Genomic DNA, 144,179 nt, shown 5'->3' on the forward strand with positions numbered 1-144,179 from the left:
TCTTTTGCATAAAGGGCCGTACACATTCACAATGGTGAAGGGAGTGCCCTTCCCATTTGATTCTAATCCCCTGGATTCTGTCGAATGGGTGGTTAAGAACCAACTTCGGCTCCAATTCTCTATCCTCAATGTTGAGGACGCCACTGAATCGTTACTTCCTTCTCCATAGGATACCAGTTTCTTTCCTAGCACCTGTTTTCTTTTGCTATGGGCATCTAAGTGGTGTTCTTGGATGGCCTAGCAGTTTATTGTCTTCTCCTTTTTTATTTCCTCCCAGAAAAGGGTACTCTTCTTACGGGTTTTCAACCCCTTTACGTTCCAAGATTGGATAGTGAGAGACTCCATCATTAATGAGGGGTTCATTGGGATAGAGGAAAAATTCTTCAGCATCCGAATCATCCCCCCCATCTCCTTGGTCACAGAAGAATCTGGGGGTTCCAAATCAGGGGATTTCTTTTCTTGCAGTGCTGCAAATGGATTATGCAGTAGGACAGTGAACCCCCCTCCTTTTGAAGGGGTGGAGGATGAATTAGATCCTTTCACCTCAAGTGTTCTCCCAACTCGAAGCACTTTGGGTCTCTTGCCACTAGTGGCCTTCACTCTTCTGGCTCTTTTCAGACCAGGGAATTGGCTAGCCATCACCGTTGTCACTGTCATAAATTTGGGGGTAGGAGCGGGAGTAATGATCCTATTATTATTGCCTGCACCTTCAGAAGTTCGTTGTATGGAAATTGATTCCTCCACAATCTTATCCTGCATCTTTATATCCATTTTTTCACATACCATACCTCCTTTATCCTTCTCTACATTTACCCCTTCGTTACTACCTCCTTGCTTCTCCAACCCTTCCATCGGGGATTCCATTTTATTGGGGGCCTATGTTGCCGGAGCTACAATATCATTAGACTTCAAGGGGCAGTCCTTGGCGAAGTGTCCAAAGTTGTTGCATTCAAAACATGCCCCAAAGCATGTTGCAAATTTTAGCGGAATTGTAACTAGCTCTACTCCGACATTGATAACCATGCTCTTAGGTGGTGTTTTAGACACATCCCAGGCTATACAAACCCTATTTGAGGTTCTACCAAACCCTCTCTTGCTAGGTATAAATAAGGGAGTGCCTAGTCGGCTAGAAAGCATCCTGAGATTTTCCCACAGTCAGCTAGGCAGTCCCACAAACTCAACGCAGACCGGATGAAACCCTTGTAGAGATTCAGCTGAGTCAAACACTGGCTCCCAAGGCACCACACAAACCGTAGGCCTATTAAATACTAGGTGCCCTTTGTCAAGGATCTTTTTCACATCGGAGGCCTCTTTGAATCTCACTGAACAGAATCCTTTAGCTAGGTAAAAAGTACTTTCAACTGCTCCTCCATGACCAAGAATTTGAGGGCCTTGAAGCCATCGAATCATCTCAAACCTGTTCGGAATTCTTCCACTGAACCCAAATACAAGCGTTAGCTTAGCTTGTTGGCCAACTGTTTTTTGATAAGTGCTGGTGGAATCGCTACAGTAATAGCCTCGGCAGCCTGCACCTGCTTGGGCAAAGACTTTTTTAAAGCCGAAAAGACCCGATCTGCCAACCCATCTTCCACCAGCCCATTGTAATCTGTTTGGGAGGTAGTTCTTTTTTTTTTGGTAGGGCCGGACTCAATCATTTTGTTGACTTCCTTGAGCTCTTGCTGAAGTCTAGCTCTTATATTCTGCAGTTTTTCGATATCTCCTTCACTTGACAACCCTTCTGCTGAGCCTTTTCCACAATCCTTAGAGTTAGGCCCCTTGAGTATGCTAGCAAACGAAATGCTTGGCCTATGAACTGCAGATGCACTTGACACCTTATTTACGTTCGTACAGATGGGACCCTGAGGAACCCCGTCTTTGAGGGTTTTAACCTCGACTTTGAACCCTTGAGCTGAGCCCATTTTCTCTCTTGTTTTCTCAGATGCACTTTTTCAATCGATACAGTTTTGTCCTCTTTCATAGTTGAAGCCTTTGGTGAATTGGGGCTCGACATTTCCGCATCATATAACGGTTTCAAGACCGAACCGTCGCTTTCATCCATTGGCAATGCTAACACCATTTCGGATAATTTACCCGTCGCTAACACTTGTGAAAATTTTACAATATCTTCGCTTATAACTAAAGCGTCGGGTTCCATTACCAAGTGACACACAAAAGAAAACAAAACAAAAAACAAAAAACCCTTCCAAATTCAATATGCAGTGGTATGTTAAGGCATAAGTTCCGAAAAAAAAAAAGATTATTTTCTCAAGACTAAGGATCAACCAAAGTAAAGGCTAGTGATTATTTGCTAGGGCAGCGAGCAAAGCTAAAACAAACGATTATTAGGAAACAAATAATCGCGATTATTGGTGATTCGGTCAGGCTTGCAACGAGCAAGAGGCAACCTCGCACGATCTGACTACTTGATTCGAGGGGCCACGACTCCTACTGTCAGAAAGAGCGCAAGGAAGTACTCGCGGCAGCAGGTCCCGACTCAGGTGGGAGCGGAGCAGGTCACTATCGCGAGTCACGAGCGACAATAGCAGTGTGCACACTGGACAGCAGGTCGAAGTTCGAAGCTAGAGAATGAGCGTCTGCAGTTGAAACTTGGTGGCCTTCAAAGTTTGCATGTCGCTGCTTGCAAAACAGTACTCAGTTAACCTTTCCTCTTTCTTAACTATGTCAATCTTTGTGCATGTTAATTATGTTTAAAATTCAATTTAAATAGTTATACAAGTGGGTAGTTTGATCTTTGCAATAAGAGGGAAGAGCATTGTGGTAAATGTGAGGAGCTCTAAGGGCACCCACTACAGTTCGACCCTGGAGACATGCGGGTGTGGGTGAGTGGATGCAATCCCATAAAACTCGTCGAGGCTTTGCTTCGAATGGCTTTTTTATTATTATTATTAAAGGAAAGCATAATATATGCAGCCTCAACTGATACATATATAAGTGTTCCCATAACACATGCCTTTTTCCCCACATTGGTAGAACATGTGTGCACGCATGTGTTTCTTTTTTTTTTTTTGGTTTTGGGGGGGGGGTGTGTTTCCACGTTAAGAACATAAGTTCTCTTATTTAGAATAAGCTCCCATGTGAGAACACAAAGGCTAGACCATGGAACGTGCTGAGCAAGATTTCTCTCTTGAAAAAAAAGGATATTTGGTGCAAGATTCCAATGATGGTGAAATGCAATGAAGGTTCCTCCGGCCACAAAAATTTTTTATTCAAAGAATTAAACCCAAGCAATTGTGTGGAAATATGTTTTAATCATTTGTTTCAGTTGAGGTATGTGTATGCACATGGCACGAGGGATACACTCTAGCATACATGACTCATGATGGGTACTCCTAGATATCTATTCCAAGTGGTAGTTACACATAGGTGAGGTATTGGCCATCAACCATCCTTCACAACCCTCATCTTGGACTTTGGACTATAATCATTGATTGATGAAGATATTTTATGTAAGCTTGCTTAGAGTACAATCCATATAGGACATAATCCACAAAGGTATAGTCCTTCCCTCAAACAAGGCAATCACAAGCAATGACCAAATCAAGGGTTATCCTAAATTTTGGGGATGCTATATTTTTTCTATGACACCAACATCTAGGTGAGAACCCTACCTAGGAGGTGTGTATATCATCCCTTGTTCAGTTAACAGCCTATGTGGTAGCTTGTGTTGGTCATGTGTAGCCTATGTGACTTTTCCCACTTAGCAAGGTGACAAATGCACCTCTTTATTTGTAGGGTTTGACCCATCATTGTAAGGGCCAACCCTAGAAGCCCCTGAGCTCTTATACAAAGAGCATTTCTTTTGTACACATTATCCATTTCTAATGCATTGTGTACTCCTTGAATCATGAATAATCTATAAATAGTATCAAAGCCTATGCTGTGATTAGTATGTAGATCCATATTATGGAGTCATATTTCTAATTAGCACTCTTCCTAATCACTAGCGATACTAGCCAAGCTTGCATGCTCTTGCCAATACCAATGAGCCACTACCCTTCTTGCTTGTGATTACTAGAGAATAGGTTTGCATTAGTGCATCTAGAATCGCATTAATCTATCTCCTAAGCCTCCTATTTTTCTCATCAATAAGCTCTAGATTGAGGCCTCTATCTACATTCTCAATTGGTTCAAGCAATGGTCACAATTGGTTCTTTGTTGGTCAATTTTTGAGTCCTACTCACCATTTGGCACCATCCTAGAAGCCTTTGCTTTGATTTGTATGCATTTGCATGTCAAGTTTTTTGTCATATGTTAGCATCTTCAATCAATTCCTCAAGTGCTCATTGCATTGTGTTAATCACGTGAAGAAAGTTCTCACCAAGAGTTTGAAGAAGAACTCCTAAGCAATTAATTTGAGTGATATTTGGTTGCTCAATTAGAGGTCTCAATCCTATGTAAAATAGAGATTAACACTCTGTGTTTTGGGCTCCCAAAACAAGCAAGTCAAGTAGTTCAGGGATCATCTTGTTTTGAGGAGGAGAGGGAGTTTACACACACACACACTCACACAAAGACATTTATTAGTGTGAAAAAGTGAACGTGGATTCTTAGTCAAAAGGGAACGTGGACAGCCAAACCTAGCAAAGGTGGTAAGGTATATTTGAATCCAAGTCAAATCTATAAGGGGCCTTTGCTCGTAGGCAAGTCTGAGATGCCAAAAAAAAATCAAATCCAACTTTTATGTTCGGTCCGTATAAGGTGATTTTTCTACAAAACCATCCAAGAGCCTTAAGGCTTCCTAGTGGCATTTAAAACACGTGTGTGACCCATCCTTCCGATGGATATTAACGTCTTCAAAAGGCCATAGTGACCTATGAGACCAGAAAGTTACAAGGTGGTGGATCTGATACAAAGTCAGAGTAACAAAATAACCTAACAACATTACAAAACAAAGATATATATTATGGGATTCTAGATTGGTCGATGTGAGCTAAGCCGAAAACTAAGCAAAAAAGGGCGGCTAGTTTGGATAGTTGAATCACAAAAGATCTAGCATCGGTCGTTGGCGAATCTCTTCAATTTCCTCCATGGTTAGTAGTCTGACCGGGCATCCTGCATGCCTGGCCAGCGTGCTCTGAATCTTTTGACGTAGCCTTCGTCGATGCTGTGTAGTCCTGCGCAGTCGTGGGCGCCTCGATTTCCCCAGTTCAATCGCTCGGTCAATCAGTGTGCCTCTGGTGTGAGACGGGGGGAGCTCTGCTGAGGGAGTGGCTCTTGCGGATGTCCCGTGTCTGCTCTGAAGAAGTCTGTAATCCGTCTTTGAGACTGGTTAGCCTCGCCATTCATTAGGCTCTCTCTGTGTCTGCGCAGCTCGAGCAAGAACAAACCCAGGCATCTTCGATCTTTGTATCCCATTACTCTTGAGAGTGGTCCAAAACCCTCTGTGAACAAGCAATGGAAGCGGCCTCGAATCTCGTAGTAGACGGGGCAGCAGCATGTATAATGCAGCTCTGTCTCAAGTTCCATGTCACATAAGGTACATGTCCAGGCCTCTGTTGGTACTCCGCTGTATCTCCCAGTTTCAATCCGCAGCTGGTGAGACGATGTGCGTAATTGGCCAATAGCACACCGTATCCCATGAGACAAGTGGGTATCCATGTATCTGGATCTCATCACAAAACCATCAGGTCTTGGCGGATGAGCTTGGTGATCTCCGACTGTGTAAGAATGAGAGATGGTGCATCCAATGAGTACTGGAATGGTGGCAGCCTGTCTATGCTGAACCCATGCGCCTGAAACCATGATGTCATCTCCCCATATCAGCATGTTGTATCTCCTTGTATGGCTAACTGTCGAGAGGACTCAAGTGCTATGCGAGCATATCTGTCTCTGGGAAGTTCCCATGTGCGGTTTATGAAGGAGACTGATCTGGTGAGCGCCTCTACCACTAGTGGGGGGGCTGCTAGCTCTGCTCGGATGATGGCCCGTGGTATTGATGCCTTGGCTCTAATGAGCCGCGAGATCATAGAGACGAGAGGTTTCTCCATGTTCCCCCATCCGTCTGAGCGACCCGGCCTCCCGTGGTGATCCAGTGACGGTCCCCATATCTCAGCCCCATAGAGCAATGCTGAAGCCACCAAGGTGTCAAAGAGCCAGAGCTTCGTCCGGGGCTCTTGAAACTAAACCTGCGAACACATCCTCTCCAATCTACCCAATGCTGCATGGGCTCTAGTAAGTCTAGTCTCTGCTGCTCTTCAGAGTGAGAATGCAGGTCCGCTAAAAACCACTCCAAGGTAAGTGTAAGCGTCTATGTACTCCACAGTCTCCTGGCCATATGTGAATGTAGGTGCTGACCTCCTGATCCACTCTGGGGTGGTATTAAACACCATAACCTTGGTTTTACCCAAGTTGACAGACAAACCACTTTTGTGGGCAAACGTATGCAAAGCATCCAATTGACGTTGCATTCCTTCTGGGGATTCGGAGATCAACACTATGTCATCATCATATAAAAAAAGTGGAATCCATGTCCTTGCCAACTGAGCACCTTTATCCCCATCGCTGTCAATGTAGTCAGAAACCTCATCCACATACATACCGAAAAGAGTAGGAGAGAGCGGGCAGCCCTGCTTCACCCGAATAGTGGAGTGAACCAGTGTAGAAAGTCCCTCTGGGGTGCGTACATGCCCTACTATTGATTTGTACAATGCCATGATCCCCCAAATGAGTTATGTGGGTACTCCCATTTCCTGTAGTCTACGCATCAGTCTAGCTCTGGGTACCCTGTCGAAAGCTTTGCGGAAGTCCACAAAGCTACAATAGATCCGTCTCCCATGAGATCTGCCTTCTTCGATGATGGCCCTGAGTGTTAGGATATGGTCAAGAGTAGAGAAGCCTCTCCTGAATCCTGCCTGCCCAGTTGCACGTATCCCTTCCCTCTCTGCCCATCTACTCAGTTGTTGCTCCAGAATGGATGCATACAACTGTGCTAGTGTGTGCCCAATCATAATAGTGCGATAATTCCCAGGCTCCATGGGGTCTCCTGGTTTGAAGATAGGTACGATCGTAGAAAGGCTCCAAGAGTCTGGTAGGCCCTCACACATGGCCCGGTTAAACATAACTGCTAGAAGTTCTACTAGTAGGTCTTTGGCATGCATGAACTGCTCAACGACTAGGCCATCATGATCATATGCTCTCCCAGTCTTCATCCTGTCAATAGCTTTCTTCACCATCTCAGCGGCGGTGAAAAAGACACATGCGTGTGGGCATGGATCGGGGGGTTGGGAAGGGCCGTCTGTCCAGGCACTGTGTACAAAGATGATGCATATTGCCCTCAGGTCGCTGTGGAGGAAATAGCAGGGGGGGGGGGGGGGGGGGGGGGGGGGGGGGACTGCTCATGAAAGAGCCGCCACGCCTCACGCAAGTCCTGACTCAAGAATAACTGATATAGATCCTGCTCGAGTCGAGCCAAAAAAGCCCTCTTCTTCCGCCGCACCATGCGTCGGAAGTCAATCTGTGTGACTGTCTGTGAGTGACGTCCCCCAATAGCACCTCCCTCTGAAGTCTGGCTCTAGTCTGGCGGCACTCCTCATCGTACCAGCTGTTCTGAGGCATGCTCGCTGATTGGTGGCTATGCTCAGGCTGGGTGTGTGGGTATGCTTTTGTTGCTGCTGCCTCATGTAATGTCTGTGTCAATATAGTAGTTAGTTCTTCCAGAGGTCGCCCCGGGTCCTCAATGCATAGGCGTCTGTAGATTCCGTCCATGTATACAGAATCCGTCTCCCGTGTGAATGTGTAGTGAGTAGGGGTTGCTACTCGTGGCCTGTGTGCTACACTGAACTGGAAGGAGATGGTCATCGACACCAGAGCATGATCCACTGCCACCCCGATCGGTCTGGGCTCAACTCTGAGATCCTGGATACTAGAGATGAGATTCGGCTGTGCCATGACATAGTCTATTGTGCTGGCTCCATGTCTGTGTGGGAAGCATGTAAAACCTCCCGAAGCAGGAAATCTCTGTAGGCCGTTCAAGATGGCCAATCCATGTGCAGTGCCCATGTCTATCAGGTGTCGCCCATACTCACTACATTCCACATCGTGTGATAGTCTGGAAAGGCCCGTCTCTACAACATCTAGCTCTCTTAGCATCTCCTCTGAAGTATCATAAAACACTGCCTGGTGATGGGCAGTCCTGGCATTGAAGTCCCCTAGGATGATAATGTCACCATCCCTAGAGAACTCCCATATGTCATCATCCAAAATAGAGAAAGGGGACTGTCCTCTGGGTGATGCATAAACTGATGTACTCGGGGGAAAGTAGCAAATAGCTAGATAGAGGTATCTGCCTGTCTCTGCTTTCAGTCTCACCCACATGTACCTAGCATGCTCGTCCCTACGGGCTATATGTATCAGTGGCTACAGATCCTATCTAAATAACACTGCCACTCCCCCCGAGCCCCGCCCTCTGTGCTCTGAGCGTGTCTCCTGTCTGTAGGCTGTCTCCCACCTGTATCCACTGATGTGAGGCATGGATTGCCCTAGGGCCTGGTGTGTCTCAGAGTAAAAGATGATGTCTCTTCCAGTAAAGCTATCCTCAAAGGCACCCACATCAAGACGCATAGATCCATAGTAGTTCCAGGCAGCTACTTTGAGTGTGGTACCATAAGTCTTGCACCGTCATGTGGAGCGTCGTTCTAGTATTACCACTTTTCCGTCTCGGTAAAAAGCGATCTTGCCTTTTTCCCTTGCCGCTCTAATCTCCGGCATTACTTCCTGCATATGAGCGATCTGCGAGAGGGTGAGATCATCCCCGAGGAAGATGCCAGTCTCTTTAAGAGTTGGTCTTTTCTTCAAGAATGACTTCTTTGCTTCCATGGAGGGAAAACGGAGGATGAGTGCTCTTTCTTTTGAGGTTTCTCCACTGCTTCCATTTTTCTTTATGTTGCCCACTCTCCATGCCCTTGCGTGCGTCGGCTCATGAATCCCCATCAAGGTTGTGAGTTCTTTTACTTCTTCGTCCACATTGCCTTTGTCTTTAAGACCGCAAATTCTCACATGTAAAGCGCGCACCCTTCTCCTCTGCTCCTCCTCTAGTGTCTGATTAATGATGTTGTTGGGTGTGGGTGTGGGCGTTATCTCCTTGTCTTTTCCTTTCTTGGCCACCTTGATCCATTTCTCGGCTTCGTCTGCCTTCTGTTGGGTTTTGGTAAGAACATCCACCCAAGAGGTCGTCATTTCTTTATGCTGCTCTTCTCCTTCTTTGATGGCCCGTACTTGCTCCTTGATCGTGTTGATTTCTTCGATTACTGAGGGTTGCAGTTCGCCCTCTTCCAGTGTGTTTCTTGATCGTGCTTCGGCGAGCTCTTTCTTGAGTGACGCGATCTCTTCCTCTTGGGTCGTCACTCGGTCTTCCAGCGTGCTTATCTTGCTCTCTTGGATCAGCACGCGTCCTTCGAGCATGTTTATTGTGCCCCAGAGGTTGTGGTTCATCTTGGTCATGATCTCCGTCATCTCCTCTTTGCATTTTTGAATGGCATCCTCTAGGGGGTTGGCTTTATCCTTCATCTTCCTCATGCTTGATCGTCGTCCGCAAGGGAGTTAGGTGTACGTGTGCACCCACCCTAGCAGCGGGGGCGGCGGCTGGGGGTCACTGGATGTACGTGTGCACCCACACTGGCGGTGATCGCGACAAGTGGTGGAGCGCGGGGCGGTGTGGCCAGGTGCCCTCAATATGCTTAGCTATGTGTGTGTGTGTGTGTGTGTGTGTGTGTGTGTGTGTGTGTGTGTGTGTGTGTGTGTATCTCAAAAACAAAAGTGAAGGGGGGGGGGGGGGGGGGGGGGGGGGGGGGGTAGAAATGAAATGAAATGTTATATTAAAGTCTTCAAAAGGCCATAATGACCTATGAGGCCCAAAAGTTACAAAGTGGTGGGGGCGGGGTTTTAAAATTTATTATTAAAATAATAATAATAATAAATAAATAAATAATTATTTTTTTAAAATAAAGACCTCCTACGCGTAGAAGAAGAGAGGGGGACATCCTACGTGTAAAAAAAGGGGGTGACGGGGGGGGGGGGGGAAGCCCTACGCGTAGAAGAAACTGGGGGGACGTTCTATGCGTAGAAGAAAGGGGTGGGGGGCAGGGGACGCCATACGCGGGGAGCGGGGGAGTGCGGGTGAGCAGAGGACGGGAGCAAGGGACAGCGCGGGTGAGCAGGGGGCGGTGGTGCAGGGGGCAACGCGGGTGAGTAGAGGACGGGAGCAGGGGGCGGGGGTGCAGGGACAGCTCGCGAGCAGGGGGGGCGGGTGCTGGGAGCAGAGGGCGGTGGTGCAGGGTCAGCGCGCGGGCGGGGGGCAGGTGCAGCGGCAGCGAGAGAGCAGGGCAGGTGCAGGAGCAGAGAGAGAGAGAGAGAGAGAGAGAGAGAGAGAGGTGGTGATCAATGAACCCTCACCCAAAAAATGATGGCTCACCTTTATTTAGTATATATAAAGAAAAAGGTGCCATCACAAACAATGAGCAGGGCATGTTTCATCTAGGAGGAAATTCACACAAGAGGGCTTGCAGCAAAGAGTGCAATTTCCATAGCATAGAAGAGAACAACCTCTAAATACTAAGAGGAGGTTCATGATTATTTTGGGCCACTAACTTTTAATCATGAAATAAATACTCTCTCTCTCTCTCTCATTTGAAATTTATAGAACTCATCCAAGCACAATACCTTTGCAATGTATGTCGTAGTCATCATTGTGTATGGGGATGATTTTTGTGTGTGAGGGCACCCTAGTGCTCACAACGGAATTAAAGAGAAAGCCGAAAGCTATGGTCGCCCTTTATTGTATCATGGGAATCAAATCAGTTCTGTAAATGATTATTGTTCCTAATTTCTTTTTTATAAGAACTAAGCAAAAATTATTAGGTTGGAACATTTGAGATCCTCGAGATTGTGCCTTTATTATAAATTTTGGCCAAGTATGGTGTGAAACCCTAGACTTAACTATAAAAATTAATTTTTTTGTAACTTAATCTTTTTGGGAGAAATTAAAAATCTCTTAAAAGAGACGTTAATGAGTAACATGATGATTAAAACGCTTCAAAGTCGAGAGCTTTAGTTTGAGTTATTTGTTATGTAGACAAGATTGAATGCACGAGAACTACAAGACATATTGTTTTATTGATTGAGGTAATCAGTTTGTGAGTCATCGAGTGAGCATTAGAGTAAGAAATAGATTAAGATCTCATATTTAATTGATAACATAGGATCTTCATTGCTAGCTCTTACTGTGGGTATGTTAAGCCTACTTGATGCCTAAAATCCACGGTTTTCCGGGCTTGGTCAATCACCCTTTTGAAGGTATTCTTATGTGCTTGGGGCTATGGTGAATGTAACTTATCATTTGGGTGTCATCTTGATATTTCCATTGCTAAATTGCTTGAATCATCCACTAACTTGCTAAAATGCTTTGAAAGCCCTTCCACGTTCAAACTTTTCTTTCTTCAAATTTTGCAACTTGTGACATCTCTCTTCAAGGTCCTTTGCATGTTGAAATTGACAAACAAACCACCCAAAAATGTATAGTGCAAACAAACCACCCAACAATGTATAGTGCCTATTTGTTGACTGAATTCTGAACCATTTTGGGGTATGAAGAGGCCTCTCAAGCACACCACCAACATTCCAAAGATGCAAACTATGCAAAATTAAGTGCCGCTTGGATGCATATCACCAATTTGCTATTTTCTTAAACTATTTGTGATTAGTAGTGTTGTAACTTACTATTGACTCCATTTTTGGCGTTCTAAAACAAGCCTCGGACAAAAACAGAGTTTGGTGCACATTTGAGTATTTGATCATTCTTTTGACTTATGGACCTACTTTTGCATGTGAAGCCTTGAAATCTTATTTGTTTCTTAGTTCATGAATGGGTCCCTTCATTTTACTTCATTTCAGAGCCTCACATGCCTTCCTTCTCAATTTTATGTTTTATAATGCCACGTGATTCTTTACCTTGTTCTTCAAATGTTGGAGAACTTGGCAACCATTCATTCAAAATGGGGCTTTGGTGGTAGTGGTGGTGGTGGTGGGAGGGGGAGTCCATGTATAAATGACTGAGAAAACCCATGCTTATGATCCCTGATGTTACATTTGACACCACACCATTGTATTAGCATAAATGGATGGAATAGGAAAACCATGTACACTCTGAATTGCGACCTCAATCAAAACCGTTTTCAATGTGCAAGTACCCGAAAGCAAAATGTTTGCACGTCCACTTTACCAATCGATGAGATACAAAGAGGCAATATGCATTGGATTGTCAAAGTAAGGTATGGCTGATTACAAGCCTTCTGCTAAGCCCTTAGATTAAATTTTGAAAATGCAAGATGATGTGGGTGATGTGCTTGAGAATGCCACCACGTACAAGAAGATTGTAGGTAGTTTGATATACTTCACAATCACATGACCAGACTTGAGTTACACAGTTGACCTTGCGAAGAAATGGATTCTATTCATTTGACGACAATATTGCTGATCAGAAATACTCGATCCATTTGCTCAGAGAACTATATGGACCTTGGACCACATTAAATTCCGCCCAGGATAACAATCTACAAATTATATGAAACATCAAAAAATGGCCAGAGATACACCACACTGAGAATCGATTTGAGAGGATCGCAATGATTTAGGATTGTAGTCCAATTAACATAATCAATGATGTAATGTTGTACAAGAGAGTCATTTTTTCTCTCCAGGCCAGCATACCTCCCTAGTGGGCATCTCCTCTCATTTCCAAAAAATAATGTGATTTCACCTCTGGCGGCCACTAAACTTGCCTATCAAGACATCACCTGTACAAGGAGCTTCAAGTGCTTTTGCGCCGACCTGCTGATTGTTTAACTGCGTGCTTCCTGCAGCCAAACTTAACTCCTTACCTCCCCCTCATTGTTTTAAGACCCTAATCTAGCCTTGGCTATGGTTCTGTTACAGAAAATACAACAAGTGTGGCAGTGTCACCAAGGGCACAAGGAAGGCATCCGTGGATAGGAGAGATGCTGTTACATGCTTGATCCTCCTTGATACACCAAAAGATATTGGCTTACTTGGAACAGATATTTACATCTCGTTTCCTCGATTGAGTAAACCGGCAACAAAGGATTGGTTTACAAGTTCCACAAAAGCACTTCAGGATAGAGAGCCTGCAGATTGTTGTACCCTTTGAGAGGGATTAGCCCCATGAAATAAGTAGCTCAGAGTCGCAAGAGCATCAGTCAGCTTTTTCATGTTGTGTTGCCAGTTCCAGCCGTCCCTTGGATCATTCAATGCTCTGACAGAGTTCAGGCAGACCAAGAGCGTTCCGCCTTCATGCAAAAGCACCTAAGAGCAATTGAACAACTTAAGAAAGCAGCACAAAATATGCAATTGCCGTCATAAATCAGCACAATCATTCATACCGTAAGCCATAGAGGTAAAAAACCCATGACTGATGGAAGAGAAGCTATGAGAATACATGACAATGCAAGACCAACACTTTGCTTCACCTTCATAATACAAGAGTGAGCATCGAAAATCAGCATAGCTGCTCCACAAAGACCAGAACAAATACCAACAAATTTTTGTGTGATAGTTACCAGAGAGGTTGTCTGGCGAGCCTTTGCAATCACAAATGGCACACCATCAATGTTGTCTTGTAATAAGAGCACATCAGCAACAGCAATGGCTGTTGCACTTGCATAATGTGCAAGAACTATACCAACAGTTGCCGCTGCCAAAGCTGGTGCATCATTTACGCCATCACCAACCATAATTAAACCTCTTGACAAGCCTTTACCTGTTGATGAAAATTTCGAACATTAGGGGTTGATTGCATTTCCCTGTTCTTCTGAGGACTAGGGGAACCGACCATTCAGCCTCAGGTCCAAAAGGACCATACAAACAAGTAAATCCACTTATTAGCTTACCACTCTGCCGAGCCAATCTCTTTATGCAGTGTAGCTTGTCTTCTGGTTTCATTCCATGATGAACTTCTTCAATCCCCACAGCCTTCGCTACACGATTGGCACTGGATCCGTGATCACCAGTCAGCATTAATATCTGCATTCCAGCTTTCTTAAGAGAGGCTACCACCTCAGAAGCCCCGGCACGAAGTTTGTCTTCGAAGTGAAAAAGTGTCACCTGCCCATGTAAAGCTTTCTATAAGTTCACAGTTTTTCACAAGAATTGGCTATAACCTACTCAGATAAGCTCTAAACCTCATTGAGGCACTTCAAGAAATGTGCAAAATAAGACAATGTAGCCACTTGAATGTAAAGTGGAGACTAACGAAATTGCAAATTCCTTCATTTCACATAAGAGGAAACTGCCACGCCTAGAGCTCATCTCTAAAACTCCTTTATGATAAATTTGTTGCCACAATGGGTTCCAAAAATCATTAACTATCATTAGAGCATCAAATCTGTTGCAAGAAAGATTAGATCGAGGGAAGACCACAAATATTTAAGGACGTCCTATTAATTTTGTGTATTCAGCTATGTAGTCTAAGTGACATTCTAGTTTTCACGTATCTGCGTATCATGGGGCATCATAAGACCAAAACCAAAAAAAATCAGCTTCATAGTTGGATGCTTCTAAAATGACCTTCTCATTGACAGATAATGCTGCTCTCACAAGCTCACTACCATAAGCAGAGCTTTTTGCAGCATTAATAATCTTCCCAGAGCTCGACACGAGTTTCACCGAAGATGCAACATAATCCAACGATCCCAAGAGTGCTTTGTGTTTACCACCATTTTGAGACTGTCAAGAGACATAAAACCAGACTTTATGAGTTCTTATGCTCTCTTAGCAGGCTGTAATGTATGCTATTGATAGGGACAACTTAAATCAAAATCAGTATTGAATACCTCTAGTCCAGAGATTGTGGCTTCCAGCCCCTTCCCCGGGAAAGCCTCAAAATTTTCAATAGCGAGTGATGGCAGCATTTTACCTTCACTGTGATCAGCCACAGCCCTGTCATTCATACACCTCAAAGCTTAATACAAAGTCAAGTGTCGACTGTCTGACAGTAGCAACATGTAAAACACAAACAATATACGCAAAAGCGGAAATAAATAACCACAAGGCATGTCAAGAGAAACTAGGATTCAGCTTTTTGAAGGTGTTTTAAAATTTATGGTTTTCACTGCAGAACTTTGAATTCTATCTACAGTTCCAAGTCACTCTATTCTTATCCTTGCAAAATTATTCATGCATGAAGAGATAGATGATACCTCACAAGTTATTTGAAGGCCTAGGCCCTACACGCATGTTTCCAGAATTTCCCAATCATGAAAAATGGATGATGCCTATGTGCTTATTTGAAGTAGAGGCCTACGTGCATGCACACATGTATGCGCACGTGTGCACATGCACAAATTTTTTGGTCATGGGGACGAATTGCTGATGGGAAACCTCAAAGCGACGGAAAGCCCACAATGAAGATGATATACAATAAGTGAGCCATAACTCAACACCCAAAGGAGAGGAGATGGCATGCAACTAGAAACAATGAAATATTAACTCTAATGTCTGCAGAGATATCTCAAAATTTGGAAGCACAAAAAGCGATGTCTGTAAGAGAGATGCTCCACAGTAGCGGCAGGGATCCCAAAGTTGAAGAAACATCTCGTTTCTAAAACTTCAAATAGGCCTTACAGTACCAAACTCATGTGAAGAATATGTGAAGAAAGTAAAATGATGCCCAACATCAGAAAATACTTGCAATGCCAGCAGCACAAATCTTACACAAAGGATCTGGTGACTTCTGCAATGAAATCCTAGGAATGTGGGCAAGATCAAAGAAAATGAGCGAGGGACTATGCAACACCCATCATGAATCTTGCGTCTAATGAGCACGCTGCCAACATTACTCCAACAAGAGATTTCTGTAGAAACCCTGTTCCATTAAGAGGAAGGTGACTTTTCATACCCTAGGCAGACACTTCCACCACCTGGAGAATTTTGTATATGGCTATGTGCATTATATACTCCTTGTACCCAAGATAGTTTGCATAAATCTGTTGAAACACAATTTAAGGAAAATAAAGGCCGCAAAGATGCCACTCAACCACTCTTTATTGAGAGTATAGAGGAGAAAGCAGTCCAAATGGCTGAATGATATCACAGATTTGAGCAAACTGGTCGTCAGTGACTGCTTTGGCAGCAGGGAAGCATATACAATTTTCATCCACGTCCACAACAGCATCCACTGTGTTTCCAATGCAAACTCTCTAACCAATCACAGTTACCAGCGAGAGCATTTCTAGAATGAAAACAAATGTGTTTAGTCACTTTTTTTCGATCAGCAATAAGATAGGAGGTATCACATGAAGCAACCTTGTACAAGAGACGGACATGTCATCCATATGCAAATCAAAATACAATTCTCAACAAGGGATTATGATCAAAGATTTGCACAAAATAATGTACCACCCTTTGCATGTGAACTCGTCATAATACTCCCGTATTCAAAGCATACCAACAATCTAGCCTTGCACGATGGAAATATTGCATTGTACGACAAAGAAGTGTACCTTAATACCCCTGGTTTGACATGCTGCGATAAACACAAAGCTACAACACTACTAATCAATGTTGACAGATATGCCACAAAGAGGATACAATATATATGATATATACATATACTATATAAGTATATGTGTTTACAATATATTGCCTTTCACGGCCTTCAGAAAAAAATGAGACTTTTATGCTACACTTTCTCTGAGAGCAGGGCACCAAGAAGGTAGTTCACAGAACCTGATTTTCAGGTACAAGGTAGTATCTTCACTGAGATATGGAATGGTTCATTTTGACGGCCGTATGCACACATAGACGCACATGCATGCGTGCACCAGACACAAACACACATTCTCACACTTACACGCACACATTCATTCTGATATTTCTGTGCTCAGAAAAGCAACAAAGAAATTAACCTTGCAATGGGATGTGATGCCCCTTGCTCCATTGCAGCAGCAACAGCAAGAGCCTCTGTCTCACAATTCGGGTTGCAACATCTCTCAAGTTTTGGTTCCTCCCATACTCGGGAGACGTGACCATAGATTGGCTCGATTGCCTTGCAAATGAGATCCCCGGTAGTTAAAGTACCGGTCTTATCAAATGCAACTGTGTCACAACTTGCCAAAGCATCCAAGGCTTGACCACCCTTCAGCAGTATACCCTGGCAAAAAAAATAGTTTTAGAAGGCCAACCATCTCAGAAGAAGGGCAACTTCTCTACTAGCAATTATGTTTTACAGCAAAGGCCAAGAGAGATCTCTCGATCCATTTACTCCTGTTAGTGTCTACAGCTCAGTAACCATGCATATAGCACACATTTGGCATAAGAGACAGCAAGATTTCACCTTTAAAGACCACTTTGCAAGAGTTCTGAAGCACAAACACCAGGCAAGGGCATCCCCTCTAAATAACATGGACTGCTTCTAAAGAGCTTCCGTTAAAAAGATTACTGACATTACCAGAAATTGAAATTAACTAGTGATACCTTGCTTGCACAAGAGCTCACTGCAGTTGCATAAGCTAAAGGAGCAGCAGCCAAAGCACATGGAGAAGCAGCTACCATAAGCCCCAGTGCTCGATACACTGATCCACGACATACTGCAAACATGCATCCACAATAAGGAATACAACATATCTCATTTTGAATAGTACATAGTGTACCTAGCATGCACATACAATGACAGGTTAGCTAAACAGTAGCCACTGTAACAGAGAATTCCAGTGGTGGACAGTCAGAGTTGCAGCGTACCAATTCGTGGATTTCAAGGATTACTACAGGCATCTTCAAGAAAACACATCTAAATGAATGCAATATAAGTAGGAGACCCGGAACGAAACAAGAACATACAGAGCAGAGAAGAAATCTTCTGCAGTGTCTACCATTATGTAGATACTCAATCATTTGATACAGACATCTACTTGAGGAGGCCGGACGTTGCCCAACCACACATTTTTTCTCTGTGGCTCATGAATAAATAAAGAGTTAACGCAACTCCACAATAAGACTGAGCTTCGTAACTATTCCTCTGATCACATTCAAGCCTGCACTATTTCCTCCTATTACTTCACACCCCCATGCCATTAAAGCTTGCACTGTCCAGACTTATAGGCATCTTTTCCATCAGCTTTTACCACTAAAAAAGCTGTGTTTCATCATGTCCAGGCACAGGTCCTGATTCGCAACAGGTTTCCTGCGCCAAAAAACCTGAATTTCCTCATGTCCAGACACACGTCCTAAACAACCGTTTATTAGAAGTTTTCTGCACTATGCGTTTTTGAGTTCCAACCCTAGGAATTTGCAGCCAATGCTTAAGACTACCAGTTAGTGCTTTTGAGAATGCTCCCACCGGACCTAAGCATATGTTACAATCATAGGACATAGCCAATGATTGTGGCTCTGCTGGATCAGGACAATCAGCCCAAATTCCTTAATCCAGCTTTTGAAAGACCCGCTTGACTCCTTTATCCAATCTATTTCTCAACAGTCTTCTAATTCGACCTTCCATTCAGAAAACTACTCAGACCATGGGTTTTTTAGAGACATTTGTTTGCTTGACCAGACAAAGGGTTTATACAGAATACTAGAAATTCAGAGACAGGACAATGCTCAATCAAAGGAATTCAAGCCAAATCTAGACGGCAAGATGTTGTTAAGGTCTCTCAACAGCTGACTAACATCAGCTTAACCAATCTTTATAATACAATGGTATACCCATGTATATTGAGCTATAGCTTCGTTCAGAGTAACATACGGTATATAGCATGGGCCCAATCTCCAAATCAAATATTAGCGATAAGCATATATTACTACTTTCACGTCACTGCAAGGTAATATGAAAACTGTATTTGCATCAGACTTACTGCTATTCAACCTACAGGTGGTATATAAAGTCGGCAATTGCAGAAATGTCGTGGACATTACAAACATTAACAACCAAGAACCAACCTGAATTGCCGATTAGCGGCCACTTAAATATCAAGGGCCCCAATAATGCAACAGACACAGACACAACAATGACAGCTTGGCTGTAGCGTTCTCCAAATTCATCCAACCATCTCTGAAGCTTAGGCCGATTTTGTTGTGCCTCCTCTGTCAGCTTCATAATTCTTGCTAGTGTTGAGTCTTCCCATGTTTTAGTTCCCTGCATAGTACACCCCTCTATTCAATAACAGCCTCAGAACTGCATTGTCGACAGTTTGTGGCAAATAGTTTTTTTGTCCGTTAACAACAAAGTCATTAGAGCACTTATCTACATAGAGATGCAGATTCTCCCTCTTTGACTTCACTTTTCTATTTCTCAATGTGGAAGCTACTCTATGCTTAATAACCACGATCTAGAACTCAAGATGCTTGATGCCTGATTATAGCCTTCTTCAGCAAGGTACGCTGCAGTTGTGAGAGCCAACCTAGAAACTTGCATATCAAAAAGGCATCATGTATTCTGGGAGACTCTGTAGAGTGCACCCACAATCCATGATCCTTGTTTCTTAAAATGTTTTTCACCTGAAGAAGCCAGTTGCCTACTTCCAACCTAGTGGCAGCAGAATTGCAATGACACACGAACTTAACACAAGTATGAAGGAATAAACCTTACAGATACCCAGCCCATGTCAGAATCAAACATATACCGGTCATACTATAGAAATGGCAATCTCATGTCCATAGTTATGGGAAGCGGGGAAATGGGAACAAGAACGGAAACAGAAAAAATTTGGAGTTTCAGGGAGTTTCCAACAACTATAGGGAGTGAAGGAGAGTGAGATGGAAATGGCGACGGGAACAGAAACAAGATCCAGGAAACTAGAAAACAACGGAGTTCCTGGTAACTGTGATGCCAATGAGAAGAGGTGTGGTTACATTTTTGTCTGCCAAGGTGAAGGTATGCTGACAGCTAGTTTTGACCCATTTCCAACAACTATTGGGAGTGAGGAGAGTGAGATGGAAATGGAGACGGGAACAGAAACAAGATCTGGGAAACTAGAAAACAATGGAGTTCACGGTAACTGTGATGCCAATGAGAAGAGGTGTGGTTACATTTTAATTTGCCAAGGTGAAGGTATGCTGACAGCTAGTTTTGACCAGTATTGGGAGAGAACAATAAATCTCAAGTAATACTTTTATTATCATATCATTGCACATGTTAACAACTGCAACTTTTCTGCCCATTATTTGCTGAGCATCATGTGTAGAAAACGCCCAACTAACATTGAGAGCATGTTGTTATACATCATCCCAGCTCTTCTGGTTTTCGCTCCTCACGTAGATAATATTGTCAACAGATAACTTTTAGAGTCTTTTAAACATGTAAAACTTGTTTGATGCAAAGCTAGTAATTTTTCTTAGACGTTCAGACAAACAATCCAGCAACTTCACAGCAAAACATCTTCCATTTCTCCTGATTTCTTTATTTAAACATCTTGCCTAGCCATATTCTGTAGCACTTTGAAGTCCATCCAATGCACAATGCAGAATAGCTTGATTGATATAGAGAACAACTTTCAGAATCGAAGTTAGTTTAAAGGACACCTCGGCTTACAGAAACTGTTTCAATTTTACACACGACAAGACGGCAAGATTCCTACTGAGAATACAAAATGAGCCGATTGACCTTTATAATGAGCATTCCATCCAGATTTCTTGCACCACCTGGCACCAGATCTCCAACCTTTTTCTCAATTGGTTCTGATTCTCCAGTTAGATGTTCTACAGTCACCATTGACCTGCCTTGCCACACCTCTCCATCAACAGGTATTGCCTGAGCTGCCCAAGACAGAGTTGACAGAATTAATATGGGCTATATGTTCATTTAAAAGTATACAAGGCATATTTATGATTCCCGACGTGTCTTTTGTGCATGCGTGTGTGTGTGTGTGTGTTGATTTACCACACACAAAAAAGTGTGTGTGTGTGTTGTTGTTTTAAACTTTTACTTATACACTAAGAACATAACAGTTCAAAAGACAGCTGGCTTTAGACAAAGGACAAGGAGTAGCACAAAAATGACTCAGTCTTCGATTCATTTTTGCACATTAAAGTGAGAATGAGGTATCATTCTAGTGTTTTTGTACAAAGGATAATCCAGAATAACTGATTCTAGAGTGAAAAGGGTCAGGTATATCAATGACGCACAGCAACTAAGCCAAAAGATCCTAAGTAAAGATAGAGTCCTCATCTGCATCCATGTAAACAAGACAACAAATTCATTAGCCTTGAATACGTATTACAGGTGTCGACGAATCCTATCAGTAGTTATCCATGTCCCGTCCTACTTAAAACCTTTTTAACTCAAACCTACTATCCAAATAGTAAAAGGATAACCGCGAGTAGCCATTCTCAAACCCATTGCTATGAAATTGTCTGTTGAAGCCATTGGTTAAGTGTAAAGTGTGTTTCCTTTTTATTCTTTTTAAATTTATTTTGAATTGTGATCCGAAGGCCATCACTCCTTCAAATCCAAGAGAGATTATAGGTTATAAAATAAGGTTAATAGTTTTCCCTAGATTATTAGGGACCTTATATTTATTTAAATAAATTAAATTCTGATCAAAAGGCCATTACCCCTTCTGATCCAAATGTCTCACCAAAACTTTTTCCCATGGAGTTTATGTATATGATGCTTTTAAGCCACTTTTAGCTTTCAAAGGTGTATGTTTTCAAGATGTATGGCAGTCATGATCTCTCAAACCAACTAGTGCTAGCTAGATGACTAGTGTACAAAGTCTATCAAAGTAACTGATTTTTGAAAAACATCATTTATGAAGGACACTTCAACATTCCTATTGTGGGGGTAATCCAATTCAAAAACAGGAATTAGTTGCCTGAGTTCCATCTAAAAAACTAAACAAATCAGGGTGCCAGGATATTTCCAAAAGCAACAAAAAAAACTCAGTAAAACATCAATTAGAAGAAACTATGCCGCAGTTAGGAACCAAAACCAAATATTTCTCAAGCCTGACTGTGACCACAATGGAAAGTGATAGTGAACATCAAGCAAGGTTTGTAAGAGATTGTCACAAGATGGGCACCACGTGCCAATAGAAAAGAATAGATTGAACAAACTTTTAACACTTCAATAACAACTGTACTGAAAGGGAGAGACGACACGCGACACGAAGTGGCGGAATTCCACCCCAGAGAGTATTGGCCCCAAACCTTGGCACCCCTTTTAGTATTTCTTTATATTGTATCAACTCAGTACAAGCCGGTACTCCAGACTTTGCACCTTCTCCGGGAAGCATGCCAGAGAATGAGCCCATGGCCTCATATTTAAAGGCCCTAGGCCCCAAAAGCAATTTTACATGAAAAGCCTTCAAACTCAAAAGCATATGGTCCAAAAGCAATGCCCAAAAGCTGCCAGCAAAATTTACAGAAATCCGTACAGCCTGCCACGTCAGCATGTCAACGCAAAACGCGAAAATCCGTACAGCCTGCCACATCAGCACAATGAACGTAATTTCCGAAGCGTCTGTACTGCTGCCACATAATCAGTTGTGCGTGTGTGTGGGTGGGTTCTGCTTTATTTAAATTCCTTTGTCACTGGGGCCCCATCGAACGGGGTTCCCATAAGTTGGTAGGACTTCTTCTTCTGTTATTTGTTCTTCTTAGGGTTTAAGCCCCTCGACCACGATTCGCAAGTTGGCTCCATTCTTTAGGGCATTGACACGTCAACAGTTCTTGAAAGAAAGTAATCGTCCATGATTACAGCATATCTGCAAAACAACTCAAGTTAGTTTTTCAAGGGACAATTCCGAGGGACAATCAGTTTGCTCTTTATTTGTTAAGGAGTTGTCTTGTCCTTTCGGCTCTTTTGATCAAGGAGTTGGCTTCTCCTTTCGTCCAGATCAAAACTTTTTGATATTCCGGCATAGTAAAATTAGCCATCACACCCAGACCGCACTGATCTTCCACGGGTGTCTTGATGCACTAAAATTACATACCCAAGAAATCTCATCCAATTAGGAATATTCAGTGGTTGGCACGTCACAATGCAACACAAATGCTCACATATGCATGTTACAAGACATAGAAACATAAAGTCGCCGATGAACACTCCTCCCGCATAACCTAACAAGGTCCGGGCGAGAGATATTCAACGACTCCCTCATCACTCCTCCCACATAACCTAACAAGGTCCGGGCCGGGAGATATTCAATGACTCCCTCATCACTCCTCCCGCATAACCTAAAAAAGTCCGAGCTGGGAGATATAGAGGCCTTACAACCAAACGCCTCCCAAACCACAGCCTGCGTCGTTTGGAGGTGCTGAGAGTAACCACTCCTCAGACTTCTTAATACTCCCCAGACATCCCGTCTGCGTCGTTCGGAGGTTTTCTAGCATACAACGAGACACTCCCCAGACATCCCATCTGCGTCGTTCGGAGGTTTTCTATCATACAACGAAACGCTCCCTAGACATCACGTTCTCCATCGTTCCGAGGTTCAAACAATACCAAAACAACATTTCTCACTACTCCACCCGAGAGTAAAATCACCCATCATTGAAACCAGTATTAAAACCAGAGTCAAACATTTCAAATCGGCACCAAGACAAGTTCAAAATAGATACCATCCATTTCAAACAAATTCCAAACAGGATCACCAAACAAGTTCAAACAGAACTCAAATTTAAAAGGCAATCTCGACATCAGACGAGCTCAAAAAGTCGATTGACTTTCCATCCTCAAATCTGCACCAAAAATTCCTTCCTTAAGGTTGTAGCCGACCGCAGCATGGTCCATCAACTCTTGGACCAATACGCTTCCTCTGGCGGCAATGGTAGTCACAAGACATAGCAATCACATCGGACCTCCAAGGTCATCAGCTCGTGAAGAGACATCTACTGAGAGATGTCGAGAAATTTCAAGTTATAATCTGCTAGGGTTTCCATGGCAAGCATTTCAGAATACCCCACTCTGCCAGAAGTTGCACTCCGATGGAAGATGTCAGAAACCGTATAACTTCGGGCAAAAATTTTCTTGAAAGCTTGCCAAGTCCTTGGAGTGTGCGGCTTGGTAGCTTTAGACATCAACATCTGCATGGCACTACTTTTGAGAAAAACGGTGACTTGAAACAAATCTTGGATCCTTCTCTTGCAAGTGATCTTTTTGGCTTATGCCCTGTAAGACATGAGCAGTGAAGACGGGAGCACGCCCGATGCACGATGAAGTAAGGGTGGGAGTGGCTAATAAGTCCGGGGTCGGAGCCCGAAGATACCTCAAATAAAATTCCAGTTTTCTATGGTTTGCTCTGTCTACTCTTTTGTGGGACCGGTATGCTTTCAGCAAAACACACGCCTAATGCTCTCATACCATTGTCACAAGATAGGCACCACGTGCCAATAGAAAAGAACAGACTGAACAGACTTTTAACACTTCAATAACAACTGTACTGAAAGGGAGAGACGACACGCGACACAGAGTAGCGGAATTCTACCCCAAAGAGTATTGGCCCCAAACCTTGGCGCCCCTTTCGGTATTTCTTTATATTGCATCAACTCAGTACAAGCAGGTACTCCAGACTGTGCACCTTCTCCAGGAAGCATGCCAGAGAATGAGCCCATGGCCTCATATTTAAAGGCCCTAGGCCCCAAAAGCAGTTTTACATGAAAAGCCTTCAAACTCAAAAGCATCTGGTCCAAAAGCAATGCCCAAAAGCTGCTAGCGTAATCTACAAAAATCCGTAGAGCTTGCCACGTCAGCATGTTAGCGCAAAATGCAAAAATCCGTACGGCTTGCCATGTCAACACTGTCAGCGAAATTTCCGGAGCGTCCATACTACTGCCACGTCATCGGATGTGCGTGTGTGTGTGGGTGGGTTCTGCTTTATTATTAGATCCTTTATGTCACTGGGGCCACATCGGACAGGGTCCCCATAGGTTGGTAGGATTTCTTCTTCTATTACTTGCTCTTCTTAGTGTTTAGGCCCCTCGGCCAAGATCTACAAGTTGGCTCCATTTTTCAGGGCTTTGACACGTCAGTAGTTTGTGACAGAGATCTACTACTCCATCTCTTTATAAAAATGCTAATGTCAAAAGAAATCCCCAGGCCCAAGGTAATGAGCAACATTCTAGACTTACATATAATTCCCAATCTGTCACAAATTGATGACGTGGCAACACTGTACGAATCGCTAATGTGGACAAGCTGTACGGAAACCCACAGAATTCACGCTGACTACTGTTGACGTGGCTACCGTACTGTTTTTTCCGCAAAAAGCACTAACAGCTGATGACGTGGCAAGCTGTACAGAAATTCGTAATTTGCATTGGATGCTTTTTGGGCAGTTTTTGGGATCAAATGCTTTTGGGGAAAATTGCTTTTGCGTTCGCTGCTTTTGCAGTTATGCTTTTGGGACATCCGTTGTAACAAGAAAAAGACCCTTGGGGCCTCACTCTACAGAGCATCTGGACGCAGATTTTGAGAGCAAAAGTCCCCTCGGGAGTTGACTTTGCTCAAGAATCAATAAATAAATAAATACCGAAATGGGCGTCAGATTTTGGGGCCAATACCTCAGGGCACAGAACTACATCGGGCCGTGTCAACTCAATTTTAAAGTGTGATAACTTTGTGAAGTATTTTTAGTGATTCTCTCGTGTGTTGTGCCAGATTTCCGACGTGAGGTGCCCAAGTTAGTAACAGTGGTATCAAAGCACGGCCGATTTGTCACGTGACACATCCAACCCTATGTGTCCGTGGACAAGCTACAGCATGACCAGGGTTCAATCAGTCAAGTCAATCTAGAATAGGAAGTGATCTGGCACTTTTGTGAGTCTGTTCGCAGACCGTGCATGTCCAAACACCTAAAACAGATGCATGTCCTCTGGTTGCACACAGCATGACCATCAGATTTCCACCAGATCCCATAAGTAGTATTTTTACAGATGCATAGACCTATTTTCCCTATTTTTGACATTTTTCACTTATTATTTTTAAGTGACTTCTGTTGAAAACTAGGTAGGGCAATTTTACTAAGTTTGTATATATAGAAACCTAGCGCTAGCACTTTCTGGCAAAAGAGGCAACAGGAGCACCGCTCAACAGGCACCTTCTCAGCAAGACCCCCAACTGCATGACCTAGCGTTTTTGCAACTCAGCATCAAGCTAGCATTCTTGCAAAACAGATCAGCCTTGGCGATTTTGCATAGCAGAGGAGCTTCGGCATTAGTAGACATAGCAAAACCCCTTCACGATAGCAGATCAGCCCTAGCGTTAGTGGATTTTCCCCGGCAACAGAACTCAGTCCCTACCTTTTTGCATCGGCATCACACTTCAGCGTTTTGCAAATTCACCGCGACGGAACATCAACAAACATTAGCATTTTCAGTTTTCGACCCGTCTCGTCGTCGTCGACATCGTTGGCAAGTCCAAGCATTGTAGAGATTTGTGCAATCATAAGTAGACCGCTCTCGCCATAGAGAGTGGGGCCTTCAGAGGAGGGTTTGACAACATTCTGGTGTCGTATTCTTCTCTCTCTATCTCTCAGTCTTAGCACCTTCATTCACAGTGTTCCCCACTTTGTTTGTGTCCATTGCACTCTCTCAATAAAGGAACGGAAGCCTCTCCCTTCCGTAAGTAAAAGGAACCTTGAGCACAGTTCGGAGCACTCATCTTGAGCTAAGTTCAACATTCACTTCCGCTGCACCTTACATTGGTATCAGAGCTTTGGCAGTGTTCTGTATCACTCAAGGAAAGAACCACAAGAATTTTTCTTGCTTGTTGCGGTCACACGTAACCAAGCCCACTTGGGCGTGTCAATTACTAATCGTGTTTTTGAAGAGTGACATGAAACCCAAGAAAGAAAAGCTTGTCCAGCCTCCCCTTGTGCCTCTTTTCACTCATTGAGAGCGGATCATGCACTTAGCGGCCGGCCAATCGACGTGAGGTGGGAAAAAGCAACCTTGGTGTGAGCGCAAGTGTTGCTAAATTGGCTTTATCTGAAAGAAAAATAATTCTAAATGAATTATTGGATTTATAAGTGAGAGGGTTTTCTCGCTTGGAACAACATGAAAAATAATTCTAAATGAATTATTGAAATTTTAAGTGAGAGGGTTTTTCTCACTGGAGACATCCGAGTACAGAGTATTCCTAGTGCATCATTCAAAGTAATGACGGAAGCACTTAGAACGGGAATAGCTGTAAGGCCACCAGGAACGGGTACTTCAGATGCGTCACATCGGATGGGTGATAGGGAGCATCGGAAAGAAGTATCCGACCATCCAGGGACGGACATCTCTAATGCGTCATAGGATGGGTGACATAGAGCATCGTGAAGGAGACTGTACCGTAAGTTCAGTAGGAAAGGACTAGGTGATGGGTATTCCTGATGCGTCACAAGGTGGGTGACGGGTGCATCGGAAAGGGGATATCCATAGTCAAGAGGAAAATTGTGCACAAGGAAAAGCAAGCACTTGAATGAAGATGGGCTCAGAGGAAACTTTGAGGAAAAACAGATGCTTTCTGAGAAAGCGGGATTGCTTTTCGGGAAAGCAGATGCTTTTCCGCGAGGAAGTCTATGTCTGCATTGCAGCTATGCGTGTGATTGCATCCAGGGTCGCCTGGGAAGTGCTGTGAAAGCATTGTTTTTAACTTATAAGGTTTTATTGAGTTTTTGGTCAGATTCAGATTATTTTTAAAATACGCCGGCCGCCCATTTAATAAGTGGACAGCCATTTGATAAATAAGGCAACACATCAGTCAACCTTTTCTCTCTCTCTTTTTCTGGAGAACAGCGGAAGAAAAAAAAAAACGGTCACAATCTCTACGCAAGCAACTATTCGTGCCTGTGGCTAGGAGCTATAAAAGCATCACATGCCCTCACTCAGAGGGGAGGATCAATTTTTGCAAGAAGGAGATGTTGCTGCAGAGTTCACCCGCAAAGAAGACGTTTGCCGATGATGCCCATGACTGTCCCAAGTGTACCCGATGTCGCCAAGACCCAATGCGCAAGTTCCCTCGCAAAGAAGTGCCTACGGAGCGTGTTTCCATCGCGACAAGCTGCTGTTTTTCTCTGTTTTCAGCCCATAAACGTCGTAGACGGGGCTGATTTATGAGAAGGAACCCGAGAACACACCTCTTTTGTGTGTAGGATTGGAAGAGAGGATTTTCTATATAGAGATCTCTTCCGGGGAATTTCTTTTCGAGAACTGAGTTGCGTTTCGAGTGTCGAGACTTTGAAGGTAACAATTTTCATGTTATGATCTTCTGAGTATTTGATTGCAGGTGTACGGGAAGAAGACATGACAAGCCAAGAGAGAAGCAAGCAGGCGGAACCCTAAGCCCTGCAGGAAAAGCTCGCAGAGTTGGGAAAAATTTTCTCTGCAAGAAGTCGACACAAGACTTGCGATTCTCTGAGAAGGCGACCAGAGCATGATGCTCAAGAACCTAGAGAATCCAAGGAGCGGAATGCTCAAGATACTTCAGAACTCATAAAATATCCATGAACATCAATCCAAAACCATAGCCAGGAAATATTTTGGGAAGGATATGAAGAAGGTCTTTAAACCTCAGAACACTCCGGTCAAGTTTGATACTTTTGACAGAAGAGAATATGTCCCGAAAGCTACCACTCTCATTCGACAGTATGAAGTTCCCTTTGCAAATGGCAATTTCTGAGAAGCGTCGAAGGTGGGGCATGTGACGAAACACCTCAAGGGGATTGCAAGTACTTGGTGGTATACCAAGGCTCTACAAGGAACTTACAACAAGACTTGGATTCAATTCAAGGCTGAATTTTACGACAAACTTTTTTCCTCTACGCTTTGAGGAAGGCATCCAAGAAGATTGGGATCAGTTTGCCCAATAGGAACATGAGTGAGTCAAAGCAAGTAGTGGTTCATTCTTGCCAAGGTAGCTCCACTCTCGACCCTCTCTGAGGGAGGAAAGATGAAGAAATTCAACAAAGGATTTTTGCCCGAATTTTGTAGACGCATCTGCAAAATATTTTGCAGCAGATGGTAGAGTCAGCAATAAAAGTTGAAAGTGTACACCTTAGTGTACATAGAATCCAATCCCCGTAGTGGGACGGGAACCATTGAACATAGAAAGTTTGGAGTAAGGGAATTCAATCTAACTCCTGAGTTCTTGAATAAAAGACTCTCGAACTTTAAGTGAGAGGGGAGGTTCTCGATCAAAGTTACATCTTTGTGGAAATCATAAAGTGCATTGTGCTTGTTTGCTCTTTTGCACGAGGTATGGTTATGTCTAACCAGGACTACTCACTCTCGAGTGTTTATGAGAGCAGGATCAAATTGAAACATTGTTTTCTGAGATGAATTGGTTTGCTTAACTAGTCGGAAGATCAAGTATTGATCTGGTATCCGGTAATTCTCAAACAGATTACTTGCTACTGCGGGTAGGAAATTATGAAGGAACCATTCTGAGCTTTCCAGCAAAGAAAAGCTTTCATTAAGCTTGAACACTCTTTAAGCCCACATCCGCTACCCGGTAAGGGAAGATATGGTAGTGCTTTACGCACAAGTGAATGAACACTCTTTACGAGGGAAGGAACAAGCGACGACGCCTGTGCTCGAGGAATCCAAGGATTGAAATCCTAGATTATTTGATGAGCGGGTTTTGCTCTAAGATCGTCAAGGGATCGTCAAGTTGAGCGTCAGCCAAGGGATCGTCAAGTTGAGCGTCTTTGCTCTAAGGATCTTACGAAGAGAAGGTAATTTCCCAAGTTAATTGAAACTCTAACACAGCTTAAGAATTATGTACACTTTTGAGTACATGGATAACAAACGAAGATGTAGACCTATGCCAAGGAATTGGAGGAGAGTTTGTTATACTCTTTTGAGCGCCTTTTTGCACGCAAGGATATTCCGACACGAGAATCTCTATTTGAGATGTGTTCGGTAGAAGGATTTGAGTTTCTCTACGGAGAAGAGGTTTTCTGATGGTCGTTGATCATTGAGTACGCTATGTGCTTTTACCATTACAGTAGCAACTTTTGGTTGCGGTATGTTTCTCCATGAGCAGGTCAAGTAGCATTTACACGCTGCTGGAATAAATTCGAACTATTCTGTTGTAAGAATATAATTCGCCAACCGTTTCAAAATGGTAAGAATTACATAAGGGAGAACATCCCTAAGAATCAAAGAGGGTTCGCTCTATTGTGAACTGGGTTTGAAGGTACGTTCAGAAAATGCTATGGTTAGAATCCTATCTGCCTGAGATTTTGCAAGGAAGGAAGTAATAAAGATTGGAAGGAAGTGCCGCCGTGCACAAGCAATCTTCGGATTGGAACCGTCCGCCTAGGTTGAGCGACGGCCCGGAACAAGAACCTTCTTTAAGGTGATCGCAAATTGTGAAAGAAAGATATCGAGCTTAATGCTCTATGACTTGGGCATTTCCTGTGTGGGAGGACACAAGAGGTTTAATACCCTCTGGACTAACAGTGCAGGATTATGCAAAAGGACAAATACCTAGATGATTGATTTCTAGGAAGATTATTCTTCTCGAATTTGAGAAGACGGAATCAAGTTAACAGAATCTCGGATAAGGAAACTTTGGATCAGAACAATTGGCCTACCCAAAGCAAAGGCCCGAAATAAGAACTTACTTTGGTAAGATGACACACTTTGTCTGCCACAAGAAGATTCACATGAGCTTAATGCTCTCCACATGCCCTATGCGGGAGGACAAAAGAGGTTTAATATCCTCAGGAATGCGCAAGGTTATGCGCAAGGACATAGACCTAAATTGATTTTAAGGAGGATTATTCTTCTCGGGATTGAGAAGGTGGAATTAAGTTAACAGATTCTCGGAAAGACGCAAATGACGAGTTCTTACATGGCTCGTAAGTTTGATGAATGGTGAAGGATATCCTCGAGGTACAGAACATGAACTGGTAAGGTGAGTATTGAATTATGAATTTTTTTTCTTTAATTTACTTTTAAGTTCTCTACTGAGAAAGGACCAGCTCAACTCACCATTGAGCAAGATTTGGAATTTTTCCGGTTTCTCCCCGGTAGTTCAGTTGAACCTCTATAGTTGAGGACAACTGTTTATAAGTGAGAGGGATGTTGCTAAATTGGCTTTATCTGACAGAAAAATAATTCTAAATGAATTATTGGATTTATAAGTGAGGGTTTTCTTGCTTGGAACAACATGAAAAATAATTCTAAATGAATTATTGAAATTTTAAGTGAGAGGGTTTTTCTCACTGGAGACATCTAAGTACAGAGTATTCCTAGTGCGTCGTTCAAAGTAATGACGGAAGCACTGAGAACGGGAATATCTGTAAGGCCACCAGGAACGGGTACTTCTAATGCGTCACATCGGATGGGTGATAGGGAGCATCGGAAAGAAGTATCCGACCATCCGGGAACGGACATCTCTAATGCGTCATAGGATGGGTGACATAGAGCATCGTGAAGCAGACTGTACCGTGAGTTCGGTAGGAAAGGACTAGGTGATGGGTATTCCTGATGCGTCACAAGGTGGGTGACGGGTGCATCGGAAAGGGGATATCCATAGTCAAGAGGAAATTCTGAATTGTGTTGGAAATGTACACAAGGAAAAGCAAGCACTTGAATGAAGATGGGTTCAGAGGAAACTTTGAGAGAAAACAAAAGCTTTCTAAGAAAGCGGGATTGCTTTTCGGGAAAGCATGTGCTTTCCCGCGAGGAAGTCTATGTCTGCATTGCAACTGTGCATGTGATTGCATCCAGGGTCGCTTGGGAAGTGCTGTGAAAGCATTGTTTTTAACTTATAAGGTTTTATTGAGTTTTTGGGCAGATTCAGAATATTTTTAAAATACGCCGGCCGCCCATTTAATAAGTGGGCAGCCATCTGATAAATAAGGCCACACATCAACCCGCATTTTCTCTCTCTCTTTTTCTGGCAGAGCAACGGAAGGAAAAAAATAGAAAACGGGTGCGATCTCTACGCGAGCAGCTTTTCGTGCCCGTGGCTAGGAGCTATAAAAGCATCACATGCCCTCACTCAGAGGGGAGGATCAGCTTTTGCAAGAAGGAGATGCTGCTGCAGAGTTGACCCGCAAAGAAGACGTTTGCCGGTGATGCCCATGACTGTCCCAAGTGTACCCGATGTCGCCAAGACCTAGTGCGCGAGTTCCCTCACAAAGAAGTGCCTACGGAGCGTGTTTCCATCACGACAAGCTGCTGTTTTTCTCTGTTTTCAGCCCATAAACGTCATAGACTGGGCTGATTTACGAGAAGGAACCCGAGAACACACCTCTTTTGTGTGTAGGATTGGAAGAGAGGATTTTCTATGTAGAGATCTCTTCCAGGGAATTGCTTTTCGAGAACCGAGTTGCGTTTCGAGCATCGAGACTTTGAAGGTAACGATTTTCATGTTATGATCTCTGAGTATTTGATTGCAGGTGTACTTCCTCTTCGTGAGGGAGTAGGAGCAGAGGAAGGCACGAGCCTCTGCAGGAGAAAAGCGCTCTGAGGAACTAGAGCCAGATCAGCCCAAGGGTTTCGTACCCGAGTCTGGGAAGTAGATCCACGGATCGGAGAGAGGTAGTCTCTCCAGTTGTGATCCGGAAGTTGGGATTCCCAAGTAAGGACCGGGAAAGCAGAGTTGTTCTGCGGGAAGAGGACTCTGGAAACAGAGTTGGAAAAGAGAGTTGCAGGGATGTCATGCCCTGAGTCTGGAAGGTGAGATCCAGAGGCGAGAACCTTGGTTCTCAAGGATTTCGAATAAGGAACGGAAGTTCCTTGGAATAGGGTTTTGCCCTAGGAATTGGAAGCCGAGGCTTCCGGAACCATCAACTCTTATTCTAGAACGAACGTGGTAATACGTTCGGTTCAAGTGCTTGTATAGACTTCTCCTCAATAATAAAGATACTATTACGGGGGGGGGGGGAACCAACCCATCTTCTGGTCCCCAGTACTATGTCGATCTTCTCACTCTCTATCTCTCTCTTATCTACTTCTCTCTATATCCTTTGGCTTCAGTAATAAGTGATAAAGTCTATTTATCCGAATGTATTTTATATTGTTATGCGCTCCCGTTTGTGACAGCAAGGCCGCCAAGGGGTGCGCCCGCGGAAAAGAGCAGATCTCGGGTGAAGAGAAGATCCTTCTCGAACACAGATTGCAAGCAAAAGAAGAACCTCAAGAACCTCAAGAACTCAAGACCCTCAAGAACCCAAGAACCCAAGACCCACTAGAACCCAAGTTCCTCGTGAACTTAAGAACCCAAGATCACAGTGTATGGTCATCACTAGAAGCGGAATGGATACTTCGCTTGGAGGTTATGAGCATGAGAAAGGCGAAGAAGAATTTTCCCCACCATGAGGTTTTTCCGACCCTTCCCCATCTACGTCAAGGATTGCACTAACTCCTATGGAGGCTTTAGACCAAATGTTTATGGAAAGGAAGTTAGAACGCGAAGCACGAACAGCAGAAAGAATGGCAGAAATTGATCGTCAGTACCAAGAGAAAATGGCAGCCATAGTGCGTGAGCGCGAGCAAGCACGCTTGGAAGCCAAAGTAAGACAAGTAGAATTAGATCGCGAGAACAAAGCAAGACAAGAGAAGGGCGACCAACACATGAAAGAGTTGTGGCGACTCTTTTCTATTGTGCAAGCGCAGTTTGCACAGAATCATGAAAAGGAGACTCTCTTAGTCTCTTCTTCTCCCAAGCATGATACACAGGATTTGCATGATGATAAGCATGATGATTTGGATGACACTGACAAGCATGATGATTTGCATGATCAAGATGTGATTTCTCACAAGCATGATGATTTGCATGAAGATGACGTAATTGTTCACAAGGATGATGGTTTAGTTGATGCTTTTTCTGGCGAAGCTAACCGCGTTGCAGATTTGATCAATCAAGAAGAACCGATCTTGGCTCTCGAGTCGAGGTCCACAGAACCCCCACAGGAAGATTCAATCAAACACGAAGAACCGATCTTGGCTATCGAGCCTAGGTCCAAAGAACCCCCACAGGAAGTACTATGTGTTCGCATGATTAGTCAGCCCGCATTGTTCGAATGTTTCATTCATGGTCGTTTCTTGTATTTTAGTCAGCATCTTTATGTGATCCCTTTTCTTAGGCATGACATATTGTACGTTGAGCACGTTTCACTCATAAATGAGCACGGATGTATGCGGATGATTCATGAAAAGATGAAATGTTTGCACCCAAGGAATTCACATTCTGTCTCTTCCTTGGCACAACACAGTTGTAGAAAGAGTACAAGAAAGTATGACCACCAAGCGTGGGCATTTCCATTGTGTTTTGCCACAGTTGATTGATTTAGATCAGCACGACAAGATTCGATCTCATTGTTTGCGAGTGTGTGGTGAACAGTTTGGCACTCCGTCTCTTTGTTCATCTACATTGCGTGCACAGTCTTTGAGGAAGACAAGATTTTTTCAAGTCACTTTACATGGAATAGGTATGTTCATGTTTTTGTATTGGAAAAGGTTTCAGGAATTTTCAGCCATGGAGATTCTTGAAGAAGAAAGAAGCATGACTTTGGACGAAGTTGAAGCATCGAAGGAGACTCAGAAGACTTTGTGTCGCTTTCGGCGCGGCCCAATGAAGCAAGCATTGCAGACCTTTATGAAGTTCAAGTATCGCACGACCCACACATCAGAGTAAGCCGGCGAAGAGTCCCTTCCAGGATTCCATACATAGTTACAGGGGACGGGAGGGACGGACCCTAGGGCCGGGAGACGGCCGTAACTGGGCCGGGGATGGAAGGGGACGCCTTGGGACGGCCGGATTTTTGGCCGGACGGGCGGGGTCGTAGGGGGACGGACCGGGGACGGCCAGAACGAACGGGGTCGGCTGGGAACGGCAGCAGTCAAGCGGGCTGAAAGTTACCGTTTATTACGCCTTGGGACGGCCAGATTTCTGGCCGGACGGGCGGGTCGTAGGGGGACGGACCGGGGACAGCCGGAACGGACGGGGTCGGACGGGGTCGGCCGGGAACGGCAGCAGTCAGGCGGGCTGAAAGTTACCGTTTATGACCGTTTTAAACGGCTCTTTGCAGCCCAACTCCCACATTTTGGGGGGCCTTGGCCCTTGGGAGGCTATAAAAGGCTCCCTTGGGCCTCTTAATACTCATAGTCTCATTCCAATTGGCAATTTCCCTCAAGCTCAAGCTTTCCTCTCTACTCAATGCTCATTGCTCAAGCCTCATAGCCTCATTGAGTCATTGCTTAAGGCTCAAGCATGACCATTGAGTCTTGACTACTCTACACTCTAGTATCTACCCTTGAAAGTTGAATCTCCACTCTCAAGTCTCTCCCTCTTCTACCCACTTTGAAGTTTGAAGCTCTCCTCTCCCTCCTCTACCCACTTTGAAGCTCTCCTCTACTCTCTCCACACAAGCTCTCCTCTAACTCCTCTAACTTCTAAGCTCTACTCTCGCGAGTCTCTCCACCATCATGTCATCTCAAGCCGACTCCACTTCTCAAGCCGGTTCTTCTCGAAGGAGGCCCGCCGTGCAAACGTGGTCGTGGTGGGATGAAGTCGACTTTAGCACGCATGGCAAAGGTGGCCGTGCAAGAACATGGACATGCAAGTTTTGCCCATACAAGAGAACGGGTGAGCCCATCTTCTTCATGAACCCGGTCACGAGGTGAAGTTTTGCCCTCATGTAGCTCCCGAGAAGAGGTTGGATCTTCTTGAGAAGCTCACGGTGTATGAGGTTGCGGAAGCGGCCAAGAGGGGCCGTTTTGTTGCCGTTGATCCCTCCGCCACGGCGACACCACGAGAGCAAAGGTAAGCCAACCTTGACGACATCTCTCGAAGCTTCAAGAGCCATGCATCTACACTGTCCTCTTCCGTTCCGCATCGCCAAAGCACTCTCAACGAAAATTCTCTCGACTCTCCATACTAACACAACATGCTCTATTTTGTGTGGATAGGTCTCCATACTTTCGAACCATGGTTACGAAAATAGGGGAATATGGCTCCTCTTATGTGCCACCTTCATCGGAGAGACTTCGCACCACCCTCCTTGACAAAAAGAAGCTTGCCGTGGAGCAAGCGGCCCAAGCAACAAAGGATTTGTGGGAGACCAATGGCGTCTCTCTCCTTGTAAATGGATGGAGCGACACCCGCAAGCGGTCCATCCACGGGGTGGTGGCCTACTCTCGGGGGAAGATGTACTTTGTGGAGTCACATGATGCATCCGATAGTGGCAAGGCCGCCGAGATGCTTACTGCGGAGTGGACAAGCACCATAGAGATCACCGGCCCGGAGAATGTCCTTTGTATGGTTGCAGATGGAGAGGCGTCAAATAGGGCAGCCGGAGCTATCATTGAGGGCATGCATCCCAGCATCCATGTCACATTTTGCATGGCGCATTGCCTCAATAACCTCCTCAAGGACATAGGGAACTTGTCATGGATTTCACCCACCATTGGTGACGCCTCTCGAATTGTCTCCTTTGTGCTCAACCATCAAAAAGTGCACCATGAATTCTCAAAGAGGAGCCACTTGTCCTTGCTCAAATATTCAGAGACAAGATTTGCATTCAATTGCCTTATGCTAGGCCGCTTATCTACATGTGGCGGAGCCTTAAGGAGCCTTTTTCTTAGTGATGAGTTCCAGGCCATGCGGGAGTCTACGTCAACAATAGGATTGAAATACCGAGAATGGGCCGACGACGCCGCTTGGTGGGAGGAGGTGAAGACTCTTGACGCCATGGTCAAGCCTATTCTACACCTACTTCAAGTAGTGGATGGCTTGTAGCCATGCATTGGCAAAGTCTACGAAGCCATGGATCGGATGATAGAGGCACTTGAGAAGCTTGTGCCTGACCCTGTTCAGTATGCGGAGATTCATGGCTTGTGTGAGTCGAGGTGGAATGGATACTACTCTCCCATGCGGCAGCTTATGTATTTGACCCTGAGTTTCAGGGAAGGCGTCAAGAGATCGACAAGGAGGTAAGCAAAGGATGGCGGCTTGCATTGGAGCGCCTTGAGCCTAGCAGTGACATTAGGCGCAAGATTAGAGACGAGCTACTCAACTACAGGCAAAAGAAGGGCTCCTATGGATGTGTAGATGCACAGCTTGATCGCAACAAGATTGGCTCGCTTTTGTGGTGGGAGGACTATGGAGGAGATGGCCCACATTTGCAGCGCTTGGCTGTTCGTGTCCTTAGCCAAGCATGTACCACTAGTTGCTTCGAGCAACTATGGAGTGGTACAGCCACATTGCCTCTAAAAAGAGAAATCGCCTTGGGGTTCAGAGGGCCAATGATTTGGTGTTTGTGAGCGCTAACTTGCGCATGCTTGCCAAGAGCGTCACACACAAGGCAGATCCTTTCACTGAGTGGGAGATGGCACAAGAGAATCCATCTATGGCCGATACTCTTTTGGAGGAGCTAGAGGAGGACTTCGAGCCTCAATGCGAGCCTCCCGAGCCCTCATACATCGCTGACGACCTCGACTACGACGACGATATGGAGATTCAGTAGGCGAGCACTTCTTGAGTTTGATGATCATTGATCACTCAACTCTCGAGTCTACGACTCTACCTACTACATAGCCCTTTGTACTTTTTGTTATCCTTGAGGCCTCAGGCTTGTCCTAAGTCCTTTAGGCTTTTTGACTCTTGAGCCCTTGTGGCATGCACTTCTCATTTTGTATCCATCGATCATCGATGTTTTATTAGCACATTTCAGCCTATATAGCTCGTGTTCTTTGATCTATTTAGTGTAAATTTATGGTCAAAGTGATGCTCTATGTGTGTGTCATGTGTGTAGGTCAAAAAATGCCAAAACTCTCTTTTTTTTTGCCGTTCCGAACCCCGTCCCCGTTTCCTGACTTTTGCCGTCCCGTCCCCGCCGTTCCCAACCCCGTTCCCGACCCCGACCCGCCGTCCCATGTAACTATGATTCCAGATGCTATTGGCGATCTTCCTCGGCGCCATACAGTTCGGTACCAGTACCTCACTTTGAAAAGGAGGGGATGTCACGTGACACATCCAACCCTATGCGCCCGTGGACAAGCTACAACATGACCAAGGTTTAGTCAGTCAAGTCAGTCTAGAATAGGAAGTGATCTGGCACTTTTGTGAGTTTGTTCGCAGACCGTGCATGTCCAGACACCTAGAATAGATGCATATCCTCTAGTTGCACACAACATGACCATCAGATTTCCATCAAATCCCATTAGTAGTATTTTTACAGTGCATAGACCTATTTTCCCTATTTTTGACATTTCACACTTATTATTTTTAAGTGACTTTTGTTGGAAACTAGGTAGGGCAATTTTACTAAGTTTGTATATATAGAAACCTAGCGCTAGCACTTTCTGGCAGAAGAGGCAGCAGGAGCAACGCTCAACAGGCACCTTCTCAGCAGGACCCCCAACTACATGACCTAGCGTTTTTGCAACTTAGCATCAAGCTAGCATTCTTGCAAGACAGATCAGCCTCGGAGATTTTGCATAGCAGAGGAGCTTCGGCATTAGCAGACATAGCAAAACCTCTTCACGACAACAGATCAGCCCTAGCATTAGTGGATTTTCCCCAGTAGCAGAACTCAGCCCCAAGCATTTTTGCATCAGCATCACACTTCAGCGTTTTGCAAATTCACCGCGACGGAACATCAACAAACATTAGCATTTTCCGTTTTCAGCCCGTCTCGTCGTCGTCCTCATCGTCGGACAGCGTCGGCAAGTCCAAGCATTGTAGAGATTTGTGCAATCATAAGTAGACCGCTCTCGCCATAGAGAGTGGGGCCTTCGGATGAGGGTTTGACAACATTTTGGTGTCGTATTCTTCTCTCTCTATCTCTCAATCTTAGAACCTTCATTCACAATGTTCACCACTTTGTTTGTGTCTATTGCACTCTCTCACTAAAGGAACGGAAGGCTCTCCCTTCCGTAAGTAGAAGGAACCTTGAGCATAGTTCGGAGCACTCATCTTGAGCAAAGTTCAACATTCACTTTTGCTGCACCTTACACGATTTCTCTTCTACCAAGAAATCTGATCCTCTTACCGCGACCGCATGGATTCAAACGACGAATCCTGCAAGAATCAGACAAACCCTCCTGACACTCTGGAACAAGAGGCAACACAAGAAATTCGAAGGGAACAATAGATCGAGTACGGGCCACCTCGGCCTACGGAGTATCAATTGATGGAGATGCGACATCAACAACACGTCAATGATTGTGCAAAGCAGATGCTTCAGTTTGCAAAGGATCCCCAGTATGCCAAATTTTTGACCGGCATCCCATTGATGAGGTGCATTTCCATTCGCAGAAAGCCATCGACTCCCTGATAAAGTAAGCCCTCACGAAACCTCATGTCCCACGGATGTTTACTGAAGATGAACTTGTCGACATTGTCGAAAGACAAGTCAACCAACTTTTGGGGGCAAAGAAGAAGCAACTGAAGAAACGCAACAAGGGAACGGACTACCCTGGTTATTTAGGCCGAAAACCCTCTTTTGCGAATGCAAGAAAACAGAAGAAGCATGTAGGCTTCGAAGGATTGTCCAGTTCGTCTTCATCTTCTTCTCACAGCTCGGACAGCTCGTCCTCTTCTAACTCGATTGATGAGGACAAAAAGGGCAAGAAACGACGAAAGAACCAGAAACTGGAAAAGATCAAGAAGATGGCCAAGAAAAGTGGATCCAGACACTTTTCTAACAGTTTCGATGAGGATTCATCCTCTTCTAAGAGTTCGGACTCCGATGACCATACGTTTACTCAAAAAGGAAGCACTTTTTATAACAAACTGCTGACGTGTCAAAGCCTAAAGGATGGAGCCAACTTACAGATGCCAGCCGAGGGGCCTAAACCCTAAGAAGAACAAGTAACAGAAGAAGTTCCCCAACTTATGGGGACCCCGTCCGATGGGGCCCCAAGTGACATAAAGGATTAAAATAAAGCAAGACCCGCACACACGCAAAAACTGATGACGTGGCAGATTTCCGATGACGTGGCAAGATATACGGAATTCCGCGTTTTGCGCTGACTGATGACGTGGTAGGCTGTACGGATTTCCGTAAATTACGCTGGCAGCTATTTGGCTTTGCTTTTGGACCAGATGCTTTTGAGTTTGAAGGCTTTTCACTGTAATTGCTTTTTAGGCCAAGGGCCTTTAAATATGAGGTTAGGGCTCATTCTCTGGCATGCTTCTTGGAGAGGGTGCAGAGTCTGGAGTACCGGCTTGTACTGGGTTGATGTAATATAAAGAAATACCGAAAGGGGCGCCAAGGTTTGGGGCCAATATTCTCTGGGGTGGAATTCCGCCACTCCGTGTCGCGTGTCGTCTCTCTCTCTCAGTTCAATTGTTAATGAAGTGCTAAAAGTCTGTTCAGTCTGTTCTTTTCTATTGGCACGTGGTGCCCATCTTGTGACACTTTTACAGAGCCAACCAGTATGACTTTCTCGAGGACAAGGATAAAAAGACCAAGGAATTTAAAGAGGGTGGACAGGCAGTAAAGTTTAAAACCTTTTCAAGGTTTCGAGATGCTCCTAAGGATTTAGCCTTTACCAAACAGTTTGACATAGCAATTTTTGGAGGCCAGAGCATTCCAAGATTAGACAGGTAGCATCCTTTTTAAAAGGCAATGCACGGACATGGTGGTCCACTCTTCTTTTAAAAAGAAGCACCGACAAAGTGGCTAAAGTTAAAGAGACTCTTCATTTCTTCGTGGCTCACTCAAGAATATGAACAAGACGTGATTACTGACTTGAATCATCTTCGGATGGTCAAGGCAAAACCCTTGGATACTTATTGTGAGAGATTTTTGTTACCATATACATGTGGTAGTGATGTGTGTGAACACACTAGGACCGCCGGGGCATTTTTTTCCCTCTTTAGGAGGTTTTTTCCCCCGTGCATTGTATATATGCCCATCACTCTAGGGCTATCTATCTTTCCATTGCACACTAAGTAACATACTCTCTATTGTGTGCCTTGAGCTTCCTTCGTCTTCTCCAAGCTGTGTGTGTTTCTCTGCAACCCTAATTCCAACAATTGGTATCAGAGCAGGTCACGTCCTCCCGGGCTTAGTCGCCAGCTACTCCAGCACACGTCTGCTCACTTTCTCCGATTTCAGTGAGCTTTGGCGAGCGTTCGCAGGTCAACAAATATTTTGGGCGAGCTCAAAGAGCTCGGTCTGCTCAGAATTTTGATTTGGGCTCATTTCGGCCTCCGTTTCCACTACGGGCAGTACTGCACAGGCTATTTCATCATTTTGTGCAGATTTTCTGTCAGTACCGTTTTCTGCATAACAGGTGCCTTATAGTCTTCTACGGTTTGTGCTATATAGCACAAGTTGTTCCCGCTCCATTTCTCCTATTTTCGGGCAGTTTTCACATCAGGTGCAGCATTTACCATGCCTGACAACAACAACACAGATGTGTTCAAGATGTTTGCTGCTGAGGACAGGTTGGATGGGGACAACTACCCTATGTGGGCTTATATGATGCAACATGTTCTTGTGTCAAAAGGTGTCTGGAACATTGTGCAGGGCATTGATGTACGTCCTGGTTCTGAAGATGTACGCGATGTTGAGGATGTTGCAGGTCTTGCTGCAAGGATTGCAGCTGTTAGAGTTGTTTTGCCTACGGCAGAACAAGCTCGTTGGGATGTTAAGGATGCGCAGGCTCATGCATTGATTGCCTTGTCTGTGAAGCGCACCATTATTCCTCACATCCGTTCAGCAAAATCTGCAAAACAGGCTTGGGATATTCTAGCAGGTCTTTATGCAAGCCGCAATGAGGCTAAAATTGCTTTGCTGCGTAAAGAGCTAGAGTCGAAGATTATGCATGAGGAAGATGATATGGACACTTTCCTTGCTAGTGTCAAGGATATCAATGAGCAACTCATTTCTGCAGGTGAAGTCATTTCGGACAGTTCCCTTGTGCAGACTGTTCTTGATGCCTTACCAGATTCCTACCAGACTTTTGCTAGTACTTGGAGACTGATGACCCAAGGAAATCCTGAAGTTGTCAAGTTTGATGCATTATGCACATTGCTGTTGCAAGAGTCACTTTCTAGAAAAAACAGGACTAGGCAGCGTGCAGTTGAACAGGCTTTTATTGCTTCTCAAAGAAAGGGTGATAACAGTAATGCAGCCACTTCTTATGGTTCTGCTGCGAGTGGCAAAAATTCTGTTCCTAATGCTTCTGCTGGCATCACTTCGTCTGGCAATTCTGGTGATAAGGGCAAAAAGAAGATGCGTTGCCATTATTGTAAAGCCAATGATCACTTGATCAAGTCGTGTCCTAAGTTGAAGGCCAAAGAGGCTAAGAAGAAAGAGGGTGGTTCCACTGCAAATGCTGGTTCCACTACAAATGCAGCCATTGTTGAGTCTTCTGTGAAAGGAGATTGTGATGCTCATGTTGATGCAGAATGGGCTTTTAGCGCAGAGTGCACTTACAATCCTGCTGTCCATGATGCATGCTTGTCAGTTGCTGCAGATTCACATGTGTGGTATTTCGACAGTGGTGCTACAAAGCACATTACCTCACATCGTGAATTGTTTACCTCTCTCGAGTCTGTCCCTCATGGGAATTCAATCACTTGTGCCAACAACGCCTCTTATCCAGTTCAGGGAGTTGGAAAGATTGTGCTCACTGCTGCTAATGGCAGTTCCTTCACACTTGTTGATGCACTTTATGTACCTGGGATCAAGAAGAATCTCTTGTCTGTATCCGCACTTGCTAGACTTGGACTTGTAGTCAAATTTGTGGATGACAGATGTACAGTTCATGATCTCAGTTTTGGTGATGAAATTGTTGCATATGGGCTTTTGTGCCATGGGCTGTATAAGCTCACTTTGTATGACAAGTGTGGACAAAATTTTGCAAATGCTGTTGCAGATTCAAGGGCTATTTCAGATGCAAAACTTTGGCATGCACGTTTTGGTCATCTGAATTTTGCCAGTTTGCTGCGTTTGCAGAAATCTGATATGGTTGCTTCTTTGCCGCCTCTTGAAGCACCTATCAAACATGTTTGTGAAGGCTGTATTCTGGGTAAAATACAGCGTTCTAAGTTTCCAAAGGATGGTTCAGTTAGGGCCACATGCAGGTTGCAACTTGTGCATAGTGATGTTTGTGGGCCCATGCAAACTCCGTCCTTGGGCAATTACCTGTACTTCGTGACTTTCATTGATGATTACTCCAGGCATGCATGGGTATTTCTGCTTAAAGCGAAGTCCGAAGTTTTTATGTGCTTCAAACAATTTTTCGCTATGGCTGAAAATGTCTCAAAATGTACTATGGGCACCCTCCGTTCCGATCGAGGGGGGGAGTATATGTCTCATGAATTTAATGCATTTCTGGCTAGTCGTGGGATAAAACACCAATGTACAATGCCTTATACACCTCAGCAAAATGGTGTTGCTGAGAGGAAAAACAGGTCACTAACGGAAATGGCACGATGTATGGTCAAAAGTCAAGCTTTGCCGCATTCTTTTTGGCTTGAGGCCATCATGTGTGCCACTTATGTACTTAACAGGTGTCCTACGAAAGCTTTGCAGTCTATTACTCCATATGAAGCATGGCATGATAGAAAGCCTTCTATTGAGCACATGCGTGTTTTTGGCTGTTTGGCATATGCTTTGGTGCCACAAGTGCAGCGCAGAAAATTGGATGATAAGGCTGTCAAATGTATTTTTGTTGGTTATAGTGCTGAAAGCAAAGGTTACAGGTTGTATCATCTGCAAACAAAACGTATTCTGGTTTCACGGGATGTAGTGTTTGTGGAAGATTCTGTTCAGCCCTTGCTGTCATGTACTAGAGACAGTAATGTAAGCTCACAGGACATTTATGACACTTTGTTGCCTCTTTTCAGTGGTGGAAATACGAATGTAAGTTCCAATGAGGCAAATGTACAGCCTATGGGGGTTTCTGAAAATGTTTTAGAACAGCCTATTACTGATGCAGATGTACATGATGTACTTGATGAGGAAAGGGCTGAAAATGAGCAGGCTAGAGGTATGCCAAAATGGCTGGTGCACACTTTGCGTGACAGTAAATTGGATGCACCTTTATCTAGTCGTACTCGTTCAGGCTCTCGCCATGCATCTTATGCATCAGATTGTTATGCTTTGGCTGTGTCTAGTTTACATGATGTTGAGGAGCCTCTGTCTTTTGATGAAGCACAAAATTCAGAAAATTGGATTGCTGCCATGAAATCAGAACATGATGCACTTATAGAAAATGACACATGGACTTTATGTGATTTGCCTCCTGGCAAAAAGGCCATTGGTACGAAGTGGGTTTACAAGTTGAAACGCAAGCCGGATGGTGAGATTGATCGCCATAAGGCTCGACTTGTTGCAAAGGGTTATGCACAACAAAAAGGCATAGATTATGAAGAGACTTTTGCTCCCACTTGTCGTATGACTACTGTGCGTTTTCTATGTGCATTGGCAGCTCATTTTGGTTGGGATGTACATCAATCAGACATTGTTACTGCTTTCTTGAATGGTGACATATTTGAGGAAGTTTATGTAACGCAACCTCGCGGTTTTGTCATAAAAGGACAAGAGGACAAAGTGTGCAAATGTAAGAAGGCTTTGTATGGGTTGAAGCAATCTCCTCGTGCTTGGTATGAGAAAGCTGACACTCATTTGGTTAAACGAGGCTTTCGTAACAGTCCAACAGAAAGCACATTGTATGTAAAGCGTGAGGATGATGTATTTCTCATTGTGGTTCTTTATGTTGATGATTTGCTGATCACTGGACCAAATGAGAGACATATTGCTGAATTTAAGGCTGATTTGAATGCTACTTTCAAGATGAAAGATTTGGGGCTGTTGCATCATTACTTGGGTATACAGTTTAAGCAGTGTGATGGTGGTATTGCCTTGTGTCAGAAAAGTTACATAGAGACATTGCTATGTAAATTTGGACTTGAGGATTGCAAACCTATTGCCACTCCCATGGAAACAGGTTTGAAGTTGAGTCTACATGATGCTGGCGATCCTGCTGATGTCACTCTTTACCAAACTGCTGTTGGCTGCCTCATTTATGTATGCAACACGAGGCCAGATATTCAGTTTGCAGTCTCGCAGGTCAGCAGATTTATGCATAGCCCAGGGTCTAAGCATTGGCAGGCTGTCAAGAGGATTTTCCGCTACCTTAGTGGCACTTTACATCTTGGCTTGTTTTATCCCAAGGGGGGATCATTGCCGCCAGACTTACATGCTTTTTCGGACTCAGATTGGGCTGGTTGTTTTGACACGCGAGTGTCCACAAGTGGTTTTTGTTTCATGCTTGGCAGTTCATGTATATCATGGTTGAGCAAGAAGCAGCCTACTGTGGCCACTTCGAGTTGTGAGGCTGAGTACAGGGCAGTCTTCACAGCTACGGTTGAGTGTGTATGGCTCAGACGCCTTATGGCTGACTTGGGTGTTGGACAGGACACTGCCAACACTATCTACACTGACAGTCAGAGCGCATTGGCAGTTGCGAGGAACCCAGATTTTCATGCTCGCACACAGCACATTGAGGTGCATTACCACTATGTCAGGGAGAGGCTCTCAGCAGGAGAGATCAGCTTGGCTTATGTGCCAACACAGGACAACCTTGCAGATCTTTTCACAAAGGCATTGTCTCGTGAGAAGCTTGAAGCTTTCCGCAAAGCTTTGGGCTTACTCCCCTTTGTGGACTGATCCTGTCCTCAGGGCATGGCAGTTCCCTTTACTCATGTGCCAGCTCTCGTTCACCGCATCACTCCAGGGGGGATTTGTTACCATATACATGTGGTAGTGATGTGTGTGAACACACTAGGACCGCCGGGGCATTTTTTCCCTCTTTAGGAGGTTTTTTCCCCCGTGCATTGTATATACGCCCATCACTCTAGGGCTATCTATCTTTCCATTGCACACTAAGTAACATACTCTCTATTGTGTGCCTTGAGCTTCCTTCGTCTTCTCCAAGCTGTGTGTGTTTCTCTGCAACCCTAATTCCAACAATTTTGGGACGTTTTTCTACCTGCTCATCCTTTAAGAAGATCAATTACAAGCAGCAAATCGATCGATTCTACTGTGGGTTGCCCAAAGAGATACGAGACTACTGCTTGTTACAGAAATCTGAATCTATAAAACAGTTGATGGGATGATGGGACATGCTAAGCAAGGTTTTGCTATGCATTCGGGTAACTTGACTTATCCATCAGATGAACCTTCGACAAGTCATAACAAAAACAGACAACACGACCTCAATTGACAAAAGAACAGAAAGACGAATATTTCAAAGCAGAAAAGTGTTTTGAACGTGGGGGACAAGGACGTATCTCTTCATGGTGTCCGAAAAAGGCACAAGAATGAGAATGACTATATATATATATACCTTCATAAGTTCAAAAAAGACTGAACTAACGAATTATAAGAGGGAATAAAGCACTCATAAAACTATAAACGCAAGGGACACAAGAAAAAAAACAAAAATAAACAAACAAACTAACTAAATCACTTTGTTTGCTACGAAACAAAACTAGATAAAACAAAACATTATTAACTTAACAAAACTAGATAAAACAAAACATTATTAACTTAAAAATGTTTTTATAAAAGGTATGTGTAAAATAAGTTGACGCAACTTACTTGGCTTAAAACAAGTACTCAACTTTAAGCAAAAAATAAAAACTTAATCCTAGAAATCAAACTTCACACAACGACTTGTAAGGTGCAGCGGAATGAATGTTGTATTTTCTCAACATTAGTGATCTTTTGTTGCTCAAGGTTCCTGTTAGTTCTTAGGGAAGGAGACAACCTTCCGTCTTTATGAAGAGTGCTATGATCACGAACAAAGTGAGTGGATATTGTGCGTGCAAGTGAATGAGACTGAGAGAAGGAGAGAAAAGAGATACGATACCCGAGAGGTTGTAAAACCCTCCTCCGAAGGCCCCACTCTCGTCGGCGAGAGTGGTCTAACTTTGATTGCACAAAGGTGTACAATGATGATGCATGGACTGATGCAAATGGGGTCTATGTCAATGACGACGATGATGACTTTGGGGCTGATTTGGGTCCTCTTCTATCTGCTGTCCACAAGAGCTTGATGGCTGAAAATCGGGGTGATCTTGGGGCTGATCCTTGTGGCTGGAAATCCCTGTTTTTGCCGATGGTTTTAGGCTGAAAGAAAACGCTGAGGTCAAGGGTAAGGCTGCGTTTTTTGAAGGGACTGTTGCCGGCTGAAAACGCTGAGAATCTGCTGCGTTTTTCAATGGCTGAAATCGCTCGGTTTCTACAGGCTGAAGGGCTGAAGCTTTGCTGCGTTTTGAGGCTGAAATCGCTGAGAATCTGCAAGGGATGCTAGCGTTAGTAAAAGGTTGGAGCTGCTGCCAGTTGATGGTGGAAACGCCAGGCAAGTGAGGAACTGGATGGCGATGGGCTGAATCTGGGAAGCACCAAGGGAGGAAGAGGGCTAGCGATGATGAAACGCTGGCTTGATGGAGTGGCCTCGCCAAGGGCTTGGGGAGGGTCTTGCTGAGAGAGGGAGGGACACCTGTTGCTTGCGGAAGCCTGTTGTGCTCCTTGCTCATCTACCCAATTGTGTTAACTTGGGTTTGCTTATATATTAACTTACCCAATTTGCCCTACTGAGTACCCAACAAAAGTCACTTAATAAATAAGTGAAAAATGTTAAAAATAGGATAAAGTCACTTGAAAAATCCCCAAACTGACTCTGATGGAATCTGATGGAAATGCTAGTGCTTTTGCAGTGTGCAACCAGAGGATATGCATCTACACTGAGTGACTGGACATGCACGGTCTACGAATAGACTCACAAAAGTGCCAGATCACTACTAAATCTAAACCGACTTGACTGACGGAAACCCTGTTATGGTGTACCTTGTCCACGGACACATAGGGTTGGGATGTGTCACGTGACATCCCCTCCTTTTTAAAGTGAGGTACTGGTACCGAGCTGCATGGCTTCCTTGTAGTCTGCCAACAACTCTGGATAATCTTTGAAGAACTCTTCGTCTACCCACACCGCTTCATGGGTTCCTTGATCTTTCAACTTCAAAAAATATTGTCGTACTTGTTTCTTCGAACCATGGCGAAACCGATGCAACAAGACTTGCTCCGGCTCCATGACTTCTGCTTTATCGATGACCTCCGGTTCTTCTTCTTCCGAAACGTCCTTTGGAGGTGTTCCCTGAAACACTTTCAACCAAGAAACATGGAAAACGTTGTGCATAGACCATGAGTTAGGCAATTGCAATTTCATTGAAACCTCATTAATCTTTTTAATGACTCGAAATGGGCCATAAATACGAAAAGACAAGTTAGGACATTTCTTTCCAACTTGCTTAAGACGCTGTTTCATGATTCGTAGATACACCCAATCTCCTTCCTTGATCGAGACCGCTTAACGATGCTTGTTAGCCTGTCGAGAATAAGATTCCTGAGCCTTGCTTAGTCGAAGCTTCACACTGTCAGAAATCTCATCCAATGACTGACTCTCAGCATTGGCATCAGGCATTTGACTGACCGATCGAGTCAACAGTGACTGAAATCGGCGGCCAAAAGCTGCCTCATACGGAGTTCGACCAATAGCAGAAGAGAAGGAATCATTAAGAATAGCCTGAACCAATGGGAGATAGAGCTCCCATTGAGACTGTTGATCATGAACATAAGACTTAAACACATCAAAAGCCAACTGATTATAAATTTCCGTTTGACCATCTCACTATGGATGAAAAGCGGATGAAAAATTCAACTTTGTGCCAAAATTTTCAAAGAAAGCACGCCAAAAATTGGACGTGAACTTAACATCCCTATCTGAAACAATGGACTTTGGCAAACCACAGAGGGGGTACCAATGCTTGATGAACAATCGTGCAACATCCTGTGCAATAACTGTGGCTTTACAAGGAATCAATATGCAAAATTTGCTGAAACGATCAACAATTGTTAAACATTGAGTGTTTCTTGAATGCAGACTTGGTGGTAAGTTAGTCACAAAATCCATAGAGATATCCTGAAAAGGTCCCTCGGTAATAGGCAGCGGAAGCAAGAGGCCTTGCTTTTTTACTTTTTGACATATGGTGCACTGTGTGACATAACGAAGCACGTCTTTCCGCATTTTAGGCCAATAAAAAAAACGTTCAATCTTTTCCAATGTGGTGTTCATTCCCCTGTGCCCACCCGTGAGAGAATCATGTGCATCATGCAATATGGTTGGCCTCAGAGAGGGCAACACACAGACGGTGACGAAAAAATAACAATCCATCACGAATGAGATAGTTGATGGGCCCTTGGGAAGCAAGAGCCTGCAACCAATACTTACCAAACTCTGAATCTGCATACTGATTCTTCATGCTGTCAAAAGACTCACCCTGTATGGAAAATGTGGTTCTTGACTCAGAAGCCAAAATCTGTCCTTTGCGACTCAACGCATCTGCCAACAGGGTTAGCTTTTCCAGCCACATACTCAATCAAACCGCCAAATTGCTCAAAAAATTATGACCACCGCGCTTGGCGATCACTCCAATGTGCACTAGGCATAGACTGGAGCCACTTGAGGGCTTGATGATCTGTGCGCACTGTAAACTCTCTACCATACAAAAAATGCTTCCAATGCTTAAGAGAGTGAATGACAGACAAAAGTTCTTTATCATAAACTGAATAATTCTTTTTCGCACTATTGAGCTTCCGGCTAAGGAAAGCTACCGGACGACCATGCTGCTGGAGCACAGCACCTATGGCGACATTGCTCGCATCCGTCCATACCTCAAAGGGATCATCCCAAGAAGCAAGGATAAGACACGGTGCTTCTGTCACCGCAACCTTGAGAGCTGCGAAAGCCTCAACGGCTGCCTCGGGCAAGTCTAGGCGCTGACGGCGAGTCTTTACCCCTTTCAAAACATCAGTCATAGGTGCAGCAATGCGTGCAAAATTCTCTATGTGCGAACTATATGCTTGACATAAACCAAGAAAAGAACGCACATCATATGCAGTTTTGGGCAAATCCCAATTACGAACCTCTTCCACCTTCGCGGGATCTAGCTTGACGCCTTCTGCAGAAATGATATAACCCAGATAAGTGACTTCAGTAAGAAACAATTCAGACTTCTTAGCTGCAATGTACAACTGACACTCATCTAAACGAGTTAGTACCCTTTCAACATCTCTTTCATGTTGCTCCCACGATGCAGAAAAAATGAGAATATCATCTAAAAAGATGAACACACATACACCTACCATATCGCCGAAATGACCTACCATGAGACGATTGAACGTACCCACGGCTCTTGTCAATCCAAAAGGCATAACAATATACTCCCATTGCCCTCGCTCGGTGCGAAAGGCGGTCTTGAAAATGTCGCCTTTGAATACCGTACCTGATGGTATCCACTTTTGAGATCGACCTTGCTGAAAACCTTTGCCCCATTGAGCCTATCCAAGATATACTCAATGCGAAGCATCAAAAACTTGTTCTTGACGGTCATCTTGTTTAATGCCCTGTAATCAACACACAAACGAGACGAACCATCCTTCTTGCGAACGAACAAAATAGGGGTAGCGAAAGTACTTACACTAGGACGTATAAATCCTCTAGCCACCAACTCTGTGAGTTGTCGCTCTAACTCTTCCTTCTGTGACTTGTTCAAACGGTAGGGAGCCTTACTGACAGGCTGTGCTCCCTCCATAAGCTCGATGCGATGGTTCTCCGACCGTTACAGTGGGAGACGAGGTGGAAGATCATCCTGCAAAAAGAGATGTTTAAATTTCGTAAACAACTCCGAATACTTACCTGAAGCCTGAATGCTCTAGGAAACTGGAGCAGCATAGATGAATGCCGCTTGTGCTCCTCGTCGTAATTCACGCTTTACCTGGACATGCGAGATGAGAGGCAAAGAATGCAAGCCCTCCTCAGCAAGAATGATGAGGGGAAAAAGATAGGTTGCGAAGGCACGCTGCTGCTGCTCGCTCCCTTCCCCCCCTTGCGCCATCGCTCCCTCTCCCCCCCCTTTTCTCCTCCTAACCCTCGCGCTTCCCCCCCCCTTCGCCCTCGCGCCACCCTGCCCAGCCCGCCACCTCCTGCCCCCTGCTGCCTGCCGCCCTCCCCCCCTAGCCCTCCCGCTGCCCCCCCCACTCCTTGCCCGCCACCCTTCCCCCCCTAGCCCTCCTGCTATACCCGTGCTCGCCCGGCTCTGCAACACCTTTTCTTCAGAACAGGTGTTCGACGTTCTCGGCTGCAAATTGTTCTTCTCCGTCCGCTTCTTCGACTCAGCAGTAGACACAGATGGAGGCTCCAGCTCCGCCACAGAGGGACTCACCTGAAGCCCCCTCGCCCGACCCCGCTGAGCCCACCATTCGACTTGCTCTTTCGCCGACAGAGCAAGCGAGCCTTGCCGCAGATGTAGAGCGCTTGCAGGCGACTTCTGTCATCTGCAAGGTTCTCGGCACCCGTCCTAGCAGAGGAGAGCTGCGAGATCTTCTCCAGGCCCGCCTTCTCGCAGAGGTGGGCAAGATTTTGGATGTCCAGCTCCTCGGACAAGGGTACTACCAGATCGAGTTCGAGACTTCCGAGATGGCCTCCAAGGTCATAGCTATGAGTCCACTGGCTGTCCGAGCATCACGCGCCCACTTTCGACAGTGGCGACACGGTTTTGACCCGACTTCGGATGTACTCGTAGAGGAGGCAGACATCCCTATCTCAGTCTGCTTTCCGGGTTTACGGAGGGAGTACCTTCCACTGCTCTCCAGGATTGGCTCCGCCATCGGGACTGTTCTGGAGACACCTCGTACGGCAGCATCAGTAGCTGCCAAGGCGGCCGGCATCCCTTCAGTTCGAGTTTTGGTCAGAGATACCCACACGCTCTTGAAGGTCATCCTTTTGCCTCGGGTGAGTGGGGGTTGGTTTAGGAAGAGTGTGGAGTACTCGGGTCTCCCGAACCAGTGCTTCATTTGCAAACAGATGGGCCACCTAGCGAAGGCCTGTCCACCGAGGAGACCACGACCTGCACCTCAGCCCCAGCCCCAGCCTGCCAAGGCAGGGCCGCAGCCTCAGCCAACGACACAACGCACACATTCTGAGCCATCCTCCGAGCCTGGGGCTCCAGCGGAGGAGGGGTGGCAGCAGGCACGTGGCCGTCGACGCCAGGGGCCACAACGACAGCCTAGCACTCAGAGTGGCCCTCAAGTGCCTACTCAGCAGCAGAGGGTTCCCACGGGGAACCGCTTTGGTCCTCTTGAGCAGGAGGAGCCTCCTACACCAGCCTTCTCTTCCGTTTCACCCTCGCCAGCCCCTCCACCTTCAGATTTCCCCTCTTCCTCCTCATCCCCTCCCCCGCCCTTTGCTCCCGCCCACTCCCCACCTCGCCCCCTTGTCTCTGTCGTCCCGCCCTGCTTCTCTTCTCCCCCCCCCCCCCCCCCCCCCCCCCCCCCCTCCCCCCCCCAGCTCCTTCTCCCCCTCCTCTTGCTTCAGTACCACAGTCGACTCAGGAGACTGGCCCCTCGCCGGCGGCTAGGAGATCTCTTGGCAGCGCTTTTGCCACGAGTCGCCTAGCGAGAGAGGGTCAGCCCTTCTTGCGGCCCCCTTTGCAGATTCAGACATCTTCCCTTGCAGCTATCACTCGTGGTCTGACGAGCATTGACCTCCGACGCCGCTGGGACTTCTTCGATTACGGATTCACTCGCTTTCTCGGCGATTCCGCAGCAGACCACGAGGCACCCTGCTTCAGGGTCCACGCTCTGTTCCTCGCCGCTAGGGGGACAGAGGCCTTGGACTCAGCAGTTGGTTTCTCCTTTCCTCTCTGCGGTAGGACTGAGACAGAGTGGTCCCTCGACTCAGTGGTGGGATGGTTGCATACACAGGTTCTCGAGTTCTCTCACCACATGGGAGAACTTGGAGTTACAGATTTGCTGCAGACTTTGTGGCCACTGGCCAAGTTTGCGGTGACACCCCCAGACTCAGCAGGATGTAGGCACATTGTGGTGTACTTTTTTGCTCATACACAGTGTTTGCCTTGCTATGTATACATACATGAGGACTCCTGGACAGAGGAGGTTGCTTTACGCTCGGCTCGCTCTGCTTGGGCTTGGGCCAGGCACTCACTACAGGCTCGCCTATCTAGAGGACGCTCGGATGCGGATTACTCCCCATCCAAGCCTGCCTCGAAGATAGCCCGTCTTGCTGCTGCGGCAGCATCTATTCTCTCTCGCTCCCCATGAGGATCGTCTCATGGAACGTGCAGGGATTAGGTGGGCCCCAGTTTCAATGACAGCGGGGCCGATTGCGGCAGGAGCTTCAGCGTTGCCTTGTGGGAGGAGAGATTGATCTCCTTATGCTTCAGGAGCACCATTTGTCTGAGAGCCGCATCCGGCGCTGTGGTCAAATTTTGCGTGGACGTTATGATACCTTTTGGTCAGCTGCTTTTGGACCTGGAGGCATCCAGGGTGGGGTATGTATGACTATTGCGGACTCATTGCAGCAGGCCATTGTGGGCAGAGGGATTATTGTGCCAGGCAGGGCTCAGTGGATTACTTTGCAGGTTCAGGGTGGCCTTGTGGGCTTCCTGAACATCTATGCGCCCAATGTGGCGAGTGCTCGTGCAGAGTTTTGGTCACAGATTGTTGAGTCTTTGCCACAAGTTGACCATTGGTGTGTAGGAGGGGACTTCAACATGTTGGAGGACCCTTTTGACAGGATCGGAGGCAGCCATGCTACTGTACATGGAGTCGAGTTAGCATCTTGGGAGAGGTTGTGTATGACCTTGAGGGTCTCGGATACATGGCAGCATTCTGGCTTTGTGAGGCCTCCAGAGAGTCTTGCCTTCTCTAGATCAGACCGCAAAGTGGGAGGAGTGAATCTATCGCGGATAGATCGCTTCTACACTAGTGACCACTTCAGTGACTTGGGGGGATCGGTGGGCATCCTGGCAGGGACATCCTTCTCGGACCATGCACCAGTGATCCTCACAGTGGCAAACAGGCAGAGGAGTGGGAGCACGATGCTTCGCATCCCAGAGCGGGTCTTGTTGGACACAGCATTCAGAGAGAGGGTAGAGGCTCTTTGGACAGAGGGCATGGACAGCCAGGCTCTACCGGCAGACAGAGTGGCGTTAGGCCTAGCTCAGCTTAACCACTTTATCCTACAGGAGTCTTTGGCTCGACGGGCCGCAACGAGAGAGGAGGAGCAGCGTCTCAGACGAGGCATTGCTTCACTACAGAGGATGCAAGAGCAGCATCCAGACAGTCCATGGCTGGAGGAGCAGTTACAGCAGGCTCGACAGGAGCTTGCTTGCACAGAGGAGAGGCGCCATGAGTTTGCCTTTCACCGACAGGCATCTCAGTGGACTCAGGTAGGTGACAGAGTGACAGGTGCCTTTTTTGAGACAGTAGGACCTCGGCACTCGCATGCCAAGGTCACTCAGCTGAGGAGACCCGATAGGTCAGTTGCTTGTGATCCTGAGGATATGCTTGCAGTTGCTACTGACTTTTACCGTCAGCTACTAACGGCTGAGCCCCAGTCAGAGAGACAGGATGCATACAGGGAGCAGGTTTGGGCGCAGATGCCTTGTCTTGTGACTGAGGAGATGCGCCAAAGGCTGGAGATACCTCTTCAGCTTGAGGAGCTGCATACGGCTCTTAGGGCCCTTCCTCGTGGTAGCTGTCCACGTGAGGATGGGCTGACTCCCAGCTTCTTCTTGGAGTACTGGGACTTGCTTGGCCCAGATCTTTGTAGTGCCTTTCAGTACATTCTGCACACAGGAGTGATGCCAGATAGCATGAGTGAGGGCCTGATTTACCTCATTCCAAAGGAGGGTGGCTCCTTGGATGAGATTCGACGGTGGCGCCCCATCACCATCCTCAACTCAGCCTACAAAATTCTTGCCAAGGCTCTGAGTTTGAGGATTCAGCCACTTTTGGAGAGCCTTATACATGGGACTCAGACAGGTTTTGTCAAGGAACGCAGTATCCTTGACAACATCTTCACTTTCTGGGAGGCTTCTGCCCTGGCACGTCTCCGTGGGGAGGACCTTGTGATTCTTCTTCTCGATTTTGAGAAGGCATACGACAGAGTTGACTGGGACTTTCTAGAGGGCACGCTTCGCAGGATGGGCTTTTCAGATGCTTGGATCAGAGGGGTGTCAGCTTTGTACAGACAGGCTCACAGTCAGGTGCTTTTGGCAGGAGGTAGAGGTGAGCGCTTCATGCTCACACGATCGGTCAGACAAGGTTGTCCTCTTGCCCCCTTTCTCTTTCTGTTCTATGCGGAGGCGATGAGCAGATTTTTGGTGTCACAGCAGGTTGGTTTGAGGGGCCTAGCACTCCCGATACGGGGAGATGAGCTTCTGGACGTTGAGTTTGCCAACGACTCAGCCTTGTACTTAGAGGGCCAGGAGGCCAATTTACACAGGTGTGGGCAGGCTCTTGAGACCTTCTGCTGTGCATCGGGCGCATTGATCAACTGGAGAAAGACAGTGGATTTCTCGGTTGGCAGTGCTCCTGTGCCAGGGTGGATGCCAGGAGAGGGTTTCAGGTGGATTCCCCCAGGGACTGCAGTTCGATACTTGGGTTGTCAGGTTGGTTTGGATTTGTCCCCCGAGCAGCAGATTGCTCCTCTTCTCCTGTCCATCAGGAGAAAGCTGTTACACTTGAGTTCGGCACGACTTTCGCTGGCTGGTAGAGTAGTAGTTGCCAACCAGGTGTTGTTGACAACTATGTGGTACATCACTTCTTGCTGGATCTTCTCGGGTTCTTGTATCAGCCAGGTAGAGAGGCTGATCAGGAACTTCCTTTGGTCAGGTCGCGACACTCAGGTTGCCCGAGCCAAGGTGGCTTGGTCGGTCATCACACTTCCTTGTTCTCAGGGAGGGCTTGGGATCATTGATCCAGCACAGCAAAGCAGAGCCCTTCTTGGGAAGTTTTTCGTCAGAGGACTTCTTCCAGGCGAGGAGCCCTGGAAAGAGTTCTTGCTGCAGAGGCTTCGTGCCAGGGTGCCTCAGTCAGGAGGCCCTTGGCAACCTTCGACCAGATGGATCTTTACAGAGTTACGCCGAGTTGGTTTGAGCAGGAGACTGGAGGACCGATTCGCTATGAGTTTGCTTCGCTCTTGGGAGCTCTTACGGCGTGGCCTAGAGCAGAGACAACCGACATGCACGGAGGAGCGCCTACGACAGCCCCTCGTCTGAAACCCCATGGTTAGCACTCAGAGAGGCCACTTGGTTGGGAGTAGGCCTCATGTTTCATGGGGTCCCATGGCAGCAGGTCCAGCGCGCTCTCTAGGTGACTGGCTAGAGTTCACAGGTTTGTCAGAGGAGGTGCAGGGTGTCCAGCTACAGGGCATGAGAGGGGTTCAGAGCATGTGTCGGGACATCTCAGAGTCAGTTCCAGCTGAGTGGCTCACGCCTCTCGAGCTAGTAGCACCCCGATAGATGGGAGCCTTCACACGACTAGAGGTTCTCATCTCAGTCAGGGCTTGTTCAGAGACTGTCCCAGCCCTGTTCTTTGAGCTTCAGGGTGGGGGACGTTTACAGTGAGTTACAGTAAAGGCCCCGCAGGTAGCAGAGTGTTGTTTCCAGAGGATCCGAGTTGTGGGCATCTGTGGGAGGACTTGCGTCATAGACCCTGACCCAGCAGCTCTCGAGACAGGACACTGGAGGTTATGGGCTTGGGAGTGTTGTCCACTGGCACGAGTACAGTGGGATCCTGGTGAGTGGCTATGGAGGGACCCCTTCTCTTCTGCAAACCGCCCAGGAGTCCCTTTCTTCCAGTACACTGTTCGGCTTGGACGTCATATACTTGCAGCGCAGAGAGAGGCCCGCCCCGCTGTAGCACATCATTGGCAGGAGGAGGGTCTCACAGTTGAGTTCTTGGCAGCTTTTTGGCAGAGGCTGTGGGACTCCAGACAGCCGAGGCGCGTCACTTTGTTCCAGTGGTTGGTTGCACACAGAGCCACAGCAGTAGGGAGCTGGCTTGTGCATAGTGGTCTCTCGGCCGCATGTACAGCCTGTGACCAGTTGGTGGAGAGTCAGCGACACTGTCTTTGGGACTGTCCTTCGGCCCAGCAGGTGTGGCTACGAGTTCTTCGGTTGATGCCTGCCCTCTCCACGGCTCGACAGTACACTTGGGAGGCAGCGGCTTGGTCCACCCTCACGGGCCCGGCACTACAGTTTGAGTTATCTTCCACCAGCAGGATGATAGTGATACAGGGGGGGCGACCTGCACTCCAGCCTGCTACAGACCTTACTCCACAGGAGTGGTGCAGTGAGAGAGAGGAGTGTTGGGAGCTCATCAGCGGCCTAGCTCTTTGGTTCATCTGGTGGGCCCGTTGTTTCCGCATCTTTGAGGCTCGCCCTGTGCCACCAGCAGAGACTGTTCGTGACTTTTGGCTAGAGCTGATCCATACTCTCAGAGGATAGCTTGAGGGACTACAGGGCAACTCCAACCGCATGCGGGAGCGCCGCGAGGCTTTCCTTCGACTCTGGCGCCCTGGGCCTTTCTACACCATGGTCCAGGGGGTGCTTAGATGGCACTACTGTCCAACTGTGTGGCTCTTCCCTACTCCCATTTCTTGATTTAGCCCCATTGTATATATGCTGTTTTTTCATTGGGAGAGTCTCCCCATCATGCGTGTTGTAGCCCTCTCTTGCAGAGGTGGATGTAGCCCTATGGGCAGTTTTCATTAACTAATAGAAGGATCTTTTTCTTGGAAAAAAAAAAGAATGATGAGGGGGGAATCAGTTTTGGCATGTAAAGTGAGAGTGTTAGCCTCCCAATCAATGAGAGGTTTCAGTTCACGAAACTATTTAATGCCTAAAATCATATCACATCCTGAGAGAGGAGACACAAGAAATTTCCTACGAAAAGAAGCTTGCTAAACGGTAAACATCACATCAAGGCACTCCTTCGTGATGAGAGAGTCCATACCAGGAGCGAAGCCAGAAACCTCGAGAGGAGAATTCTGACTAACCTCTAGGCGGGCTCTCTCAACAAGAGGGGGACTAATCACATCATGCATACTGCCTGGATCAAACAATATGATAAAACGTTGTCCTTTTACATGACCATAACACTTCATGAGAGATTCATCAATGTGTGTGTCAGAGTCATGAGAAGATGCAGGTTGTGTTGTGACAGAGTTTGTGGTAGCTGTGGGTGCCTTTGGTTCTTTAGGTGGGATCAAACAATATAATAAACGACGTCCTTTTATATGACCATAACACTTCATGAGAGATTCATCAATGTGTGTGTCAGAGTCATGAGAAGATGCAGGTTGTGTTGTGACAGAGTTTGTGGTAGCTGTGGGTGCCTTTGGTTCTTTAGGTGGGACTGTCTTAGGACAGGCCTTCTTAATGTGACCCTTGACATGACATTGAAAACATCTACCTTCTTTAGCATAAATCACTTGTTCTTCAACCGTGATGTATCCTCTTATAATTCCTTGTGAAGCTTTTTCATTAGGGGTTAGCTTAGGTTTTGCAGGTGCTTTAGCTTTACCATTAGATTCATTGTTAGAGTTCTTTTCCGAGGAATTAGAGGAAGAAGGGGTAGAAGAATTACCATTCTTACCGTTCTTACCATTCTGTGTGTTCTGAGAATGCTAAGATGTCCCTTGAGAAGACTTGTTCTCCTTAGGCTTTCCCTTGTTGTGCTTCATCTCTTGGGCGAGAGCGGTTGCTACCGCCTTGTTGAGATCCGCAGGGTCAAAGACTTCAACATCAAACTTGATGTATTCGTCTAACCCAAAGAGAAAAGCCTCTTTGCGCTCATCATCCGACTTGCGTAATTGAGTGCCTAGCTGCAAAACACGGTTAGAAAATGACATGACTGGCATACCATGTTGCTTGAGATTACACCAATCCTCTTTCAATCGTGCGAGATACTGAGGTGGCATAAACCGCGCCTTGAATTTGTCTTGGAAATCAGCCCAACTAAAAGAGAGGGGCGTGAAATCGTCGGCTGCCTCTATGTGCGCGGCTAGTTGTGCCTCTTGCCATGCATGGTATCAATTGATGGCATCACCGGCAAGGTACATACCTACCGTCAAAACTTTGCTATTTCCTGTTTTCTTAGTTGCAGCAAAATAAGCATTAAATTGATGCAACCAAGAATGAATCACCGTAGCATCCATCTTACCATCATACTTACTGAAAGTCAACTTTTCGGTGACTGGGTTGTTGGAATCCGCATCGTGGCTTGCACCACTAGAGGAACTCCCACGATCTTTGGGTGGTTCAGTCTTCGAGGCTAGCATGTGGGAAATAAAATCTTGATTGCGAATCTCCCTTTGAGCTTCACACTCGGCGTCCCTTTCTGCTTTGCGTTCATTTCGTTCATCGCGCTCGCGTTCGAAAACAAGGCGATTGGTTTCTTGTTGTGCCAACGCAACGCGATTCGCTTCCAATGTAACGCGAGTCGCTTCTTGTTGTGCCAACATCATGTCCATCATTGACTTGACCATCATCTCCATAGGAGTTAGAACACCCCGTGGTGTCGATGGCGAAGAGGGAGGGTTGGAAAAATCTCCTGGTGGGGAGAATCCTTCGTTGCCTCTCTCATGCTCATCACCTGTATGCGAAGTATCCATTCTACTTCGGGTGACGACCATGCACTAGGATCTTTGGTTCTTACGTTCTCGAGGAACTTGGTTCTTGAGGGTCTTGAGGTTCTTAAGGTTCTTGAGGTTTCCTTTTGCTTGCAAATCGCGTTGGAGAAGGATCTTCTCTTCACCCGAGTTCTACTCTTTTCTGCGGGCGCACCCCTCGGTCTTGCGCTCACACCAAGGTTGTTTTTTCCCACCTCACGTCGATTGGCCGGCCGCTAAGTGCACGGTCCGCTCTCAATGAGTGAAAAGAGACACAAGGGGAGGCTGGACAAGCCCTTCTTTCTTGGGATTCCTGTCACTCTTCAACAAAACACGATTAGGAATCGAAGCGAACTTGGGTTCGTGCGACCGCAACAAGCAACAAAGGTTCTTGTGGTTCTTTCCTTGAGTAATGCAGAACACTTCCAAAGCTCTGATACCAATGTAAGGTGCAGCGGAATGAATGTTGTATTTTCTCAACATTGGTGATCTTTTGTTGCTCAAGGTTCCTTTTAGTTCTTAGGGAAGGAGAGAGCCTTCCGTCTTTATGGAGAGTGCTATGATCACGAACAAAGTGAGTGGATATTGTGCGTGCAAGTGAATGAGACTGAGAGAAGGAGAGAAAAGAGATACGACACCCGAGAGGTTGTAAAACCCTCCTCCAAAGGCCCCACTCTCGTCGGCGAGAGTGGTCTAACTTTGATTGCACAAAGGTGTACAATGATGATGCATGGACTGATGCAAATGGGGTCTATGTCAATGACGACGATGATGACTTTGGGGCTGATTTGGGTCCTCTTCTATCTGCTGTCCACAAGAGCTTGATGGCTGAAAATCGGGGTGATCTTGGGGCTGATCCTTGTGGCTGGAAATCCCTGTTTTTGCCGATGGTTTTAGGCTGAAAGAAAACGCTGAGGTCAAGGGTAAGGCTGCGTTTTTTGAAGGGACTGTTGCCGGCTGAAAACGCTGAGAATCTGCTGCGTTTTTCAATGGCTGAAATCGCTCGGTTTCTACAGGCTGAAGGGCTGAAGCTTTGCTGCGTTTTGAGGCTGAAATCGCTGAGAATCTGCAAGGGATGCTAGCGTTAGTAAAAGGTTGGAGCTGCTGCCAGTTGATGGTGGAAACGCCAGGCAAGTGAGGAACTGGATGGCGATGGGCTGAATCTGGGAAGCACCAAGGGAGGAAGAGGGCTAGCGATGATGAAACGCTGGCTTGATGGAGTGGCCTCGCCAAGGGCTTGGGGAGGGTCTTGCTGAGAGAGGGAGGGACACCTGTTGCTTGCGGAAGCCTGTTGTGCTCCTTGCTCATCTACCCAATTGTGTTAACTTGGGTTTGCTTATATATTAACTTACCCAATTTGCCCTACTGAGTACCCAACAAAAGTCACTTAATAAATAAGTGAAAAATGTTAAAAATAGGATAAAGTCACTTGAAAAATCCCCAAACTGACTCTGATGGAATCTGATGGAAATGCTAGTGCTTTTGCAGTGTGCAACCAGAGGATATGCATCTACACTGAGTGACTGGACATGCACGGTCTACGAATAGACTCACAAAAGTGCCAGATCACTACTAAATCTAAACCGACTTGACTGACGGAAACCCTGTTATGGTGTACCTTGTCCACGGACACATAGGGTTGGGATGTGTCACGTGACACAACTTCTAATGGAACACATTCTTAAGTCCTCAGGTAAGCTAAATATGAAATCGAAAAATGAATACTACTACAAACCTACGAAGAGCAAAGAACCAAACTTGACAATATGTGATCTCAACTTCGCTGCTTGTCCAAACAGGAAGAATAAGATTATCACCTTTATCATGCATAGCTTGGACAACAGCTATGACATCCCTACTCACGTCGTCAGTGCCCAAGAGTAGGTGCAGGTTTATATAGAGGTCATTCATGCTTTGAACATACTCTACAAAACCAACGAGCTGAGTTTCTATCACCCTCCGGAGGTGATGGGCATACTCAGCCATGATAAAGGCTAACATTTGTCAAGCTATAGTAAAAATACTAGAAGCGCTAAAGATCAAAACATGAGAATGACTGACAAATTGATAACAGAACTGAGCGAGAAGATACTCGTTCCTGAACAAATATCAAAAAAATACAGATATTAAAAAAATACGGATGAAATGGCATTATTTTTGCTTAGTAAATTTATGAATGAATAATTTTGAAGTAGGACTTTTTAAAGATGACTTTGATTTACATATGAAACTAATGTTTTATGGAAGATCCTACTATTTGTGAACAAAGAACAAGATCGAGGAATGGGATGATGATGAGTTCGGAGCAATGACAGCTCGAGAATGAACCTGATAATGATAAGAATCATGATGAATGATTGAATGGAACTGTCATGAGCGCATCAAGAGTTCCCGATGGATGAGATGGCCACACTGATAGACCTGAATGATTGAAACACTCTTTTCAATATGAACTCAATGTCTAATTGATGGACTGGAATTCCCGGAAATGATTACTCACACATAATTATTTTTTAGTACAGATGGAATGATTGACGAAATGACTGCAACATTACGATCTCGAGAAATCTATGGACATGATCGCAATATGCAATTAGTTAATCCGACATCAATGAGATCCGGTACGGATCTAGATGCGATTACTAAATACGTTGCCAGGAATTATGGTCCAAGATCTCAATGGATTCTATGTGATATGATTTGAATGTGATGTGATTGTCCCCTTTGTACAAGTGCTACATTTGTGTAGTCTAGTGCGTCGGTACTTAGAGTCAGTGTTTGCTGATCTGGTTTATGGCTTATGTCTGATTTTGCATGCGTAATCGAGGGCTATTACAATTCTTTCAAGAGGGGGGTATGTCACAAATTAATGACGTGGCAGCATTGTACGAATTGTTGACGTGGATAAGTTGTACGGAAACCCCCAGAATTCACGTTGATTACTATTGATGACGTGGCAGCATTGTACGAATTGTTGACGTGGACAAGTTGTACGGAAGCCTCCAGAATTCACGCTGACATGGCTATCCGTACTGTTTTTCCGCAAAAAGCACTGACAGCTGATGACGTGGCATGTTGTACGGAATTCCGTGATTTGTGCTGCCTGCTTTTTGAGCAGTTTTTTTGGGATCAGATACTTTTGGGAAAAAATGCAATAGAGTTTACTTTTGGGGCTTTGCTTTTGGGGCATCCCTTATAAGAATAAATAGACCCTTGAGGCCTCACGCTGCAGAGCATCTGGACGTAGAGTCTTAGAGCAGAGGTCCCCTCGTGAGTTGTACTTTGCTCAAGTATTAATATAAGAATAATACCGAAACTTGAAAGAGCCGCCAGATTTTGGGGCCAATACCTCTGGGCACGCCGGGCCGTGTCGACTCAATTTTAAAGTGTGATAAAATTGTAAAAATTTTCAATGATTCTCTCGTGTGTCGTGCCAGATTTCTGACTTGGGGTGCCCAAGTCTGTGCCAGTTTAACCAACAAATAATCTGACATCTTTTATTGCTAGATAAAGTAATGTATCAATCCGAGATTGAGTGCTAAATAGGGTTATCGTTGCAAGAGTAGCTCCCATATCCGGGAAGAAAAGTAAATGCTTGAAATAGTGCCTCAATGACCACTAGAGCAACCCCCATCTCGGCCCTCGTGGTCTCATGTGGTATTAATGACTTACATCGAATCATCTGCTCAATCTTCACCATGGGCGGTCTTTCCATCATAGTTACTACGAACAGCAAATCGTAACGCAAAACCAGGAATGGAAATGGGCATGAAATCCCATTCCTTGTTACACATACTCACGTCTAAACATGGAATGGACTTTGGAACGGGAAGTTGGGATGGAAGCAAAGAATGGAAGCCTGAAAATGAGAGAGAGAGAGAGAGAGGCTCATACGTTTTTGGGAAAACTCATTTATTTATTTTGAGTTGAGGGTTTTGCACTTTTATTACAAGTGACCTTTAAAAATGTGTCCAGGTTCAATGTGAACCTGGATAAAGTTTAAAAATATACATAAAGTGTACATAAGGGGTTATGCCTTTAACCCAACACAGTACATATGCACATTGTCTCTGGAGTGCTCTCAAAGTTGCAAACCACGTATGAGTCTGGTCTTTGCTGCTTCCTTCATAGAAATCTATAGCCCTTTGAATGTAACTCCCAAGGATACATAAGATCATACTCAACTGGCTCTTCGCAGAGTGAAGTTGAGTTGCGATCTAATTAACCAAGTTTGTAAAACTGGCCCGTAGACTCGCTGAAGGACAACAGACTTTAGGTTTCACCCAATCTTTACACTATTAAACTCTACGACACAGAGGAAATTCACGAATAAGCCTCTTACTAGAAATTACGCTTCAAACAAAACACGGCCAGGCAGCTAGAGGCTAGAGTGCTTCCAAGCAGACAGTGATGCCACGTTGGCCCCAAAGGTTGGCGCCCCTTTCGGTATTTCTTTATTCAATTAAAATTTTGGAAAAATACTGTAAGTTCCTAGGAGTTGTCCCACTTTTATTGGGCTGAAAACAACTAATTTTAGCCCAATTTCGGCAGCATAACCGCAATAGGAGGCTTCACAGACAAAATCCCCATGCAAAAGGTGACTTTCCCGGTGCATTTGAGCACTTCCCCAAACCTCGCAAGAATTTATAGCACGCTGAATTTTTTTTATTTTATTTTTTTTCCGAGAAAAAAATCCTTCTATTAGTTAATTAAAACTGCTCGTAGGGCTACAACCACCTCTACAAGAGAGGGCTACAACAAACATGGTGGGGAGACTCTCCCAATGAAAGAACAACATATATACAATGAGGCTAAATCAAGAGATGGGAGGAGGGAAGAGCCACACAGGTGGTCGGTAGTGCCATCTGGGCACCCCCTGGACAATGGTGTAGAAAGGCCCAGGGGGCCAGAGTCGAATGAAAGCCTCGCGGAGCTCCCGCATGCGGTCTGAGCTTCCCTGTAGTCCCTCAAGCTATCCTCTGAGAGTATGGAAGAGCTCTAGCCAAAAGTCACGAACAAGTCTCTGCTGGTGGCACAGAGCGAGCCTCAAAAATGCGAAAACAGCAGGCCCGCCAAATGAACCAAAGTGTCAGGCCACTGATGAGCTCCCAACACTCCTCTCTCTCACTGCACCACTCCTATGCAGTAAGCTCTGTAGCAGGCTGGAGTGTAGGTCGCCCCCCCTGTATCACTATCATCCTGCTAGTGGAAGATAGTTCAAACTGAAGTGCCGAGCCCGCGAGAGTGGACCAAGCCGCTACCCCCCAAGTGTACTGTCTAGCCGTGGAGAGAGTAGGCATCAGCCGAAGAACTCGTAGCCACACCTGCTGGGCCGAGGGACAGTCCCAAAGACAATGGCACTGACTCTCCACCAACTGGTCGCAGGCTGCACATACGGCCGAGAGACCACTATGCACAAGCCAGCTCCGTACTGCTATAGCTCTGTGTGCAACCAGCCACCACTAAAACAAAGTGGCGCGCGTTGGCTGTCTGGAGTCCCACAGCCTCTGCCAAAAGGCTGCCAAGAACTCGACTGTGAGACCCTCCTCTTGCCAATGACGTGCTGCACCGGGGAGGCCCTCTCTCTGTGTTGCAAGTATATGACGTCCAAGCCGAACAGTGTACTGAAAGAAGGGGACTCCTGGGTGGTCTGCACAAGAGAAGGGGTCCCTCCATAGCCACTCACCAGGATCCCACTGTACTCGTGCCAGTGGACAACACTCCCAAGCCCAAAGTCTCCAATGTCCAGTCTCAAGAGCTGCTGGGTCAAGGTCTATGACGCAAGTCCTCCCACAGATGCCCACAACTCGGATCCGCTGGAAACAGCACTCTGCTACCTGCGGGGCCTCTACTGCAACGCGTTGTAATCGTCCCCCACCCTGAAGCTCGAAGAACAGGGCTGGGACAGTCTCTGAGCAAGCCCTGACTGAAATGAGAACCTCCAGTCGTGTGAAGGCTCCCATCCACCGGGGTGCTACTGGCTCGAGAGGCGTGAGCCACTCAGCTGGAACTGACTCTAAGATGTCCTGACACATGCTCTGCACCCCTCTCATGCCCTGTAGCTGGAAACCCTGCACCTCCTCTGACAAACTTGTGAACTCTAGAGAGCGCGCTGGACCTGCTGCCATGGGACCCTAGGAAACATGAGGCCGGCTACCAACCAAGTGGCCTCTCTGAGTGCTAACCATGGGGTTCTAGACGAGGGGCTGCCGTAGGCGCTCCTCCGTGCACGTCGGCTGTCTCTGCTCCAAGCCACGCCGTAAGAGCTCCCAAGATCGAAGCAAACTCACAGCGAAGCGGTCCTCCAGTCTCCTGCTAAAACCAACTCGGCGCATCTCTGTAAAGATCCATATGGTCGAAGGTTGCCAAGGGCCTCCTGACTGAGGCACCCTGGCTCGAAGCCTCTACAGCAAGAACTCCTTCCAGGGCTCCTCACCTAGAAGAAGGCCTCTGACTATGAACTTCCCAAGAAGGGCTCTGCTCTGCTGTGCTGGATGAATGATCCCAAGCCCTCCCTGAGAACAAGGAAGCGTGATGACCGACCAAGCCACCTTGGCTCGGGCTATCTGAGTGTCACGTCCTGACCAAAGAAAGTTCCTGATCAGCCTCTCTACCTGGCTGATACAAGAACTCCAGAAGATCCAGCAGGAAGTGATGTACCACATAGTCGCCAACAGCACCTGGTTGGCAACTACTACTCTACCAGCCAGCGAAAGTCGTACTGAGCTCCAATGTAACAGCTTTCTCCTAATGGACAGAAGAAGAGGAGCAATCTGCTGCTCGGGAGACAAGTCCAAACCAGCCTGACAACCCAATGCAGTCCCTGGGGGAATCCACCTGAAACCCTCTCCTGGCATCCAATCTAGCACAGGAGCACTACCAACCGAGAAAGCCACAGTCTTTCTCCAGTTGATCAGTGCGCACGATGCACAACAGAAGGTCTCCAAAGCCTGCTCACATCTGTGAAGATTGGCCTCCTCGCCATCAAAGTACAAGGCTGAGTCATCGGCAAACTCAGCGTCCAGTAGCTCATCTCCCCAAATAGGGAGTGCTAAGCCCCGAAGACCAACCTGCTGTGACGCCAAAAATCTGCTCATCGCCTCCGCATAGAACAGAAAGAGAAAGGGGGCAAGAGGACAACCCTATCTGACCGAGCGTGTGAGCATGAAGCGCTCACCTCTCCCTCCTGCAAAAAGCACCTGACTGTGAGCCTGTCTGTACAAAGCTGCCACCCCTCTGATCCAAGCATCTCAAAATCCCATAGTGCCTAGAGTGCCCTCTAGAAAGTCCCAGTCAACTCTGTCGCATGCCTTCTCAAAATCGAGAAGAAGAATCACAAGGTCCTCGCCACGGAGCCGTGCCAGGGTAGAATCCTCCCAGAAAGTAAAGATGTTGTCAAGGATACTGCGTTCCTTGACAAAACTTGTCTGAGTCCCATGTATAAGGCTCTCTAAAAGTGGCTGAATCCTCAAACTCAGAGCCTTGGCAAGAATTTTGTAGGCTGAGTTGAGGATGGTGATGCGGTGCCACTGACGAATCTCATCCAAGGAGCCACCCTCCTTGGGAATGAGGTAGATCAGGCCCTCACTCATGCTGTCAGGCATCACTCCTGTGTGCAAAATGTACTGAAAAGCACTACAAAGATCTGGACCAAGCATGTCCCAGTACTCCAAGAAAAGGCTGGGAGTCAACCCATCCTCACCTGGACAGCTACCACGAGGGAGGGCCCTAAGAGCCGTGTGCAGCTCCTACAGCTGAAGTGGCATCTCTAGCCTCTGGCGCATCTCCTCTGTCACAAGACATGGCATCTGTGCCCAAACCTGCTCCCTACATGCATCCTGCCGCTCTGACTGAGGCTCAGCCGACAGTAACTCACAGTAAAAGTCAGTAGCAACTGCACGCATATCCTCGGGCTCACAAGCAACTGACCCATTGGGCCTCCTCAATTGAATGACCTTGGCATGCAAGTGCCGAGGTCCCACTGTCTCAAAAAAAGCACCAATCACTCTGTCACCCACCTGAGTCCACTGAGATGCCTGTCGGTGAAAGGCAAACTCATGACGCCTCTCCTCTGTGCAAGCAAGCTCCTGTCGAGCCTGCTGTAACTGCTCCTCCAGCCATGGACTGTCTGGATGCTGCTCTTGCATCCTCTGTAGTGAAGCAATGCCTCGTCTGAGACGCTGCTCCTCCTCTCTCGTTGCGGCCCGTCGAGCCAAAGACTCCTGTAGGATAAAGTGGTTAAGCTGAGCTAGGCCTAACGCCACTCTGTCTGCCGGTAGAGCCTGGCTGTCCATGCCCTCTGTCCAAAGAGCCTCTACCCTCTCTCTGAGTGCTGAGTCCAACAAGACCCTCTCTGGGATGCGAAGCATCGTGCTCCCACTCCTCTGCTTGTCTGCCACTGTGAGGATCACTGGTGCATGGTCAGAGAAGGATGTCCCTGCCAGGATGCCCACTGATCCCCCCAAGTCACTGAAGTGGTCACTAGTGTAGAAGCGATCTATCCGCGATAGATTCACTCCTCCCACTCTACGGTCCGATCTAGAGAAGGCAAGACTGTCTGGGGGCCTCACAAAACCAGAGTGCTGCCATGTATCCGAGACCCTCAAAGTCATACACAACTTCTCCCAAGCTGCCAGCTCGACTCCATGCACAGTAGCATGGCTGCCACCAATCCTGTCAAAAGGGTCCTCCAACATGTTGAAGTCCCCTCCTATACACCAATGATCGTCCTGCGGCAAAGACTCAACAATCTGTGACCATAACTCTGCACGAGCACTCGCCACATTGGGTGTTGCTAATTGGACTATTTTCTTATTTTTAATGATTAAATCTCTTTTTTAGGATATTTTATTATGTGCACTAAGAACTGTTAAAAAGATTGTAGCTACAGGAACTGCCATCAGGAACGGACAACTCTGATGTGTCATTTGATGGGTGACGGTAAACATCGCGAAGGAGTTTCCGTAAGTTCGGTGGAAAGGGCCAGGTTACGAGTGCCTCTGATGCGTCACATGATGGGTGACGGGTGCATCAGTAAGGGGGCATCTCGTAGGCTAAGGAGGAAATCCGAACTAAGTAAGAAAACACGCATAAGAACGCAAGCACAAGAATAAAGATGGGTTCAATGAAGCTTTTTACGAAAAGCAGGAACAGTCGCAGGAGGACGGATGTTTTCCCGCGAGGAGTCTGTGTCTGCATTGCATCTGTGTCGTGTCCTGCACCCGGGGACGCCTGGAATGTGTTCGTATAGCATTGTTTTCACTAACTAAGTGAGTTTTTAAAGTTTGAACAGGTTCACACTTTATTTTATTAAAGTGGCCGGTCACTTTTAAGTGACCAGGCTTTTATTAATAAAATAAAGCAAGCAAGGCCCTTAAAAAAAAAAGCCAGCGCTAAAACCTACGCAGGGAGGCTGAATTGCGATCTCTCTCTCTCCTCTCTCTAAAAAACGCGATTTTCTCTCTCCTCCCTCTAGGAGCGCCAAGCTCTGCTTTTGGACCCCTATTCTTGCCGAGTGTCAGACCCTATAAAAAGGGTAGCCAGCGTTTCAGTTTGGAGGAGCTGGAAGCAGCAGGAAGTGCAAGCGCTAGGATTCTGGAGCAGAGACTGGCGACGGAATTTGCAAGTGCTCGCGTGACGACTGAGTATGGAGGTTGATTCTCCGAGCAAGGAGCGACAGGTATAAGGTGTTGATACGCATTGAGAATTGCTGCTTTGTGTGGTTTGTTTTGCAAGAATCTCCCGTCTCACGGGAAGGCCCTTCACGGGAAGTACGGCTTCACGCCTAAGTCCCTTACGGGAAAGTACGGCTTCGCGCCTAAGTCCCTCACGGGAAGGAACGGCCTTGTGCCCAAGCCCTTTACGGGAAAGCACGACCTTCGGGTCTAAGACTACAGAACGGAGGGGTTTCCTCGGGTTCTCGTGCTTGTATAAGAATTCTCCCTGAATAAAAGAATACTCTTAACGAGGGAGGACCAGCCCATCTTCTGGTCCCCAATACTGTGTCGATCTTCTCCCTTCTCTCATGTTTTCAAAGAATTATAATTTTCAGATTTTCTAAGTGCTCGTGTACGCTCCCATTTTGTGACAGTGGTATCAGAGCTCGGACTCCTCTATTTCTCTGCAAAGAAGGACGATTCCGGGAAGAACGGGAAGAACCATGTCGAGCCAAAGGAGAAGCGTTGAAGAGGAGCTTCAACAAGTGCAAGCACAGCTTGCGGAGTTGCAACAAATCTTACTGTTGCCAGACGTCCAAAAGCTTTTGGGCGGAATGAAGAAAACGAATGGAACTGATGCAGCCAAGCATCCAGACAACACTGTTGGCGTGAGACCACAGGAGGCAAGAGAAGAAGAACGTGCCGGGGTGCACAAAGGATCTACGGATCGGAATGAACGGCCTACTTCAAGGAAAGGCCAGGAAAAAGCGCTCTCTTTGCTAGACGAGAGCAAGGACATCTCTATCTCATCTCCATCTTACTCTCCTGATTATACTTCTACTTCTCGATCATCTCGTCAGAAGAAGGAAGCCGCTACTACTGCCACTACCCTACATAAACCTAAAGATAAACCTCGATTCAAGAAGCATGGTCGCAAGTCTCAACATCGCATGAGAGTCTTCAAATCGGGCGACAAGGACATCAAGTTCGAAACCTACAACGGACGGAGAGACATCTCCAAAGCACTGTCCTTCATCAGACAATTTGAAGTCGCCTTTACCAATGGGCACTTCACTGAAAAATCCAAATTACGCCATGTGGGGATGCACCTCAAGGAAACGGCAAGTAATTGGTGGTTACCCAAGATTCTGGAAGGTTCTCAGGCTAGAACTTGGGAGAGCTTCAAATTTGAATTTTATGAACAATTTCTTCCGCCTGACTTCGAGCAAGACATACGGAAGGAATGGGACTGGCTTGCCCAGAAGGAACATGAAAGAGTAACGACCTATGTGGACAAGTATTGGTCGGTTCTTCTGAAGGTCACTCCCTTCATGAAGATTGCCGACGAGGAAAAGAAAAGAAAGTTCGAAGCAGGTCTCCAACCGCAGCTTCGAAAGAGTATGAAGGTGTATCCGCATGATACTCTTCAGAGGATGATGGAGTCAGCAGTCATTGCTGAGGATTTGCACTCAACTGGGACGCCCAGAAAGATGGAGCATAGCACTTACCGTGCAAGACAAAGAGGGGTCTACGATGACCAAGGGGGCCAAGGAAGAAAACGTCCTCCATCTAGAGACGATGATCATTCTAAGAAGCCAGAGGGCACTGGCAAGCGAACTAAGTGCCTTTCTCCTACTCAACTTCAAACTTTCAGAGAGGAAGGAAGATGCTTCTACTGTGGCGAGAAAGGACATATGAAACCGGACTGCCCGCTAAAGCAGCAACAGCAAGAGCAAGCCTCTACGAAGCAAGAGAAAGCAAGGAAGGAACCCACACCACCAAGCTCGAACTCCATTCCAGATGCTCAAGGAAACACAGAAATGGAGAAAGGGAAGCGTCAACTTCTGAAGGGCTGGGGGTCTTTGAACAACCAGCGAATACTGATTCTTTATGATCCAGGATCCACGGATAACTTCATCTCCCTGGATACTACGGAACGTTTGTGCCTCACACCGGCTCAACTTGGCACACCGGTTACATCCGGATCGGCATTCGAGGGGTTGACAACCAATGCAACTCCCGTGCAAGGACAGCTCAATCTTCGGATTGGCGAGTACAAGGACCGCAAATCATTTTTGATGGCACCTATCGAGGGATGTGATATCATCTTGGGTATGACATGGCACTTTCACATGACACCTATTCCCGATTATGTGGAAAAGACCCTCACTTTTGATCATGGGGGTAAGAAAATAAAGATTCAAGCTGATGCAGGAGATTGGTAGTTCCCAATTGTAAGCCATATTTCCATTAAGAAAGAAATGAAGAAGTGTGTTTCTGCTTACTTGATTTTTGCAAAGGATAAAACTAGTAGGGACTCTCCCTCTAGTCTGGAAATTAAGCGTCTTCAATTTATTGGAAAGTACAAGGATTGTTTCACGGAAACACTTCCAAATGAACTCCCTCCGGTAAGCCCGGAAGATCACCGCATAGATCTCATACCGGGTAGCTCGCCTCCCAATCAACCCCCTTATCGGGTAAGTCTTGTTCAGCAAGAGGAAATTTTGAAGCAAGTCAACGAGCTTCTAGAGAAAGGGTTAGTACGGCCAAGTGCTTCACCCTACTGCTCTCCAGTTCTACTGGTGCAGAAGAAAGATGGCACGTTTCGAATGTGCATAGACTATCGGTCTTTAAACAAGATCACAATCAAGAATCACTTTCCGATCCCTCGGATTGATGATATAATTTATAAGTTGTAGGGTGCAAGTGTCTTTAGTCGCGAAGAGGCTATCACCAGATACCGATCGCCCCTGAGGATGTCCATAAGACTGCTTTCCGCACAACCTTTGGACTATATGAATTCTTGGTAATGCCTTTCGGCTTGACCAATGCTCCTGCGACGTTCAATCGCATGATGGACCACATTTTCAGCCCGTATCGAGCTTTTACGGGAGTATTCTTTGACGACATACTCATCTTCTCTAAGTCAGAAGAGGAACATCGGAAGCACTTGGACTTAGTGTTTCAAGAATTGCGAAAGCATGAGTTGCATGTGAATGCAAAGAAGAGCGAGTTCTTTCTCTCTGAGATACACTATCTCGGCCATATAGTCTCTCACAATAAAGTGAGTATGGATCCTGCCAAGATCTGAGTGGTAGAAGATTGGCCTATTCCCACTACGGTACATGATGTACGGAGCTTTCTGGGATTATGTTCATATTATCGAAGGTTTGTCCGAGGATTTGCTCATGTAGAAGGACCACTTCATGATTTGACAAAGAAGAAGATTCCTTTCAGATGGGGATGGAGACAACAAGGAGCTTTTGATCGGCTCAAGTACTTGCTAAGCCATGGACCTATTTTGATAGTGCCTGACTTAAGGAAACCATTTGAGGTTCACTGCGATGCTTCAGGTGATTGCATCGGAGCAGTGTTAAACCAAGAAGGCCATGCAGTGGCTTATGAAAGCAGACGGCTTAAGGATGCAGAGTTGCATGCATCAATCTACGAAAAGGAACTCACGGCTGTGATTCACGCCTTATCCAACTAGAAGCACTACCTTCTAGGAGCGGATTTTGTGATCAAGACTGATCACCAGAGTTTGCGGCATTTTCTTACGCAAAGGAAACTATCTGAGAAGCAGATGAGGTGGGCAAACTTTTTGTCTATGTTTCACTTCCACATCCTTCACACGGCTAGGAGTAAGAATGTAGTCGCAGACGCACTGTCTAGGTGGCCAAGGGTGAACGCTATCACGTCGGTGTATCACCAACAATTAGAAGCACTACCGGATTTATATCCGAATGATCCAGACTTCTCCACCATCTGGGGAAAGCTACATCGTGGAGAGAATGAGTTTCCCTATTCCATTCGGGACGGTTATCTCTACCACCATCAGGCCATATGTGTGGGGGAACCATTAAGAAAGAAGATCATGGATGAAGCACACGCTTCGCCTTATGCGGGTCATCGGGGTATTCTCCCTACGACCTTAGCAATGGAAAGATATTTCTTTTGGCCTAGCCTTAAAGCAGACATTGATAAGTATGTCAGGGAATGCTTGGTTTGCCAAAAAGTGAAGTATGATCGGCATAAGACGCCTGGGTTGCTACAACCTTTGCATGTGCCTAATGAACCTTGGGAAAGTATTGCCATGGACTTCATCATGGACCTCCCTAGAACTCAGATTGGAAATGACGCGATCTGGACCATTGTGGACAGGTTTAGCAAGCAAGCACACTTTATACCAGTCAAGAAAACGATCAAAGCAGATCATATGGCTAGGGTCTTCCTGGCACAGATCTTTAAGCATCATGGAATGCCTAAGTCAATTGTGAGTGATCGAGATCCTCGCGTGGCAGGAAATTTTTGGCGTGCCTTGATGGATAATCTTGGTACAAAGCTGAATTTTTCATCTGCCTACCATCCTCAAACGGATGGGCAAAGTGAGATAGCCAATTCCACAGTATTGGATATGTTAAAAGCTTATGTGTCAGACCGGCAATCTGACTGGGAGAAATATTTGCCTCTTGTCGAGTATGCGTATAACAATACCATACACTCATCGACGGGGAAAGCACCTTTTGAGATTCTTTATGGTAAGCCTTTGCTTCCACCCATCCTTTTAACTAAGGATAAGATCTTTGCAGCAGATGAATTTGTTTGGGATTTGGACACCCCCTACGGGCAAGTTAGGAGAGCTATTCTACGCTCTCAGGAAAAGCATAAGAAAGTTGCAGACAAGCACAGAAGGAATCTAGACTTAACAGTCGGACAGTTAGTCTTACTCAAGTTTGAGAAGGCAAGACTTAAGAAACAAGCGTCTCATAAGGGGAAAGTGGTAAAACTTTCTACCCGTTGTTATGGGCCGTTTAAGATCATTGAGCGAGTAAATGATGTCGCTTTCCGATTAGAGCTACCGCCTAATTGGAAGATCATAATGCTTTCCATGTCAGTTTACTCTGGCCGTATGTAGGACCGCCTCCGAGCCAGCCTAGCGCTGAGGAACCTCCCGAGGTTGAGGAAACAAAAGAAATACTCCAACCAGAGCAGATAGTAAGTCATCAGGAGCGGTCTCTCAAATCCGGAAAGATAACACGGAAGTATTTGGTTAAGTTTAAGAACTATTCGAATCTAGATGCTCAGTGGATGACGCAGGAGGAATTAGTAGCTTATCCCAAGATACTGGAGGTATATATCCAAGCACTACAGTTGAGGTCAACTATTTACAAGCCAGAGGGATGTTGCTAATTGGACTATTTTCTTATTTTTAATGATTAAATCTCTTTTTTAGGATATTTTATTATGTGCACTAAGAACTGTTAAAAAGATTGTAGCTACAGGAACGGACAACTCTGATGTGTCATTTGATGGGTGACGGTAAACATCGCGAAGGAGTTTCCATAAGTTCGGTGGAAAGGGCCGGGTTACGAGTGCCTCTGATGCGTCACATGATGGGTGACGGGTGCATCAGTAAGGGGGCATCCCGTAGGCTAAGGAGGAAATCCGAACTGAGTAAGAAAACACGCGTAAGAACGCAAGCACAAGAATAAAGATGGGTTCAATGAAGCTTTTTACGAAAAGTAGGAACAGTCGCGGGAGGACAGATGTTTTCCCGTGAGGAGTCTATGTCTGCATTGCATCTGTGTCGTGTCCTGCACCCGGGGACGCCTGGAATGTGTTCGTATAGCATTGTTTTCACTAACTAAGTGAGTTTTTAAAGTTTGAACAGGTTCACACTTTATTTTATTAAAGTGGCCGGTCACTTTTAAGTGACCTAAAAGTGACCAGGCTTTTATTAATAAATAAAGCAAGCAAGGCCCTTAAAAAAAAAGCCAGCGCTAAAACCTACGCAGGGGGGCTGAATTGCGATCTCTCTCTCTCCTCTCTCTAAAAAACGCGATTTTCTCTCCTCTCTCTAGAAAACGCGATTTTCTCTCTCCTCCCTCTAGGAGCGCCAAGCTCTACTTTTGGACCCCTATTCTTGCCGGGTGTCAGCCCCTATAAAAAGGGTAGCCAGCGTTTCAGTTTGGAGGAGCCGGAAGCAGCAGGAAGTGCAAGCGCTGGGATTCTGGAGCAGAGACTGGCGACGGAATTTGCAAGTGCTCGCGTGAAGACTGAGTACGGAGGTTGATTATCCGAGCAAGGAGCGACAGGTATAAGGTGTTGATACGCATTGAGAATTGCTGCTTTGTGTGGTTTGTTTTGCAGGAATTTCCCGTCTCACGGGAAGGCCCTTCACGGGAAGTACGGCTTCACGCCTAAGTCCCTTACGGGAAAGTACGGCTTCGCGCCTAAGTCCCTCACGGGAAGGAACGGCCTTGTGCCCAAGCTCTTCACGGGAAAGCACGACCTTCGGGTCTAAGACTACAGAACGGAGGGGTTTCCTCGGGTTCTCGTGCTTGTATAAGAATTCTCCCTAAATAAAAGAATACTCTTAACGGGGGGGGGGGGGGGGGGGGGGGGACCAGCCCATCTTCTGGTCCCCAATACTGTGTCGCTCTTCTCCCTTCTCTCATGTTTTCAAAGAATTATAATTTTCAGATTTTCTAAGTGCTCGTGTACGCTCCCGTTTTGTGACATTGGGCGCATAGATGTTCAGGAAGCCTACAAGGCCACCTTGAACCTGCATAGTAATCCACTGAGCCCTGCGTGGCACAATAATCCCTCTGCCCACAATGGCCCGCTGCAATGAGTCCGCAATAGTCATACATACCCCACCCTAGATGCCTCCAGGTCCAAAAGCAGCTGACCAAAAGGTATCATATCGTCCACGCAAAATCTGAACACATCGCCGAATGCGGCTCTCACACAGATGGTGCTCCTGAAGCATAAGGAGATCAATCTCTCCTCCCACAAGGCAACGCTGAAGCTCCTGACGCAATCGGCCCCGCTGTCGCTGAAACTGGGACCCACCTAGTCCCTGCACATTCCATGAGACGATCCTCATGGGGAGCGAGAGAGAACAGATGCTGCCGCAGTAGCAAGACGGGCTATCTTCGAGGCTGGCTTGGATGGGGAGTAATCCGCATCTGAGCGTCCTCTAGATAGGCATGACTGCAGTGAGTGCCTAGCCCAAGCCCAAGCAGAGCGAGCCGTGTGTAAAGCAACCTCCTCTGTCCAGGAGTCCTCATGAATGTATACATAGCAAGGCAAACACTGCATATCAGCAAAGAAGTACACCACAATGTGCCTACATCCTACTGAGTTTGGGGTGTCACTGCAAACTTGGCCAATGGCCACAAAGTCTGCAGCAAATCTGTAACTCCAAGTTCTCCCATGTGGTGGGAGAACTCTAGGACCTGTGTATGCAACCATCCCACCACTGAGTCGAGGGACCACTCTGTCTCGACCCTACCACAGAGCGGGAGGAGAAACCAGCTGCTGAGTCCAAGGCCTCTGTCCCCCTAGCGGCGAGGAACAAAACATGACCCTGAAGCAGGCTGCCTCATGGTCTGCTGCGGAATCGCCGAGAAAACGAGTGAACCCGTAGTCGAAGACGTCCCAGCGGCGTCGGATGTCTATGCTCGTAAGACCACGAGGGATAGCTGCAAGGGAAGATGTCTGAATCTGCAAAGGGGGCCGCAAGAGCGCTAGGCGACTCGTGGCAAAGGCGCTGCCAAGAGATCTCCTAGCCGCCAAAGAGGGACCTGTCTCCTGAGTCGACTGTGAAACTGGAGCAAGAGGGGGAGGAGAAGGAGCAAGGGGGAGTGGAGGAGAAGAGGGGCGGGATGGGGCGACAGAGGTTGGAAGGGCGAGGTGGAGAGGCAACGGGAGAAGAAGGCGGGGGGAGGATGAGGGAGAAGGGGGGAACTCTGGAGGGGGGAGCGGTTGTCGAGGGTGAAGCGGAGGCGGGGGCTAGCGCAGGGATCTCCTCCTGCTCAAGAGGACCAAAGCGGTTCCCCGTGGGAACCCACTGCTGCTGAGTAGGCACCTGAGGGCCACTCTGAGTGCTAGGTTGACGCTGTGGCCCCTGGCGTCGTCGGCCACGGGCCTGCTGCCACCCCTCCTCCGCTGGAGCCCCAGCCTCGGAGGGTGGGGCTATGCATGTGTGCACTGTGCCGCTGGCTGTGGCTGTGGGCCAGCCCTGGCAGGCTGGGACTGAGGCTGTGGTGCAGGTCTCGGCCTCCTCCGTGGACAAGCCTTCGCGAGATGGCCCATCTGTCAACAAATGAAGCACTGGTTCGGGAGGCCCGAGTACTCCACACTCTATCTAAACCAACCCCCACTCACCCGAGGCAGAAGGATAACCTTCGGGAGCGTGTGGGTATCTCTGACCAAAACTCGAACTGAGGGGATGCCTACCGCCTTGGCAGCTACTGATGCAGCCGTACGAGGTGTCTCCAGGACAGACCCAATGGCGAAGCCGATCCTAGAAAGAAGTGGTAAGTACTCCCTCCGTAAACCCGGAAAGCAGACTGAGATGGGGATGTCTGCCTCCTCTACTAGAACATCCGAGGCCGGGTCAAAACCATGTCGCCACTGTCGAAAGTGGGCACGTGATGCTCGAATGGCCAGTGGACTCATAGCTATGACCTTGGACGCCATCTGGGAGGTCTCGAACTCGATCTGATAGTAACCCCGTCCGAGAATCTGGACATCCAAGATCTTGCCCACCTCTGCGAGAAGGCGGGCAAGGTCTCGCAGCTCTCCTCTGCTAGGTCAGGTGCCGAGAATCTTGCAGATGACCGAAGTCGCCTGCAATCGCTCTACCTCTGCGGCAAGGCTCGCTTGCTCTGTCTCGGCGAGAGAGCAAGTCGAATGGTAGGCTCAGCGGGGTCGGGCAAGGGGGCTTCTGGCGAGTCCCTCTGTGGCGAAGCTGGAGCCTCCATCTGTGTCTACTGCTGCGTCGTAAGAAGATGACGCTGGGAGGATGTTGCGATCCGGCGTAGAAAGCCCCAAGAATGAAACTGAATGGGCCGAGTTGTAGGGCTGTCGGGGTGGAAAGGGGGAGGCAAATGGGAGTGCTGGCGGCAGCAGGAGGGGGTGACTGGGGCGGCAGGGCAGGAGGGCAGCGCTGGGTAGGCAGCGGGCAGCAGAGGCGGGCGGGCAGGCAGCGCGGGGGCAAGCTGCGCTGTCAGGCAGGCAGGCAGCGAGGCAGCAAGGGCAGCGGGGAGGGAGCAGCGGGCAGCGCTGGGGGGGGGGGGGGGGGGGGGGGGGGGGGGGGGGGGGGGGGGGGGGGGTGGGCGTGCGAAGCAGCAGAGCAGCGAGCCGGTTTAGGTCATGGACGCTATATAGCACGCTGAATTCTCTGGTTTCGGCTCTGAAAATGCACCAGAACACTTGTACGGCGATCCCCTAGCTTCCCCGAAGCTCCTCGGGTATTAGGGATCGTAAAGGGTCAAAACCCTAAACCTGCAAAAATACCCAGCAGGTCTTCTTATAGGGGGAAGGGGGGGGCGGGCAGCGGGCAGCGGCGATATATGTCACAAAGTGACAATGTGACATGATTATAACAGACAGGAGGAGAAGAACAAGAGCCGAGATCGAAAAGGAGAACCAAGATAGAAGCCAGATCAAATGTGAAACATGGTGCGAATCGTGGATAGTCGTATGGCATGCTAACGTGGCAGTACGGATGCTTAGCAAGGATGTATCTGGACGCACGTACGGATTCGTACGGTACCGTAAGTCAGTACAGTACGGTTCCGTATCCGTACTGTATGCTTTTTTTATTTTAAAAAAAATTAGTCAGGCTTATACAGCGCTTGTTTTCACAAATTCCCCTCGTTCTGGGTTATTTGGGCACCTTATTCTAATCTAAAGAGCTTCCTCAGCAACAGATACACGAAGTCACCTATAGAGCCTTGCACGGGGAGAGTTCTCCAATCTTGCGCACGGTAAGTGATCCCGTCTCTCTCTGGAAGAGCTAACTACTATACTGACACAGACATTACATGAGGCAGCAGTAGAAGCATACCCACACACCCAGCCTGAGCAGAGCCGCCGATCAGGGAGCATGCCTCAGAACAGCTGGTACGATGAGGAGTGCTCAGATTGACCTCCGACGCCTAGTGCGGCGGAAGAAGAGGGCTTTTTTGGCTCGACTCGAGCAGGATCTTTATCAGCTCTTCTTGAGTCAGGACTCGCGTGAGGCGTGGCGGCTCTTTCATGAGCAGTCCCCCCCCCCCCCCCCCCCCCCCGCTATTTCCTCCACAGAGACCTGGGGGCGGTACGCATCATCTTTGTACACAGTATCTGGACAACCGCCCCTCCCCAACCCCCCCGATCCATGCCCACACGCATGTGTCGTTTTCACTGCTGAGATGGTGAAGAAAGCTATTGAGGACAGGATGAAGACTGGGAGAGCATATGATCATGATGGCCTAGTCGCTGAGCATTTCATGCATGCCAAAGACCTACTAGCAGAGCTTCTAGCAGTTATGTTTAACCGGGCCATGTGTGAGGGCCTACCGGACACTTGGAGCCTATCTACGATCGTACCTATCTTCAAATCAGGAGACCCCATGGAGCCTGGGAATTATCGCACTATTATGATTGGGCACACACTGGCACGGTTGTATGCATCCATTCTGGAGCAACAGCTGAGTAGATGGGCAGAGAGGGAAGGGATACGTGCAGCTGGGCAGGCAGGATTCAGGAGAGGCTTCTCTACTCTTGACCATATCCTATCTACGATCGTACCTATCTTCAAATCAGGAGACCCCATGGAGCTTGGGAATTATCGCACTATTATGATTGGGCACACACTGGCACGGTTGTATGCATCCATTTTGGAGCAACAGCTGAGTAGATGGGCATAGAGGGAAGGGATACGTGCAGCTGGGCAGGCAGGATTCAGGAGAGGCTTCTCTACTCTTGACCATATCCTAACACTTAGGGCCATCATCAAAGAAGGCAGATCTCATGGGAGACGGATCAATTATAGCTTTGTGGACTTCCACAAAGCTTTCGATACGGTACCCAGAGCTAGATTGATGCGCAGACTATAGGAAATGGGAGTACCCACAGAACTCATTTGGGGGATCATGGCATTGTACAGATCAGTAGTAGGGCAGGTACGCACCCCGGAGGGACTTTCTACACCGGTTCACTCCACTATTGGGGTGAAGCAGGGCTGCCCGCTCTCTCCTACTCTTTTCGGTATGTATGTGGATGAGGTTTCTGACTACATTGACAGCGATGGGGATAAAGGTGCTCAGTTGGCAGGGACATGGATTCCACTTTTGTTATATGCTGATGACATAGTGTTGATCTCCGAATCCCCAGAGGGAATGCAACGTCAATTGGATGCTTTGCATACGTTTGCCCACGAAAGTGGTTTGTCTGTCAACCTGGGTAAAACCAAGGTTATGGTGTTTAATACCACCCCACACTGGATCAGGAGGTCAGCAGCTACATTCACATACGGCCAGGAGACTATGGAGTACACAGACGCTTACACTTACCTTGGAGTGGTTTTTAGCAGACCTGCATTCTCACTCAAAAGAGCAGCAGAGACCAGACTTACTAGAGCCCACGCAGCATTGGGTAGATTGGAGAGGATGTGTTCACAAGTTCAGTTTCAGAAGCCCCGGACGAAGCTCTGGCTCTTTGACACCTTGGTGGCTTCAGCATTGCTCTATGGAACCGAGATATGGGGACCTTCACTGGATCACCGCGAGAGGCCGGGTCGCTCAGACGGATGGGGGAACATGGAGAAACCTCTTGTCTCTATGATCTCGCGGCTCATTAGAGCCAAGGCATCAGTACCACGGGCCATTATCCGAGCAGAGCTAGCGGCCCCCCCGCTTGTGGTGGAGGTGCTCACCAGATCGGTCTCCTTCATAAACCGCACATGGGCACTTCCTAGAGACAGATATGCTCGCATAGCACTTGAATCCTCTCGACAGCTAGCCATACAAGGAGATACAACATGCTGGTATGGGGAGATGACATCATGGTTTCAGGCACATGGATTCAGCATAGAAAGGCTGCCACCATTCGAGTACTCATTGGATGCACCATCTCTTACTCTTACACAGTCAGAGATCACCAAGCTCATCCGCCAAGACCTGACCCGGCTAGACACCAGGAGGACATGGATACAACCAGCAGAGGAATTGGGCACGAAGATAACTTTCTACAGAGACCACCTCCTCCAGCTTACGGAAGATGGTTTTGTGGCGAGACCCAAATACATGGATACCCACTTGTCTCATGGGATACGATGTGCTATTGGCCAATTACGCACATCTTCTCACCAGTTGCGGATTGAAACTGGGAGATACAGCGGAGTACCAGCAAAGGACAGGACATGCCCCTTGTGTAACATGGAACCTGAGACAAAGCTACACTATACATGCCGCTGCCCCGTCTACTACGAGATACGAGGCCGCTTCCATTGCTTGTTCACAGAGGGTTTTGGACCACTCTCAAGAGTCATGGGATACTAAGATCAAAGATGTCTGGGTTTGTTCTTGCTCGAGCTGCGCAGACAAAGAGATAGCCTGATGAATGGCGAGGCTAGCCAGTCTCAAAGACGGATCACAGATTTCTTCAGAGCAGACATGGGACAGCCGCAAGAGCCACTCCCACAGCAAAGCTCCCCCCCGTCTCACACCAGAGGCACACTGATTGACCGAGCGATTGAACTGGGGAAATCCAGGCGCCCGCGATTGCGAAGAACTACCCAGCATCGACGGAGGCTATGACAGAAAATTCGGAGCACGCTGGCCAGGCATACACGACGCCCGGTCAGACTACTAACCATGGAGGAAATTGATGAGATTCGCCAACGACCGATGCTAGATCTCTTGTGATTCAGCTATCCCAACAAGCCGCCCATTATTCTGCTTAGTTTTTGCTTGACTCACATCGACCCACTTAGGACCCCATAGTATATATCTTTGTTTTGTACTGTTGTTAGGTTATTTTGTTACTCTGACTTTGTATCAGATCCACCACTTTGTAACTTTCGGGTCTCATAGGTCATTGTGGCCTTTTGAAGACGTTAATATAACATTTCATTTCTCTCTCTCTCTCTCTCTCTCTCTCTCTCTCTCTCTCTCTCTCTCTCTCTCTCTCTCTCTCTCTCTCTTCCATTGCTTCCATTGCTTGTTCAGAGAGGGCTTTGGACCATTCTCCAGAGTTATGCAGTACGAGGATCGGAGATGCTTGGGTTTGTTTTTGCTCGAGCTACGCAGACACAGAGAGAGCATGATGAGAGGAGAGGCTAGCCAATCTCAGAGACAGATCACAGATTTCTTTAGAGCTTGCCACTGGACACCCGGAGGAGTTACTACCATAGCAGAGCTTGTCGGCTCACACCAGAAGCACACTGATCGACCGAGCGACTGAGCTGGGGAGATCCAGACGCCCACGACTGCGGAGGACTACACAGCATCGGCGGAGGCTGCACCAAAGGATTCGGATCACTTTGGCTCGACATGCACGACGCCCGGTCAGACTACTGACCATGGAGGAGATTGATGAGATCCGCCAGCGACCGATGCTGGATCTCTTGTGATCTAGCTATCCCAGCTAGCTGCTTAGTTCACACCTAGTAGTTTAGGATTCCATAGTATTTTATTGTGACATTTGTCATTTCATTTTTGTCATCTTGTTACTCTGACTTTGTATCAGATCCACCACATTGTAACTTTCTGGTCTCATAGGTCACGATACTAAGACGCACTCCCAAGCACTCGTAAAGATTGAAGCAATCAAAAAGTACCGCAAGGGGCGTCTACCCTAGGAGCCAGTGCATCTGAGTGGGGAAGAACATACTACGCCCCACTATGTCTCACCTGCAATGTTCAGTTCTCTTCATGTTCAAGTATTCTGGTGTTTCAGTTCGATCATGGTGGCGTTGTTTTGTTTCACCACCTTGCCAGTTACTTGCCGGTTACACAAGTGCCTATGCTCACAAGCACGCGTCAAACAACTCAGCCAGAAGTAGAGGAATTAGACGGACGAGGCGGTGAATCCTGAGCAGATTTTAGTACAGAAGGAAAGAAAGTAAGGGCTCAACGAAAAAGTTAAGAGAAGCTATTTGATCAGATCGAGAATTATTTCTTTGGCTTCACAACATTGTAGAGATACAGTTTGAAGCAGTAAGTACCTAGCTCTACTTGCTTCCTAGCTACTTGTAATTACGGCTTAGACAGACACATTGGCACACAAGTCTGAAGAAAACGAAACCTTCTGTGATCTGCGTGACTTGAATCTTAAACAAGGCTCACCTCACCAGCTCTCACAAGAATATAGGAGCCAACCCTAACTTCTTTGAGAGGAACTTCAGTGTAAGTCATGGCTGCTGTTGAAGGAAGTGCTGATTTTCCATCTGTTTCCAATACCAGAGCTGATTCAGGATTGCTTTCTTTTAATGCGTTTACATCTCGCAATGCCCGCTCAGTGAAGTATTCTTCAGCTGCAAATTACAAGCTACAGTTTAAATGAAACCTAACAGGCTATTAAAACCCCAAAGAACAAAAAAATTTAAATGAAATTTAAGAACTAGCTGGCTTCAGAAAGTCAAGCTTTGGAGCATTACAGTCAACAAGTCCATGTGCAAGGAAGAATTCCAACCAAAGACGAATTGTCTTTAAGATTCAAAAATATACCAATGTGTGAAAAACTAAACATGGCCAAGAGCAGACCACCCTCCAAGGCGTTCCCCATCATTAAGGAAGCAAAAGCAGCCAATGCCATTAAAACATGTATGTTCACTTTTAATCCAGCTATGTCCACAGCAGCATCAAGGATTGCCGGTACCTATACAAAGCCATAGAAACATTGAAAATTAATAATCCTCCAAGTGCTCATCTGTAAAAGAAGGATAGAGACGTGAGTACTGAATAGAGAAACGTTTCAAGCTAGCCAACAGGCTTCTTAATTTCTTGAAAAAGAAAAATACTTATCCATGACAGGAAGTTGAAGTTAAGTTGAAGTAACTCCATGGCAGAGGTCCTGATTCGGGGCTTAAACTTACATTTTGCAGAGTCTCTAATTTATCTGGTTAGCAGATTTAGAACCCTTAGGCTAGCTATTGAGAAGTGTAAAATATCAGTGCACTATATCCTATGTAGCTAGAAGCAGTGCATTTAAATATGTCTGTTATATTGCCACAACGATCGGCAATGCACCTTGTACCTTGAAGAAGCGGATATCACGACCAAAGAGAAAAAGAGAGACATAATCAGGATGACATCATCTGTATAGAGGTCTAAAAGTGGCTAAGTGATTCAAATTTTCCTTGGGCCGCAAGATAAAAATACTGTGAAAATGCAAGGCTTCCTGCTGATTTCAGGCACCAGGTGAGGGAAGCCACAGCTGAATTACTGCTGTTTCCACTTTTTGGGGCGGGCGGGGGCCGGAGGTGGGGGGGGGATTGAGGGGGCACATCTGATGCAACTTGCAAGGAAGCTTATTGAGGTTGCTTGGCAGGGCTGAAGCTTCTCTCGATTGTCCCCAGCCAAAAACACTAGCAAGAAGAGATGAGGCTATCCTGGCCCACCTGTTTGCAGCAGATCTGTAGTTGCTTGGAAACGCGGAGGCTAGATCACCCACAGATGGAAGATATTGGGGCTGAGGAGTAAGCACTAGAGGTAACAGAGGGCAACACTTCTCTATTGCTCAAGTACTTCTAAAGGAGGAAAAGGTCGTGGGTCAGGTTGCTAAAATAACTTTAGTCAATTTAGTCTTGTTAAATTATTCAGTACTCCTTCCACTTCACCTTGATCTAGGTCATACTTGTATGGCTAATACGTCTCCCAGGCTGGTCACCCATTGCATAGCATTTAGGCTACATCTTTGTCTGGCTGCCCACTTTTGGGCCAGCCGCCCCATTTTATGTCCGCTGCCCATATTTGGTTTTTCTCGGGCCCCCTATTTAATTCTATAGGGTTTGTTGGGAGATTTTCCTTACTACACATATGATTGCTTCCTATATAGGCAGGGGTACAAATTAAACTGGGAGCACTTTGTCATTGTATCTCAATTTCCTATTGCCTCTTTGTGGTGGATGGTGTAACCGGCTTGGACACTCAAGCGAGAATCAACAGCAACACATGACCAGGATCTGAAATAAACTGAACACTAGAACTGAAAAGAGAGGGAGAAGTCGACACGAAGCGGCGGACTTCCGCTTCCAAGTACACTTGCCCCAAAGTCTGGCGCCCCTTTCGGTAATTCCTTCTTTATTGATAATCCCAGAATACAATGGCCAAAGGGAAGAACTCTGCAATCCGCAACGATCTCCTGAGCTCTCCCTCTAGGCACTCTTTTATAGGTACAAGGGGCCCCTAAACTAGGCACCCCCAAAAGTTGTTAAGCTACTAAAAACAGGACCCCAAAATTGGTCGAAAGCATCCGCCAAAAACTGCCATACACTGTGCCACGTTAGCAGCTCGTAAATTGCGGTGAAAATTGCGGAGGGATATGCCACATCAGCATTGCGTGATAAACTGCCACATCATCAATTTATTGCCTGCATGGATTTTGGTCCTACCTTTAAGTGTCTGGCTTGCCATGTCCTCAAAATTGTGACAGACGGTGGTTATTGTAGCACGGCTATAGTGTCACTTGCACAGGAGGCAGTTAGTTACAGTTGATCTGGAATTCACACTCGACGGACTCTCGTTTGAGAAGTGACATGTGGCAGTGATACAAGTGGTGGTCTAGTGGACACCGTGGCCAAATCACTACCACCACAGTTTGGAGATAGATGTAGCTGGACTGGGATATTTTGCTAGCCGTTGGTGGCTCTTTATAATTGTATACATGTGTGATTGGTAGTCATCGTAGGCTTCAATTACTCTCTATGGTCTAGCGTCTTGAGTCTTGTGCAATGTGTCTTGTGTCCAGCACCGCACATCTGCACAATCCCTACACATTGGAGCCTCAACACCCCCATTGTACCAATGAGTCTTGGGCTTGGGGCTGAGTGTGCTGCCAGCCAGAGTCTGTACTGGTTCCATGAGTTAGTCGAGTCCATGGTGTTTTGAGTCTATTGTTGTGTTTTTTGAGTTGCTGGTTCCATTGTTGTGTTGTGTTTTCTTTCTGTTGGAGTGAGGTTTCACGTATACTGCACTCTGGAGCACCCACAGTAGAGAGCACGAGACACTTTTCGTGCTACAAGTGCTCTCATTTTTTGCACGTCCGGTGGGACCTCAACTGAAGTCTCAGTCCACTCCACAGAGCATATATGGTTGAGGAGCTACCTGGTTCAGCCCTCGCCTGGTCTAATCTGTTTGTGTGGTCTAGCTTGGTCTAGGAACTTTGTAGTTGGAAAATGATCCGGATACCAATAGTTTATGCCTTTACCCTCACTATTGATGCATTCTCTTGGAGCGGCAAGCAACAATACCTTCTCCAAATGCTAGTTGTGCGACTTGTGAGTCGATTAGGTTGAGGAGATTCTTGATAGAGCTGGATTTACTTTCAGCAGACAGCATGTTGATTCCCAAACATCTTTCGAGGTTGTGGTTGGATGGTATACTGCCACGTACTATTCGACCTCAGAGTTCTGTAGCAAATATCTTCGTCCACAAAACCCTCACTTTTCCAGTTGCATATTGCTCACTCCAGCTTCGTGGTCTGTCTTCCTTTCCGGGAGCTGAGAGGGGGTGTTAAAGTTCAAGCATCTCTCTAGATTTGTCACTCTCAGTTTCTCCCAGGGACAAGTCTTGGAGAGTGTGGGCTATTTTGTGGTTGTGCCCAGACAATGTGAGGTTGTTTTCTCATGTCAGGTTGTGTCTAGCCATGTTTAGCTCGGGTTTTGGGTTTGTTCCATGGCCATTAGGCTCCTACAAGCTGGGGGTATTTTTCCCAACCTTCCCAGTATTTTTCTGTAAGGTGCAGCGGAATGAATGTTGAACTTTGCTCAAGATGAGTACTTCAAATTGTGCTCAAGGTTCCTTTTACTTACGGAAGGGAGAGCCTTCCGTTCCTTTAGTGAGAGAGTGCAATGGACACAAACAAAGTGGATGAACACTATGCGTGAAGGTGCTGAGGCTGAGAGATAGAGAGAGAAGAGAATACGACACCAGAGACGTTGTAAACCCTCCTCCAAGGGCCCCACTCTCGATGGCGAGAGTGGTCTACTATTGATTGCACAATCTGGTACAATGGCTGATGCAATGAGCCTAAATGCTTGCTATGTCGAGGCCAAAGGTGGTGCCGACGAGGACGAGACTATGGCTGAAAACTGAATGCTGTACAGACGACGGGACGACGACTGTGATGGTTGAACTGACTTCCTTTTGCTACTTCTGATGGGCTGAAATCGATGATGTCATGCTGCTGGAAAAACATTGGACTTGCATGTGCGAAATGCCGCCCTGTTGTGCCTGTAAAACGCTGATATGCTGCTCTTTGAAGCGCTAGGTTGCTGGATCTGAAAACGCTGATTAGGCTGCTTGCAAAACGCTGATTTGCTGGTCCTGTGTTGCTGATTTTTCCCTGCTGAATTGATGTTGCAACTCCAGCTGTAAACGCCAAGGATCAGGGCTGAAATCGCTGAAGTTGCCTTGTGGAAAAACACCAGGCTGATGGGTTCTTGTTCTTGCTGAGAGTTGGCCCGTTGAGCAATGCTCCTACTGAATTGATGTTGCAACTCCAGCTGTAAACGCCAAGGATCAGGGCTGAAATCGCTGAAGTTGCCTTGTGGAAAAACGCCAGGCTGATGGGTTCTTGTTCTTGCTGAGAGTTGGCCCGTTGAGCAATGCTCCTACTGCCTCTTCCGCAAAAAAGTGCCAACTCTGGTTTGCTTTTATATTATCTTAGCAAAATTGCCCTACCTAGTTCCCAACAAAAGTCACTTAATAAATAAGTGAAAAATGTCAAAAATAGGGAAAATCGGTTTAATGCACTGGAAAATTCCCTTGATGGATTCTGATGGAAATGCTGATGATCATGCTGTGTGCAACCGGAGGATATGCATCTAATCTAAGTGTCTGGACATGCACGCTCTGCGAACAGACTCACAAAAGTGCCAGATCACTTCCTATTCTAGATTGACTTGACTGACTGAACCCTAGTCATGCTGTAGATTATCCACGGACACATAGGGTTGGATGTGTCACGTGGCATCCCCTCCTTTTCAAAGTGAGGTATTGGTACCGAACTGTATGGTGTCGAGGGAGATCGCCAATAACATCCGGAATCCTGGAAAGGACTCTTCGCTGGCCCACTATGAGGTGTGGGTCGTGCGATACTTGAACTACATAAAGGTCTGCAAAGCTTTCTTCTTTGGGCCGCGCCGAAAGCGACACAAAGTCTTCTGTGGCTCCTTCAATGCTTCAACTTTGTCTAGAGTCATGCTTCTTCCTTCTTCAAGAATCTCCATGGCTGAAAATTCCTGAAATCACTTCCAACACAAAAACATAAACATACCTATTCCATGTAAAGTGACTGGAAAAACTCTTGTCTTTTCTAAAGACTGTGCATGCAATATAGATGAATAAATAGACGGAGTGCCACACGCAAACAATGAGATTGAATTTTTCTCTTCTAATCTAAATCAATCAACTGTGGCAATTCACAACGGAAATGCCCATGCTTGGTGCTCATACTTTCTTGTGCTCTTTCTACGACTGTGTCGTGCCAAGGAAGAGACATGTAATGTGACTTCCTTGAATGCATACTTTTCAGCTTTTCATGAATAATCCGCATACATCCGTGCTCATTCATGAGTGAAACGTGCTCAACGTACAATATGTCATGCCTAGGAAAAGGGATCACATAAAGACGCTGACTAAAATACAGGAAACGATCACGAATGAAACACTCGAACAATGCGTGCTGACGAATCATTCGAACACAAAGTACTTCCTGTAAGGGTTCTTTGGACCTAGACTCGAGACCAAGATCGGTTCGTCGTGTTTGATCGAATCTACCTGGGAGGGTGCTGTGGAACTCAACTCGAAAGCCAAGATCGATTCTTCGTGATTGATTGAATCTACAACGAGGTTCGCTTCGCTAGAAAAAGCATCAACTAAACCATCATCCTTGTGAACCATCACGTCTTGATCGTACAAATCATCATGCTTGTGAGAAATCACATCGTGATCATCATGCAAATCATCATGCTTGTCATTGTCATTCAAATCATCATGCTTATCATCATGCAAATCATGTAATTCCTGTGTTTCTTGCTTTAGAGAAGACGAGACTGAGAGAGTCTCCTTCTCCTGAATCCTTTCAATCTTCGCCTGCACATTAGAAATAAGAGATGGAGAATGAACAACTTGCTCTCCACGAATGACAATGGGAGAGTCACTTTTGGCATTAAAAGTGAACGTATTTTCCGCCCAATCAATGAGAGGGCTATGCTCACAAAACCATCGAATGCCCAAAATCATTACATCCTGAAAGAGGAGAGACTAAAAATTTTCTTCGGAAAGCAGCTTGTTTAACTGTAAACAACACATCAAGGCACTCATTCGTGATGAGAGAGTCCATACCGGGAGCAAAGCCAGAGACCTCGAGAGAAGATTTCTGACTAACCTCTACGCGGGCTTTCTCAACAAGAGAGAGACTAATCACATCATGCATACTGCCTCGTATGACAAAACGCTGCCCCGTCATATGACCATAACATTGTTGAGTTAAAGACCTAAATAACCCCTTTTTGTACATTTTTTTACTTTGCCCAGGTTCATATTGAACCTGGACACATTTTTTAAAGGTCACTTATAATAAAAGTGGGAAAACCGAAAACTCACTTATTGAGTTTTCCCCAAAAACGTTAGCCCTCTCTCTCTCCCTCATCGTTCTGCTAGCGCTTCCTCGCTTTCGCCATCCTTCTCTGCACACACACTGCACTTCCTCGCGTGCTCTTTCACTTGCACACACCGCCGCACGCTCAACAACTGGTATCAGAGCCAGATTAGGGTTTCAGAAGCTTTGCGCAGGTGGTTGGACAGCAAGCGAAAGGCTTCTCTCGCATCAAATTTCCGCTTTCATCGCGAAGCCCCTTGCTTCCGGTGTCACCTAGGGTGATTAGGGTTTCCAAAACAGCCTAAAACAGGCTGAAATTAGGTCAAAACAGGTAAAAACCTGAAAATTACAGGTCAAAACAGCAAAACGCAGGAGTTCTAAATCAATTCCCGTGAATTCCCCTTGCTTTTCCCACTCAAAACAGATCCATTTGATGCAAATTGATACGCCAAAACAGTAAATTTGCAGAAAATTCAGAATTGGACTGTTTTTATGTACACAAATTGAGGTTTATGTATGCCTTTTGTGGGTTTATGCAAGTACGCATTGGGGATTGGGGATACTTGTTAATTGCTGAAATTTTCAACACATTGTATATGTATGCAACGTGCGGTACATTGTGATCACTGAAAATTTTCAGATTTTGTGTAGACACTTTCTGCTGCATTTTTATCCGTGCAAATGGCCTCTACTTCCTCGTCGTCTGATGCCAAGAGCTTGATGGAAATCAAGCAATTTGACGGTAAGGCTTCGACCTATGGCAGGACAGGATGCAGGGGATTTTGTTCCTCAAGGATTGTGAGGACACCCTTTTGGCTGTAAAGCCCGAGGATATGCCGGATGAGGATTGGGCCAAGCTCAACAAGAGGGCAAAGGCCTATATCAAAATGGCTGTGACCGATGACATTCTGGTGGACATAAAGGGCTTGGACACTACACATGCAATTTGGCATAAGTTGAAGGCCACTTATGAGAATGCCACCCCTATGAATCAGGTGCATTTGATGCGCAAACTGGTGAACATGATGCTTGACGAAGCCAAGTCGGCTTCTGAGCACTTAAGTGCTTTCACCAGTGTTACGAGTCAGCTACAGGATACTCGGCTTCAACCTTTTGATGACAAGTTGAAAGCCATATTTTTGTTGATGACTTTGCCAGACTCTTGGGAAACGCTTGTGGCTTCTTTGAGTAATAGCCCCAACCTCACATATGATGGAGTGCGAGGCTCCATCTTAAATGAGGAAATTAGACACAAGTCTAGTGGTGGGGAAGGTGGCAGTTCTGCTTACAATGCGAGAGGCAAAAGTAAGAAGCAAAATACAGGTACCAAGACTCAAAACAGGAGCAAAAGCAAGTCTAGGGATAAGGATGTGACTTGTTACCAGTGTGGCAGAAAAGGCCATAAGAAGCCAGATTGTAGGTATTTCAAGAAAGACAAGGAAAGAAAGAAGGAATCACAGGAGAAGAAGAAGACAGAGGATAAGAAAGGGGAAAAATCAACAGGTACCTCCTCCAAGGATTCGGAGACTGTCAATGTATCCTCTAGTGTGGTTATCACAGAGTTATCCGACAGTGAGGAGATCTTGGTTGCAGCTTCATGCCCCTCAGATTTTGTTGTAGCAAATGCAAAAGACATGCTTATCTCACGTAGAGATGTAATTGATGCATTGCTAAGTGCAAATGATGGCCTTACACAGTCTTGGATAGTAGACTCGGGTGCCTCATTTCATGTGACTCCATCTGTGGAGTGCTTTGCTTCTTATCATGCAGGCAAGTACGGCAAGGTTTACCTTGGGGATAACCATGCTTGTGACATTGAAAGAATGGGCACTGTGCGCTTTGCATTAAACAATGGCCAAGAGTTTATGCTTAAAGATGTAAGGTATGTACCAGGCATCAAGAAGAGTCTATTGTCTGTTGGCTAGATGGATGCACAGGGTTATACAACCATTTTTGTTGGGGGTTCATGGAAGTTGCTTAAGGGATCAATGCTCATTGTCAAGGGATGCAAGAGTGGTACATTGTACTATTTACATGGCAAAGCTTTGCCTGGCAAGTTTCTTGCAGTGGTCGAAGTTGCTTCTCATTTGGAGTTGTGGCACAAAAGACTTTGCCATATGAGCCAGAAGGGACTTGATGTGCTCTCCTCTTTGAAGAGGGTTGATTAAAGCGCACCAAGTTAGATTTCTGTAATGACTGTTTTTATGGTAAACAAAAGAAGTCTTCTTATTATTCTGGTGTCTCGTGCAAAGATAATGCTCTTGATTTAATTCACTCCGATGTATGTTCAATGCCTGTTAAGTCTTTTGGTGGTGCATCATACTTTGTTACATTCATTGATGATTGCAATAGGAAAGGCTGGGCATATTTGTTAGAGAATAAGAGTGAGACATTTAATGCATTTAAGAGGTTTCATGCTTTTGTGACCACGCAAAAGGGTAGTAAGCTTAAATGTCTGAGATCTGACAATGGGGGGGAGTACATGTCTGCTGAATTTCAGCGTTATTGCGAAGAATATGGGATTAAAAGGGAGTTGACAGCCCCTTATAATCCATCTTCTAATGGTGTGGCGGAGAGGTATAACCGTACTTTATGTGAGAGAGTGCGTTGCATGTTATCCACGGCTAATCTCCCTCATGGGTTTTGGGGAGAGGCTTTGAAAACTGCAGTTCATGTATGCAATCGCTCTCCTAACTGTACGCTAAAAAATGACATTCCAGAGGAGGTTTGGTCTGGCAAACCTGCTTCTTATTATCATTTGAGAGTGTTTGGCTGCGAGGCTTTTGTCGATGTTCGTAATGACTTGAGGACAAAGCTAGATGCCAAGTCCATCCAAGGACTCTTCCTAGGTTATGGAGAAGAGGGTGAAATGGGCTACAGGATATGGTTGCCTCAGTTTAAGAGGGTAGTACGCAGCCGAGATGTAGTGTTCAATGAGGCTAAATTGCTGAAAAATGCTACATCTTCTGAAATTGACAAGAAATCGGTCAAATTTCAGCCTCTCTTGCCACCTATTGATGTTGAAAAAGAGCCTCAGGATGCATTACCGCAAGCTGAAATTGATAATCAACCGGTTAACCTTGAGCCAGAAGAGGTAGGACATGATTTAGATGCTCCAAATGAGGATGGACAGCCACCTATCATGGCTGAAAATGATTTTCAGCAGCATGAGCATGCTGAAAATGAGTTGCCTCCTGATGTAGAACCTGTGCCTGAGAATGTAGATCATTGGGTACGCAGGTCTACTCGTGTCAGAAGGTTGATATAGCGCTTTGACCCCTCTTTGCATCATGTTATGTTGACAGATGAGGGAGAGCCTCTTACATATAGAGAGGCAAAATCATGTGAGTTAAGCAGTAAGTGGGAGCTTGCGATGCAAGAGGAAATCAAATCTTTGCATGCAAACAATACTTGGGATCTTGTGCCATTGCCTAAAGGAAGAAAGGCTCTTCCTAACAAATGGGTTTACAAGGTCAAATGTGTTGATGGAAAGCCCAAGTATAAAGCAAGGTTAGTTGCCAAAGGGTATGCACAAACTTTTTGTACATTTTTATACTTTGTCGAGGTTCAATATCACATTTTTAAAGGTCACTTATAATAAAAGTGGGAAAACCCAAAACTCACTTATTGAGTTTTCCCCAAAAACGTGAGCCCTCTCTCTCTCCCTCATCGTTCTGCTAGCGCTTCCTCTCCTGTTTGCTTTCGCCACCCCTCTCTGCACACACACTGCACTTCCTCACGTGCTCTTTCACTTGCACACACCGCCGCGCGCTCAACAAACATTTAATGAGACTCATTGTTATGTCCCGCTCACAGGAGAGGGGATCTAGCCTAGATGCCGTCGGGATGGGCGTCCAGTGTCCGGGCGGACGTAGTGTGAACATGGCCAATGTGGCCGGCCATTATTATAAAAGGGAGGCCAAGGCCTCATTTGCAGTTATCGACCCCCACTGGCAAAGTGCCAATGGTTAGCCCGCGAGGCTAGGAGTGCGCGAGGTCACCTCGAGGAGGTGAGGTCGGGTGGTATGGGACGCCGGGTCTTACAGGTGCACGCCTATGTCCTCGGACGCCGGCCCCAGCACAAGGGAGCTGCCGGATGGTGGCTATGGTCGGGTGGTTCGTCCAATGCGTGTGTAGGTGGTCTGTGTAGCCGGAAGGTACTCTCTCCTCGTTTGTTTCATGGTATCAGAGCCGGCTTGGCTACGGAATGAACTGTGTGCACACCTACGGGCCGATTAGAGTCGGAAAATCATTGTTTTCATGCAATTTCTGATGAAACAGTTGTTTAACTAATTACTTTTCTCCTCATGAGCGGGTATGCAGGTAAACAAATAATGTCCGGTTGCTGATTTTTAATGAAAATCAGTAAATTGGCACGTGAAAGTGTTGAGAATTGATGGACTTTTATTGCTTTTGCTGATTTTCGATGAAAATCAGTGGTTTATTTATTTATCTACTGACTTTAAACTAAATTCGGCACATAAAAGTTCTAATCCTTCTCTGTGCTCCTCTTTGTGTGTTGTACACACACACACACACACACACACACACACACACACACACAGATACCTCTCTTTGTGTGTTTATTCGCATCTGCAGGAGACAATGGTGCAGGAGACAATGGTCCAGCGTTGGCTTCAAGCATGCGTTGTTTTTGTCCAGCATGGTGCTCAACTGGCAGCCCATCGTGTGACAAACACACGCGAGCGCAAGCTCCCCAAACTCATGCGGGTGTGCTCTCTCCCACACTCCATGCGGCATCCGTACGGCAGAGCAGTGAACGATTTTTTTTAAAGTTCTGCGCTGGAGTTTTTTTTTACGATATCACTTAAGCTTGGCTTATTTAAATCAAGTGACCCTTTTATTTTAAATGGCCAGGACATTTTGAGTTTTTTAAAGTATGGTCTGAAACCTACGCTTTATTAAAACTCACTTACAGAGTTGCAAAACTTACACAGAACTTCATTTTTGCTCTCCTGCTCCTCTCTCGAGTCTCCTCTCTCCCATCTGCTCGCGCTCTCGCGCCCCCGCCATCACCTGCTCGCCTTCAGACGCTCGCGCCGACGCGTGAAGCTCCTCGAACTTCAACTTTCCGCGATCGAAAAGTGCAGAAAAGGCCCGGTTTCGCGTGAAACTTCCAGTTTTTCACACACCTCGCCATGGATTCCTCCAGCTCAGATGTGCAGCGTGACGACGCGCCAAGTAATATCCAAATTCCATTCACGCATGCTCTCTACACATAGATTACAAGTACTTTCTAGAGTTTCGACCAGCGTGTTACCGCTCTAGAAAACGCGAATGCAGACGAACCTTCACTTGGCCTCTCTCGAAGGGGTCGTGCAGGGGCTCAGTTCTCGACTCTCTACTCTCGAAAATATGGTTCAGTCGACGCCTACGCGTATTTCCGAGGGCGAAACCCATCTCCAACAATTGCGGATGCAGATTGCTGCTTTTGGGCGTTCACAAGGTGGTCCAATTGCCACGATTCCGTACAAAACTACAAATTTCTCAGGGGAAGAGAAGGAGTGTACGGAACTGGCCGTCAATAATTGGTTGCACCAGTGGACCACATACTTTGATCTCTATGGGGAGCATGATGAACGGAGGATTCAAACGATTCCTCTCTATCTGAGCAGTAAGGCGCTTACCTGGTGGCGTGACATGACAGAGAAGCCTACGACGTGGGCTGATTTTTGTGTGAAATTCAAGAGGGATTTTGCTAAAATGGACCCTTTGAAAGCTTATGCCAAACTACAGAGTCTTTCAATGAAAACTCTGTCTTTTGATAAATATACGACAGCTTTCAAAGAGGCGCTCACCTTCTGCAAGGTGGATTCTACGCACGCTGTGCACATATATTTGTTGGGATTGCATGAGGATTACCGTTGGGCTTAATTAAGGATAAAGCCCCGACTGACGTCGAGGATGCAGTGGCAAAGGCCAGGACGTTCCATTTAATAAATGGAGCAAATTATGAGAAGAAAAGTATTGCAGACCATCAATCCGGTGAGGGTGCTTTGAGGAAGCGACCCCGATTCCAACATAAGTCCAAATCACCGCCGAGATCTTCTCAGGAGAAGAAGAAAGCCAAAAATGCTTTAGTTGCTGATGCAGTGAAGAAGGAAGCTTGCTTCGGATGTGGCCAGACGGGTCACCAAATCAAGAATTGCCCCAAGAAGAAGACAAAGAAACCGCAAGGTCGTCCTTCAGTTCAAATTCACGAGATCTCAGGTAACTCTGATGTTGTTCAAGTTGAAATCCATCATTTAGTATACAGTTCATGCACTAATTGTACTTTTAGCACCAAAGTGTTTGATAAGCACGATCTTCTCCGTTTCCCCAGGAAGATCAATGGTCACGACGTAACCGTACTCCTTGATAATGGAAGCTCACACAATTTTGTGGATGCAAAATTGGTGCAGAAATTGAGCCTGCGAACGCGGGACAGTGACCATGAGTATCGCGTAAAGATGGCTCGTGGCGTGGATACGGATGTATGGAATCGGATTGTTCAAGATTTGTCGCTCGAGCTGGCTGATTACAAAGAGAACGTGGATTTCCACATCATGCGCCTGGACAGAGCAGATGTTATTCCATGGTTTTATGATAAATAAGACTCATTGTATAAAGACTATGTACATCACTCTCTTGTTTTTGTTAAGCAAAACATGCCTCATGTATCTGTGTTGCTTTGTAATCAGAAGTCTGTAAATAATGGTTTTGCAATACCAATTATTACTGCTTTGGAAATGTATAAAGAAATAAAGTCTTCTAATGTTGACTTTTATCAATGTGTACCATCTACTTGGTTTGATTCAATAGTGCTTGGCACTTCTGTCCTCACTGAATTTCGTAAAAATGTCTCATGTTCTTCTGTTGAACTTGCGGATTCCGATGAATCCAACCTTATCCGAGAAATCATGACTGATTTCAAGGATGTTTTTCCTAATGATCTACCTCTCCTGGCTTGCCGCCTTCGAGAGGAGTAGATCATGGCATTGAGTTAGTGGCCGGTAGTCACCCCTTCTCAAAGCAACCCTATCGGTTTAGTAAAACCGAGGAGGACGAGATTCAGCGACAGCTGAAAGATTATCTTGATAGAGGTTTTGTTCGGCCAAGTAAATCCCCATGGGGAGCACCAGTGTTACTTTCCCGAAAGAAGGATAACACTATGCGCTTCTGCGTGGATTACAAGGGGTTGAATAAGCTCACTGTCAAGAACAAGTATCCGCTCCCGCGCATGGACGATCTGATAGATCGTTTCCATGGAGCGTTGTATTTTACGAAGATAGACCTGCGATCAGGCTATCATCAGATACGGATCAAACTGGAAGATATTCCTAAGACAGGCTTCCATACGCGTTATGGTCACTACGAGTTTTTGGTCTTGCCTTTTGGTTTGACCAATGCTCCCGCTACGTTTCAGCAGATGATGAATGATCTGCTGAGACCATTTTAGGCAACTTCGTTGTTGTATTTCTCGATGATATCTTGATCTACAACCGAAGTTTTCCTGAGTACCTAACGCATATACGCACTGTTCTCGAAGTACTGCGGACTAAGAAGCTTTACGCTAAGGCTTCTAAGTGTGAATTCTTTAAGAAAGAGCTTTTGTACTTGGGTCACATCATTACTCGCGATGGAATTCACGTCGACCCTGAAAAATTGGATAAAGTGCGAAATTGGCCCATTCTGAAAAATGTACGCCAAGTAAAGTCCTTTTTAGGCTTTACTGGATTCTTTCGCAGTTTATCAAGGATAACTCTAAAGTTGTTGCTCTGCTTACGCAACTTCTAAAAGGAGGGGTGAAAAGGCCAAAGACTTCGGGTCCTCATCGTAAAGGTAATCCCCCTGTTGTCTGGAATGAGCGTCTCGACGAGAGCTTTCGGACACTAAAGCACTTGGTGACTACTGCGCCAATATTGCACATTGTGGATCCTAGCAAACCGTTTGTGGTTGAAACGGATGCTAGTGATTATGCTATTGGTGCAGCATTATACCAGGATGGACGTCCTGTTGCGTTTGAAAGTAAGAAGCTTTGTGACGCTGAAATACGTTATCCAATGTACGCGAAGGAGCTTTATGCCGTAGTCCACGCCCTGAGGTAATGGCGGCACTACTTGTATGGCTCTACGTTTGTTGCATGGACAGATCATCACTCCTTGCGCTATATCTGTGATCAGGGTGATCTCAGAGGCCGGAAGGCTAGATGGGTTGAGCTTATGCAAGAGTTTGACTTTGAGATGCGTTATAGAAAAGGATCCAGCAATCGAGTTGCCGATGCGCTCAACATGATTCCTGAGGTCAATGCCTTGTCTATGGCTGAAATCTCGACGGATTTCTATCTCTCTCTCCGAGGGCTATGTCATTCTGATGGCCATTTTGGCAAGATATGGAACGAGGTCGAAGCGGGCATGACTCGCATATAGACTTGGGTGGTCCGGAGACCCAAGTGAGTCGTGTTGGAGAGACGAGACAACGACAATATTCCATTAGAGGTGGACTATTGTTCAAAAATGGTAAAGTCTGTGTGTCGGAAATCGATGAGGTTCGACAAAGGACTTTGTGCGAATGCCATGATGTTCCTAGCGCTTGGCACCCAGGCATCCAGAGAACTTTGGCTTTGGTCAAATGATATTTCTATTGGCCAAGATGCGCTCTTACATAGAGAGCCATGTGAAGAGATGCGCTCAGTGTCAGGTCAATAAGGCAGAGCGACTTAGGAAAGCTGGCCTGCTACATCCATTGGAAATCCTAGATGGCAAGTGGCAGAGTATTTCCATGGACTTCATCGTTGGTTTGCCAAATACTAGTCGGGGCAATGACGCTATTTGGGTTGTGGTCGATAGACTCACAAAAATGGCGAAGTTTATACCAACGAAGTCGACGGTAAAAAGCCACAAGTTGGCGGTTTTATTTGTCGATCAGCTTATAAGTTGTATGGTCTCCCAAAAGATATCGTCAGTGATCGAGATACTAAGTTCACTCGCCGATTTTGGCGAGACGTCTTTGCTCACCTTCAGACGAAGTTGAGTATGTCGTCTTCTGACCATCCTGAGTCCGACGGACAAACTGAGAGGATGAATCAGACATTAGAGGGTATGTTGAGAGCCTATGTCTCTCACGGGCAGTCTGATTGGGAAAGGTATCTTCCACAATTAGAATTTGCCTATAATAGTAGCAAGCATTCTGGATTTAGCCCATTCATGCTGATGTATGGATTTGAGCCTAAATCCCCAAATGCTATTGGCCTAGAGAAAGTCAAGGAACGCCAAGCTCGTGATTTCCTGTATGACATGCAAGATATGCTCGAATTGGCTAAGGATAGTATAAGAACGGCTCGTGATCGAGTCATTACTTATGCTAATCAAAAGAGATCTCCAAGGACTCTAGATGTGGGACAATGGGTCTATCTGAAGATACCCAAGGATTCCAAGACTATGCGAACAGGAAAGCATTATAAGCTTTCAGCTAGATATTGTGGTCCGTTCTTGATCACAAAGAAAATTGGCCAAGTTACCTACAAACTGGCTCTTCCTTCGAATGTTAGTGTACATCCAGTGTTTCATGCATAGTTACCAGGAACGGGAAACCGGAACGGGAACGCGGAACGGGAACGCCGAACAAAATGCCATTCCCTGTTACGGGTACTCACGTTTGAAACACAGAACGGGGATTCGGAACGGGAACTTGGAATGGGAACGGGGAACGGAGACTGAAAACGGCCATTCCCTGTTACTATGGTTTCATGTCAGCCGCCTTAGAGTAAAATTGGGCGAAGCCGAAGTCGTCGTGCCCATCGAGGAAAATATATGGCAAGATATGCAAACTGAGTATATTCCTCGCGAACCAGAAGCAGTTCTAGATCATCGTACCCGTCATTCGCGCCAAAAGGCTTATGACGAGTACTTAATTAAATGGAAGGGTCAATATGAAAGGTTTGCTGCTTGGGAACCCGTTAGAGCTTTGAAGGCTCAATATCCCCACTTCATTGATGAGGACATCAATGGTTCTTAAGGGGGGAAGTATGTTATGTCCCACTCACAGGAGAGGGGATCTAGCCCAGATGCCAAATATATGGCAAGATATGCAAACTGAGTATATTCCTCGCAAACCAGAAGCATTTTTAGATCATCGTACCCGTCATTCGCGCCAAAAGGCTTATGACGAGTACTTAATTAAATGGAAGGGTCAATCTGAAAGGTTTGCTACTTGGGAACCCGTTAGAGCTTTGAAGGCTCAATATCCCCACTTCATTGATGAGGACATCAATGGTTCTTAAGAGGGGAAGTATGTTATGTCCCGCTCACAGGAGAGGGGATCTAGCCCAGCTGCCGTCAGGATGGGCGTCCAGTGTCCGGGCGGACATAGTGTGAACACGGCCAGTGTGGCCGGCCATTATTATAAAAGGGAGGCCAAGGCCTCATTTGCAGTTATCGACCCCCACTGGCAGAGTGCCAGTGGTTAGCCCGCGAGTCTAGGAGTGCGCGAGGTCACCTCGAGGAGGTGAGGCCGGGTGGTATGGGATGCCGGCTCTTACAAGTGCACGCCTATGTCCTCGGATGCCGGCCCCAGCACGGGGGAGCAACCAGATGGTGGCTATGGTCGGGTGGTTCGTCCGACGCGTCTGTAGGCGGTCCGTGTAGCCGGGAGGTCCTCTCTCCTCGTTCGTTTCACTCATCAATGAGAGGGTCATGAGAAACTTGGGGCCCACTCGTGTTCTCATTTATTGCATTGACAGAGGAAGTGGGTTCTGTGGATTCTTTAGATTCATTAGAGTCAAGCTTAGGACATGTTCTTTTTATGTGACCCTTAACGTGACAATGAAAACAACGACCTTCCTTAGAATAAGTGCTTTGCTCTTCCGATATGATGTATCCTCCAAGAATTCCTTGTGCTACCTTTTCATCTGGAGTGAGCTTAGGTTTAGCAATTGTGTTAGCTTTACCCTTAGGATCATAAGAGACTATTGGACGATTGGTTAGAAGAGTTAATGTTCTTACCATTCTACGAGGTCTGAGAGGTACTTGTCGAACTCTTGTTTTACTTAGGCTTTCCCTTGTTGTGCTTCATCTCCTGTGCGAGAGCAGTCGCTACCGCCTTGTTGAGATCGATTGGATCGAGCACCTCTACATCATACTTTATATACTCGTCTAATCCATAAAGGAACGCCTCTTTGCGCTCATCATCCGACTTGCGTAATTGGGTGCCTAGCTGCAAAACACGATTAGAGAAAGACATAATTGGCATACCGCTTTGCGTGAGACCGCGCCAATCATCCTTCAATCGTGCGAGATACTGGGGTGGCATAAACCGCGCCTTGAGCTTGTTTTGGAAATCGGCCCAATTGAAGGAAAGGGGCGTGAATTCGTCGGCTTCCTCGCAGCTAACTGTACCTCTTGCCATGCATGGTACCAATTGATGGAATCACCGGCAAGGTACATAGCTGCCATCAAAACCTTGCTATTTCCTGTCTTCTTAGTTGTCGCAAAATAAGCATTAAGTTGATGCAACCAAGAATGAATAACCGTAGCACCCATCTTACCATCATACTTACTGAACTGGATCTTCTCTGTGACTGGGTTGTTAGAGTCCGAATCTCGGCTTGCGCCACTTGATGAACTATCAACATCTTTGGCTGGCTCGGACTTCGAGGCGAGGACCTGTCGAACCAATTCTTGCGTCCGCAGGTCTCTCTGTGCTTCATGATCGGCCTCCAAGGCCGCTCGTCTTTCTTCGATCGCGAAGCGCGCAGCATTGCGCTCACGCTCCAAAGTTGTCTTTCTTTCTGCTTTTCTTTCTTTTCATTCCTCGGCCGCCAAGCGCGCTTGTTCACGCTCGCGAATCATCCGTTCCTCCGAGGCTGCCTGCCGTTCTTGTTGTTGTGCCATCATGTCCATCATCGTCTTGACCATAGGATTTGGTGCAATCCCTGGCGTAGATGGCGAAGGGGAAGGGTCAGGAAAACCTCCATGGTGAGAAAATTCTTCTTCACTACTTTCATGCCCATCACCTCCACACGAAGTATCCATTCCACTTCGGGTGATGACCATACACTGTGATCTTGGTTCTTAAGTTCGCGAGAAACTTGGGTTCTTGTGGGGGTCTTGGGTTCTTGGGTTCTTGAGTTCTTGAGGTTCTTTGAGGGTCTTGAGGTTCTTGAGGTTCTTCTTTCGCTTGCAATCTGTGTTAGAGAAGGATCTTCTCTTTACCCAAGTTCTGCTCTTTTCCGCGGGCGCACCCCTTGGCGGCCTTGCATTCACACCAAGGTTTCTTTTTCCCACCTCACGTCGATTGGCCGGCCGCTGTCCGCTCTCAATGAGTGAAAAGAGGCACAAGGGGAGGCTGGACAAGCCCTTCTTTGCAATGGACACAAACAAAGTAAATGAACACTGTGCGTGAAGGTGCTGAGACTGAGAGATAAGAGAGAGAAGAGAATACGACACCAGAGATGTCGTAAAACCCTCCTCCAGGGGCCCCACTCTCGATGGCGAGAGTGGTCTACTATTGATTGCACAATCTGGTACAATGGCTGATACAATGAGTCTAAATGCTTGCTATGTCGAGGCCGATGGTGGTGCCAACGAGGACGAGACTATGGCTGAAAACTAAATGCTGTATAGACGACGGGACGACGTGATGGCTGAATTGACTTCCTTCTGCTACTTCTGATAGGCTGACATCGATGATGTCATGCTGCTGGAAAAACGCTGGACTTGCATGTACGAAACGCTGCCCTGCTGCCTGTAAAACGCTGATATGCTGTTCTTTGAAGCGTTGGGTTGCTAGATCTAAAAACGCTGATTAGGCTACTTGCAAAACACTGATTTGCTGGTCATATGTTGCTGATTTTTCCCTGCTAAATTGATGTTGCAACCCCTGCTGAAAACGCCAAGGATCAAGGCTGAAATCGCTGAAGTTGCCTTGTGGAAAAACGCCAGGCTGCTTTGTGGAAAAATGCCAGGCTGATGGGTTCTTGTTCTTGCTAAGAGTTGGCCTGTTGAGCAATGCTCCTGTTGCCTCTTCTGCCAAAAAGTGCTAACTCTTGTTCGCTTTTATATTATCTTAGCAAAATTTTCCTACCTAATTCCCACTAAAAGTCACTTGATAAATAAGTGAAAAATGTCAAAAATAGGGAAAAACGATTTAAAGCACTAGAAAATTCCCTTATGGATTCTGATAGGAATGTTGATGATCATGTTGTGTGCAACCGGAGGATATGCATCTAATCTAAGTGTCTGGACATGCACGGTCTGCGAACACTCACAAAAGTGCCAGATCACTTCCTATTCTAGACTGACTTGACTGACTGAACCCTGGTCATGCTGTAGATTGTCCACAGACACTTGGGTTGGATGTGTCACGTGACATTTTCCCTATAGCCCACAGGGCTTCCGGTGCCTCTATCTCCCTGTTTTCCCATTAATGAGGTCACGGGGGTTGGTGGACAGCTAGCCGACGTGGACATTTGGGACTATGTAGGTGTGGGCAAGGGCACAGGAGGAGAGTGTGGTGCACAGTCCTTGTGGTGGACGCAGGTGTGTGTGTGTGTTGGGGGGGGGGGGGGGGGGGAAATCCCGAGTACAACATGGATTATTGTGGGTGAAAGCAACACAGAGCATATCACTATGGCAGAAAGAGAGAAGAGAGACTAGATAATTGAAGAGGGATCTTCCTCACATGGCACAGAGAAAGTTTCTACAACTCTTCAAGAAGAGGACAGGTTGTTTAAAGCTCAACTACTAGCTACATGGAAATTTTTCAGCAATTGGTCAAGAACCCAAGGATGTAGGAGTTCTTACACACTCCTACACAGGTTTTACAGGCTCCTACACAGGGTTCTCAAGCTTTGACACAAGACATGTCTAAGCCATTGCAGGAAAAGAAGATTTCTCATGCACAAGGGTCTCTTGATGCTAAAGGGAAAGCCCATGTGATTGAGCAACCAACAGTGTCCATTAATCTAAAGCAACATGCTTTACTTGGACAAAAACCTTTGTGAGTGGTCAAGGGAGTAATGAACAGGCTATGCCTCAGACCCTTCCATTACCTACTTGCTTGAGAGGTATTTGCTTTAGATTGCACAGAGGTCTGGTACAATGCTTCTAGATGTTGTGGTACTTGCTTCCTCTAGGTGCGCAGTTAATTGTGCCTCTTGCCATGTGTGATACCAATTAATGGCATCACCAGCAAGATACATGGCTGAGGTCAAAACCTTGCTATTTCCTGTTTTCTTAGTTGTCGCAAAGTAAGCATTAAATTAATGCAACCAAGAATGAATAATAGTAGCATCCATCTTATTGTCATACTTACTGAACGTCAACTTCTCAGTGACGGGGTTGTTGGAATTCGCTTCTCGACTTGTGCTACCTAATGATTCGCCCACGTCCTTGAGTGGCTCGGACTTCAAGGTGAGCACCTATAAGACCAACTCTTGCATGCGTTGATCTCTTTGCGCCTCACGTTCTAATTCTAAGGCCGCTCGTCTTTCTTCGGCCGCCAAGCACGCTTGCTCACGCTCACGCTCACACTCACACTCACACTCACACTCACACTCACACTCACACTCACACTCACACTCACACTCACACTCACACTCACACTCACACTCACACTCACACTCACACTCACACTCACACTCACACTCACACTCACACTCACACTCACACTCACACTCACACTCACACTCACACTCACACTCACACTCACACTCCAGGGCTACCCTTCTTTCTTCGGCCGCCAAGCGCGCTTGCTCACGCTCACGTTCCAAGGTGACTGCTTCCCCCGCCAAGCACGCTTGCTCACGCTCACACTCCAAGGCTACCCTTCTTTCTTCGCGCTCGCAGTCCAAATCTGCCTTTCTTTCTTCGCGCTTGCGATCCAAGACTGCCTTTCTTTCTTCGGCCGCCAAGCGCGCTTGATCACGCTCGCGATCCAAGGTGGCGCGTTGCGCCTCTTGTTGTAGCATCATGTCCATCATCGACTTGACCAAAGCCTCCATAGGGTTTGGTGCAACCCGTGGCGTAGATGGGGAAGGGGGAGGGTCAGAAAAAAATCCTCCTGGTGGGGAAAATTCTTCTTCACCACCTCCATGCTCATCACCGTCACACGAAGTATCCATTCCGCTTCGAGTGATAAACATACACTAAGATCTTGGGTACTTAAGTTCTCGAGAAGCTTGGGTTCTTGAGGTTCTTGAGTTCTTGAGGTTCTTGAGTTCCTTAGCTTGCAATCGGTCTTTGAGAAGGCTTTTCTCTTACCCGAGCTGGACTCTTCTCTCCGGGCGCACCCCTTGGCGGCCTTGCGCTCTGTCTCACCTCATGTCGACTGGCCAGCCGCTAAGTGCACGATCCGCTCTCAATGAGTGAAAAGAGGAACAAGGGGAGGCCGGATAAGCCCTCCTTTCTTGGACTACCTATCACTCTTCAAAAACACGATTAAGAATCGACACGCCCAAGTGGACTTGGGTTACGTGCGACCGCAACAAGCAAAAAATAAAAAATCTTGTGGTTCTTTCCTTGAGTGATACAGAACACTACCAAAGCTTTGATACCAATGTAAGGTGCAGCGGAAGTGAATGTTGACTTTGCTCAAGATGAGTGCTTCGAACTGTGCTCAAGGGTTCCTTTTACTTACGGAAGGGAGAGCCTCCGGTTCCTTTAGTGAGAGAGTGCAATGATCACAAACAAAGTGAATGCTACTGTGAATGAAGGTGCTGAGACTGAGAGAGAGAGAGAGAGAGAGAGAGAGAGAGAGAAGAATACGACACCAGACGGTTCTCAAACCCTTCTCCAAGGCCCCCCCCCCCCCCCCATGACAAGAGAAATCTATGCTATTGATTGCACAAATCTAGTACAATCGTCTAGATGCAATGGACTTGCCGACAATGATGATGATGACAAGGACGGGCTGAAATCTGAAAACGCTAGGGGCTGAAATCTGAAATATGCAAAACGCTGACTTTCTGCTGATCTTTGACACTATGTCGGCGAGGACGGCGATGACGACAACGCGACGATGATGCGCTGAAAATGCAGATGCTGAAATCTGCAACTAGCGGGCTGAATCTGAAAACGCTGGCTGACTCGTGTCACAAGACAAGCACCACGTCCTAATAGAAAAGAACGGATTGAATAGACTTTTAGCACTTCAATAACAACTGAACTGAGAGAGAGAGAGAGAGAGAGAGAGAGAGAGAGAGACGACACGCAACACGGAGTGGCGGAATTCCACCCCAGAGAGTATTAGCCCCAAACCTTGGCACCCCTTTCGGTATTTCTTTATATTGCATCAACACAGTACAAGCCAGTACTCACCTTCTCCAGGAAGCATGCCAGAGAATGAGTCCTAACCTCATATTTAAAGGCCCTTTGGCCTGAAAAGCAGTTACAATGAAAAGCTTTCAAAACTCAAAAGCTTCTAGTCCAAAAGCAATGCCAAAAAGCTGCCAGCGCATTTTGCGGAATTCCGTACAACTGCCATGTCAACAGTCAGCGCAAAACGCGGAGCATCCATATAACTGCCACGTCATCAGTTTTTGCGTGAGGGTGTTTGTGGGTCTTGCTTTATTTTACTTCCTTTATGTCACTGGGGCCCCATCCGACGGGGTCATCATAAGTTGGTAAGACTTCTTCTGTTACTTGTTCTTCTTAGGGTTTAGGCCCCTCGGCCAAGATCTGCAAGTTCGCTCCATTCTTCAGGGCTTTGACACGTCAGCAGTTTGTGACATCCCCCCTTCTTGAAAGAAAGTAATTGTCCGCGATTACAGCATCTGCAAAACAACTCAAGTTAGCTCAAAAATTTCCGAGGGTCATTTCAAGGGACAATCAGTTTGCTCTTTTTGTTAAGGAGTTGGCTTCTCCTTTCAGCTCTTTTGATCAAGGAGTTGGCTTCTCCTTTCAGCTCTTTTCATCAAGGAGTTGGCTTCTCCTTCGTCCAGATCTGTAAGGTGCAGCGGAATAAATGTTGTATTTTCTCAAGATTAGTGATCTTTATTGCTCAAGGTTCCTTTTAGTTCTTAGGGAAAGAGAGAGCTTTCCGTCTTGTAGAGAATGTGGTGGTCACGAACAAAGTGAGTGGATCTAGTGCGTGCAAATGAATGAGACTGAGAGAAGGAGAGAGAAGAGATACGACACCAGGGGGTTGTAAAACCCTCCTCCGAAGGCCCCACTCTCGTCGGCGAGAGTGGTCTACTTGATTGCACAAATGCGTACAAATGCTAATGCAATGGACTATGCCGATGACGATGAGGACGGCGGCAACTTGACTGAATCTGGGATTTTTCTTGATGGCTGAAATTGGACTGTTTTTGTCGGCTGAATCATGGATGAAAACGCTGAAGGAAACTGGGCTTCTGCTGCGGGTTCATGGCTGAATTCCTGAGAATAAAACGCTGACTTTTCACTGCACTTGGGCTGCGTTTTGGTGTGTCGACAGGCTGCTGAAAACGCTGCCACAGCAGGGTGGTAAGGGGCTGAAATCGCTGTAAAGGCTGCTCCAGAAAACGCTGCAAAAGCTGGGTTTGGCTGGCGTTAGTGGTTGCAAAAACGCTGGCCTGAACTGTATGAAAAACGCTGATCTGATCTCTTTGCTGGCGATCCTTGCAATGCTGAAAACGCTAGGCAGCACAAGGGGATGGCGATGGCTATGGTAAACACCGGCAAGGGGGGAAGTGATCTAGGATGGAAACGCTAGCATGGGTGATTGGCCTCGCCAAGGAAATGGGGAGGTTCTTGCTGAGAGGGAGGGAACACCTGCTGCTTGGGAAAAGCCTATTGTGCTCTCTGCTCATCTACCAATTATGGCTAACTTGGGTTTGCTTATAAATTAACTTACCCAATTTGCCCTACTGACTACCCAACAAAAGTCACTTAATAAATAAGTGAAAAATGTCAAAAATAGGGAAAAAGGGATAAAGTCATCTGAAAAATCCCCAAACTGACTCTGATGGAATCTGATGGAAATGCTTATGCTTGTGCTTATGCAACCAGAGGATATGCACCTACACTGAGTGACTCGGCATGCACGGTCTACGAATAGACTCACAAAAGTGCCAGATCACTCCTAATCTAACTTGACTGGACTTTGACGGAAAACCCTACTATGGTGTAGCTTGTCCACGGACACATAGGGTTGGGATGTGTCACGTGACAAGATCGGAACTGCTGATATGCTGGCATAGTAAAATTAGCCATCACACCCAGACCGCATTGATCTTCCACGGGTGTCTTGATGCACTAAAATTACATACCCACGCAATCTCATCTAGTCAGGAATATTCAATAATTGGCACATCACAATGCAACACAAATGCTTACATATGCATAGTACAAGACACAACAAACAGCGCCATTGAGCACTCCCTCGAGACAAACAGTCTGCGGTATGAAGCTACTCAACGACTACCTCGTCACTCCCCCCGCAAATAACCTAAAAAGGTCCGGGCCATGAGCTCAGAGGACTGTACAACCAAACGCTCCCCAGACCGCAATCTGCGTCACTTGAGGTTCAAGCATACAACCGAACGCTCCCCAGGAATCGGCCTACGTCGTTCAGAGGTTTTCTAGCATACAACGAAACGCTCCCCAGGCATCGGCCTGCGTCATTCCGAGGTTCAAACAATACCAAAACAGTATTTCTCACTTCTCCACCCGGGAGTAACATCACCAATCATTAAAACCAGTATTTAAACCAGCGTCAAACAATTCAACCAAGATAGGTTTAGAACAAATAGCATCCATTTCAAACAAATTTCAAACAATACTTTCTCAAACAATGTTCAAAAGTATCTAACTAGAAACAACTAGAGAGGTCATTCAGGGCTTTGTTCGGACAAAGAACTTTGAGGACAACCGGCTTGCCCTTCTGCATCACGGTGATGGTTCACTTCTGAACCTAGAGAGTTGCATCATTCTTGCCGTGCAAGGGCATGCCCAAGAGAACATCGCAATTGCCCAACTTCATAATGTGGAAATCGGCTAATCTTGTATTGTCATTGGAAGTTCACCAATGAGCGGTTCCACTTTCTGAGTTTGCCCCGTGGCTAGCTCAGCTTCAATTTCTCCACCCTCTGCATCATAATCAAAGTGCATCTGCATCAAGAATTTTGGATGGATGAAGTTCTCCATAGCTCCGGGGTCAAAGAAAATAAGGGCTTTCAAGCCGTTGACTTTTCCATAAGCTCTACATAATTCATTAAAACTCTTGAGGTGTATACCATAAATATCGGGTAATAGTCCAATAGCAGGTCTAGCCTTCTTGGCCGGAGGTGGCCCCAGGGATTTGTCTGACGTGGGAGCAGAAGATTGCACTGAGGATGTCGAGGCTTGCTCAGGACATGTATTGATCGTATGCCCTGTTTGGAAACATTCGAAGCATCGGCCTTCTTGTAACAAGGCATCTTGTTGACGTGTCATACAAGGCCGTTGAGGTTGGTTTTCACGGGATTCCCGAGAATTTGTTCGTTGTTGCCGGGAGTTCTGGTTAGTGGCCGGAGGTTCTTCTGTGGTAAACTCCAACTTTCCTTTCATGAGCTTGTAGCAGACCGCAGAATGGTCCATAAGCTCTTGCATGGTAGAGACTTGCTTGAAGAGACAATATTCCTGCAATGGTGATAGTAGTCCAATGGTGTAGCGCTTGCATTGGTCCTCCAAGGAAATGAACTTAAAGAAGGACACCGGAAGTTACACGTCGAGAAACCTTTGGTTATAGTCGTCCATGGTTTCGGTGGCAAGCATTTTCAAGTTGCCCCACTCTGCCAAAATCTGTACTTCAAAGATCAAAGTCATGTAACTATGTGCAAAAACTGTCTTGAAAGCTTGCCAGGTCCCTAGAGCATGCGGTTGTGTCGCGATTGAACTCCACCATTGCATAGCATTATCTTTAAGAAATCCCGCTGTTCGAGAAATCTTGGATTCTTCTGTATAGTTCCCCAAAGCATAGATGTTGTCGAATTGCTGTAGGAACTGCAATGCTTTCTTGCGATCTTTCACCCCGAAAAAAGTAAAAAATTTGACTATCATGCCGCCATCTTTGAAATCTTTGGGTTGGTTAGCCGCATATCCCGGGTATGGATAATAAGGCTATCCATATGGGCTCCAACCATTGTAGCCTGGTGGCGGCGGTGGCAAAGGCGGTTGCACCGGATCAGGGTCAAATGGCTGCACCATATTCCTGAAGACTCCCCCGATCGGAACACACGGTTGAGAAGGTTGCCGGTCGGAAGCTCTCGTACTTTCTGATGCCGGAGGAGGAGGTACCATCTGGTGCATCGGAGGGGATAACATGTAGTTCAAAAATTGTTGAAAACTTTGCAGCATCGGAAGATACTGCTGAGGATGCCGCGAAAGAATGTCGTGAAGCTCATTGAGCAGAAACTGCAAATATTCTGTTGAATCCATGAATTCTATGTATTGGTTCTTTTTGAATTATGCCCTGTAAGACAGAGCGATGCCGGGAGCGCGCCCGATGCGCGATGAAGTAAGGGTGGGAGTGGCTAATAAGTCCGGGGTCGGGACCGGAGATACTTCCAATTAAAATTCCAATCGCTCTGTCTACTCTTTTGTAGGACCGGTGTGCTTTCAAAAAAGCACACGCCTGATGCTCTGATACCACTATCACAAGACAGGTACCACGTGCCAATAGAAAAGAACAGACTGAATAGACTTTTAACACTTCAATAACAACTGAACTGAGAGAGAGAGAGAGAGAGAGGCGACACACGACACGGAGTGGCGGAAGAGTATTGGCCCCAAACCTTGGCGCCCCTTTCGGTATTTCTTTATATTGCATCAACATGGTACAGCCGGTACTCCAATCTCTGCACCTTCTCCAGGAAGCATGCCAGAGAATGAGCCCTAACCTCATATTTAAAGGCCCCTCGGCCTAAAAAGCAGTTACAGTGAAAAGCCTTCAAAACTCAAAAGCTTCTAGTCCAAAAGCAATGCCAAAAAGCTGCCAGCGCGTTTTGTGGAATTTCGTACAACTGCCACCTCAACAGTCAACGCAAAACGCAGAGCGTCCGTACAAATGCCACGTCATCAGTCTTTGCGTGAGTGTGTGTGTGTGGGTCTTGCTTTATTTTACTTCCTTTATGTCACTGGGGCCCCATCGGACAGGGTCCCCATAAGTTGGTAGGACATCTTCTTCTGTTACTTGTTCTTCTTAGGGTTTAGGCCCCTCGGCCAGGATCTGCGTGTTGGCTCCATTCTTCAAGGCTTTGACACGTCAGCAATTTGTGACAACTCGACGGTACGACGAGGATCTGCTGCGGTTAGGTGAGATCTACGAGGCTAAGGGCTGAATCTGCGGTCTCTAAGTGCTGAAAACTGAAAACGCTGATGTGCTTGGGCTGATCTGACGCTGAAAATTGCAAACGCTAGGTTAGGTCTGCAAACTGGAAAACGCAAGGCTGAATCTGCTACTGCTGAAAACGCTAGGCTGAATCTGTTGCAGAAACGCTGATGGAGGAAGTCCAAAAACGTTGGCTGCTTCTGTTGGTTGAAAACACTAGGGCCTCCTGCCGATCTTGTTGAGAAGGTGCACACCAAGTTACTGGAACTTCTGTTGCCTCTACTACCAGAAAGTGCTAGCGCTAGGTTTCTTTTATAGATACTTAGCAAATTTGCCCTACCCAGTTTTCCAACAAAAGTCACTTATTAAATAATAAGTGAAAAATGGATAAATTGGGAAAATGGGTTCTATGCACTGTAAAATGCTCATGATGGGTACTAAATGTCCTGCTGATGATCATGCTGTGTGCAACCAGAGGATATGCAATTACTCTAAGTGACTGGACATGCACGGACTGCTCACAATCTCACAAGGTGCCAGAACACTTCCTAAGCTGACCTGAACCCTAGACCTGAGATAGCTTGTCCACATGCACGTAGGGTTAGATGTGCACGTGACAATGCCCTAAACCTGTGCAACAGCAGTGTGGTGTAAGTCTAACAATTTTTGCCAATGATACGTATTTTTACGTACCTAAAAAATTTTCGTGTATGGAACAATGTACAATACATACGGTTCCACCACTTGCAGTACATACACATCAACCTTGGCACAACCATTAGACAACCCTCGCTCCCTAAAATTCACTATTAGGAGATACAAGGGCCTTGACAACACCATTAAAAATGCGATAAGCTGCTCATAAATTATAACCGGGGGATCTGTATTATAGACGCATGCCCACCTTTCAGCTTCGCCTAACTTCGTTATCCATAAGAACCTTAGCTTCGGTTGAATGACGTCAATTTGAGATTGTACAAGGTTGAAAGAGTGTTTATGTAGATTTGGTACATTGCCAAGCAAGGTTTGGTCAAATATAAGTTAAAGGCATGTCTTCTTAACTTCAGGTTTCTCTTGTGAAGACAAAGAATCTTGGGTGGCTACTCTACAAGTGTATGTGAACGAGGTTTGATCATGTGAGCAGTGCATAAGTCAATGTGGGTTGAATAAGCGCATAGTGGACATGTCGCCACATGCAATGTAACCTACGCATGTGCAACTAATACTTATTAGACTATCACCCTTTGCATCTTCCATCTAGGGTTGTTTAGATCGCCATTTAAGCCTACATTGAGAGTGCACGTGTGGACAACACCATCATAATCGTTCTTGCTTGTTAATAGTAATCAACTTTCAAACTTCCTTCTACTGCAATTTGCCAAAGGTTTATCTACACTTTTTGCTACTTATATCCTACTCTCTCCACTCCTAATTCTTATATATGATCGAGCTACGGATGCAAAAGGTGACACTCTTGAAGACAAAGGCATGAAGCTCACCTAAGAACACTCATTTTCATAGCTTACAAAAGCTAACCTACAGTGGCTTCTCCAATTTATAACCAGCCACGAGTTCACCACGTCTTCTAATCTTAAGAGTTTACAAATATTTTGACCAACAAAAAATGTATTGACATTCACCAAGCTTTTTGCCTCACATGACTACATAGCTGATGGTTTAATTTTTCCCCCCTTAATCCCACTTTCATAGACGAATCACTTACATTAAATCAGGAAAACATGGGAAAAGGGAGAGATAAAGACCACTTACCCCCACAAGAGGAAAGGCCAAAAACGCAAGTCCATTTTGTATTGAAGAACCCACTTGTTTTTTTAATAGATAGGGACATACAGCAGCCAGAAGCAGCATTGCCATTGAAAGGCAACAGAGCCGAAAGTTGTCCCGCAAAGCATCGGCCAATTTTGTCAATCCCAAAGCTGCTGCCACTGTTAGAATCATTCTCTGAACAGCATTGAGACTTATGTCACATTCCCCAGCATGACAATGTGAATGGTTGTGCTTTGTATGGGAATGCCCTCCTTTTTCATGTTTGTGTTCATCACCGTGGCCCTCTAAAGGGTGTGTGTGAGCTTCGTCATCATGATTGTGCGGACATCCATTGTTACTGTGAGAAAGATGGGCGGCGCGTATAAGCAAGTGCTTCACTTGCAAGCCTCTGCACAAGCTGGGGCTGTATTGGTAAAAGAAGGGTGAGCTCAAAAAGGAGGAACCCTGAACAAGCGAGGGAACCTTGCTCTTTACTGCTCTGCGGACAAGAGGCGGAGAGGTCAACAGAGAGCTACGAGGAAGTACGAGGGGAGGGCTAGCGAGACAGGGGGCCATCTGGGCTCTTCGGAGTCGCCTTAAGCAGGATCAATTCAATACTAGTCTACGCAAAAGCAGGACGTTCTTGTCAATTATACTACTGAGAAAACATGGCTTCTGAGTTCCCGACTCTTCACAAATGTCGAAAGGAAGGCGATGGAGGGTGCTTTACAGCATTGTTTTGCGCAAGAGAACGATCATGTCGCCATTCTGTCAACATGGGCAATTCTAGAGGTAAAGTTGACAACTTTACCAGCCATGTCTTCAACTTGGTAGAGCAGTAAACTAAGTTAGAGCTGGGTCGCACCTGATGCTAACAGGGTCAAGGTGGGTTGAAATTTGCATAGGGTCGCAAGGGAATGGGTTAAGCTCATGTACAAGGAACATGGCGTGTATTTGATTGGCGATGGGAGGGCTGGAAACAAGGAGAGCGCTTCTCCAACGTGAAAATAGCATAAACCTATGTATTTTGCAGGTGCTAGTAGCGCAAGCTGAAAGCTACAATTTCTCTGCAGTAAAACATGGATACCATTGTTTTGAGTAATCTCTCACCCCAGTCACCCGAGGTGCGACCCGGCCCTTAGTGAACACCCATCATGCCCACATGGACCCATGATGCGTGGAGGTAAGGCTATTGCATGGGAATAATCAGGTCATAGGCTCATCCCCGTGAAATAGATCACCAAATGATCTAGGTCCATTGATCTCCTGCGGGTTATGTTATTTATGCGGCCAATAGGTACATACATTATACAAACCAAAGGTTGATCGCTAAATCTCTCGCTAAGTACAATGGTAGTAACTTTGGGTCCACATCCTTAGTATAAGGTCACTATTACTGTAGTAATCTATAAGAAGATCCCAAGAAGAACACTAATTTCTTCAAAGTTCCAGCAGGAAAATTGCATCCACCTTTGATGTAGTGTAGTTGGAGTCTCTTCTAGTGGTAGAGATGATACCCTTAGCTCCCAGTAGACACCCCAAGCTAGCATTACATCTCAGTGTTTCAAAATAGCACATGGTAAAAGGCCAGTAAATAGCCTCCTAAGACTCCATGGTATTAGAGCTAATGGTCTATTTCAAAGGGTTTTGGATGCGTTGGTTTACAAAATCTTGCTCTTCTTCATCTAGCTCCTCCGAGATAAGTAGGTTGGTAGAGTGGAAGGTGATAGAGGGATAGGATCGGAGCACCTTCCTTCCATGGAATTACATGAATCATCTCATTACATGGTGAAAGCATTCTCGCCAAGGATTTTGTTCCTTGGTATCATCAACATGAATGTTAGTTAAATTGGCTTCAAATTCTTTTTGGTGAGAAGCAGATTCTCCCTTGTGAGGAAATGGATGCTAAATCATCCACGTGTAGCAGGTTGTGTAAGTATCAGTAGGTCAAAAGCTTCATTTTTTGGATGACCTTGAATCATGCTCTAGCAAAGCATCATGGAAGCTATGATCCTTAATGCATAGAAGGAGTCTTTGTATAATCAAAGGAACAGAGGGTAGACTCAAGTTGTCAACCAAGTTGATCGCATCATTGTTGCATCCCTCTGGACAAGAGACTCTGCAATAGTATGAGTATAAAATTATGAGATATCCAGAAATGATTACCCATACCACTAGGTCTCTGTAGGTTGAATTTAAATTGCAAGAGAATATCATCAAGATTTGGGGTTAACTCTAAAATATACAAGGTTATAGAAGAGCAGAAACGATCTTGTTAATTTACAAGTAAAGGATAAATGCTAGCTTGAAGATCTTCAAGTTTTCAGTTATAAGAATGAAAAGGAAAAACATGTACGACCCACAACATAGACATAAAGTGAAATTGAGAGCATCAGTAAAGGTTGCCCCTATTACATGTCACCATCACACAAGAACGAGTTTTTGGGGTTATTGTGGAAGACAGTTGTTGATAGATATGGTGACGAGTGAGTGAGAAAAACCTATGTGCTTCCTCCATGTGGGATAGAGATGCATATGTTGTTTAGGGGCCCGCAAATTTCTATATGGGACCAAAAGGAAATATCATGTAGGGGGGTATGGAGTTGATAATTGACTGTCAATGTTCAAGGATTGTGGAAATGAGCATCGCAATAGAGAGTCCTCCTCGTGATTGGGAGAGGAATGTGTGTAGGGAAAGCACATGGCTGAAATGTTGGAAAAGCAAGCTCTAATGTGATTAATTGATGAGCACTTAAGTAGGGTGTGATCCTCAAACTCGCGCACTTTATGAGGGCATAAAGTGCATAGTCGATGAGACTCCTCGTCGGACCTCTAATGTCCAGTCTCACATTGTAGAGGATGAGACTCCTCATCGGACCTCTAATGTCCAGTTGCACATCGTAGAGGATGAGAGTTGATTTGGATGGAGGCAATGGTGTAGGCAAGAACATAGGATCGAGCATGTAAGGGTGGGTCTGGTTCCCTCATTTGAAGAAGAAGATGGTTTTGTAGTCGGGGGAAATATACATGGTGTAATGTTGTGCAAGTCTGCTCTTGACCCATACAACCAAGGCATAAATGTCGGTGTGCCATTGGCTATTTTTGGTGTCACACAACAGAGGTTTGGAAGTGCTCAATATGGTGTGTAAAAGCAAAGACGAGCTACTCTCTCTCTCTCTCTCTCTCTCTCTCTCTCTCTCTCTCTCTCTCTCTCTCTCTCTCTCTCTCTCTCTCTCTCTCTCTCTCTCTCTCTCTCTCTCTCTCTCTCTCTCTCTCTCTCTCTGGTGAACCCTAGACCCAGCTTTGCATACTCTCCCCCTAGGGCGAGGGCCAGGCCTATGGGGGGGCGTTAGTCTCCCGAACACTGCCCCCCCAAGCACCACCTCCAACAGCAACTCGACAATGCCCTATTCTTAGGGCAAATTGCAGGCCCGGACCATTATTTGAAGATGCAAACCCACTCTGCGTTAATGGGCTACTCGCTCGCCGATGGGCTCTGCATATGCTGTTGACAAGCCTCTGTGTGTACTGCATAACGCCATGCCCCATCTCTATTGACGGGCTGCAAAACACCGAGTTTAGGGTTTCTCATACTCAAACCTTGGGGCCCTATTCCCACAGCTTTACCCAAAAAGAAGCACAATCAACCATAATGGACATCATTTCCCTTGCTCTGTGGAGGCTTGCCCACATAATAGATATTTTGGAGCTTCAATGTCCTCCTTCAACACACCCATTTCAAGTGCACACAAGATTTTTCTTGTCGTGGCAGCTGCACCCAAGAAAGATCTCACCACCCGCCAAGATGCAAGGATCCATGGCCCTAGAGGCTCAAATCCAAGAACTTATTCTTGAGAGCTCAATTCAAAGAACGCTTGATTAAGCTCAAGGACACACAGGCAAAGGAGAGCGAATGTTTTCTTGCAAAAATGCACGAAGTCGAAATGTCTCCCATCGAGACTCTCAAGACTGCTCAGAAAGAAGACCACGAGGCAACACATAAGAAGATTGATAGTGAAATACAAGCAACTTTACGAGAATGCTAACTACAGGATGCCCTTGGTCTCAAGATTTGGATTGGAGGGCTTTGCTCCCCATGGTGCACTGAGGAGGACACCCTCAAAAAAGCCATCATCAAGTTCAATGACATTCTTCAACGAGTTAGCATCGAGCCCGACATTGTCCCTTGGATCAATGATACGCATAGATGTGTGCCACTTGGTCATTGCATCCTCACTTTCAAAAACAAAGAAGAACGGACGAGGTTGCTATTTCAATTCTATCGCCTCAAGGGGACAAAGCTTTGGATCGCGGAGGAATTGACCACAAATCAACTTAAGCTCAAAGTAAGTGGGCTCGAGAAGATGCACGAAGCTCGTAAACAAAGTAAATGGGCAGTCTACTGTGGCGATAAAGCCATCATCCAGGAGTTCCGAAATCCCAAGCCAACTCCGCCTTTACTTGACCCTACTTAGGTTTTGTTCTTTTTCTCTTCCTTTTTCTTTTCACCCCCTGATGGACACTCAGTCCCTAATTGATATGTATCCAATGTCCACCCCGCAAAACCAGATGTAATGCTTGTTTTGGTCCCATGGGTCATATCTAACCTCCATGGATGATAATGAAATCTATCTATTTATCTCTCTCTCTCTCTCTCTCTCTCTCTCTCTCTCTCTCTCTCTCTCTCTCTCTCTCTCTCTCTCTCTCTCTCACTCACACACACACACACACACACACACACACACACACACACACACACACACACACATGCACATACACATTGTGGCACTAGCATTATCATCCTAATCTATTCCTCATATTTGAAAAAATCAACTAAGATGAAGCTCACACTTCTTTGATCAGTGGAAAGTAGCTAAGTCAACCTAATCGTGGGGTAGATATCTCGAGGCATCATTTTTTTAAATTCCCTATTGGTTTTAATGAATTGTACTGCAAATGAAAACAAGTCACTGACCAATTGTAGCGTTCACCTTGTATCTTGGCGTGAAGGAATGCTCATTATCCTTGGCAATTGTTTAGAAGTCTTTTGAATTCTTGAGTCAACACCTACACTATCTTAACTAACCCATGAGGGGTGGCACCAATGCTGCATGTGACCATTTGTTGATATTGTCTAATAATAAATGTGGGCTTGTCATTTAAAGAGATATTTCTCACTGCCTACACATGTCTCACCCTCTTGCCTTCCGAACACACACACACACACACACACACACATTGTTGCTAAAGCGTTGGCTGCACAATGAAGCCCGCTTTCAAGAGCCTACACATCCCCCGATTGTGTGATCCTCTTTTTGCGGCTTCAACCGTTGTCTACACGGTATTCTTCGATTCTCAAACTTTCAAACGCACACATTGACTAGCCTGCGAAATGGCGTTGTCGACAACCAACCAGGTAGGCCACAATGCCTATTGGAATATTTGATACATCCCTGACATACAATTTCATATGGAATCTAAAGACTGATTTTAATTTAGCAATAGTAGATTACCCAAGCTCTTGAGTACCCACTACTCCCTACCCTCTGCATGTTGCCAAAGCTGCAACATATCCATCTCTGACCAAAACTGGAAGTTGCTCCTCTCCTTCAAGTTGTCAACTGTCATCCATACGACTTCGGCATGGCATCTTCAAACTAGGTAGATCGACATATTTTATCTACTAAGTACTTTGGATTTGGCTGCATGTGCTGCATTTCATCTACCATACCTTGAGTGAAGTAGCAAAGATTGCATAAACATGACGTTGAGTTCTGTAGTGTCACAATCGCTCAAATCGCAATAGTTCTCTTTCCTTCTGTATACAAGCTAGGCATGGGATTGAACTTGACTTTCCATTGATGGTTGACTGGCTGATTACATGCTCACCAAACCTCATCAATTGATTTGGTTAAATACTCACATAAATAATTGAATCTCATATTAAAACAATCTCTGGTAGACTGTCTACATAACAAGACAAAGGTCTCTTTATGTGGGAGGGTTTATTATTGACATTGAAATGGTATGCCTAAATTCTGAATCATATACAACCCTCTTGGCTACTTCTGGTTATTGCTAACAGTTATATTCCATTTGATTCATGGAGTTAATGGTACTAATAAAGTATCTGTAATTTGGGGATGGTTTTCCACCTGCACAAGCATTGTTCTCCGATATTATTCTACTAGCATTGAAAAGGTGTGACTGTGATACTGAGCATTTGAAAGTGTTTTGAGACTTTTACAACCCTCTTGGGAGCATCTAGATAATGCCAGCAGTGAGGATGCTCTTACACCATATTGGATAAGATGGATAAGCATAGCACTTTCTTGTGACCTTTTAGATTTTCCTAGTTGGGATTGGGATTATTGTGGTTACTGGTCTTTTTTGCATAAGATAACAATTTGTGATCAACAAGCTATGTCAAAAGTCTTTGAATGTAGTTACTAGGCCTTAGCTAGGTAGCAGATGTATCAATGGCTTACACAACCCTCTATGTTGTTGATAGGGAGATAACATGGTCTTACACAAGCATCATTTCTGGTTTTTTCTATATTATAAGCTCACCCAACAAGCTAGGAACATTTGCATGGATTATTAGACCTTAGTTGATGGCTTAAGTGATGCTTTGTGTGATATCGGGCTATTGATTAATGGAAGATGACTTAGTCTTACACAACCAGTATCATTGGATGGGGCCTTATTCTAAAAAAATGGATTATGAAATGAATCACAATACCCTTGTTGGACCTCTTGGTTGATTTTCTTTTTTTTTGGTAAAGCTTGAATTTGGGGAATTGTCATGGCAGCTTCTGGATGCTGGATGATAGTATTGACCAGAACCTACTCATATAATTATAGATACATAATTCTACCATAAAAATGGACGAATCTATTGTATGGACATGAGTACATTAAACACTTACTAAGAATCATTGATCTATAGTGGAAGCTTTAATTTGACCTAGTTGAGTTTGATTAAGGCTGATAATATATAACTTTTAACTAACAAAAAAATAAATTTCATGGAACGTATGAAAAATTGTAAGATGGTATGCTCCTCTCTTTATTCATGTAGGGTTAAAGCAATAAGTTTTTTTACATAATTGTTTAATATCAAGGACATATGTTGGACATACTTACAGGAAAAGATAAGTCTGGTTGTCATGTATCACAACCTATTGACCTCACGTGGGAATCTCGTAGAGATGGTTTATATTGTGGAACTTTTGAAATTTTAATGAAAAGACAAACGAAACTCCTCCAAAATAATTGCCAATACTTACTCCAAATTTTTTTAAATAATTGCCAATACTCACCCAATATCTACTTGTTTGCGACAAGAAACAATCAAGGTAAAGAAGATAGCAAGGATTAGGGTCATATGTGATCCTGTGAAACTTAGGGCTATAAACACTAAACTGCAATCTCGCAGAGAGAATCTCTATAGATCTTGGGTTTTATTACCTAGGAAACCAAAAGCTTATGGAGCACTAAAACATTGTATCTTATGAGCATTCAAGATAGTGGGGGTTTCTTTGGGTGGGTGTGACATTGATAATAAGTGGTTGGGATCACTTGGCACAGCATGTCTACCCAAATCATTGTAGCCTATTCTAGTATGTTGTAATGTTTGGATGGTGGCGGGTACCAGCCTCTCCTTCATCTACTAGGGGATTCGCCTACGTCTCCTATTTCAAATTGTATATTGTAACAGGTTGTAGTGATAAGAAATGGAAGCTTATCATTTTGTGATTTTTGTTGTAATAATTGTGGCTCATACAATGTTGCACACACACACTCTCTCTCACACACTCACACAACAACAACAACAACAATAACAACAACAACAAAGAGACATCTCCAAGCTTGAGGGGGTCCACTATTAAGAACGCCCTATAAAACGTACATTTGTAGGGTACTTTATAACCCCCTCTGTTAAAATTTGGACATGAATATGTTGAGACCTCTTTTTTCATAACTTAACAAGTGTTTTTCTAAAATGGATAGAAAAACCCCCTCTTGTTAATGTTTGTTAAATTGTTGTACTTTTAATAAAAAATCTCTCCTACTAACTCACATGGTATATTAACATTATTATACAATGAATCTCCTGGTCTCAAAGTAGCTCTCTTTGCCAAAGATGCAAGAAAATATAATATTCTTCTTTCCAAAGGTTGTCGATCACAGCTATGTGCAAGCTTTTTGATGAAGCACTGAAAGTGGCTGAAAAAAAGTAGTAAAATCAATCCATCTATCACATATCTACGCAAAAGTTGCAACATCTCAGCCATAAATATTTGAGAATGCGACTCCAAATTTCACCCAAAGGCTTGTTATGAGGATAAGGATCTTGTAAGCACAAGGCCGACTAAGAGCCACATGTATGGCATGCATGGCAAGGGGTCCCAGTAGTTGAGCCAATGAGATCTACTTAAGAGAGTTGGATGCTAAGAGATTGGGATGTGAGTAACCATGGTCTTACATTGGTCTTAGCGTGCAACAGAGGAAGGAGGAGAAGGTCTCTCTCTTTACTTTGTGGATCTTCTCATAATGGGAGAGCAAATATTTTTCTATTTTTAAAGTGTCTATAAATAAAAGAAGTTTCATCAATTTGCATTATTGTCGTGCTAAAATCATTGTGGTCTCCAACTCTCTAGAAGAAATTCTTTTATATTCTAGGATAATTTTGTGTTATGCTATGCGAACCAATATGTGGTGGTAAAAGGCAGTTTTCTCTTTCCATCACTCAAGTTCCAATAACATAGCACTTTCAATTCATCATCCTCTTCATCATGAAAATATAAGAGGTACTATAATCTCCTCTATCCCTCATGACGCAAGTATAGAATTTTGTAAATTGCAGCGAATTCTTGATGGAAATCTCTACGGATGAATTCATGCTACACAAATTGTGACTCCAAGTATTGAAGAATTAGTCCTTTTTTACCCTCGTGCAAGGAAATATTATGTGTGGCCCAAAGTCCGACAACAATTCACAAACAATGGAGTAATCATTCAATATTCTAATTTACCTCATGATGGTTTTGAGTTTTGTAGGTGTTGTACATGTGAGTTATGGTGTGTTTTGTGTGATTTCATATCTTCTGGATCACTTAATGAGCTCTAAATGATTTTTTTTCCTTAATATTTTCTACCATTATTTGAGTAATAGCAATTGTAATAGTTCCCAAGTTCTCTGCTTGATATTCATCAACTCACCCAGCCATACCAACACTCTCCGATTTAACTTGAGTTACCTAATAAGCTTTGTCTATTCTACTCTTTTTTTCAAGTATGAATTTTAATTTTCTTACTGCTATATAGTATAAAGCATAATTTTCTCAATAATTTCTTTTCGTTGGTGGGTACATACCTTCTGATAATTTTTCTCATAGGTTATGTACTTTTCCATTTTTAGGACTCACATAAGGCTTGGTCATATATTTTTGTCATACCTATAGTAGAATTTAGCATAGTATTCCATGCCACCTACATGGTAGCTAAATGTCTATAGTAGAATTTAGCATAGTATTCCAAGCCACCTACATTGTTGCTAAACATCATGTTAGTACTGTTGAGGTGTACACTAGGTGGTCATGGGAACCACCCCTAACTTCATTTTCTCTATAATGAAATATAGGGAGAGAAAGTGAGTGTTGACTTGCACTCTCACTTTCTACTCCACTAACCCAAGTAGGTTGTTTGTTCTTCTCCTTCTTCCCCAATTCCCCCTCACACCCCCTCCCTTGCTAAGGCACCTACGCACCTACGCACACGCGCATCCACACTCACGCACACTCTACAATTGGTTTAGAGCGCGACGACGATGATCGACGGTGCGCACACTAGCTTCCCAGCAAGACCGTGGCAACGAAACTCGCACAGAGCTTGGCACTTCGTGGTAGTGGTTCGGGGCGGATCTGGCACGAATCAGAGCAAATTGGTGAGATCTCGGCATACCCGACATATGCAGCCCCTCTCGAACGTTTAGAATCTTGAGGATTCTCAAGGGCACATAACCTCGTCCAGCATTGCAGCAAAAGCATTAGGGAAGTGCTATTGTGGGCAAAGTCAAAGAGCATGTTGATCTGTGTGTGAGCTCGATTAAAGCAAGCAAACTAAAAACAAGCAGCAGATTGGGGGGATTAGCAAAAGCAAGCAAGTGGAGAAAATGAGGGAAATAAGCCAATGCATTGCAGTCAAAATTGAGCCATTGCATTGCACTACAAATTGACACACACACCCACCCACCCACACACACACACAACCAAATCGACAGCACTGGTAGTTGTTAGCGAGTAGAGCCAACAAAACAAGTGAGTTGAGGGTGTGTGTAGCGTAGCAGGGCAAGCACAAAACCAACCACACACTTACACACTCCCACTCGACCTCGTTTGTCAGACAGAGTCTGCCGGTTTCATTAGTTTGCAGCCAAGATCATTTTTGGCTTGAAGAAGGCCATAGGGAGGTGGTGGAGAAATGGTGCAATTTTTGAGCCATTGATGCAGAGGTTTTCGATGGTGGACATGTGTTCACTTGGCTTGAAAAGGAAAGTATTGTAAACATTATATCTTCCCTTTAAATTGTAAATGTGTCTTTCCATCATTGTAATTTGGTACCTTCATTTAAAGCTTCTGCGACTTCTTCTTCTTTTTTTGTCTTTGTTTATTTGAAGTGCTTAAAAAAACCTTAAAGAACAAAATATTGGAAGTACTTTCATAGAATTTTGGTCCTATGATGTGGAATATTTTAATATTTTGATTTGTAAAAGGATCTTTGGATTTAAGACCTCCTAAAGGACATTTCATGAAAATGCTTTTTTATTTCTTATTCTGATTAAACCTACCTTTTCTAAAGAAATATTTTATTATTATCTTTGCTTAGTAAATCTACTTCTTAGTTTGTAATGGGGTCTCTTTATTTTGTTATTTTTATTTTAATTTTTTAAAATTTTAAATTTTTACTCTACTTTTTTTAAATTTTATTTTTATTTTATAAAGCCAATGTGATCTTTTCACCTTGTTGTTTAAGTGGGCCCACTGTAACAAACAAGGTATCTCTACTACTTCTTCATGGAGCTTGGAAAAAATAAGTGTCAGCTTAAGGGCAATTCCACTTTTTTGAGTTCGAAAGTGATGGAAAAACTCCCCCTTTCCACCTTTACACAAACTTTAACCTCACTATTTGTTGATCATTTGACCTCTATGTAGATGTGTGTTCATTTGTGTGTGGAGGATTGGGGACGAAGAAAAAGTGCATTTCCCATATCCATAATCCGTCATTGAAGCAGTGGTGAGGGCTAGACTGATCGATAGGTCAATTTGGAACTGCTAGTTTGTAATTATATGTGTATATGGAAAATACAATTGCACAACTGATTAAGACCTACTTTCGATAAATCTTCTCCCTCCCTCCTTACCTTCAGCAGGCCATCGTGACTCCTCACCTTGTTTTAAAAATTGACTATACACACCTTATGTGTGCAAGCCCTCGCTCCCACAAGTGCCATCATCGAATCACCAGCCCAACAATCTTGCCCTCGCTAACACACACGAGAGAGAGAGAGAGAGAGAGAGAGAGAGAGAGAGAGAGAGAGAGAGAGAGAGAGAGAGAGAGAGAGAGAGAGAGAGAACAATGTTTTCCGGCATCGGCATATAGAGCAAGAGAAAGAGCACACTTGCTTTCTTGATGCTCCGCATCGTCTCATCACCAACGGTCCTTTCCCGGTTGCAGATATTCTCCCGGACAACTCTCTCGGCGACCTCGACACCTTCAACCCGATCGATGAGCTAGCTCGCTAAACACCTCTGCTCGGCAGTGGAGGCATGGCAGTGGCACTGGATTTGACTCCCAATTTCTTCCACGACATCTTCTGAGCACTCATAGCTTGGAGAGCGCTCTCGCCATTGGAGTTTAGGCATTCTCTTACAGCTTAGCATCGGTTTTGACACCGACTTCAGCAACTACGGCATTGACGAGTGCTTCCGTTTGGCGGTGTAAGACGGCATCGACTTCATTTTTTTTGCATCGACTTCGTCGGCAATCTTACTCTTGGTGTGCACAAGCAAGGTACCTCTATCAAAGGAGTGACGCCCGACACCTGCATCGAGTACATTTCTGTCCGATGACGGAAATTGGCACCGACATTTCAAGTCTATATGGACATGTAGGTTTATAGGGGGCTTTCGAGCCCACATCAACCAGTTTTGTTTTCTTTCGACTCCGACATAGAGAGTGCACTCATAGCCTCTTTTTTGCGGTCTCTTCAGAGACGCTTTTCCCAAGCACATTGCACGGAGGTGGATTTGTACACATCGACATTACCGGTGGTGTACACATTGGGGACCTGACTGACGGACATTTTTTGGCTGAGACGTAGACTTGGGCTACCACTTGCAGATTCTATGTATGCATGTTGCGGATACTGCCTATGCAAGTCTTTTGTGGAGCCATATTTGGCTAGCCTTGGTAGTTTTCCTGGCCTTTTCTGAGACTCGGTTTTGGAAGAGTTCTTTTTGAGACTGTGGCTAGTGTCTTTGCGCAGCCTAATGGAGGGACCAACATGAGGTTTTCTTTGAGCTAGGGTATTCTCAAATGTTGAGATAGCTTCGGTAATACAGGTAGCTACGGTAACCTCATCATAGGATATGTATCCGGTTGTATTTTATGCTTGACGCCGTGTTTGGTAGTCTATCAGTAGTGAGAGTGTGTCAACTTTTTGATGCCCAAGTAGTGCATGTTGGAATTAGGGTTGCAGAGAAATGCACACAGCTTGGAGAAGATGAAGTAAGCTCAAGGCACAGAATAGAGAGTGTGTTACTTAGTGTGCAACGGAAAGATAGATAGCCCTAGAGTGATGGACGTATATACAATGCTCGGGGGCAAAAACCTCCTAAAGAGGGGAAAAATGCCCCGGCGGTCCTAGTGTGTTCACACACATCACTACCACATGTATATGGTAACAAATCCCCTCTGGAGTGATGCGGTGAACGAGAACTGGCACATGAGTAAAGGGAAGTGCCATGCCCTGAGGACATGATTAGTCCACAAAGGGCAGTAAGCCCAAAGCTTTGTGGAAAGCTTCAAGCTTCTCACAAGACAATGCCTTTGTGAAAAGGTCTGCAAGGTTGTCCTGTGTTGGCACATAAGCCAAGCTGATCTTTCCTTCTGAGAGCCTCTCCCTGACATAGTGGTAATGCACCTCAATGTTCTTTGTGCGAGCATGAAAAATTGGGTTCCTCGCAACTGCCAATGCCCTCTGACTATCAGTGTAAATAGTGTTGGCAGTGTCTTGTCCAACACCCAAATCAGCCATAAGGCGTCTGAGCCATACACACTCAACCGTAGCTATAAAGACTGCTCTATACTCAGTCTCACAACTCGAAGTGGCCACAATAGGTTGCTTCTTGCTCAACCATGATATACATGAACTGCCAAGCATGAAACAAAAACCACTTGTGGACACTCGCGTGTCAAAACAACCAGCCCAATCTGAGTTCGAAAAAGCATGTAAGTCTGGCTGCAATGATCCCCCCTTGGGATAAAACAATACAAGATGTAAAGTGCCACTAAGGTGGCGGAAAATCCTCTTGACAACCTGCCAATGCTTATAGACCCTGGGCTATGCATAAATCTGCTGACCTGTGAGACTGCAAACTGAATATCCGGCCTCGTGTTGCATACATAAATGAGGCAGCCAACAACAGTTTTATAAAGAGGACATCAGCAGGATTGCCAGCATCATGTAGACTCAACTTCAAACCTATTTCCATGGGACTAGCAATAGGTTTGCAATCCTCAAGTCCAAACTTACATAGCAATGTTTCTATGTAACTTTTTTGACACAAGGCAATACCACCATCACACTGCTTAAATTGTATACCCAAGTAATGATGCAACAACCTCAAATCTTTTATCTTGAAAGTAGCATTCAAATCAGTCTTAAATTCAGCAATATGTCTCTCATTTGGTCCAGTGATCAGCAAATCATCAACATAAAGAACCACAATCATGCTTTACATACAATGTGCTTTCTGCTGGACTGTTTACGAAAGCCTTGTTTGACCAAATGAGTGTCAGTTTTCTCATACCAAGCACGAGGAGATTGCATCAACCCATACAAAGACTTCTTACATCTGCACACTTTGTCCTCTTGTCCTTTTATGACAAAATTGTGAGGCTGCGTTACATAAACTTCCTCAAATATGTCACCATTCAAGAAAGCAGTAACAATGTCTGATTGACGTACATCCCAACCAAAATGAGCTGCCAATGCACATAGAAAATGCACAGTAGTCATACGACAAGTGGGAGCAAAAGTCTCTTCATAATCTATGCCTTTTTGTTGTGCATAACCCTTTGCAACAAGTTGATCCTTATGGCGATCGATCTCACCATCCGGCTTGCGTTTCAAGTTGTAAACCCACTTCGTACCAATGGCCTTTTTGCTAGGAGGCAAATCACATAAAGTCCATGCGTCATTTTCTATAAGTGCATCATATTCTGATTGCATGGCAACCATCCAATTTTTTGAATTCTGTGCTTCATCAAAAGACAGAGGCTCCTCAACATCACGTAAGCTAGACACAGCCAAAGCATAACAATCTGATACATAAGATGCATGGCGAGAGCCTGAACGAGTATGACTAGACAAAGGTGCATCCAATTTACTATCACGCAAAGTGTGCACCAGCCATTTTGGCATACATCTAGCCTGCTCATTTTCAGCCCTTTCCTCATCAAGTACATCATGTACATCTGCATCAGTAATAGGCTAATCTATAACATTTTCAAAAACCCCCATAGGCTGTACAATTGCCTCATTGGAACTTACATTCGTATTTCCACCACGGAAAAGAGGCAACAAAGTGTCATAAATGTCATGTGAGCTTACATTACTATCTCTAGTACATGACAACAAGGGTTGAACAGAATCTTCCACAAACACTACATCCCGTGAAACCAGAATACGTTTTGTTTGCGGATGATAGAACCTGAAACCTTTGCTTTCAGCACTAAACCAACAAAAATACATTTGACAGCCTTATCGTCCAATTTTCTGCGCCGTGTTTGTGGCACCAAAGCATATGCCAAACAGCCAAAAACACACATGTGCTCAATAGAAGGCTTTCTATCCTACCATGCTTCATATGGAGTAATAGACTGCAAAGCTTTCGTAGGACACCTGTTTAGTACATAAGTGGCACACATGATGGCCTCAAGCCAAAAAGAATGCGGAAAAGCTTGACTTTTGACTATACATCGTGCCATTTCCGTAAGTGACATGTTTTTCCTATTAGCAACACCATTTTACTGAGGTGAATAAGGCACTGTAATTGGTGTTTTATCCCACGACTAGCCAGAAATGCATTGAATTCATGAGACATATACTCCCCCCCTCGATCGGAACGGAGGGTGCCAATAGTACATTTTGAGACATTTTTAGCCATAGCCAGAAATTATTTGAAGCACATAAAAACTTCGGGACTTCGCTTTAAACGGAAATACCCATGCATGCCTCAAGTAATCATCAATTAAAGTCACGAAGTAAAGGTAATTGCCCAAGGACGGAGTTTGCATGGGCCCACAAACATCACTATGCACAAGCTACAACCTGCATGTGGCCCAAACTGAACCATCCTTTGGAAACTTAGAACGTTGCATCTTACCCAAAATACAGCCTTCACAAACATGTTTGACAGGTGCTTCAAGAGGCAGCAAAGAAGCAACCATTTCAAATTTCTGCAAACGCAGTAAACTGAAAAAATTTAGATGACCAAAACGTGCATGCCAAAGTTTTGCATCTAAAATAGCCCTTGAATCTGCAACAACATTTGCAAAATTTTGTCCACACTTGTCATTCAAAGTGAGCCTATACAGCCCACGGCACAAAAGGCCAGATGCAACAATTTCATCACCAAAACTGAGATCTTGAATTGTACATCTGTCATCCACAAATTTGACTACAAGTCCAAGTCTAGCAAGTGCGGATACAGATAAGAGATTCTTCTTGATCCCAGGTACATAAAGTGCATCAACAAGTGTGAAGGAACTGCCATTTGCAGCAGTAAGCACAATCTTTCCAACTCCCTAGACCGGATGAGAGACACTGTTGGCACAAGTGACTGAATTCCCATGAGGGACAGACTCGAGAGAGGTAAACAATTCATGATGTGAGGTAATGTGCTTTGTAGCACCACTGTTGAAATACTACACATGTGAATCTGCAGCAAACTGACAAGCATGCATCATGGACAGCAGGATTGTAAGTGCACTCTGCGCTAAAATCCCATTCTGCATCAACATCAGCAACACAGTCTCCTTTCACAGAAGACTCAACAATGGCTGCATTTGTAGCGGAACCAGCATTTGTAGTGGAACCACCCTCTTTCTTCTTAGCCTCTTTGGCCTTCAACTTAGGACACGACTTGATCAAGTGATCATTAGCTTTACAATAATGGCAACGCATTTTCTTTTCGCCCAGAGCACCAGAATTTCCAGTCGAATTGCTACCAGCAGAAGCATTAGGAACATAATTTTTTCCACTCGTAGTAGAACCATAAGAAGTGGCTTTATTGCTGTTACCACCATTTCTCTGAGAAGCAATAAAATCCTGTTCAACTGCACGCTGCCTAGTCCTGTTTTTTCTAGAAAGTGACTCTTGCAACAACAATGTGCATAATGCATAAAACTTGACAACTTCAGGATTTCCTTGGGTCATAAGTCTCCAAGTACTAGCAAAAGTTTGGTAAGAATCTGGTAAGGCATCAAGAACAGTCTGCACAAGGCAACTGTCTGAAATGACTTCACCTGCAGAAATAAGTTGCTCATTGATATCCTTTACACTAGCAAGGGAAGTGTCTATATCATCTTCCTCATGCATAATCTTCGACCCCAGCTCTTTACGCAGCAAAGCAATTTTAGCCTCATTGCGACTTGCATAATAACCAACCAAAACATCCCAAGCCTGTTTTGGAGATTTTGCTGAATGGATGTGAGGAACAATGGTGCGCTTCACAGACAACGCAATCAATGCATGAGCCTGCGCATCCTTTACATCTCAAAAAGCTTGTTCTGCCGTAGGCAAAACAACTCTAATAGCAGCAATCCTTGCAGCAAGACCTGCAACATCCTCAACATCGCCTACATCCTTAGAGCCAGGACGTACATCAATGCCCTGCACAATATTCCAAATGCCCTTTGACACAAGAACGTGTTGAATTATATAAGCCCACATAGGGTAATTGTCCCCATCCAACCTGTCCTCAGCAACAAATATCTTGAAGACATCTGTGTTGTTGTCAGCTATGGTGAATGCTGCACCTGATGTGAAAATTTCTCAAAAATAGGAGAAATGGAGCAGGAACAACACGTGCTATATAGCACAAACCGTAGAAGATTGTAAGGCACCTGTTATGCAGAAATCGACATTGACAAAAATTCTGCACAAAATGACAAAATTGCCTGTGCAGACCTGCCTGTAGTGGAAACGGAGGCCGAAATGAGCCTAATCAGAAATCTGAGCAGCTCTGCAAACGGTTGCCAAACCTCACTGTAATCGGAGAAAGTGAGGAGGCGTGTGCTGGAGCAGCTGGCGACTAAGCCCGGGAGGGCGTAACCTGCTTTGATACCAATTGTTGGAATTAGTGTTGCAGAGAAATGCACACAGCTTGGAGAAGACGAAGGAAGCTCAAGGCACACAATAGAGAGTGTGCTAATTAGTGTGCAATGGAAAGATAGATAGCCCTAGAGTGAAGGGCATATATACAATGCTCGGGGGAAAAAACCTCCTAAAGAGGGAAAAAATCCCCCGGCGGTCCTAGTGTGTTCACACACATCACTACCACATGTATATGGTAACAATGCAGTTGGCACATTCTATGCGTTTTTGAGTTGATTTTTGACTCCTCATACATAGGAGACTCTGCCAATTTTTTTCTTGCGAGTCGTGACTTTTAATGTTGGCACTTTTGAGCCTATTTTGATAGAGATTTTACTCCCGATACAAAGGTTACTCTGCCCAAATTTTAGCAGCTTCTCGCCATAGTTTGGCACCCCTCAAACCCTCTTGTCATGATGGCTTCTTCTTCAAAAAAGGAGGCGTATTTCATCTGCAAGTTTGATGGCAACAACTTCATCATGTGGAAAGAGCACATGAAGGATGTTTTGACTAACAAAGGTTTATCAAAATTGTTGAAAGAGCATGCAGAGGGTGATGGCTATATGCAGAGTGGGAGCTTTTGGATGCAAAAGCCATCGCTACGATATGTCTACATCTAGTCGAGTGAGTGTTTTTCACTGTCATAGGAAAGACGATAGCCAAGGATCTATGGGATAGCTTATGTTTAGCATGGGAGAGAAAAAGTGCATCCAACAAAGTTTTTCTCTTAAAAAAGTTTATGGAGCTCATCACATGAAATAAGGTAGCACAGTTTGGACACTTAAATGAGCTCAACTCCTTCTTCAGTTAGTTGACATCTCAGGACTTTAGTGAGTTTGACGACAAACTGAAGTCTATATTCCTGTTATGCTCTCTACCCAGTTCATGGGACATATTTTGTACAGCCAGCAGCAATTCAGCTCGAAATGGCAAGTTAGTGTTCAATGATGACACACATGCATTGCTCACTTAAGAGATTCAAAGTAAATCCCTTGAAGGTGCTAGTCATGGAGATGCATATATGGATGGTAGTTCAACGAAGGAAAGACGCTGTGACAAGAACAAGAAAAAGAGCAAAAGTAGAGAACAAAATCCTCGTAGTTTGGGCAAAAACAGGAACTCTAGTAGAGAGCGCAGTGCCATAAATGTCCAATGTTACTATTGCCACAAAAAGGGCCATTACAAAAAGGATTGTCATGATTTTCTACGAGAGCAGAAAAACATACAAAAAGTTTGAACTTATAAGATTAATGTGTCTCCCTTGTACAAAATTTGAGTAGTCTGCTTTGCTAGTCATATTTTGCACAAGGAAGACACGTCTTCATTTTTCTCACAAGCCTTTTGCACATATTTTTTCATAGTTTTTTATTAACATGTGTCCACCCTACCTGAAATATGCGTAGTCGGATGAGCCTCCATCTATACATATTTTGTACAAGGAGGACCTACCTCCCCTTGCGCAAAAATTGAGTAGTTGGACAAGCTTTTGTTGACTATCCTATTTTTGCACAAAGGGGATACCTTTTTCAAAAAAATTAATGACATGTGTCCTCCTTGCATGAAAACAAAATATAGTATTGTGCTATATTTTCTCTTAATTTTTAGGTTTGAGCTCTAGTTATGGCAAGGACCAAACAAACTGCAAGGAAGGTCCATAGAGAAGATATTGAACCCACGAGATGAGCCAGGTAAAGGTGAGATCTCAAAGGGACAAAGGTGATGCATCCTCAAAGAAACCAACCAAAAAGGGAGTTGATATGAAGCCGCAACCTTAAAGAAAATAATATTTTTTCAAAAGGTGAGATGTTTACAGGAGATTAGGAGAGCATAGAAGGCCCTTACATGTACAATTTGTAGGCTACCTTTTCAAAGGCTTTGCAAGCATAGTTTAAAATTGATATGAGGTGGAAAATAGGTGCCTTGGACTCTATGCAAGAGGCTTCTAAATACTTTTTAAGTGAGCTCTTCCAAAATGCATACATATAAGTATGCAAGCATAGTTTAAAATTGATATGAGGTGGAAAATAGGTGCCTTGGACTCTATGCAAGAGGCTTCTAAATACTTTTTAAGTGAGCTCTTCCAAAATGCATACATATGTGTGGCAAACAAATCAAAGGCCAATTACAAATGAAAGGCAAATTACAAATAAAGGCATAGCACTACTCCAAATAAGAGCTAAGCAAATGGCGTTTTCCTTTTGTTTCTCTTATACGAATCTTGTTTTCGGGATCAAATTTTTTTCTATGAGCTCCTTGTTTTCATGAAAGTGTCAATTTAATTTGCTTCATAATTTGGTATCTTCAATACAGACTATGATGGGAGTATTGCTCTATAAAGATGTAATGATTAGGTAGAGAAAGAGTAAATATGAAATATTGCACACTTGAGAGCATGACATGCTTTACTGTAGGTAGACTTAAGGTTGCTAGTGTGTTTTTTCCCAATTATAAAAAATTGTAGGAGCAATATGTATAATTTATATATTTTTTATGGCTTGTTTGCCTAGTGGAGTAGTTCATTTGTTATGCATTGAATTGAACTTACAACCATCAATGCAATAGCCCAAGTAACAATAGTCAGATGTAATATATGTAGTATAAGAAAGTAGGCATTGGGATTTTACACATAAGAGAAGCAGAAGAAGAAGGAGAAGGATTTCTCACTCGTAAGAGACCTCATAGACGTATGGAGCAAGTATTGAGCTCAAGACCCTTTATTTTAGGCATGCCGATACAAAAAAGAAAAGAAAAAAAGTACTATGGGAAACACCCCAAGATACCTTTAGAATTCACAATTAATAGACATTAAGGTCACTAAGGAAAGTTTTGCATCCACCGATAGAGGCCCAACAACAATGGTGAACATCACCCTCCATGCACTACCATGGGAAGGGGCATGTGAGCCAATGGTAGTATTGCAAGGCGAGGTGCACATGAGCACGCACGACGAAGACCCCCAAACAACCGGCACCCTTTGATTGCTCCACAATGGCCATCTCTTCCATCCGATAGCGATAGCGCCATGGTGGAACCCATCCAGTAATGGCTCCCACCAGCTCCACAATCCTCAACATGATAAAAGTGATAGCCTAGAAACAACCCATGCATGGGCCAGTCCATGCGCATGGCCACCCATGCAGCGTATGGACTGTCCCATGTAGTCCACCACCCATGCAACCAAAGTGGTGGTGGGGGTAGGCAAGAGACAACAACAACAAAGAAAGCTTCAGCGAGCTTGCAACCCACTGTCAATAGTGCATACCAGTCTTTGGTTCAACCCCGCTATTTCAAAAAGAGTGGTTCTCAGTAAAAACAGAGAGGCTCAACATTTATGCATAAAACAATAAAAAGGGCTCGTAACAATGGAAAGTTTTAGATGGGGCACAATCTCTCTCTCTCTCTCTCTCTCTCTCTCTCTCTCTCTCTTTCGATTTTTGCATGATATCACCTTATGACTCTCTCTTTCTCTCTCTCTCTCTCTCTCTCACACACACACACACACACACACACACACACATGCAAACTCCCCTACTTACCTACACTCTTTTTCTCTCCCTCATATGCTACACCCACACACAACGTTCGTTTTCTCAACTTTTGTGGTTGAAGCATATCCAGCAAGAGAGCTCTTCCCAACCTCCTTTCCCCCCCACATGCACACCTAAAAGGCGCATACAACTATTGCTTTACACTCAAATCTCCATTCTATGGTCTTGTAGACAACGAATTAGGCATGGAAGCAATCACAAGAAGATTTGGAAATTTTCTCATGTAGGAAAACGGACTCTGTTACAATGTATTTCATACAATGCATAACATCGTGAGCTTCTGCTCAAGAGGCACCGCATGCCTAGCTAGGTACAATTGGGGGCAGGGGACTGCCGGCACCCCCCTTCGGGCCGGCCATCCCCTGCCCCCAATTGTACCTAGCTAGGTATGTAGTGCCTCCCTCAGCGAAGCTCATGATGGTGAGGTAAGTCATAATGTGGGAATTATTGTGAGAATTTTTCCAAAACTTCTTGTGAATGTGCAAGGACAAATCCTAAAGCATAGCTTGCAGATGGTGGCAAGAAGAAGGAGACTACATTACTCCAGTTGTCCTCACAACAACCCCTGTCACATCAGACAACGCTTGCGGCAAATGAAGTTCAAGAAATCATGCGTAATAGAAATTCTCTATCATTAAAACCCCAATGTTTGGTTCGACTCTGAAAAAATATTCTACCCTGTTTGTTCATTGTTATTTTAGAAAAAGGGGCTGCGATTTGTGTGAAGATCACCTCATGCATTTTCTCACCCACTATCCACCATCCAGGGTTAAAGACCCACTTTTTTGCCTCTGCACCATGGAGTGCAACAATTCCTACAACCATATAAGACTCCTTCTCTCCTGCATTGAATAACACTTCTTAGCTTATTACAAGACCAAAATCCACATGGCTCTACATGCTGCGATTAATTACAAAGAATCATGACCAAAGGGATGGATACAATCGATAAACTCCCAGTGAAACGACAATGCTGAACATATAGACACATACTCTCACGCCCTCTCGCTTTACAAAATCTTGATTCTCAAAGACAAATTACTAAAGATGATTTTTTATGAGATTCAACCAAGGGTTTAACTATACACAAAATATATTAACACTTGGGAAGCCCTTAATTACAAAATCAATCAGAAATTTGATTATCTTTGAATAGAGGTGTTGTGTGCTAATAAAAGATAATAGAAAAGTTACATAAATTTGGAAAAAGGTTTGCAAAATTGGGCTTGCAAAATTGGGTAGACAGTAGATATTGAACTTGTATCAAAGCGATAATAAGCTCAAGCAATAACTCAATGAAAAATAATCATGGTGCTTGATTTAAACAACTGTTAGAAAATACATCCCTAAATATGACTTACAGTTACATGACCTTATACTTGGTAAAGAGTTGTAATATTGAGCTAATCTACAAAGGCTAACCAAGCTTAGGAACTACATAAATATATGATCAGTAATGACCACCTATTTGGATATGTCAAAGTAGGGCTCAAGATACAAAGGTTTTTGATATCAAACTGTAGCATACGAGTGAGTACCCTTCACTAAAAATTAGCTATCCACAACGAACTAATAGAAATAATACCAGATATGTCAAAGAGAAATAGAGAAATGAGGCAATATCAAGCAATGCACAATAACAACTCTAGTACCATATGGTGGAGCGTTGAAAATAATCACAAAGGTATCAAAGGAATTAATAGGTATACTCATTAAATTACTGATAATAGATATAATCATACATTGAGACAATGCCTCATGGAAAGAGGGGAGATTTGTATAATTATTATCATTATTATTTTTAGTGTTGCTTGCATAATTGTATCTGTGTTTAATTAATAAAAAAAGCAAACGGTTCAGGTGTTGGTAGTTACAAGTTTATATGGTCAGAACCCTTATGTGGTCATCATTCGTAAAATATTAAAGCCTTATCCATCTTGAGATAGAAGATTGTGCCCTAGCATATTATCATTATTCACGATGTTTACAGTCCAAGGTATGGAGATAAACTAGGAGGAGTTGACAATTTGTATAATATTTATGGTGGTGATCGGAAATAAACACCAACGCTTCTTCTATCTTCTCATCCCTCCTCTCTCACCGTGCCTATGTAGCACTCTGCCTTAGGAGGTGCACTTGCACATGCTGTCACACTCTATCTTGCACTTTGTCTCTCTCAGATCATGTATAGATTTGATCATGTGCCAAAACAATTCATCAGGTATGTAGATTTGTGGGTTTTATTGCTTGTAGCATGTTACTTTGTGTATATATCATAGGCATCTTGCACCTTTGTTTGTAGCAGAAAAAAAGAATTCAAGAACAATAGAGGAGGCCAACACAAGGAAGAGTCCTAGGATTCCTAGAAAAACATTTTGTGAACCAACATTAATTTTTAAAAATTGTTAACATTACATATTCTCTCCTTGAGAGCATTTCATAAACATTATATGTTCTCTTCTCGAGAACCAATATTTTTTCTAAGGATAAAACATTACATCCCTTGTAAATTCTACAACTTTCATTGGCTCTAGTTCTCATGTAGCTAAAGTCTTTTAGTTTCTGCTCTAATTGTGGTAGCCCTTGCATATGTCTCTACATGGTTTTCCCATTCCAATTGTGTTGACAATAGCATGTCAAGACCCAAAGCATAATCCATGCTATCTTCCAAACATACACTTGAAGGGCCTAAATAATGTGCCAACCATTGGGGGAGTTTTTTAAAGTAAGTGGAGATAATGAAAACTAGCGTAAATTCTACCTCTATCTTCTCTTCTACTTTTTCTTGTTCATGGGCTTTTCTCTCTACTTTCTTCTCCTTCTTGTGCACAAGAAGTGAGGAAGAAGATCCAGAATCCTTACCCATATCTCTTGGGTTGTCCTATACGAGGTTGAGCTATTTATAGTGTTGTGAAACAATTAGATGACAAGACTGCACTTTATTGTTTTGAACATACAAAAATCATACAATATTGAGGCCAGGAAATGACCTCAAATGAAAATCGAAACCAACAAGATGAAACATTTGCACCAAACAAAAGGAAATCAACAAACTGAGCAATTTACACTAAAAACATATTTGTCATTGATATGAATATATTTTGTACAAAATGTTAGTTTGCTACAATTGTTACAATTTGCCAAAAGTACTGGTAGGTTATGGGGCTCTAAATAGGGAGTGTGCGCGTCTGTCGCATGTGTCAATGCAAGGAACTTGCCGATACACTGTGTGCGAGCCACAAATGGCTCCAAGCACGCAACTAACCTAAACTAGTAAGCTCAAAGATGGTGATGGTGTGTCACTCACCGCTTTACGCTTGCTGTCGTGGAGGATTCCTCGTCGCGAAGAAGAAGAAGCCGCCGCTGTGCCGCGCTCAACCGTTTCGCCGCCGCCATGCCATTGTCGCAATGCTCGATTGCATACTCTCTCTCTCTCTCTCTCTCACGCACACACACACACACACACACACAAGGAGATGAAGAAGAAGAAGATGGAGATGGAGCAAGAGCACTCTTCAATTGCACAAATGAGAGAAGAAGTGTTTTTTAGGTTTAGGTGACTTTTATATGAGCTCACCCCATTCACACTTGGGCACCCATACTTAGCCAACTAACCCTTGATTGTTCCTGTTAGAGTGTGCTTCTCATCGGCGATCACCCTTACCCTTTTTCCATTGGACGGACAAGCCCGGCCCATGACTCAAAACAATGTAATGTCCGTGGATGTGCCGACGCCTATTTGCCAAGGTCAACACCAAGCGATAGGTGGCGTTGGGCAGTTCCCAAGCCTCATAATCGCCTGGTGTTGACTTCACTGCCGCCTGTCATGTCTTCGTCACCAAGGTCAACACCAAGCGATAGGTGGCATTGGGCACTCCCCAAGCCTCCTATTCGTCTGGTATTGACTCTACTACCTCTTGTAATGTCTTTAACCCCAAGGTCAACACCAAGTGATAGGTGGCATTGGGCAGTCCCAAGCCTCCTATTCGCCCAGTATTGACTCACTGTTCCTCTGCATGAATTGTAATTACCTCACCGAAAGGGTCTCCATCATCTGTTACACCAAGGTCAACACTAAACAATAGGCGGTGTTGGGCAGTCCCCAAGCCTCATATTCGCCCAATGTTGACTCACTGTCTGACTCCATCGTCTGTTACACCCAGGTCAACACCAAGCGATAGGCGGTGTTGGGCAGTCACCAAGCCTCATATTCGCCCAGTGTTGACTCACTGTCTGACTTGTCGGTTAACATGCCTCCATTCCTTATGTAGATTCCGTTCTCGGAATCTATTGAGTTGAAGCTCGTTGTCAAGGTGAAAGAGCATTTGAGATGAATGTCCTTAGTTTTCTTCAGTCACTGCAAAATCAAACAAAAGTGGCACAGTAAGTGTATCCTTATAATCAATTAAAAAGCATATGCAGTTGTAGGCAGACAAATTGAACGGTAACAGAATTTTAATCCATTTTTTAGCAATAAACATTAAATTGTAATATAATCAAATGCATAAACACTTGTAAAGGTAAAAAAAACTAAACAAGTTCAGGGTCGCTAATTTAACCGTCGAAAGGCACTAAAGATCTACTATTAATACCATGGGTAAGCTTCTCAATTTTCTCTGGTCAATTAAGTTGTTTAATCGAGAGAGCCAAGTATTTCATGTCTGAGGGCTGACTAGAGGCTATACCTAGAAGACCTCGTAGTTAAGCTACGATAACAGGAATTGCTCATGAAATCATCGCCTGACTTATTTCCTTTTCTTTGACCCCCCAAAGTCTTTTCACAGTGATTCAATTTTGACGTGTGTGCTTATTTTGTATGCCTTGGGTTTTTTGCTTTTCAAGGAAAAGCACCCACACTGGGAACCTCTAGGGCTCTAGTACCATAGGTGATACATGTAAGTGAAGTACCAAATCAAGCTGAGATTTCCCTTTCCGCTTTAGATTTTACATTGTGGCACTTTGATTTTTTTTATTTTTTTGGGTACATTTTCAACATTTTAATTCTGTAACTTTGGGGGGTCATTTAACATTGTTACCCTCCCCAGGCTCATCACACTAGTAAACTCCCTTCATCATACTTAAGCTAAAGGTCAATAGGGACTAAGCCCACTAGAAAGCCCTAGTACATTTCACACGATGCTGCCTAAATCGGATTAAGAACCTAAGTAACCATTGATTATTAGGAAGGCATTCCCCATGGTATTAAGAGAAGATCTCTAACACCTAATTTGGTCAAACTAGCTTAGTCGGACTGCTTGATTTTTAAACCTAGACAAGTGATTATGATAAAAAATTACATTGAATTCAATGTTTTATACTAAGCAAATGTGCTGGATATTATGCTACCAATCACAATTAAAGCAGACAAACATGGATACAAAAAGATAAGGGGCAATGCTAATGAACAAGAAACACCTGTTTGTGTTGATGGTTGCGCTTGATTTGAAGTGTGAACGAGAGAAAGATTCCATGAAGGTCCAAATCCTAACAACAACAACACATTCCTGTACACACTAGAAAACACAAAGAATACCTCTAGGAGGCACATTAGTGGGAAAAAAGAACTTTGCTAATCACTAAACTCTAAAACAGAAACACTCCTATCGTACTAATCTTACCTACCCTCCATCACTCGAGTGATGAGGATCAAAGGATTTGATGACATAGGTTTCTGTTTCAGTGTACCGGATGTGAATGTGTAGGTTTGGGTCAATGTTTTGACTTTTATTGTGCATACTCGTTTGCTAATTGCTCTTGCTCTTTATTTGTTTTTTGTTTTTTGTGTGTATAAGGCTTTATATATACATTCCCTAAGATTGGGAGATTGAGAGGTTAGGGAGGAAGGTTGAGAGGAGAGTGAGTGAATGATGACTGTCACCAAACACTCCCCCCTTCCTTGGGTAGATCATACCGTTTGAAATGTGCTCGTCACCCTTTGAAACCAATTGTTCCAGTTGGTAATAGGTGAGGATTTTTGCCAATAGTTTTCTATTACCTTAGGTGTCTCATCGAGTTGCAAGGGTGGTAAGGTACTCTCCCAGGATTGAACTTGAAGTGGTTCATCGGGTGATTCTTGAACACTGGGAGGTGTGGATTCCTTTGTAGCTTCATGGAGGTCCTCTATTGTAGGTGCAGGTTGTGGAGAAGCTTTTACCTCTATGGATGCATTACATGAGGAGTTAGAAGCTTCATGGGACTCCCCCCTTCCTGAGCTAGGTGGAACAAATCGTTCTTTCTTCGGTACCCAAACTAGCTCTGGAGAGGGTGTGTAGCATTCTGTGATTTTTTTCTTTCCACGATCGTTCATTCATTTTGGAGCTACGATTGGGCTTACATGGTTCAGGTGACAAGTAAGAACACAATCTACGTTTTGGCACCCAGATTTGATAATTTTCTTGATAGTAGCCTTGGGCTTCCAATAGTCATTTAGGAATGCAACGCAACCTTTCTTTACATTTCTTGGAGCGAGTGGGACGTTTCTTACAAGGCTTATGTTTTTTAGCACTAGCTATGGTCGCTAAAGAAGCTTTAGGGATCCATTTGTATGTTTTCTTCGTTATATTAGGACGAGTCTTGTCAGAAGCTATATGCATTGCTTGTAGCATATTTAAGGGTACATGCATTTCATCCCCCTCCGGTGTTACCCAGGTCATTCCCCTATTTTCCCAAGTGTCTATGGTTGCTGTTAGGTGGACCCAATCCACATTGTCCGACTCAGTCATCCCAGGTAGTACATCCATATAAGGAGAATCTTCCCTAACATCAATTTTCGCTTTACACGTGTAACAATACTACAATGGGGCCGAGTGAACTGTGGTGTCAGATCTATGATCAATTATAAACCTGTTTCCTAGAGGATGTGCTCGACCAGTTACAAGATCCACTCGAATGACAAAATCTTAGAACTGCAAGTAGACATGGTTTTTAGACCATTCATGCACCATTTTTGCTTCCCTCATGAAAGGACGCCCTAAGATCATTTCCGATGCCATAGTGTGCTTGGAGGAATCCATAACAATGAAGATAATTCTTATTTTATATCCAAAGACCTTGATCTTGAGATCTTCTAGCATCCCAATAGGTTTAACAATAAACCCACTGGCCATCTTCACCACTATGGTTGTGGTCGCAAGGTGAGTTCTTTCCATAGTTTCCCAGCAATTTTTAGTCACAATGCTAACCCCAACGTCACCATCAAGGATTCCCTTCACAATTAATCCCTTAGTGATTGGTATGGTCGCATTGGATTCATCACCCTCAAAGTATTGTCCCAACTTGTTAACATGTTTTTCTATAACAAGGTTCTCATCTACGTTGGATTGTGGATCTAAGTGTTCCTCCTCTATTGGCATCTCCCCAGCTCCATCCATTTGTGCAAATTGTGGTAGCCCAAACTTCAGTTCTCCATTGAGGAAGGCTCGAAGAGCTGAGACTAGCTCAGGGTCTTTATATAGTTTGGACATGATGGTGGTTCTAACTTCTGAAGACATGAAATCTATCAATTTGACAATGTTTAACAACACCTTTTGGGCTTCAGCCCCTTGACGTGGGGAAGATGGGATCTCCATTTATTCGATAAGATCAGGTAGTCCCTCTGTAAACATTCTTTCCATCAAGAAGTGAGTACGCCCACTTTCCCATGACTTTAAGTCACTTTCTTCTTGGATGACACTAGGTATGGCTAAGGGTCTATGGACTTGGTGAGCTTGTTGTTGCGTAGGGAACACTGTGTCTGTAATCTGGATTTGCCTAGGTGCTGGTTCTAGATCCCTTTGGGTATCTTCTACCAAGATCCTTAATTGCTTGACTCGCTTGATCTCTTCTGTAGGGTTTGGATAAGTTCCTATCTTCTCCTTGGATCCTGGCCATTGTGGCTCATGAAGGTCTTCCTTGTTGGTTTCTATCTTAGTGGTCGTTTTGATCTCCATGGTTTCTCCTGAATCAGAATTCTCTTCAACGTCGTTCATATATACGGGGTCGTCACCAGTCCCTATGTTGGTCTTTGAAGTGAGGTCTGACTTTGCTACTTTTTGCGATCTCTTCCTTATGTTTTCTTCCTTTTCTGAGATTGGGAAATTGATGTCGTGTCTCTTTCCTCAAGAATATAATTTTGTTTTTGGAGCATCGATCGTGTGAGTATGTTTACTGGTACCACAGGTGTACTTTGTGATAGCTATTCGATAACCTCAATCAAGTTTAATGGCGTGATCTTCGGTGCATTTGGATTATTTGGACATTGGGCAATCATATGATCTTTGCCACATCGATTACACATGAGTATCGGCATTGTAGACGTGCTCGCTTGATTGGTTTGCATTAGTGTGGCATTATTTTGTAGCCTAATAGGACACTCGGCTACACGCTGTGGAGCTCCACACTCATAGCATTGAAGAGGTGGTCTCTTAGCAGTGTAATTGATATTTTGGCCTCTTGCAGCAAGAGCAACTACTTGATATATAGGTTTGACTTGTCTCCAATAGTCCTCCATGTAGTATTGTGGACTTTCTTCAAGCACATCCATCGCATAGGCAATATTAGGATCTATATCTTCCTCACAGCCTTCCAAACAAGAAATAGATGACTCACAACCCACTTGATTCGCAGAAGTGATTCTCGGATGTGGTGGTTGCGGTCCTAGTAGTGGAGGTGGTAAGGGTGTTGTTTGAACAACATTTTGGGCCCTAGGGACCATGTGTTGTGCTATTTGTTCAAAAGGTGGGGCCGGCATCAATGCAGACACTCAAGGTGTGTCTGTCCATGCTAAGGTTGGTCTATTGGCCATCGCACGCTAAAATACTATGCAATTCTTAGCTTGATGACCATATCTCCCACAGGCATTGCAGTTCCCATTGAATTTTACTCTAAACGTAGGGCATTCACTGGTACTATGCAGTCCATAGCATACTGAGCACCATTGTTGCTCCCTTCTTGGATACATATGACTGTTTTGCTGAGCACGATTGTCTCTAAGACTCTCTTGAATAGCCTTGGTGAGATCTGCTAAAGTCATCTCAACTATCTTTGGCTTCTTAGCAATAGGCTTTAGGGTCATTGCTTGATGCCCCGATGCTTGCGAGCTAGTAGATTTAGGCTCAACAGACACTCTTTCTCCTTGAATCATTAAATTATCCTCCAATTGGATCGCATTGGTGGTGACTGCTTCCCAAGTGGTGATACCTCTAATGACTAGGCCATTGTAGATATCCTCATGTCGTAATCCCCTAATGAATCTATCAAGAAATTAATTATTATTGAAGCGCTCATTTGGATTACAACGAGAATTCAAATGCTTCACGCGACTAATAAAGTCTCTCACCGACTCTCCTTCCTCTCGTTCGGCTTTCTGGAGCTAAGAGGCTACACCCCAAAGCATTCCCTCTCCTTGTCGGGGGATATGTGGTCGAAACTTGAGCTAGGTCAGCACCGCGCTGCTGGCTGTGGAAAAATTGAGTGAAAAATTATCACACCGCACAATACAGCAGCAATTAATTACTCGGTAATACTGTTGACGTACAACACTTGCTTGAAAATTGGTAACACTGACGAAATTGACACGCAATCGAGAAGAAGTGTCGTTAACGACACCATTAAATAGTGCTAATGACAACTAAGGAGCTTAAACTCCCATTACAGATCACTCCGAGCCGTTAACAGCTCCACAATCTATCAAAAAGAGATAATTAGGCTAATTTTCCGACTCACGAGAAAAATCCTATGGTGTCGATTCTATCTGTTGAATTTGCCTTCAATCACTGTCTATGCTGAAAATAGTTCTTCTCCTATGACTGCTTGCAAGCCTTGATGATATCTCCTTGCTTAAGTCGATGAGGAATAATCTCCTTGGTGCCTTGGTTGCAAAGCCTTTGCCTGAGTAGGAGGTTGAGAGATCAAGATAGGAAAAAAACTTGCTTAGCTTTGATTGCAATCGAGAAGCTTGGTTCGATGGAGATCGAGAAACTTCCTTCCTTCACCCTTGTTATGCCTTCTTTAGCCGAGGTCGAGAGAGAGAGATAGCGAAAGAGTCCTCGCCTTCCCCTTCTTCCCCTTGCCTTCGTTAGCCGAGGTCGAGAGAGAGAGATCGAGAAAGAGTCCTCACCTTCGCTCCTTCTCCTTGCCTTCCTTGGGTTCCCCTTCTTCCTCACGTTTTTGCCTCCCTCGCTCATGCAAAAAATCCCTTAT

The 144,179-nt window shown here is 45.3% G+C and overlaps 1 protein-coding gene across 2 annotated transcripts; it reads right to left on the bottom strand.

Annotated features, from left to right (window-relative positions):
- Window positions 1-12,619: 12,619 nt before the first annotated feature.
- On the bottom strand, window positions 12,620-113,596 carry HMA1 (heavy metal atpase 1). 2 transcript variants are annotated; one of them, XM_086523368.1, is made up of 13 exons: window positions 112,791-113,596; window positions 83,633-83,783; window positions 83,252-83,439; window positions 20,627-20,773; window positions 18,964-19,159; window positions 17,503-17,615; window positions 16,935-17,179; window positions 14,862-14,967; window positions 14,596-14,754; window positions 13,920-14,133; window positions 13,590-13,789; window positions 13,413-13,499; window positions 12,620-13,335 (listed from the first exon to the last, which is right to left on the bottom strand). In XM_086523368.1, exons 1-13 carry the CDS (start codon window positions 113,361-113,363, stop codon window positions 13,144-13,146), a joined length of 2,571 nt encoding a protein of 856 aa, XP_086379494.1. In that variant the 5' UTR covers window positions 113,364-113,596; the 3' UTR covers window positions 12,620-13,143. The 2 variants fall into 2 exon arrangements, with proteins under 2 accessions (XP_086379494.1, XP_086379495.1); XM_086523369.1 differs by lacking the exons at window positions 83,633-83,783; window positions 112,791-113,596 and having other exon boundaries at window positions 20,627-20,778; window positions 83,252-83,391.
- Window positions 113,597-144,179: the final 30,583 nt, after the last annotated feature.

Source organism: Adiantum capillus-veneris, chromosome 11, assembly GCF_014529385.1.
Source record: "Adiantum capillus-veneris isolate H3 chromosome 11, ASM1452938v2, whole genome shotgun sequence".
Lineage (NCBI taxonomy): Eukaryota > Viridiplantae > Streptophyta > Polypodiopsida > Polypodiales > Pteridaceae > Adiantum > Adiantum capillus-veneris.

Bases quoted from the DNA above. Each gene is read 5' to 3' on its own strand.
- HMA1 (XM_086523368.1), bottom strand. From the start codon at position 113,363: ATGGCCCCCTGTCTCGCTAGCCCTCCCCTCGTACTTCCTCGTAGCTCT. The intron at 17,180-17,502 runs GTATCACTAGTT...TTTTTTTGCCAG, and splicing joins TGAGCTCTTGTGCAAGCAAG to GGTATACTGCTGAAGGGTGG. The intron at 14,755-14,861 runs GTATTCAATACT...GTCTCTTGACAG, and splicing joins CCACAATCTCTGGACTAGAG to TCTCAAAATGGTGGTAAACA.